The sequence below is a fragment of the Crocodylus siamensis genome, chromosome 1, assembly GCF_052110815.1.
Source record: "Crocodylus siamensis isolate JL-2025a chromosome 1, ASM5211081v1, whole genome shotgun sequence".
In the NCBI taxonomy this organism is placed as follows: domain Eukaryota; kingdom Metazoa; phylum Chordata; order Crocodylia; family Crocodylidae; genus Crocodylus; species Crocodylus siamensis.
In genome coordinates, this window is record NC_143395.1 from 365617942 (window position 1) to 365762120 (window position 144179).

At 46.3% G+C, this 144179-nt stretch overlaps 1 protein-coding gene and 1 pseudogene across 1 annotated transcript; one reads left to right on the forward strand and one right to left on the reverse strand.

Moving 5' to 3' along the window:
- Positions 1–22236: 22236 nt before the first annotated feature.
- Positions 22237–94507, forward strand: LOC149874996 (uncharacterized). The gene is given in 3 exon segments (XM_090050462.1): positions 22237–23298; positions 90978–91138; positions 94447–94507. Coding segments are annotated over 3 exon segments (1284 nt in total).
- Positions 94508–103307: 8800 nt separating this feature from the next.
- LOC149874997 (succinate--CoA ligase [ADP-forming] subunit beta, mitochondrial-like) lies at positions 103308–122258 on the reverse strand (annotated as a pseudogene).
- Between the last annotated feature and the right edge of the window lie 21921 nt (positions 122259–144179).

Below are 144179 nucleotides of genomic sequence, written 5' to 3' on the forward strand. Positions count from 1 at the left end.
CTACCCTGTAGGTATGGTGCTGGTTGTTTCTCCCGAGGTGCATCACCTTGCACTTGTCTGTGTTGAATCCCATCCTATTCTCGTCCGCCCACCCTTGTAACCTGTCTAGGTCTGATTGCCTGTTGCATCCTTCCAGTGTGCCCACATCCCCCCACATCTTAGTGTCATCAGCAAATTTGAACAGGGTGCTTTTTACCCCCCTCATCCAAATCGCTGATGAAGATGTTGAACAGTGCGGGCCCGAGGACCGAGCCCTGCAGAACCCCACTGCCCACGTCCTTCCAGGTCGAGAAGGACCCATCCACTACCACCCTCTGGGTGCGGCCCTCCAGCCAGTTGGCGACCCATTTGACTGTGTGGGTGTCTACACCACAGCCCCCCAGTTTCTTAATGAGAACGGGGTGAGAGACAGTGTCGAAAGCCTTCCGGAAGTCCAGGAAGACTATATCCACTGCTACCCCTGCATCTAATGATCTGGTGATCATGTTTTGCTGAATCGAGATAGCCAAGCACATGCTTAACTGCTTTGCCAGATCAAAGGATACAGTCTAATTTGGTCTCAAATGTGCCTACATTAGGCATTGGGATGCCTCAGATCTGGGTGTCATTATCTAGGGTCCAATGGGGAGGCTTAAGCACTTCCTAAGAGTGATCCAAAAAGGCAGAAGGTAGTTAGAGGCAGCCAATAAAAACACTAAGTTCAAGAGTACACAACCTCGCAGATTAAGCACTTCTGATCCAGACCACCTTGTCCCACTTCCAAGTATAGCACCTAAAGGTGATGATTATCTACTCACCCAAAAAGTGGGATACCCAAGTTCTAGGCCCTCTTTACCGTGTGGGGATTTGAATCTACTGCTCTTGCTTCCAAAAGAATGCTATAACCACTAAGCTACATGACAGGACTCTCCACACCTCCTGTTGAATGAAGTTCAGCCACTAAACAGCCAATAAGGAAAGTGATGGGACCAGAAGGAGAACAGGATGGAGCCTGACTCTTTAGCTGGTTATAGCTCTCTGCCAGTTACAGGGAGGGGAAGACACGGGTTCTGATCCTGGTTCCCAGAACTTGTACTATAAGAAATAGAAATAACTAAGGCAGGAAAGACTGGGCAAAAAGTACCACCTGGTGTCTCTTTGAGGACTTATGTGCTACCCCTGCATACAACTGGATTGCAGGTGAGCTTAGGGCAGGGGTGGGCAATTATTTCAGCTGGAGGGCTGAGTTTTGGTGAGCTGACAAGGGCCACAAGGGTAGACAGGTGCCCTGACACCTGGCCACCACCTCGGGACTGGAAGTCCTTCCACTAACCCCTGACCTTTGCCATTAGAAGTCCCTCCCTTTGTCCTCCAGAAGAACTCCTTTTCGGAGAGGAGGCTTGCCATCTTGGAACCAAAAAAAAAAAACCAAACCGAAAAACAAATCATACTAAAAGTCAAACACCTACTATAACATATTTTAATTTTATTACAAAAATATTTTTGTCATGATTTGTGTTTGCATACTGTATATAGAGGTGATCACATAAGAACTCAAAAAAAAAGACGTACTCTTGTATATTGTGGGTGGGTGGGGGAGTGGAGGAGGGCTGCATGTGCAGGGGGCAATAAGGTATGTTGGGAGGGTGTATATGGGGGCTGTGGGGGGAAGGGCATGGGTGTGTGGAATTTGTGGGATATGAGGGAGTGGGGGGGAGTGTACGGACCCCTCACTTGCTCCCCCCATGGCGCCCAGCCCCCACCACCAGTGACAACAACAGCAACAAGAGGCAGGTGCTTGGGGTGCTCCTGGCCCGTGCAGGCATTGCTGTCTGCTAGGGTGTAGCTCTGGCCAGGCCAATGCTCTATGTGGTGTCAAGGTGTGCAGCCAGGCTGGCCCACCTCTATTGTGTGGGGTACTGCAAGGTGCACATGTAGCTCCCGGCACTCACATTCCACCAGGGAAGCACCGCATGATGAAGCCGGCTGCCTTTGTCACTCCTTGCCCTGCAGGTCCCAGGACTCTACCAGAAGTGGAGGGGAGCCTTGCCCCCTGCTTCTCAGAGAAGTCCCAGGACCTGCATGGCAGGAAGCAGCAAAGGCTGCCAGCTTCATTGTGCAGGGCTTCCCCTGGTTATGCTTGAGTGCTGGAAGCTGCATGTGTGCCAAAGAATGCCCTGTGCGATAGAGGTGAGCCGGCCTAGTTGCACTTGTTGCCACTATGTGCAGCACTGGCCAAAACCACACACCACTGGGCGGCAGTACCTGCATGGGCCACAAGCACCCCAGGTGCCCACTGCCTGCTGTTGCTGCCACCAGCAGAGGCTGTGCACTATGCAAGAGAGTGTGTGTGGGGGGGGGGTCTCCACACCCTCCCTCACATGCACAGCCTGCCCACCTGAGCTCCACTCTCCTGCCACCCACTCTGGGCATGAGCTCTGCACTGCCACCAGCCCCAGCCTGCTGCTCCCACCTAGCTGCAGCTCCCCTCTGCCCCTGACACCTCTACTTTCTGCCTGGAGTGAACAGGGTACTGGAGAAGCAGAGCAGGACCCCCTGTGGTGGCAGCAGTCCTGCCCAGAAGCTGCGTGCTAGCTAAACTGGGCCCTTCCACCCACAAGGGTGGGAGTGAAGCACATGGGCTGGGTGAGCTACAGTTAGTTGGTGGATGCCCACCAGCTGGATGAAATTGCCTGGTGAGCCAGATCCAACACACTAGCTGTATTTTGCCTGTCCCTGGCTTAGGGGGAGGTTAAGTCTCTAGGTGATCAAATCAGATTGTTTCTGAGCATGTCCAAGAGCCCAAGAGTAGGCATCTAATGAATATTAACTACCAAAATAGAGACACTACCTGACTTTGGCCACTTTTGAAAGCTAGACTGAATCGCTCTCTGGAACTTGATGGTGGAGGAAGGCAAAGTCCCATATTAGCACTTCTGAGACCAAACTGGAGTCACCTAGTCTCTACCACCTGGCTGAATACAACATTTAAAAAAAACTAATTTGTGATGCTGCCAGAAGGCTTAATAGGACATTGTAAAATATGCCACAGAATTTTTTTAAGAGTCTGAAAAGGCTTTGGAGGCATATTCATAGTAATTATTGTATATTCGTAGCAATATATTCATAGAGGTTACAGATTTCTTCAGCATCAAGTTAAATCAAGACTCTTGTCTGACATTCTAAACCATTTACTTTTTTGTTTTTTTTAGGAGAAAATGATTATTTTTATAGAAGCAATTAGAATAGTTAAATGGTAGAGTAAGTAATTACCACAAGTTTACACCTTCAGAAGAATGAGTGTGATGCCTTGGCATGTTCCAAGAATATAATTAAAGCAGTAAATTTCATTTTTCCTTCTTGTTCTAATTACCACTATAAAGTCTGATTACTTAAATGGAAAAGTATACAGCCATAGGCAACAGTGGATGGTAAACTTGCATTTCAAATTGTTGATGAGGTACAGAACTAAGTGACAAAGTCCAGTCATTTTCTGATCAATTTTCAGTGGCTTCCAGCTGTTGATCTGTCTTGTGTAATTGAGCAGTTTTATGTGTAGCTATTTGGTTGAATGGTTTTGTGTTCTATTGCAACTACATCTCTCAGTCCACTGAGCCAAAGAAATATAAATCACACACTCTGTAAGTATCTATTATGTTTTGCTTTATAGCAAGTGAAAATTATAGTAGATATTTAAAGTGATATTGCTAAGAGGTAGGTCAATATCCTGACCTACCTAGGCCTATGTACAGATGTTTGGGGAGGTCAGGGAGAGGTTAGATCATGTTAAAAATGGCCACATGATCTAACTTAATTCATCCAGGTGCAAAGCTTTCATGTAGATCCCTAGTTAGGTCAATCGAAGTTCAAAATTTACAGCAGTCAGGAAGGTTAGATACATCTAAAAATGGCTGACCCAATCTTTTAACTGTACTTCCAAGGTAGTCTAACTTAGATCAGGTCAGGTGAGACCAATCTAACTGAACTTCAGTACAGTTCCCAGCACAGGCCCAGGGCTGGGAAATCCCAGCCACTGGCCTCGGCCCTCGGGATGCACTCCCTCACCCCCCATCCCCAGCACTGGGCTATTTTTAGCCTTCCAGCCGCTCACCCCACCCCCAACTGGACAAACCCCCACCATGTGAACCAGCCAGTGCCCCCCCCCCCCCAAAGCCCACCAACCCCCACCATCCTGCAAGTTGCTCCCAGTGCTGGTTTTACTGGTGTTCATAAGTGCCAGTAGCTGAAGTAAGTAAGATGGGGTGGGGGAAGAGGCATTCCTCTGGGGGCAGGGAAGATCATGGGGCTAAAAATAGCCCCTGGTCCCAGTGGGGGCGGAAAGAGTCCCCCACATCCTGACAACCCATATCCCACATAGTGAACAGCCCCCTCCGTCTGTCTGCTCCTCCCCTCACTCTAACTTATTTCAATCAGGCTCCTGGGGCCAGTGAACCACACCACAAGCAGTTTGCAGGAGTGGGAGCAGTTCAGCCACTGTTGGTGGGGGGAGGGGGGAAGAGGGCAGACTGAAGAGCCTCTCTGATCCTGCCAAATTCCCCATATCCCCCCAACCTCTCCCCCCTATACTCCACCAGCCTCCCTGATTCCACAAAACTTCCCAGACCCCAGTAACCCCCCACAGACCTTGCTAGCCCCCGTGATTCACCCAACCTCCCAGAAGACCCTGTTTTCTCCTCCAATCCTGCCAAGCCTTTCTGGACCCCACCAAAGTCCTTACAGACCCTCTTGCCCCCAATCCTCCAAACCTTCCCTGTGGACACCATTAGGCCCCCACACCCAATCCTACTAAACCCTCTCAGACCCCACCAGCCCCCCTGATTCCTTCCACCCCCCTGCAGGCCCCACTTGCCCCCCACAAGCACCTCACCAGTCCCCCATGTTCTGACTTACCTTAGATTTGGTGGCCATTATTCACTCAATCTAACCTCCCCGTAACCTTCCCAAATGTCTGCACATACCCTAGATGTTCTCTACAGTTAGTATCCAGAAGATGCTATAAACATGATCAAGCAAATGGAAAGTTTATAATAGTGCTTACTGTCTCTGTTAATGTGCTCTTCACCACAAAGATTTTTCAGGTAAAACCGTTTTCAAAGTAGGTCAGTTTTCTAGAGCTAGTTACTTTGACAGTACTGACTCAACTATAATACATCAGAGTTGCATCCCAACACTAATATTACACCTCAGAACTCTGGCTTGAGCTATTCAGGAAGCCTGGCTTACAGATCAAATGGTTGGTTAAAGTCCATTTTTTTCCACCATATTCATAGAATCATAGAAAATTAGGGTTGGAAGGTACCCCAGGAGGTCATCTAGTCCAACCCCTTGCTCAGATCAGGACCACCCCCAACTATATCGGTTTGCTTAAGTGATGTTTAGGTGTAAAAGGTTTTCCAAGGTCAAATTCATTGTGCAAACAAAACTCCCAAGAGCATTACTGAACAGCTCTGCAGTAAGAACTTGAGTAGTCTACAGTACATTTCCCCATTTCCCCAGTTCAAAGTCTAGGGAAAATATAATTATAGTGAGAGTGGATCTGGCTTCCTTAACTAAAAATTAAAACCAAAAAAAAAAAAGAGAAAGCAAACGTTGTCTTGCTGTATGTTGGTTACGTACGTAGAGAATATTCACTAAAATGTGTGTGCGTGTTATGACTATCAAGCAAATTTTACTGTGCAGAGCAAAAGAAATAAATGTCAATTTTTTTTCAGAATCTGCATACCTCAAGATTTTTTGTAGTCTCTTTCCCTTTTTTAAACATACAGTCTTTTTTTCTAAACAACCTTCCTATGTGAAATGGTCAAGGGGTTCTAATGCCACAAAATGTTGTTACAGCAGTAACATTTCCCAACTATTTCTATTGCAATGTATATTAAATTGTTTCAAGGGTTTCAAATAAACCCAATAACTTCTAAAGGCTGGGAAGCCTATCAGAATGTTTTTGTCATCACTAAAAACCTCCTTTTTCCCCCTAAAGAGCCATTGTTACAAAAAAACCGCCTTTACTGCAGGTTCCTGTTATTGATTAAATGTAATTACAATATTATTGTTAAAGTGTATATTTTATAGACTTCTTTGTAAATCAGCTAAGCTGTAGTTATTTTCCTTCTTAATTATAAATGATTTGATCATTTTCAGGGGCTTCTTGTTTGAAGAGTTCAATACTGATAACTCAGCATGATGGTAAAAGTATTATGTTCTAAATGATGTCAGGCTTTTTTTCATAACTCTTTCTTTTTTGTTAAAAAGAGGACGCTTCATGAGTCTGTGCCTATAATGGCTCACCTACTCTGTTGCTAGACTACCTGCTACACTGTCTGCTGAATGAAGGCAAAGCATAATTGAGTTGTACATACACAAATTATTCAGTCCATTTCCTCCATGCAAGTGACTGGTCATTGCTCTGACTTCTTAATAAGAATGTAGGTAGGGTGCAACAAAAACAGATGGCATACAATAGTCTTTCTCCTCAGAGACAATGAAAAAAAGTCAAGATAAAGTAACATAAACAATTAAACAAATCAAACTTTAGTTCAGCCAGCTCTGTATAATCCCAGAGTGAGGCCCTCCTAAACATTCTTTCACACAGCCACTTAATAATCCTTTCCCATAGCACTTGTACAAGAAGAGTTGGAAGCTTAGCTGATGCATTGGGAAATTATACTGCTGTAACAAGATTTTGTGGCCTCAGTGAGTCTCTTCACCCTGTCACAAAGAACTGCTAGCTAAGAGTTCATTAGAGGATCAAGACCCCTAAAATGTAAAGTGACCAACTTTTGGGGACAAAATCTAGAGCACAGTTCTAGTTACTCACAAACCCCTGGAACTGGAAGTAATCTATACCAGTTGTGATGCCACTTAGGATAGTAGCCTTAGTGTGGTGCTGCAGCACAGCTAATTAGCTCTGTTGAGCCTGAGCTAATTATTCCACACATGTACTACATGAATGTCCCTCTAGCTACCTCCTTAACTGGAATCAATATTCCTGCACCACCAAGCAGCGTTCTACTGCACTACTGATGCACTAGGACACCTCCTAGCACTACAGAAATGTTTGCCGGCAAGGGGGAGAAAAAGGGATTACAGGACAGTGCCATTTTCCAAATATGGGACAGAAGTTGTATTCAATGGATTCTTTTAAGACACCAGGTCACAGCCTGACATTCAGGCCAGCCTGGAAAATTTTAGATGGTTTGTCATGTTATTGAAGTAGGAAATTAGGTAGGATTTAGACACCTAAAACCAAGGTTGTGATCCTAAAAATCCTAGCTCAGCTGTTGTCTGCACTCCAAAAGTATCTTCCTTTTTGATCTGAAAGTTCCCTTGGTGCCTAGAGTTGTACTTGTGAGCATAATCAGAACTACCTTAGACTCAGCAGGGCTGATTAGCTCAGTGCTTAGCTTATGCCCAAGCCTGATCCTGGTGCAAAAGTGAGGCTTTGTTCCAAGTCCCCTAACAGGCTTGATCAAGGTATTCTCAGAGCTCACTTACTACAATGTGACAGAACCTGGCTCCTCACAAAGTGTAGTGGCAGCAACCCCCACTTTCTTTAAAGTCTTGGTCATGACATCCGCCTTTTCCATAATAGCCTGGTGGTTAGAGCATTTACACCAGGTGCATGCATCTACGTGAGATGTGTTAATGAGCATTTGCCTAAATTAATGTGCATTATAGGTGCCTGTCTACACGTGCATGCCCTTACTGCACATTAACTAATCATGCCTAAATTTGCAGGAATCAAGTTTAGGCATGATTAACCTAAGTTAATGCACATTAATGCACGTGTAGACATAACTGAGAGCTGACTTCAGTGCTGGGTCTGCCCTGCCACTAGGAGGCCAGCCTGAGCCCAGTCCCAGGGAACAACCAGGAGTTGGGGTTCTGGGACCCTGCCCCTTAGACCCTTTTCCCCCCCACCAGGCTTGAAAACCCAAAATATTGTAAATAGTTTCCCCTTGTACATAGTTTCCCATTTGTAAACAGGTTTTTTATTGTTGGTGGGTAGGGAGGGGGTGGAGGGGCTCTGTTGGTTGAGGGAGTACTGTTTGTTAAGGGGGTTGGGATGAGGGTCAGTGTTGCAAGGGTAATAATGTTTTTTTTAATTGCACCTATGTGGGTGTCCTGAGAGTGGTGCTGGGGGTGGGTTAGGGGATGTGTGGGCATTGGGGCATGTGGAATGGAACAGGGAGTAGTGGAAGGGGGAGGAGGGGGTTGAGCAGGACCTCCTGCAGCCAGTGCCCTGCTGTCCTAGGGCCTAGGTGGTGGAAGAAGGGGGCCTGCTGGGGTCAGCAGGGCCAGCACCATGGCCAGCAGGAACATGGGGTGCTGGTCATCACTGGCAGGGGCCAGGCTAGAGCAGCCCTGGCATGGGAAAACAAGGTGAGCAAGGAGGGAGCTGCTACATGCTGCCCCTGCACTGAGCACATAGATCCTGGGCAGGGAAGAGCCTGGCCAGGGTTCAGAGTTTCCCAGATGGCTGCCAGGTGCTGCAAGCCATGTGGCCAGGGGCTGGAGCTCCTCCCCCCCGCCCCGTGGCCAGAGAGTCACATGGGAGGGCTGCAGGGACTTGGGACTAACTTTAACTGGGCCTAACTTTAGTCCCACATCACATGTAGACACCTGTCAAAAAAAACTCTTAATGTGCATTAAATTCAGTTGCACGTAAATGCATGTGTAGAAGCACCTGAAATGGATGAAATTCCTGCTTCACCCTGAGGGATTATAACCCACATCTGCCATCTTGCTACCCTAATCACCAGACTATAAATTATTCTGGGTGGAAGATACTCCACCCCTTAAGTTGAAACAATGTCATTCTGCAGAAAAGGATACAACATTAATTGAGCTAGAGAGAAAGTATGCATGTAAGGGAACCCACCCCTTTATCTTGGCAGTTAGGGCAAGGATTACTGTGGGTGATATCTTGTATTAGACCAATTGCATGGTAGGGACAAAGTTAAACAAGTTTTAGAATGCAACACAACGGTCTTTGGGTGGATACAATATCTTTTATTAGACCAACTTAAATAAAGCAAAAGCCATGTTATCCAGCACTTTACCAAGTGGAAAGCTCCACCAACCAGCATTTGTCAATACAAATATTCCTTCTGAGGGATGCAGCAAAAGCAAAACTGGAAGGCCCACTTCCAGTTTTGCCACTGCAAGCTGAGTCCCACTTCTTCCTTGTGGACCACGGCCCAGGGCAGAGCAGCCTGCATGGGGTCCCACTCCTTGTTCCCGGGTACACTGACACAGCATATTTGGTGCATACCTGGTGCACCGGATGCGGCATATTTGATTAACCAGCATCCCCCATTCCCAGGGGATGCCAGATAAACAGAGCTTTTACTGTAGTTGAAAAAAAATTTTGGCAAGCTTTTGGGTTCATCAGGCTGAGAAAGTCTCTGTAGTTGGTGTGTGCTCTTCCTAGATGGAATGAATCCATCCAGAGAAGACCAAACAACAACTGCGCACCAGAATGAATGAACACCCAAAATCTATCAAAGATAAGAATACCCGGTTACCTGTGGGGGCATATTTCTCCCAAGAAAACCACTCTCCAATCTCTCAGTTCTAATCCTCAAAGGAAACTTACAAAACACTTCCTAAAGACAAGCCTGAGAATGCCACTTCAACCTCCTGGACACTAAAAATCATGGACTAAATATAGACATTGGATTTATGACACATTATAACCTACCTGACATCCGAGGAACCTCTCCACTATTTACCTGCTACATTCATCCCCTTCTCCTCGCCACCCAGCCTGTCTCTCACCTGATGACTCCTCAGTTTACATCTTCACTGGCTGCCTATCTTGTATGCATACAGGCCAGCCTCTGACTTTATTATTCATTCCATCCAGGAAGAGCACACACCAACTGCAGAGACTTCCTCAGCCTGCCAAAGGGTTTTTAAACCCAAAAGCTTGCCAAAAAATTTTTTTCCAACCATTTGTACTTTCCTAGTTGGTAGGGTCAGAAGGGACCTGAGCAGGTCATAAAATCCGACCTCCTGCTACGGCACGAAAGAGTACTGTGGTTAAACAACCCCAGCAAGGTGTACATCTAGCCTCTTCTTAAAGACCCCCAGGGTAGGAGCCAGCACCACTTCTCTTGGAAGTTGGTTCCAGATCCTAGCTGCCCTGACAGTGAAGTAGCGCCTCCTGATGTCTAGCCTGAATCTACCCTCTGCCAACTTGTGACCGTTATTCCTGGTCACTCCTGGTAGTGCTCAGGGGAACAGGGACTCTCCCAATGCCTGCTGGTCCCCTCTGACTAGTTTGTAACAGGCCACTAGATCCCCCCTCAGCCTTCTCTTGTGGAGGCTGAATAGGTTCAGGTCCCTTAGCCTCTCCTTATAGGGCCTGCCCTGCTGCCCCCTGATCATGCGAGTGGCTCTCCTCTGGACCCTCTCAATGCTGGCCACATCCCTCCTGAAGTGTGGTGCCCAGAACTGGATGCAGTACTCCAGCTGTGACCTGACCAGTGTTACATAGAGAGGGAGTATCACCTCCTTGGACCTGCTTGAGATGCATCTGTGGATGCATGACAAAGTACAGTTGGCCTTCCTGACTGTGTCCCCACACTGTTGGCCAATGTTCATTTTGGCATCGATAACGACTCCAAGACCTTTTTCTGCCTCTGCACTGATGGTATGCTGCTGGTTCTTCCCCCCAGGTGCATCACCTTGCACTTGTCAGTGTTGAAATCCTTCCTGTTCTCATCTGCCCACCCCTGTAACCTGTCCAATTGCAGCCTATTCCTCCCTTCTAGCATGTCCACTTCCCCCCACATCTTAGTGTCATCTGTGAATTTGAACAGGGTGCTTTTTACCCCCTTATCAGTGACTTCATCTTCCAAGTCACTGATGAAGATGTTGAACAGTGCCGGCCCGTGGACTGAGCCCTGAGGAACCCCACTGCCCACATCCCTCCAGGTTGAATAAGACCTGTCCACCACCACTCTCTGGATGCAGCCCTCCAACCAATTAGTGACCCATTTGGCTGTAGAGGTGTCGATGCCACAGTCCCCTAGTTCAATGAGAATGGGATGAGAGACAGTGTTGAAGGCCTTCCTGAAGTCCAGAAAGACTACATCTACTGTTGCCTTTAAGTTGGTCTATTAAGATATCATATTCACCCAAAGAACCTTGTCTGCTTATGTCCCGAGACCAACACGGCTAAAACCTACACCCCTGTAGAATGCAAGGCATTCTTCATCAAGGTACTCACATAGGAACAGCGAATCCTGGGTTTCAGGCACCGCTTCCAAGATAGTTTTTGTATTTTATCCAATGACAATTTAATATAGAATGCTTGGACAGCCTCTCTATCCTCCCAAAATTCATAACCCTTGAATTTTGTGTTCCTTTCTGTACAATGCAGGCTCCCCTTCATTACCCATCCCCCTGCCCTATACCCTGATGATTAGGGAGGTAGGGGATTTTAAGCTGTTTGGGCTGAGGAAGGAATTACACATACATCTCCTACTTCATTGGTGAGTGCTCTAAACCCTGGCCTCAGCAATAATGTAAGAAGGGATGTTATGGCTACCACTATTTAATAGGAAAGAGTGAGCCCTGGGGAGAAAAAGTTATAGGCTATTGATCTAAAGTGAATGGAGGCATCTTCCTTAAGTATTAAGAGGCCCGCAAAAAGGGCAGGATTTCAGACATTCCCCATCCTCATTCCTTCCTCTTGACTAGCCCTAGGTAGCTCCAAACTATGTGTGCTGAGTTTAGGCAGTTTCCTGCTCCATCTGCTGTTTTGGATATTATTCTGAGATGATTAACTTTCTCCCAGAGGGTGCTCAAACACTTCAATCCAAGCTCTGGATTCCACTGTGGGAGCCAAGCAGCTAGAAGTCAGTTCTTTATTGAACTCGAAGTGCTTGCTGAAATTTTATTCCAACCCTCAGGTTGGCTGGTGATCTAAACTTAGATGTGATTAACACCACAGATCTAAAAAAGGGAGGTTAGAGTGGCACTGTTGACCATTTTGCAATTTGTACTAATTGAATGCATTGCAAATAGCAAAGATTTTGCTTCTTGTTTGATGTTCAATAACTTAAATTGAAGTGACAGCACCTGGGTCTGGCACAAGCTCTAATTAGCTCAATACTGGAGCATTCCCCTGACAACTTAATATGCATGCAACAATTTTTAATTTTAGAGGTTTCATTAGCAAATTTAAATGTTTGAGAGAACAACAACTTAACTGCATTCATGTGTTTTAATGGCTAAGGACAGCAGTAATAGCAATTTTGCTGGCGATTCTAAAATGTTTCCTGTTTAATGTGTCTATACAGAGAGGTGGTACTTTTAAAAAGGTACTTACAAAGGTAACCCTCACATTTAGGCACTCCCAGCATTCTCAAAGCCACCACTCACCTGCTGCTTAACCCCCCCACATCAGTCAGCATATGTAAAGCTATCCAAGCCCCAATGACACCCTACAGCTAGTGAGCTGCTTTAAGCCGATATTCAAGCAAAAGCTCAGTAGACCCCACAGAAGGATTCCCAATCAAGGTGTTCTTTTGTTTAGGTCACCAGCAGGGCCTGATTTGCTAGGAATATTCAGAATGCACCTCAGGCAAACACAGCCAACATGACAGAGTATGGGAATGGCAGGCAATACTCCTGTGGGATGAGGGAAACAGTTAAAAATTCCTGCTCTGCCTTATTTGGAGAAGGAATTGAGTAAAGGTCTCAGCTACTTCAGGCAATGCTCTAACCACCAAACTATTGACTATTCTGAGATGGAACACTTTTCACCACTCCTGATGGAGCTATTTTGCTTTCTATTAAATATTAAAATAAAGAATATTGGATGAGAAGCTTGAACCTATCTATCTCACATCCCAGGTGTCCCTCCAACCCAATGCCTAGTTATTTCTACGAGGCATAACAGCTTCAGCAAGAACAACCCAGACCAAAATAATGAATAACCCTGTGGTTATCTCACACACTGGAATCAGGCAGAGCAGGGATATGAACCTTTGATCCTTTGGGAGGGTCTTTGTTTCTTGGCAGATGGGAGCTCACAGCTGTGGAGTCTACCTGGAATTATGACCTAAATTCAGATCTGAGTGTCCAGCTTAGAAAGAAAGGCAGGATTTAGGTGTTACCTTTTATTCATGGCTAAGGTAGATGACCATCACCCTCATTTGAGCCCTGAGGATCCCTCCCTTACGTGCCTGAACACCTAGCTGAAAGCAAAAGGATTCTACTAAACAGCAACATACCTTAAGGCTCTACAGTGCAGGAGAAATACTCTAAGAAGCAGAGCCAGTACAGCTACAGCCTATTTGTGCCAAAAGACCAGCTAAAGTGGGCCAGATGCAGCTCATTTCTTTTTGAGTGACCAGCATGCCAAGCAGTTCATTGAGTATATATTACAAAGTGATGTTACACAGATACATCCAACGTGGCTGAATCTAACAGTTCTCGTTAACAATGTAAACCAAATGAACATTTGAGTCTGACTCTACCCTAAAGGGCTTCTCTTCTCTTAAAAGAAAGGCAGATCTGCAAGACTGACTTCTTATGGCATAATCTTAAGGATTCAACTCGCTTTTACATGGAAGTGTAAGCACAATAATGTACACATGACTGAGGCTGAATACTCAGGGAGATGAAAGTAACGGAAGATACCATGGGCTGAATTTGCCATATTTACTTGAATTCAAGAAGAGGTTTGTTTCCTCAAACAGTGTGGGGAGAAAAGTTCCTTGTTTGATATTTGCATACAGAGAAGCCTCATTAAATATATGGTCTATCATTAAACTCAGTAATAGAAACCAACTATGAAATTGATTAAATGCAGCCAACACTAAGCACAACTATAAAAACATATGGCCCACATTGGGCAAACATACTGATAGGAAATTTTTTTCAGCCCTTAAAAAAAAAAAAAAAAGCAGGTAGAGGTTCTCTCTCCAGAGAACTGGCACTGAGGTTGGTGGTACTGCAATACTAGGCTAACACAAGGAACACAAAAATGCAGGATCTTAGCCAAAATGTAAAGATGGCAATGGGAAACCTCCCATCAAGACAAGTTAATACAGCATGTCTGAATAAAATTATGGTAGTGTATTTCTCTCAGTCCCCCTCAGCATCAACACTTTTTCCAGTCATGGTGAGCCACTGCACTGAATACATTTTTACTTCCTTTTCACTCCCACAAAGGAGCTATGCCTTTCCTTTTGAAAAAATTTCCAATGATGTCAGGCTGGTGAAGAAACAGGAATATCTGGCAAATACCATCAGATGATGCCCCGAACAGTTCATTCAGAATCCCTCTATTGGCCACTCCCCCAGCCTGTTGTATAATTAGTGTGGGCCCACCCCATGAAGGGAAGCTGGACCAGGTTGCTCTGTGCCCCACTTGCATATACATTTTTGGAGGATCCCAGGACTCATGGTTAGAACACCAAGTTCCAGTCATGAGTGGGGGGATATTAATTAGCATATGGCTCCATTGTGGGGGATATCTGAACTATACATGCACACTGAGCACTGCTGAGCTATGCAGTCATCATGGTTTGAAATGCTATTGACTCCTGGGGCCCAGCACAATGAACTATATGGTAAATGACAGCTCTGGACTAATATCATGCATAGTTTGTGCTATATACAAATAGATACAAAAGGTGCTTCTTAAGAGTGTGTTTATGGAGTACCCATGCTATAATTTGAAGCAGTTTCAAGACTGATAAAAATGCATCAATGCTGGATGAACTAAATCTATATTCCTACAGCCATATTTATTTCAAAAAGTCAGTGTTTTCAAATTAGACCCTGCTGTCCCTGAACACATGGAAATGAGGGGCAGACAATAAGGAGGTAGGGAGGAAGGGGCTGCACAAGGAAGAAGTTAGGAGTGTAGAGGGCAAGGTGGGCACCTGACCCCTACCAGATTTATTTTCTCTGATGTAGCAATGGGAGGGGGACATATACAAGGCAAAACTTCCAATAACTAGATTTTATAAAATTGTTATAATTTTCAAAGTATATATGTTTCATATATAGAATCTAATAATTGGGGGGGGATCTTATATTTGAATAAATATGGTTATAAAGGACTTAGGTACCTAAAAGTTCATTTCTTGGCCACCAGAAAGGCACATAGAACACTATTAGGCCTCTGGGCTTTCTACATTTTACTCAGCCAAATGCCTCAGGATCATAGGATAAGTAAGAAAGTAGAGCTATAAGGGACCTCATAAGATCATCTAGTCCCGCCCTCTGCTCAAGGTAGCATCATTCCTAACTAAACCATCCCAGCCAAGTATCTATCCAACCTGCTCTTGAAAGTTTCTAAACATGGAGAACTACAGACTAGGCAGCCTCACTTCAGTCACTGGAAAAATCATGGAGATCTTCAAGAAATCCATTTCCAAGTACTTGGAGGAGAAGGTAGCAATTAGGAAGAGTCATCATGGATTCACCAATGGCAAGTCATGCCTGACCAACCTGATTGCCTTCTTTAACGAGAGGACAGGCTCTGTGGATGCAAGGAGAGCAGTGAACATAATATACCTTGACTTACAGGCTTTTGATACAGTCTCCCACAACATTTTCAGAAGAAAATTAAGGAAGTAGGGCTTGTATGAATGTACAGTAAGGTGAACAGAAAACTAGATAGATCTAGGGGTAGAGAGGGGGCACTCTGAGGTGCTCTGGGTTAGAGTAAAAGGCAGTCCAGGGGATAGAGACTTAATGGTGGGAGTCTACTATAGACCTCCCAACCAGGGAGAAGAGCTCAACCAGGAATTCTTAGGTCAGCTCACAGAGGCAGTGAGGGCTAAGGATGTGGTCATCATGGGGGACCTGAACTTCCCAGACATCTGCTGGGAAGAGCAGTCAGCCAAGTCTGACCGCTCACGTCGGTTCTTAGCCAGAGTGCAGGACCTCCATCTAACCCAAGAGGTGCACAGCCCCACCAGGGGAGACGCCTTGTTGGACCTGGTGCTGGCCACGGGTGACGACCTGGTGAGGGGGCTGCGGGTGATGGGCCACCTGGGAGACAGTGATCATCGCTTGCTGGAATTCACCATCCAGCGTAAGGTGGCAAAGGGCTGCAGCAAGGCAACAGCCCTAGACTTTAGGAGGGCTGACTTCAACAAGCTAAGGAGGATCGTTGGGGAAGCGCTGAGGACCCAGAGGGGAAGGGAGCCAGATGTCCAAGGTGAGTGGTTGCTCCTTAAGGAGACGATCCTCCATGCCCAAAGGGAGGTAATCCCAACAAGGGTCAAAGGGAGCAGGAGGGCACATAAACCCCCATGGCTCACTAGGAGCATCCGGGAATGTCTCCTTGCTAAAAGGGAGGCATACACCCAATGGAGGGATGGGGTCATCACCAAGAAGGACTATGTTACAGTCGCCCGAGGATGTAGGGGGGCAGTCAGGAAGGCCAAGGCAGAGATGGAGATAGGACTAGCTTCCCGGATTAAGGACAATAAGAAGTCCTTCTTCAAATACATAGGGGGTAAAAAGAGGGTCCCGGGTAATGTGGGGCCCCTGCAGGACACGATGGGCAACTTAGTCATCATGCCAGATGACAAAGCTAACATATTTAACGATTTCTTTGCCTCTGTCTTCCTAAGTAGGGACCAGTTCAGCCACCTCCCTGCTGGGCCCCCCTCGGGCCCCGGGAGAGACACGCCTGGGCCAGGGGTTAGCGAGGAGTTAGTTAGGGTACTTCTGGAGAGGCTGGACGTGTTCAAGTCTGCTGGTCCGGACGATCTTCACCCTAGGGTTCTACAGGAACTGGCCGAGGTCATTGCGGGACCCCTGGCGCGGCTCTATGAGCACTCGTGGTGCTCTGGTGAGGTGCCGGAGGACTGGAAGAGGGCCAATGTGGTCCCTATCTTCAAAAAGGGAAAAAAAGAGGACCCGGGAAATTACAGGCCAGTTAGTCTTACCTCAATCCCAGGTAAGCTCTTTGAAAAAATTCTCCTGGCACACATCCAGGAGGGCCTTGCGGGGGAATGCATGCTCAGGGGCAACCAACATGGGCTCATCAGTGGCAGGTCTTGTCAGACCAACCTGGTGGCCTTTTACGATCAGGTCACCAAATCATTAGACGCAGGGGTTGCTGTGGATGTAGTCTTTCTGGACTTCCGGAAGGCTTTCGACACTGTCTCTCACCCTGTCCTCATCAAAAAGCTGGGAGACTGTGGTGTCGATGCCCACACAGTCAAATGGGTCGCCAACTGGTTGGAGGGCCGCACCCAGAGGGTGGTAGTGGATGGGTTCTTCTCGACCTGGAAGGACGTGGGCAGTGGGGTTCCGCAGGGCTCGGTCCTCGGGCCCGCACTGTTCAACATCTTCATCAGTGACTTGGATGACGGGGTAGAAAGCACCCTGTTCAAGTTTGCTGATGACACTAAGATGTGGGGGGATGTGGGTGCACTAGAAGGGTGCAGTAGGCTACAAGCTGACCTTGACAGGTTGCAACGGTGGGCAGATGAGAATAGGATGGGGTTTAACACTGATAAGTGCAAGGTGTTGCACATGGGGAGGAAGAACCGGCACCACACTTACAGGTTGGGGAACTCCCCTCTTGCCAGCACGGAGACGGAAAAGGATCTTGGAGTCGTCATTGACTCCACGATGAACATGGGCCGGCAGTGTGGGGAGGCAGTCAAGAAGGCCAACCGTACCCTGTCATGCATCCACAGATGCATCTCGAGCAGGTCCAGGGAGGTGATCCTCCCCCTCTATGCGGCACTGGTCAGGCTGCAGCTGGGGTACTGCGTCCAGTTCTGGGCGCCACACTTCAAGAGGGACGTGGACGATATGGAAAGAGTCCAGAGGAGGGCCACTCGTATGATCAGGGGTCAGCAGGGCAGGCCTTATGAGGAGAGGCTACGGGACCTGAACCTGTTTAGCCTCCACAAGAGAAGGTTAAGGGGGGACCTTGTGGCCTGCTACAAACTGGTCAGGGGGGATCAGCAGGTATTGGGGGAGTCCCTGTTCCCCCGTGCGCTGCCAGGAGTGACCAGGAATAACGGTCACAAGCTGGCGGAGGGTAGGTTTAGATTAGATATTAGGAGGCGCTACTTCACAGTCAGGGCGGCTAGGGCCTGGAACCGGCTTCCAGGGGAAGTGGTGCAGGCTCCTAGCCTGGGGATTTTTAAAAGGAAGTTAGATGAGCACCTTGCTGGGGTCATCTGACCCCGGTGCTCTTTCCTGCCAAGGCAGGGGGTCGGACTAGATGATCTACCTAGGTCCCTTCCGACTCTAGCTACTATGAAACTATGAAACTATTGTTAGGGACCCACCAAATTTGCAATTACACAGATTTTGCAAAGTCCACAAAATCTGGTATTGCCCATGAAATCTGGGCAATGTATGCAAAATCTGTGAACTCCTCAGGAAAAAAAAAATTACAGAAAAGAAAATGCTGGCATCTCAGAGGGATTCCGCAGTTCTCAGTGCACTGCAGCAGCCCAGCAGGCAGCCGCCTGCTTCCCTAAAAGGGCTGTGGGAAAGATGGATGCTGCTCCCATCCCTTGCCACTGATTGGCTTTCAGGGCTACCTGTCATGTGCCCCTGCTCCTCTCCACCATTTGTAATGCTATGGGCACATCTACACAATCGCCCTACAGTGACATAGGGCTTCACTACGGCAACGTATGAAGCACTACAGTGACACAGCGATCATGTGAGTTTACATATGATCAGCAGCTACTTTGCCATAGCAGCACACCCCCTTGTTTTAGCATGCTGCTATGGCAAAGTAGCAGTAAAAACTGTACTGCATGCACAGCAGTTACTGCACCATGCTTTAGTACTTCCAAAAGGAAATACTAAAGCATGTTGCAGGAACAATATCACCACAGGGCAACATGTAGATACTCCCTTCATTTCCTTTATTTCAACAGATGCCTACCCCAAAGGATCACACAGGCACAAAATATGCCAATTCATATCAGCATTCAGTACTGACAGTGCTATGGAATTAGTTAATAGCTTTGGTAGGTTTCATTAAAAACTTATAATATTTGCTTTCTGAAATCCTCTAGTATCCCCCTCCCCTTTTCTCTTCAGATATCATTCCTAAAAAAGCTGTGGTTATTTCCCTCACCCCACCCCCTCCCCGAGAGTACACTATCTAGCCTTGATGATTTATTTGCCCATATTCCCAGCTTTAAAATATTCAGCAGCAGCATTTACTTTATGTTCATTAATTCCCGATTGTTTGAAACCGGTTCAGTAATTGCTTGGTCATATCAGGATCATTAGTTTCATTTCCATCTCTTAATGCATATATTTATTTTCCAGTAGATGAGATTCAGTTAATTTAAAAAAGTGACAAGGGCTTTTGGAATAAAAGCAGGAGGAATCCAGATGTGAAGAACAGCAATGTCTATTTCAAGGAACTATTAGTCATCATCACTGTGCAAGTTGTCCAATTAGTAAATGTGCTCCAAATCCTACCTGTGAGTGGAGATGCACATGGAGGAAGGAAAGTTTTTCTAAAGCTGCAGTTCCCCTTGCACTCTCTCATGATGAAGGGGCTTTTGGGCATAAAGTAACCATGTCATCTTCCAAATTCCACATAGTTTGTCTACTGTACCTCAACAAGGTATCCTGGCCAGCACACCCTGCTCAACCAATTGCACAGATACATTAGAAACCTGGAAGCACATTGATACCTATCCAGTATGCTCCTGGGTCATCCCCAGTGGCTGCTGTCTCAAGAGCGCCCTAAACTGAGCTTAAGGATAAAGTCAGGCCTGTTTGGGATCTAGAGGATTGATGGTTGCCTACATATGAAAAGCAATGAAGTCTCCTTATGGCACATGGAGCCTTTTTGGTTTTGTTTGGGTTTGCTTTGTTGGAAGAAGGCACTGTCTTCCTTTCAATAAAAAAATTGCTTCTCTACCAAATACTGTGTCAGTCCTTCCAAGTTCAAAACTATTGCACTTGCAGCTAAACAATTCTAGGAGAGGCTTGTCTGCACCAGGTCATTGCTTTGAGTCCCATGGTTACACTGAAGTTTACTCAAAGAGACTGCTTGCTAAGTGTACATGGTATACCAGTTGTTCAGGATTTTTTATGCTGTAGACTGCTTTTGTAGCAGCTACAAAGGTGATCCTTTTGTTATAAAACAATGTTAAACCTGGAGATCATTACACTATAAACCCAGAGGGCTCCAACTTTGCCAGTCCTACATCCTCAATCATGTCATGCTTGTGCTTCAAGTTCAAAGATTAAGAAACTACTACAAAACAGGTTTGCAATCTTCCCAGGGCTTATGCAATCAGTCAAGGTTTAACTCCTCCAGATATCTGATAACCAAGTTCTAACAGGAACAGCCATTTCAAGACCTGTGGTAGAACCAGTGTCACCGGACCCTATGCAAACACATCAGCCCAGCACAAGGTAAGTGTCGTAGGGGCACTCTGGTGCCCTGCGCCTATGAAGGGATACAGGTGCCGGTTGCTGGGGCAACCACAGTTGGTCAGCTGACCAGGAGGGGGCAGGGCCTGGAGTATATAAACAGCCCAGGCTGAAGCCTAGCAGGCAGTTCCCCTCTGGCAGCTTGAGGAGCAGGAGCTCTGGTGCGGTGCGGTGCGGTGCGGTGCGGTGCGGTGCGGTGCGGTGCGGTGCGGTGCGGTGCGGTGCGGTGCGGTGCGGTGCGGTGCGGTCTGATTGCCTGAGCATCTGCATGATGGCACGGGGTGGAGAAAGCCCTGCCAGGGATGAAGAATAGCCAGGGTGGCGTGAAATGTACATTATAGCCATGAGGCTTCTTTTGTGTTGCAGCCGGTTGACTCATGGCTTTGTGTTTTCTGTTTGCTATTGTAACGCCGGAGGACCGGGTGAGGCTGTAGGGGTTGAAGGAGGCCTCATGGGAGCTCCCCAGTAGTGGGAGGGGTTCCTGGTGCTGGAGAGTGGGGCTGTGTTTTGGGGGTGTCCTGACCCCAGCCCAGTGTGGGTGACATCGAGAGGAGCTAGTGGGGTGTCCTGACCCCAGCCCAGTGGGGCAGTATCGGGAGGAACCCCAGCAGGGCATAGGACCCTGAGAAAGGGGGTTGAGGGGCCAGGAGAGGCCAAGGCCGCCTAAGCCCTGATTGCGTGGGTGAGACAGACCCCAGTGTGAGTGGGAGCCCTAGTGTGGGCAGAGCCCTAGGAAGGGACATGCAAGCAAGAAGCCCAGTGAGGGCACAACATTCAGGGGGCACTGACTCCAGCCCCAAGAAAGGGGCTAGAGGGCCAGGTGAGGCTGAGGCCGCCTAAGCCCAATTGTGAGGAGCCCGAGCAGGACGCAAGACCCAAGAAGAGGGTCAGGGGGCCAGGCTCGGCTATGGTCAGCTGAGCCCCGACCACAGGGATTACACAGAGATAGGCCCCAGTGCGGGCAGGCGTGAGCGCAGGAGAGCATGGGAAGCACAGAGAGACAGGCCCCAGTGCAGGCGAGAGTGCGTGAGCATGGGGAGACAGGCCCCAAAAGAGGGCAAGCCTATTGAGAGGCCCCAGAAAGGCGGCGAACCTTATCGAGAATCCCAGATGAGGGTGAGCTTAGTGAAAGGCCCCAGGAGGGGGTGCATACACAGAGAGGCCCCAGTGAGGGCAAGCGTACGAATAGATGCCCGGTGGGGGCAAGTACAGGAATTAGGAGCCCGGTGAGAGCAAGTACAAGATTAGAGAGCCCAGTGAGGGCAAGTGTACGACTAGAGCCTGGTGAAGGCAAGTACAAGATTAGAGAGCAAGAGCATAGATGAGATAACAACATCCGGAACAACTGAGAGGTTTGGGGCGTGGTATTAGGGGTGGAAAGAGCCACGCGACACCCATAGGGTTGGGGCACCAGAATCTATTTTGTATAGAGCAGGGACCGGAAGGGTGCGAGCACCAGGTCCAAGAGGTCAAGTAAAGGCAGCCTCCCATTAGTATTATAGAACCATCAAAGTCATGGCGGGCGAGAACGAGGGTGCTGAACTGGCAACTTGGCACGGTAAGGGCGCCAGGAGAGATCACGGCTGCTCCTAGGGGCCCTCACCGTGACAGTGGTGCATTGGCCGGGAACGCTGGCCATGCACGAGGAAGGAACCCGTGTCCCTTAAAAGGGAAGAACAAACCCAGGGCTAGGATAAAGATGGATGTTTGTAGAAAGAGAGTTTTACCACAGCTCGGTGGTGGTGCGAAGAGAGGATACCCATTGCTGGCAATTCAGCAACAAAGACTGAGGCTCTAAGCTAGGAAGACGAGGTCAGGGCAATAATGGCGCAGAAAGGAATGACGGATGGCCAGGGGCCGGAAAATTTTGTTGGGCAGTTAAGAATCGAGGAAATGAAAGAAAAGGTAGCCCAACTGGAGTGTGACCTAGCCCTAGCGGAGGCCCAGAAAAAGAGGGCTGAGGCTAAGGCCGCAATGCTAGAGCGACAAACATCGCTAAGTAAGAAAGAAGGGGGAACAAAAGAAATCAGACGCCTGATGGCAGCGGAGGCAGAAAAAATGCGGGAAATAGAATGGCTGCTTGCTCATGAGGCTCAGAAGGGTCAAGAGAGGGAGGAAAGCCTGCAGCAGATGCAGGCGGAAATGACGGCCTGGATGGCACAGTCTCCTGAGGGTGGTACAATACAGGCAGGGGAACAGCAGGAGATGCAGCAGAAGCTGGAAGTGGCTGGAGGCGTAATAGCTGTCCTGCAAAAGGAAGTCCACATCCAAGTGGACCAAATAGCCGGTCTACAGGAGGACCTGGAGAGATGGCAAGAGAGATGCTTGGAGGCCGAACATCTGCTTAATCAGCTGCAAGAAGAATTAAGTGAAAGCCGTACCCAAACTGAGGAAAATAGCAAGGTGATAGCGTGAGAAATGGAAAAGGTAAAAGCTTTTATGGTAAACTATGAGGCGCTGTGTGAACAATATCTATCCCTTGAATGGGAGCTAGCAGACTGCAAGAAAGAGAAGGAGGGGTTAAGGGTTCAGGTACAGGACCTGGAGGCGGAAAAAGATCACTTCAGTAAACAAATTCAATCATTTAAGACTCTCCTCAAGGATGGCCAGGCTAGAGAGGCAGGCTTAGCCACAGAAAAAGAACAGCTACAGTTGGAGAGGCAGACTCTAGGGGAAAAGATACAGGGGCTGCGAGAGACAAATACCCAGCTGGCCCTGGAAGTTCGAGAGTTCGGGGAAGCTGAGGGGCTAAAAGAGACAGCCCTAGTGGGGTGGGAAGTGCAGGCCTTAAAGATCATGGACTCACTAAGGCAGAAGCTGGAAGATCTTGAACGGCAACTAGCCAGGGATGTGAAAGACGTCGAGGCTGAGTTTAATGAGAGAGAGGTACTCATAAAGGCATTAAAGCAAGTAGAGGCTCACGTTGAGGAGACCTGGCCTAAACTGATGCAAGGCCTAAAGAGAGAGGGACGTCCCACTGCTGGGAATCTAGAAGGTCCTAGAGAGGGGACTGGGCCAGAACAGCCAGGGAGGAGTCCTAAGGAAGAGAGCTCCATAAAAGAGAAATGGGAAGCCCTAAAGAGGGAGGCTCTGTCTGCGGCTCAGAAATATTGGGATTTAAGATGGGACCAGTGGCGGGATTGCCACGTTCAAGAAATGAACCAGTTAAGATGTCAATTGAGGGAGCTATCCTTACTGCAGAGTAAGGGAGAAGGAGCCGTACGTGGGTCAGAGCAACCCGAAATAACCAACCTAGTAGAGGGAGAAATAACAGGGACAGAGAAACGCATTCCCCCTCAGAGGGAACCCTCATGCTCGATATATAAAGGAAAGACAGCGAAAATTCCTAGTCCAAGGCGGCAGAAGTTAGAAATAGGCTCCGTGAACAGGGGAACAGTTCAGCTCAAGACAGAAGATAGAACTGAGGGTCTGGAGAGAAAGAGGAAGGAGCAATCAGTCAAGGGAAGACCTGACACTGAGAAAAGACCTCAGCTATACGTGAATGGCCTGCCCAGAAAAATCAGGTGGAGGACACTGAGAGAGATCCTTGAGGCCAGAATAGGAAGGGTGGCCTATGTAGAAATTTATGAGGGGCCTGGAGGGAGATCCACTGGCCAGGGGAGAGTGGAATTTTGAAGCGAAGAAGATGCCCAGAAGGCACTGAAGTGCCAATGGGAGATATGGGGCAAGCTCCAAGACATCCAGGAAGACAGGGAGCGATCAGGAACCCGACAACTTACTGGGAAGAAAGGACCCAGGTGGGTGGGAAAGGAAAGGAGACTTTGGAAGGAAGACAGAAGTTTAGCCAGCGAAGGGCGCGATCTACCAAGGTTGGCTAATGTGGGGGGACTACCTGTGGTGGGTACATCCCGAAAAATCCCACGTGGTGCGCCTTGGGGAAAAGGTGAGTTGGAGGCACCTAAAAACCTCCGCCTCCAGTACATGAGCTGGTGAAGGTCTAAGGAAAGGCCAAGAAAAGAACCCTTGAGGGATACCACATCTTGCGAAATGGAAGAGTGGCCCCGGTGAGTTATAAACTTAAGAGGGGAGGTGTGTCGCAGGGGCACTCTGTTGCTCTGCGCCTATGAAGGGATACAGGTGCCTGTTGCTGGGGCAACCGCAGTTGGTCAGCTGACCAGGAGGGGGCAGGGCCTGGAGTATATAAACAGCCCAGGCTGAAGCCTAGCAGGCAGTTCCCCTCTGGCAGCCTGAAGAGCGGGAGCTCTGCTGCGGTGCGGTGCGGTGCGGTGCGGTCTGATTGCCTGAGCATCTGCATGATGGCACGGGGTGGAGAAAACCCTGCCAGGGATGAAGAATAGCCAGGGTGGCACAGAATGTACATTATAGCCAGGAGGCTTCTTTTGTGTTGCAGCCGGTTGACTCATGGCTTTGTGTTTTCTGTTTGCTATTTTAACACCAGAGGACCGGGTGAGGCTGTAGGGGTTGAAGGAGGCCTCATGGGAGCTCCCCAGTAGTGGGAGGGGTTCCTGGTGCTGGAGAGTGGCACTGCATTTTGGGGGTGTCCTGACCCCAGCCCAGTGTGGGCGACATCGGGAGGAGCTAGTGGAGTGTCCTGACCCCAGCCCAGTGGGGCAGTATCGGGAGGAACCCCAGCAGGGCATAGGACCCTGAGAAAGGGGGTTGAGGGGCCAGGTGAGGCCGAGGCTGCCTAAGCCCCGATTGCATGGGCGAGACAGACCCCAGTGTGAGTGGGTGCCCTAGTGTGGGCAGAGCCCTAGGAAGGGACGTGCAAGCAAGAAGCCCAGTGAGGGCACAACGTTCAGGGGGCACTGACTCCAGCCCCAAGAAAGGGGCTAGAGGGCCAGGTGAGGCTGAGGCCACCTGAGCCCAATTGTGAGGAGCCCAAGCAGGGCGCAAGACCCATGAGGAGGGTCAGGGGGCCAGGCTCGGCTATGGCCACCTGAGCCCCGACTGCAGGGATTATGCAGAGATAGGCCCCAGTGCGGGTGGGCTTGAGCGCAGGAGAGCGCGGGAGGCACAGAGAGACAGGCCCCAGTGCGGGCAAAAGCGTGGGGAGACAGGCCCCATTGGGGTCACTGTCTGTGCGGGAGAACAGACGCATACACAAATAGAAAGGCCCCGGGAGGCGGCGCATACACAAATAGACGCCCGGTGAGGGCAAGCATACAAATAGACGCCCGGTGGAGGCAAGTACAGGAATTAGGAGCCCGGTGAGGGCAAGTACAAGATTAGGGAGCCCAGTGAGGGCGAATGTACAACTAGAGCCTGGTGAGGGCAAGTACAGGATTAGAGAGCAAGAGCATAGATGAGATAACATCCAGAACAACTGAGAGGTTTGGGGCGTGGTATTAGGGGTGGAAAGAGCCACGCGACACCCATAGGGTTGGGGCACCAGAATCTATTTTGTATAGAGCAGGGACCGGAAGGGTGCGAGTACCGGGTCCAAGGGGTCAAGTAAAGGCAGCCTCCCATTACTATTATAGAACCATCAAAGTCGTGGCGGGCGAGAACGAGGGTGCTAAACTGGCAACTTGGCATGGTAAGGGTGCCAGGAGAGATCACGGCCACTCCTAGGGTCCCGCGCCGTGACAGTAAGAAGGAAAGGCAACACAGGAAGACCTCAGCATGTGAGGTTCCTTTTCTCAGATGGAAGGAAAGGAAGTGCAAGTCTCACCAACTGCAGTCTTAATCTTTAGGCAATGAAACGGGGCCTACCAGGTCTGATCTCCGTACGGCCCAGCCACCCGTTCTTGGGCTAACCGTCCACTTTCTCACCCACCACACCTTGATCTTAATTATTAATTAATAGATGTAACTTAAACAGGAGGCTGCCCATTTTCTGCACTGCTGCCAGGGGACACCATCTGCAGCTCCATTCCTCCCCTACACAGTAGCCCAAGCCTTGCAGATGACCTCTTGATGTTCTCACATGCGCTAGTCCCCCATGATGGGCCCCAGAATCCTGCTGTAGGACCCCACCTGGGTTCCTCCCTTCAGGTGGACACTGCCGCTGTCATACCAGGCCATATATCTCCCTGCCACTGGTTCCCCTTTGGGTGTGGTCCCCTCACTGGGACCTTCAGCTCACACTAGCCCCGGCCCACCTCCAGGCCAGCCAGGACTCCAGGCCCCTGGCTCTTGGGCGTCCTTCTCAGTAGGCCTCCTCGCCCTTCCGACCCTCCTGGTCCTGGCCCCCACCTGGGCCAGTCAGGGGAAACTCTGGCAGACCTTGCTATATGACCCATACTCTTTTCCTGGGGTCCTCCTCTCTGGGTCCTCCACAGAGATGGGGACCTGGGGTGTCTCACACCACAACCAGTGCCTTGGGGTCTCACAGGGGACTCTCACTCCCCCCCAGGCAGCAGGTTGTGGTGCTCCTATGGGTGTTATTTTTGACCCACACTCTGCCTCCCAACGGTGGAGGACTTATCAGGGTCAGGACTCGGCTCTCATTCTCTGGTTGAGCCCCGTTCTCCCTCCATTGGGCTACACATCACATTCACACTGGCGCTCCACAGCGCTGCCCCCCTTCACACTGGCGCTCCACAGCGCTGCCCCCCTTCACACTGGCGCTCCACAGCACTGCCCCCCTTCACACTGGCACTTGGGTGTTATATTCAACCCAAACTCTGCCTCCCAGCATTGGAGGACTTACTAGAGTCAGGACTCAGCTCTTGCTCTCTCTGGCTGAGCCCTATTCTTCCCTCACTGGGGGCTTCTCACACTGCCCCCTTCACACTGGGGGCTTCTCACCACTCATAACTCCCCCTTTACTCAGGGGTCTCAGGGCTTCCCTCCTCAGGAGAGCTCAGGTGGCCATAGCCATGCCTGGCCCCAACTCTCCTTCTCAGCATCTCAAGCCCTCCTAGGGCTTAGGCAGCCTCAGCCACACATGGCCTCCAACTCTCTACTCTCCTCATTGGGGCTTGCGCCCCCACAACTACCTCTGATGGAATGCAACCCACCCTAAGGTGAGGGATAGGGGTTAAGGCACTGCCTTGTTTATATAGGCAGCCCTGAACCTAAAATGGCTGCCCTCAATAGGCACCTGGAGGCTGCCAGCTCCAGGGCCTTCAAGTGGCAAGCACACACAGTGCCCTGCCACAGACACCACTAGAAGATTCACTTCCTGCTATTAATATGTATATAAGGGCTTTCTGCTCCAAAGAGTCCTACCATAGAAGACAGTTCCAACTGCTAGACTAAATTGGACTAGTGCAATAAGCCACTGAAGAAAACAAGCATTTTAGTCATAATCTTTATCATAACCATTTTGAATAACTAATATGGAGCCAATGAAGGAACAATTACAAACACATCTCTTTTCTGTGACCAAAGATTGGACTGATTTCTAGCCTCCAGTTCTGGTGAGGAATATTTTGGGGAGCTCAGTGTGAACATGCTTTCCTATAAATAGCTTCTGTAAATAGTTTCATGAGCAAGATAACTTATATGCCCTTTTCATCCCAGGTGCAGATGGCAGTCTGGGCCTGGCGGCATGCCACAGAGACTGTTCCCCAATTTGTTCCCCATAACATTATACTCCATTTGATTGGATGGCTGCTGGTTCCTGGGTTAATATTATTACTTGTGTACAGTTTTCTTGCAAGTGCGACTGACTGTGCCAAATGAAGAGTGGGGCTGTGGGAGAGCTGGAGAAAAAGGAGCAGTCCCAGGGAGGGCAGAGTAGAGAAAAAAGGGGTAGTTTCAAGGAGGACAGAGAGCTGGGGAGAAAGGAACAGCCTTAATAAGGACAGAGTGAAGACAAAGAGAAGAAGGCCAGAAAGAGATTGAAAGACCCAAAGAAATCACTGGAGGATGTCTTCAACTACTGCCAGCTCTTCCACTGTTTGCACATATGAGAGATCTATCTAGTCGGAACCGCTCGCTGTTGAGGCTTCCACCCAGGTCCTGGTTTGGCTCTATGGAGACTGCAGCTTGCAGGTTCCCCCCAGTGCCAGCCAGGTCAGAAAATGACAGCAAAATGAGTGGTGCCTCCTAGTGGTGTCCCTCAGGGAGCAGGCAAGAAACTATAGGAGGTGGCAACAAGGCCCCCTAAGCATCCTCTGTCATGAGGACTTCATTGATTCCATGCTGGAGGAGACCTCTAGTACTATAGAGGCAGAGCTAGAGATGGAAAAAGACATGGACTCTCAAGAAGGTGGAAGCTGGAAGCTTGTTACCTCTGGCAGTACCTGGAATGGTTCCCTGGAGAATAAATATGGAGCTCTAGCAACAGAGGAGGAGAAGCACATTCTATTGGTGGAAGACCTGAAATATGAATTAGCATTTTGAAAGAAAGGTTAGGTCTTGCATGTCATCAGCCCATGTTGGGGAGCCCTGCAGGACAAGACAATTCCAAGTAAATAACATCAACCTCATCTCCCTTATCCAGGTGATGAGTAACCTGGTTATAGAAGGAGATGAGGTTAGTCAGACATGACCTACCTGTGACAAAACCACAGAATCATAGAAGTAGGGTTGGAAGAGACCTTGTAGATCTTCAAGTCCAACCCCCCCACCTGGGCAGGAGAAAAACTGGGCTCAAATGACTCCAGCCAGGTAGGCATCAAGCCTCTTCTTAAAGACCCCCAGGGTAGGAGCCAGCACCACTTCTCTTGGAAGTTGGTTCCAGATCCTAGCTGCCCTAACTGTGAAGTAGTTCTTACGGATGTCTAATCTAAACCTACTCTCCAACAACCTGTGGCTGTTATTCCTTGTTATGTCAGGGGGCACTAGGGGAAACAAGGTCTCTCCCAAACCCTTCTGGTCCCTCCTAGTGAGTTTATAGATGGTCACCAGGTCCCCCCTCAGCCTTCTCTTGTGAAGGCAGAACAGGTTCAGGTCCCGCAGTCTCGCATTGGAGGGTCTGCCCTGTTGTCCCCGGATTATGCGGGTGGCCCTCCTCTGAACCCTCTTAATGTTGTCCACGTTCCTCCTGAAGTGGGGCACACAGAACTGGGCACAGTACTCCAGCTGTGGCCTGACCAGTGTTGCATAGAGGGGGAGGATCACCTACTTGCCCCTACTTGAGATGCACCTGTGGATGCATGACAAGGTCCGGTTAGCCCTGCCAACCATGACCTCATTGTCGGCCCATGTTCATCTTGGAGTCAATAATGACTCCAAGATCCCTTTCTGCCTCCGTGCTCTCAAGAAGGGAGTTTCCCATCTTATAAGTGTACTGCTGGTTACTACTTTAATTTAAACAGATTGCTTTTCACCCCATCATCCAAATCACTGACAAAGAGATTGAACAGCACAGGCCCAAGGACCAAGCCCTGGGGGACTCCGCTTCCCACTTCTCCCCAGGTCGAATATGACCCATCCACCACCACCCTCTGAGTGTGACCCTTCAGCCAATCTGCAATCAATCTGACTGTGTAGGTATCAATGCCACAGTCGCCTAGTTTTTTAATGAGGCCGGGGTGGGAGACGATGTCAAAGGCCTTGCTGAAGTCCAGAAAGACTACGTCCATGGCGACACCTGCATCCAGTGCTTTTGTGACCTGAGGTCTGGAGGCCATGCTGGCCGTCATTCAGAATTTTGCCTTCTACTAGCTTGTAATCTCCCACAGCCTGCTTTCAAGCGAGCTATGGAAGTATGTGTTAGATAAATGGACTAATGTAAGGTGGAGAGGCAACTGGCTGAATCATCAGACTGAAAGGGTAGTCAATGGCTTAATGTATAGTTAGTAGCCAGTATCAAGTTGAGTGCCCAGGAGTTGTTCCTGGGGCCAGTTTTGTTCAGTATATTCACTAGTGATCTGGAAGATGGGATGGGGTGCACCCTCAGCAAGTTTGCAGATGACACTAAGCTTGGGGCAGTAGTAGATACTCTGGAGGGTAAAGCTAGGATTCAGAGAGACCTAGACAAATTGGAGGATTAGACCAAAAGAAATCTCATGAGGTTCAATAAGTACAAGTGCAAAGTCCTGCACTTAGGATGGAAAATATCTCATGCACCAATACAGTCTAGTGCCCAGCTGACTAAGGAGCATTTCTGCAGAAAATGACCTGGGGGTTACAGTGGACAATAAGCTAAATATTAGCCAACAATATCTCCCTGTTTCAAAGAAAACTAACAGCATACTGGGCTGAATTATTAAGAGTGTTGCCAGATGACTGAGGGAAGTAATTATTCCCCTCTCTTCAGAACTCATTAGGCCACATCTGAAGTATATGAAGTACTGTATCCAGAGCTGCCCCTAGGGGGGTGTGGGGCCCAGGGCATATCAGCCCACATGGGGCCAGGGGGTGGCAACCGGCCAGATCACGGCACCGGTGGGGGAGGGTGGCAGCAAGTGGCCGGAGCCGGTAGCACGTAGAGACTATGGTGGGGCCTGTATGACACTGTCCATTGGGCCCCCCAAAGCACAGGGCCTGAGGCAGTTACCCTGATTTGCCCCCCACCTCCCCCAGGGACGGTCCTAACTGTGCCCAGTATCTGGAGTGCTGTGTCCAGTGTGGGGCCCTTGGCCCCCCCACTACAGAAAGGATATATACAAATTAGAGAGAGTTTAGCAGAGGGTAACAAAGATGGTTAAGGGGCAGAAGCACATGATTGAGGAGAGGCTGAGGGAACTGAGCTTATTTAGTCTGGAAAAGAGAAGACTGAGGGTAGGGGAGGAAATTTAATAGCAGCCTTTGGGTAGTTCCAAAACAGATGGAGCTAGATAGAATAAGAAGCAATGATCTCAAGCTGCAGCAAGGGAAGTTTAGGTTAGATATTAGGAAAAACTCTCTCACAAGGAGGGTAGTAAAGCACTGGAATGGGTTACCCAGAGGCTATGCAATCTCTATCTATTGCAGGTGGTCCATTTGCACAACACAGTCTTTAATTCCCTGAGGTGAACTTGCCCCACAGGACAACATAAACCATAAATACTCAAATAAACTGAGACAACAATAGTAAAGCATTAACTCATATCCTGTGGTCCTTCCCCAGACCCTGAGAGAGTGCTCTGGCTCTGTGTTGCAGCCTCTGCCTGACAAGCCTTCTCTCTGCCACAGCTGTCTTCCCTGGGAGCTTTTAACTTCCCCAGGGCCAGCCAGTTACCCTCTTCCTAGGCAGGCCTGCAATCACTTTCATACTGCTGGCAGCTGGGTCGTAGCCCACAAGATATGCAATCTGCTATACCATCCTTGGAGGTTTTTTTAAACCCAGCTTGACGAAGCCTTGCCTGAGATATAGTTGGGGATGGTCCTGCTTCGAGCAGGGGGTCAGACTAAGTGATCTCCTTATGACCCTTCTAATCTAATTTTCTATAATTTTATGATTCTCAGCAGGGGTCTGATTTAGGACCCCTGGGGAACTGTGGTGCACAATAAAGATAATATTTTTAGAGTTCAGCAGCTGCTATGCTGTTTAGGATGGCAGCATTCTGGTTCCCCCTCCCCACTTTGAAAAGGAAGATACCCCCTTCCCAGGAGCTGACCAAGGAAGGAAGCTGTCTGAGGACAGGTTTTATGGATTGCCAGGAAGGCCAGGGACAAAGAATTAGCATCTCAAGCCAGAGACTGCCTTTTGAAAAACTGTGCCAAGGATAATTTCAAGAGGTCCTGAAGGAGGGAAACTGAATAATTTTTTTTGTGGGGGAGACCCAAAGCAGAGCTTCCCCTGAACCAGTGCAGGAGCACAGGCATTGGCTTATCAAAGTACTTACATGCACACCTAATGTTACAGTCCTTCCATTTATTTGGTCATCTCTCGGGGACACAGATCTTGTCCCATATGAAAGAAGAAAGGTAAAGGATCCAAGACACTCACAGAGAGGCTTGTGATTCATACATATGTCAGTGGACTTCTCTGGAAAGCCAGACCTGATCATCAATAGAACCCAACAGCCCCTTTGCTCAGCTTACCTGCAAACTGCTCCTAAAGAACGTGACTGCCAGGCTCTACTGTTGATTTTGTCCAAGGGCATTCTGAAATAAAATGACTCAGGCCACAACTGTGGGCAAAAATTTTGCCAGGCTGGCAAAGTATTGTGAACATAAGGTAAAGCTATGTGTTTATTGGCATCAGCAGATTCAACAAAGGCTGGATTCTCATGTGCGCATTCAATGCAGTTCATATATCTCACATCTAACAATTCACTGTTTCTACCTCTCTACATGCTAAAGAACAGTCACACAGTAACAGGCAAACATAAAGAAAAATAAAAAGACCATTACCAGGACATAGTGAGAAGACAAGGAGAAGACAAGTTCCTACCCACAAGATAAAAGATGCCAACTTATACAGCCACAGACAAGAGATGGACTCTCCTCCTCCCTGCATCAGCAGGGGAATCATAAGCGCTGACATGCCACATAAGGCGAGCCTGTGCATTTCCACCTCCAGGAATCTGGAAATCCTTGTGTATTAGTGCACACATATTCTGCCCTCCCAACAGCACGCACCCCTGTTATCTTCTCGCCCCAGATGCACAAGTGTTCACACATATACCTACACACAAATTCACAATTTTGGTACATGGTGATTCTTGCTAGTGCTGTTTTCATTCTCCAATTTCTGTATCCAGGAGTTGGCCACATTACTGTCCCACCCATGCTGCCATTACACAGCCTGGTGACAGAACACCTTTTATTAGCTAGGCTACATCTCAATTCTGAAATCAAGGAATCCCTTCCCGCATTGCACTGCCTCCCTCAATCCTGCTAATTGCCTCCACCTACCATGTTTTAAAACACCCTCTCAACATCAAAGCTCACTGCTACTTTACTATCCCTCAGGCTGGAGTTCTGGTGACTCTCTCAGTGCTCAGAGGGGCTTCATTTCTCTAAGAGCTGGGGGGACTGGAATCATTGCAGTGACTTGGCAAAAAATATGAATGGCAAAAAGTTAGGGATGTGGGACAAGAGGAAATATCCAGAGGCAATAGAAGAAGCCAGAGACAAAATGGTACCCCACAGGGACACCAGGCTACCCTTAGGAAGGGAATGTAAAAATAGCTACACCCATTATTACTACTTCTGTTTACCACATGTTAGACAGTGGACATAGTGCTAAAAGGTGTGTTATCATGCTAATCACTAAAGATAATCCTGAGGCAAATTACATGATCTCAGTAAAGAAATTATTCAAATTTGCATAGCTAATAGTGAATTAAGATGCCTGGAAAACCCCATCTGATGCTCACAGAGCAGGGCCAAAATTCTTTGAGGATACAGGCAGTCCATGACATAATTGATTCCTGAAAATCATGTCATAAGTCGAAATGTTATAGCTCGGAACCAATTTTCTCATAAGAAACTATGTTAAAAATGGGGGATTGTTCCTGAACCAAGGCCCAATTCCCTATTTTCTAAAAATACCCCAGAATTTTGTACTTGATTAATTATAGATAAGTAATATAGCTACATTAATGTATTTATATTGTAAATAGAAAACACATTGATTTGCAAGGACTTCTTTAAGATGACTTTGGTGGACTTTTTGAAAGCAATTGGTTGGACTTTTTGAAGGGTTATTGGCTGCAGTCTTCTCAGAAGTCTTGGCTGCAGGTTTTTCTGGAGTCTTGTCTGCTTTCTTAAAGAAAGTGTCCAAGGAAGTTTGGACAGATGTTCTCCAAGGAGATGAGTGACGCAGCGAACTTTTTCGCTGGCGTGGTGTCACATTGGATTAAGCGTTGTAAAATTGAAACTGATATCATAAAGTTAAAACAGGGTGTCAATTTATAAATGTTGTAAGTGCAAAATGTTGTAACTCAAAACTCTGTAAATTGAGGACTTCCTGTACAGCATTTCCTTACAAAACATCCCAGGCTCATCCCTGGGCCTTCTGGTCTGTTCAAGCAATACTGTATCTACATAAAATTTACCATTGGCAAAGGTGGGTTTTTTCCCTAAATGAATGCTATCACTAAGGACCTGAAATGTGAATTAGCATTTTGAAAGAAAGGTTAGGTATTACATGTCATCAGCCCATGTTGGGGAGCCCTGCAGGATAAGATACACCTCTAAATCTATTTTCATTATAGGGGGAGGAAAAAACAGGTTTTAAAACACACACACACCCCTGTGTCAAATATAAAACAATTCTCTGGCAAACTTTGTTAGCCTTCTGACCCAGTACATGGTCATAGAAGGTTGTTTTCTGTGCAAGATATCAACAGGATTTATATGAAGCAATAAAATAACCCTTGGTACACTGGTATATTAACTTGTGGTTTCTCCAATATCCTTGATTTTTCTTTCCAATTCTACCAGGTTTTGCCATGACCTTGCAGAACTCCTACCTTTCTGGCTCCATTAGAACCTTCTTCCCTCAGATGATGGATTTCCCCAGACACCAACCACTCCCTTGCCCTATACCAGGGGTGGGCAAAATATGTCCTGCCAGCTGGATCTGGCCCGTGGGGCCCCTAAAAAATTTAGAAAATTAATATTTCTCTGTCCTTGGTTGGTTCCTGTAAAAAATGACAGGAACCAAGGGCAGTAGGACCCAGGGGAAGTCCTAGCAGGCTCCCACAACAGCAGGGCCCACCTGGCCTTGCCCCCCAGCTGGAAGCCCCAGCAGGGGCTTCTGGCCTGGGACCATGCAGCTGCCCTGCGCCGGAACCTCAGGTAAGGGGGGAAGGGCAGGGAAGGACCCCAGGCAGGGAAGGAGCCTGGGGAAAAGTGGCCTGGGAAAAAGCTGAGCATGGCAGGAGGAGGAGGGAGTGGCCCCTCCCCTGCCCCATGCTCAGCATCCCATGCTGCAGCCACTTACATCCCACTTGGGACTGCCTGTGCCTGCCCCGAACAGCCCCACACAGGCTGCAAGTGGCTGCAGCAGGGAGTACGAAGCACAGAGCAGGGGAGGGGCCGCTTCTCCCCCCCCAAGTGCTCAGCTTTTCCCCAAGCTCCTTCCCTGCTCAGAGGAAAGCAGCCCTTCCCCACCCCATGGCCAGCGCTCCCTGCTGCAGCCACTCACAGCCCATGCGGGGCTGTCTGGAGCAGGCACAGGCAGCCCCATGCAGGGTGCAAATGGCTGCAGCATGGGGCACCAGGCACAGGACAGGAGAGAGGCTGCTTTCCCCCCCACACTCAGCACCACCTTGTAACCCAGCCTAACTACCAGCCTGGGCCCTGCACGGCTCCAGGCTCACCCATCGGGGCTGTGCATGGCAACAGTGGCTGCGGCGCTCCCTGCTTGCCACACCAGGCAGTGTTTGCCAACACCATCTGTGGGCTGCCCAGTGCACGAGCTCTGGACGGACACCAGCAGTGCAACACTGCCCAGTGCAACATGCAGGGGGGCCGCAGCTGCTGCCACTGCACACAGCCCCGACGGGTGAGCCCAGAGCTGGCACAGAGCCCAGACTGGCAGCAGGGCCAGGTTACAAGCTGGTGTTGAATGCTGAGAAAAGCAGCCCCTCACTCACCCCATGGCCAGTGCCCCATGCTGCAGCCACTTGCAACCCATGTGGGGCTGCCTGTGCCTGCTCAGGACAGCCCTATGTGGGCAGTGAGAGCCTGCAGCAGGGAGCACCAGCCACGGGGTGGGCAAGGGGCCGCTTTTCCCTGTGCTCAGCACCAGTTTCTTCCCTGCTGGCAAGCAGGGGGTCAGGCCTGTGCACTGCCCCCCGCCTGTACTGTGGGGCTGGGGGGCACTGGGAGTGAGTGGGTGGGGGGCCAGCGGGAGCACAGGGCCCACACCAGTGTCCCAGGGCCTGTGCCAGTGGGGCCCAGAGCAGGGCGGCAGAACCACAGGGTCCCAGCCAGCAGGGGCTCTATGGAGCCAGGCCAGCTCCCCCCCTCCCTGCTGGTGCAGCCCAGTCCAGCTCCACAGACCCCTGCCAGCCTGTGCTCTGCTTTGGGCTCCACCAGTGCTGGCCCTGGGATGTGGGGCCAATGTCCCAATGTCTTAGGACCAAAAACATTGGGACATTGGTCCCAAGATGGTGGCCAGGGGGCAGAGCATCTGTCAAGGGGAAAGGCACCTGTCAAGGGGTGGGGGCTACCCATGCAGCCATCAACAGCCTGCCAAAACTGGGTAAGCGGCCCTCCACCCGAAATCATTACCCGCCCCTGCCATATACTGTATCATTAGCCTCTCTCTTCCTCTTCCCTCCTTTTGTTCAGAAAGCACAAGCCCAGAGCAAAACAGCTTCATTTCCCTCTGAAAATTCTCTGGCTGACTGCCTCACTGACGTGGGTAGTGAATGCAGAATGCAATGGATTATTTGCCATACGACTTTGAGCAGCTCTGTTTCTGCCTTCAGAAATACAGACCTCATACCTGATTGCAAACACAGCAGAAGCGGACTGAAGTATTATCAGAGGCAATAAAACAACTGAAAGTGGGTGCTGCAACAATTTCTTCCTCCTTTTTAAATCTTTACAAACCAAAAGAAGCCTAGAAACAGAGAGCTGCTTGCTCATGTGCAAGGCCAATATAATTCCTGGTCATTGTAATTATTACAGTCATTGAGCAGATGCTTAAAATGAGATGAAGCTTAAGGGTCAAAGCTAGTTCACATTGCTCTGGCTCCATCACAGCTGTTTTGACACTAACAAAGAACATGCCTTTTGTAGTGTCATTTATCCCTCTAGATTCCCTTCATCCCCTAGTCTAAGGTGTTTATCTGCTGTGAACTGGTCAGAAGTAGCCTGCAACTTCCTATGGATCAATCTTTACTGATTCAGACTATTAGAGGTCCCTCCCTAGATTTTTTCTTTATTTTTTGTCATTTGTATTGAGCCTCCACAGACTTGGCGGAACCTCTGGAAAACTTTGGTCAACCTGAAATAGGAACCTAATGCAAACTGGTTTCCCAAATTGTTACAGATGTATGGAATACAGGCAGTTCTCGGACTTACGACACAATTAGTTCCTGAAAACCATGCCTTAGGTTGAAACATTGTAACTCGAAAACAATTTTCCCATAGGAACCAATGTTATAAATGGGGATTGGTTCCTGAACCTAGGCCTGATACCCTATTTTCAACAAAACTAACCCAGAATTTTGTACAGTACTCAATTATAGATGAGTAATACAGCTACATTTACTTATTTTGTACTGAACTGGGACTTACCTTTTTTCAGTAGAGATAGTGCTGTAGTGATAGTAGTGGCAACAAGCAAGCAACAAATGGCTCCCAGATGAGTGGCATGCTGCTGGTACAGCCGCGTGTCCAGAAGGGCATGGTGGGGTGGGGGCATGTGCCCCTGAATCTGCCCTGCATGCAGACTGCCCAGCCCCAACCAGATCTGGGGGCACACGTTCCCCCACCCAATCCCCTCCTGGACAAGTGGCAGGAGGTGCCGGATAAGCTGTGGCTTCTCCTGCGCCCACCCATAGCCCCCGCTCCCAGTGCTGCTGTGGGCAACTGAGCAGGGAGGCATAGAGGGGCTGCCCCACCACTGGGGGCTTAAGCCTCCAAAAACACCTCTCCCCCCTACCTGGGCTTAAGTCTCCCTGGCTTCCATCACCCCCCCTTTCCCCATTGCCTCCCCACCCCACCAGCAGCCTGCCACCTCCCTGCACTTCCCACAGGGCAAGCTGGCCTCTTCCCTGCCAGCCAAAGCAATTTAACCCTGGTTGTTCTTGGGTTATTTTTTCTTGAGGTCCTCCTTCCAACAGAAACAGTGGCAGGCCAGATCCTTGCTGCTGCCAAGCCTCGCTGCCTGCCCTGGGGCGGGGGAGGGGGGGCGACCTGCCATGTGGAGAGACATAGGCCTTCTCACTGAGGCAGCGTCACCCCCTGGTGCCACCCTTTGGGGCAGGGGGAGGCAAGCTGAGCCACTCCTGCCCAAAACCTCAGGTGCCCAATCCAACCAGGGCAGACCAGGGTCCCATCCCCTGTGCTGGTCCCCGCCAGCTCGTGCCACCCCCAGCGGCCTCAGCTGCACTCCCATGCTACCCCCTGGGCTGGGCCAGCCCTTCCCAGAGTGTGCCCAGGCTCCTGGTGGGCACAGAAGCCTCCAGAATGCAGAAGTAGCTGCAGGCCCGATCCCTTTTTCCTCCAGGCCCAATCCAAGTCTCCAGTCTGACACAGCCCCAGCACTGACCACCTTGCCCCAGCAGAAGCAGCGGTGGGAGAAGCCACAGCTTCTCCTACAGCTGCCCATAGCCCCCACTCGCAGCACCGCCGGAGTGGGGGCTATAGGTGGCTGCAGGAGCAGCCCAGCACTGCCCACCTCACCGTGGGGAGGAGCAGCCAAATGAGCCATGGCTGCACTCTGAGGACTATGGGCGGCCACACTTGGCCATGGGGGGAGCAGCAGGGGAGCAGCCAAATGTGCCCCGGCTTCTCCCATGGCTGCCCATAGCTCCTGGAGCGCAGCTGTCTCATCCAGCTGCTCCCCCGCAGCAAAGTGGGCAGTGCCGGGCTGCGCTCTGGGGGCTATGGGCAGCTGCAGGAGCAGCCCAGTACTGGCTGCCTCACTGCAGAGGGAGCAGCAGAGGAACAGCCTACTTGTGAAGAAGTTTTTCCTAATGCTCTGCTTTACTTCGGTTTCTGCCTTCAATCATTCTATGGTTCTATTATTTGATGCTATGGGGAGATGTCCAATAGGTAGGCTGCAGCAGTCCTAGGAAAGCCTGTGCAATTCACTGGGAGAAAGAGCATGAAAAAGAAATTCTAAAATGGGTAATGTGGGGGCGGGAGGCAGAGCAGTGTGGGACCCTGGTCTGCCTACAGTGTTCCAGAGCTCCATTCAGCAGACAACTGGATCAGATGTTTTGTTCCTGTCCTTCTCTGTATTTCTGTTTCTTAGATTTAAAAAAAGCTTCACTTCCCATAGTTTCCTATTGTTCATGTCAAATTCTCATCGTACGGGACAAGGCTTATATTTGCCAACCTGAGAGAGTTTGCAGCATGAGAAATGGTCCATTTTATTAACGTTTTTAAATGCTGCCACATGAGTGGCCATCACAGTGATTTAGAGTTTGTCCTTGTGGTAGATCAAAGTAAATCTCACAATCAGATATTCTCTTATCACGCATTCTGATTATCTTTATTTTCAGTTGCCTCTGGATTTTCTTAGAAAATGCATTAACTTCAGCTAAGTGAGGACTACAAAAAAATCAACTTGCAAGAAAGCCATCCAACCAGTCCCACCACAGGGCTTCAATCAATTCACCTTCAGGCAAAATTTTTCTTCAGAATTCTTCCAAGGTCTGTGACCCAGCAGCAACTCCACAGAAACCAACGGCTCCACATCAGTAAGCAAGAGCGTGATTTGGCATCCTTTCCTGTCATTTAGTGCTCACCAGCACTCAGGCTCTCTCCATATTGGAAGCTGATACTCATTAACAGGGCTGTACAACTGGTGTACCATGGGCCACATGTGGCCTACAAGGGGTTAGCATGCATTCCCCAAGCTCCCACCCAACTGCTACTGAGCTTCTCAGGGCTGTGCCTCCTCCCAGCTTCTAAGAAAGTAAGAATAAAGAGCTGCCATGCTGGGTCAGACCAACAGTCCTTTTAATTCAGTATCTTGCTTCCAACAAGAGGAAGGGAATGCCCACCCATGGGCAGATCTAGGATTTTGAAAAGGGGAGTAATGATAGGGTTGTACAATCTCACATATAACACAATATACATGTTTCTCCAATTAAAAAGAAACTGAAAGTTTGGCTAATATGCTAGAGGCCTAGGGCTATATTATTCAGTTTAAGATCAAAGCAAAAACAAGTATATATTTATTGTAATATGCATTTGCTGTATAGTACATATAGAAACACAACAAACTAGGGGGGGAAAAAGAAAATATGTTGTTTCGTTAGTCCTGTGGTCATTAGAATTTTTCCAATTCATAAAACAAAGGCTAGCCTTCATGAGTATCTTGACGGCTCATCCAATGCTCCACTGAAAGTTATTTCCTGAGTTAATGTTTTTAAGCTACAATTAAAAACAGTCTGCAGGGCTGTGAAAAGGGAGCAACATTATTAGAAGCCACTAACAGATGTAGAATTATGGAAGAAAGGCTAGCTTGATTCGTGGAACATCAAAACCATTAAAATGGAGAGAGGGTTTTTAACACCTGTGGAATGATTAGAAAGAATCATTTAGATTACAGAGAGCCATGAATTTAATTGACTCCCTCACTGGTGCCCGAATACAAATTCTGCTGCCATTGTCAGGCAGTTTCTTTTTTAACTTTGAATGGACCAGAAATCATACGGGAGGTGCAACTGCACTACTAAACTCCCCTAGATCCATGCCTGTGCCCACCTGCTCTCATGCACATGAGCTTGTGCAGCCAGGGGGGTGCCATGGCCTCTGCTAGTGCTGTCCCTGCCATGTGCAACCTCTGGGGCATGCAGGTCTCCCAAGACCAGGAAGTCTTGGTAAGACCACAGAAGTCCTTGCCCACTCCAAACTCTTCCCATTGATTTTCAGATGGGCTGCATAATAGGGTGCAATAAGAAAATGCACAGAGCAAGTAGGTGTTCCAATTGCCTAGTGAGGCTGCTTTGTAGGAGCATTGGCATGGAAGCCTGTGGGACAGGCTGCACTGGAGGATAATGAGCAGGGCTTTTGGCTTTTTCTGATTTTAAAAAACTCCCAATTTTCAATTAAAAAAAAGTAACCTCAACTCCACATTTTTCTGTGATTTAAATGAAACACCACTATATATAAATTTAGTGGTGGTTCATTTAAATCACAAAAAATGTGGAGCTGGGATTACTTTTTTTTTAAACCAAAAACTGGAGATTTTTTTTTAACTCAGAGAAAACCAGGATCCCTGCTAATGAGGTAGTTTTAGAGATACAGAAATTAAATCATGATGGGGTGCTACTGCTGCTACCTCTGCCTGTGTCTTGCAGAATAGAGGACTAAGGGCACTGGGCTCTTGACAGCTACCTCCATCATCCCAGGATTTTCCTTTTTGTTAAGGTGGCACAAAAGGCTTCCAAAATGGACGAAGGCAGCAGAGTGCACCTTGGCCTCCGTCTGTGAATGGCAGAAGACAGAACTCCCTCTAGTTAATGAGGTCAGTGAAGAAACTAAGGGGTGAATTCAAAGACCTGATATGCAAGAATTCAGACTACACAACTATAACCCCTCACTCTTGCCTTACAAACTCTGCCTCTGAAGAAGCTTGCAGGGAAGGACATCTTCACTTCACTCCGTCACAAGAAGTAGCTACTTACAGCCAAGCACCTTAATAAGGGATCCAGGGAGTTCACTATTTTGCTCATGTACTTGTACCCTCCTCTCCCACCACCTCCCCCAAGTATTTGACAAATTGACAATCTTTTGTACATTTAGCCTATCTCCACCTGCCTAATAAGACAGTGTTGTTATGCCAATTCACAGAGGAGCTGATCCACAGTGAACTTCAGTGCATGGTACTAGATGGGTTTGCAAGCACTTTGCAAGACAGAAATAAAATTGAAGACAGCCTTGATAAATTTGAGAACTGTGCAACAGGAAACAGAATGAAATTCAACAAAGACAAATGTACGTAGTACATTTAAGGGAGAAAAACTGAACGCACATATACAGAATAGGGAACCGCTGCCAAGGGGACTGCTGAAGGTGGCCCAGAAACACAATGTGAATTAGCACTGTGATGCTCTCTTAAAAAGCTGCAGTAATTGAAGTTTTGTATGTAACATATGGGAAGTGATAATATCACTCTATTTAGACCTAAGTAAGCCTCAGCGGAAGCATTACATCCAGTTCTGGAAGTAAAGAACTGAAGGAGATTTGAAGGGGAGTGGATCATGAGGACAAAGGGTTATAATGCTAGCTGGCTGATGAAGAGTTGATAAAACTGGTTAAGTTTATTCTGGAGAAAATGAGATTAGGGAAGGAACATAACAGCAACTCATGAATATTTGAAAGGCTGTCCTAAATAAGACAACATTTTAGACCTCCCTTACCACAGAAGCAATGAACTTAAAGTGTAGCCAAGGAGATTTAGATTAAATCATGGGAAAAACTTCATGAGCTGTAGGGCAATGGAACAGATATCCTAGGAAAGTTATGGAATCCGTCTTCTGGAGGCTTTCAAGAAGGGCCTGGATATGGTAACTACAATAGGTAGGATGTACACCAAGGAGGATCACTAATATATAATATCTGTCTAAATTTAAATAAATCTATCTAAATCTAAATTTACACTATGGAGAATCACTATCCAGGATTGACACTGTATAAGATTTATATATGATATCATTTGTAAATGTTTAAGATATAAATTGCCTTGGCTGCTGTAAAAGTATAAACATGCCAACCACTAAACCAAGTTTACTCTAGTGAAGCAAGAGACTAACTGGACTGGAGTCAAAATCAATTACAGCAGAGTGCCAGATCCATGGGTAGAAGGACTTGGGTCATCCAGGTAACCAAATGAAGTGCTCATGGGAATCTTGTGCTATAAATAATGCCATATCAGGCTCTACCTTGTAGTGATCCCTTGCGTTTTAAGAAGCAAATGTGCCTGTAGACATGTGGGGAGGCTGCTCTGATGTGCTGTAATTACAGCACGTTAGAGCAGACTCAATTAATCTCCTCTGTGATTAATCAAGTCTACTGGAGCGTTGTAATTAGTGTGCTTCAGCAGTCTCTACATCTTGTGTATCAGCATCCCTGTGCTTCAAAATGGCAGTGGGAGGGCACTTTAATTAAAGCGTCCCCCTCAGCACCCCATCTTCCCCGCACACACTCTTGGAGCACATGTGAAAATGCCCCAAATGTCTTCTACCTGACCTGTTAAGTGGTCACAAGACTACAGGAGGCATGGTTCCATTTCTCAGGCATTTCCCGGAACCTCCATACAAACCTGTGGGAAATTGCTAATAAAAGTTTTGATTCTCAATAATTTCTTATAATACTGTAGACAAACCTGGGGTAAATCTTTTTTTTTTTTTTTTTGCTCTAGGCACTTTTTCTTCCACTTATATTTTTCCCCATGAAATATATTGTAGGTGTTATTGTAAGTAAGATAGCAGGGGAACAGAATTAGTAGTGGCAGGTACCCAAGAGGCCTGAAGGAAAAAGGGAAGTAGCTGGGTACAGAAGTGAAAGAGACTGCTGCAAGTAAATAGACCAGTCAGGAAGAGGCACGGGGACAGAAGTATTTCCCTTTACAAAGATACGTGAATAATTATCAAGTCATAAATTCACCAGTGTGGGGAGGGGGTGGAAGGTCCCATAGTACATTGATTACATTGTCATTTCCATGAATGTCAGTGCCACCAATTCTAATACTGAAATCACCTGCTATTATTATTTCCAACTCTGGAGCTTTATTTGGATTATCTTGAGAGCATTACATAATGATTCCCCTTTCAAGATTACATCAGTTCTAGATTTAAATGATGGAAAACATACATTCATCAGAATCAGGAGATAAGTGCCTTGAAATTTAGTTAAGTGTTGTTAATAGATGTTAGAACCTATTTCAACTTCTAACCCCCACAAGCAGGCTCTTTACCCAGATGAGAAGGGGTGGATCCAGAGGGGGTACAGTAGTGCAGCTGACCCCCCCCCCCATCCAGCTTTTGGATTGGATCCAGTCCAGGAATCTCTGGGGACTTTTCTCAAGTCCCAAAAGTACATAAGAATTCCTCTTCTTCCCCTCCATGCTCAGAGATGCATCCTCTTCTCTCTCCTCCCCTGCCTACTGCTGCTGCTTTCCCTGCAGTCTGGGGTGTGCGGGAGGAGCTTCAAAGCTAATCCTGCCTGCTCCAGCCAGACTGTACAGGTGATGGGCATGGGGGATCCCTTTTTCTAAGCCTGCTCTCAGGGGACTGGATAGGATGAAGGAACCCACCTCTCACCCATCTTAGCTGTTACTGTGGTCGCTGTTCCTCCCCCCATTTCAGGCAGCCAACCTGGAGTGGACAGGAGGAGACTTGAAGCTTTCCTGCCCCCAAGACAGCAGAGAAAGTAGTAGCTGCAGGTGGGAAGGGATGCGCCTCTGAGCATGGAGAGGAAGGGTAGGGGATTCTTGCATGCTTTGTGCACTTGAAAGATGTCCCCAGAGGCTGCCACAATGGGGTGTATCCCCAAGGGGAGATGGAGGAAGCTAAGAGCAGGTGCTGGATCCACCCCTGCAGATGAGTGACCAAGCTTCCCTACAGCCACCCTTTAGCTTTATCCTTCCAGCCATTTTTATAAAATGAAAGAAATCCAGGAATGGACACCATCTGCCCAGATAATGTCTCCTGTAAAAAAACAATATTGAAATCATTGAGAAAAGTCCTCCACTATGAATTGGGCAATTTATTTGACAGTCCAGCAATGCTCCAGACCAACAGTCCAATCTCACTTGAAGATGCAGCAAATTGCTTCTCCTAGGGGTACATCTACATGTTCATTAATGCACCATAGTTACTGTGCATTAAGTTTAGTATTTGTATAACTAAGTACTAAATCAGTGCACAGAAACTAGCACTACTGTGCGGTAGTGCTGGCACATGGCTTTTTAGTGACACTAATACTACTGTAGCCAGAAGCAGATAAATATTAATTTTCTAAATTTTTTAGGGGCCTCACAGGCCAGGTAGAATGCCCTGGCAGGCCGCATCCAGCCCGCAGGCTGCATTTTGCCCACCCCTGTCTTACATCCACAGATGCATGGATTATGCAGTCATTGGTCAGAGCTGGAGGACGCACATGGACTTGGGTCCTCAAATCGCTATCACATTCCCAACTTCGGAGGGGTTCCTTAATTTCTGGTAATAAAGAGGACTAGTGGCTACCCTAGTAACCACAAGGTACCCAACATACAAACTCCTACAGGAAATTCTCAGGGGGAGGCAGTTTGTTGTTGATCCACTTAAAGGCTATAGCCAGGATACATAAAAAATGTTGCTTTCCAATTACCAAAAGGGAGTATTCCACCTTTATCTACAAATCTTGCAATTGCCTTTTACATACCTCTCTCTCTTGTGAGGACAAATATTAAATAGGAAGATATTTCCTCTATTGAGCTTTTAATTCCTTCTCTAACAGAACTATGATGATTAAAAACAGAAGAAGTTTGGTCCGTTAATAAATCCATCAGTTCATCAATTATAATAAAATGCTCATTATTCAAGGTTTCATTTATGACAGACTTATTCCTTCAAGCTACATGTTCATCAATTGCACTTAATAAAATATCATGTGCTTCTAGATGCAATTTTAAATCACAGAATAAATACATATTTGCTGTTAATTTGTTTAAAAGTAAAGTATTTCTTTCTTCATTTCCTTTAATCAAAGCAACAATTGAAGAAATGACCCATACTTCATGGGTTTCATACTCTGGGACAACCATATTGCCTCCATTTGCCCAGTGGAGGGCTGCCTCATGTTTCTAGGTCTTATCTCTTGGCAGGATAGCACCAAGGATTAAATAAAAACTTTTATTCAAATTAGAATAAAGAGAATGGGATAGTTGTGCATGTGATAAAACCATATAAAATGTTCTTTTTCCACAATGCCCATTACTGGTGATATAGCAGGAAAAAAAAAAGATTTCTTCTGTCTTGTTCTTTTCTTCAGGTATGTCTGTTTGCCTACCTTGTATCATTGGAAGGTTCCTGTGTGTGTTAATGGGCTGGAGGAAAGAGGTGGTTTTTAAACCTTTCTTGACAATAAATTTTGTAACTTTCAGCAGTGCAGATAGTAGGGCTGTGTGAAACTTCAGTCCCTGACTTGATTTGGTGGAGATTCAGTCCAATTCGGTGGTCAAATCTCTGAATCCAAATCGAATCAGAGATCTCTCCAAGATCTTAAATCTCTCCAAGTCGAATCGGAACCCTCCAAATCAATTCAGAGAGATCTGGCGATTTGGACATAGACACAGCTTTAAATGTTATTTCTACATACCTCTAGGTAGCATGTGGCTTGTGAATGCTGCAATGCTGGGGTGCATGGAGCATCCCACAGAAGTGCGGGGGGTCCCCAGCACACTTGGCAGCAGACCCGGAAGTGAACCAGAAGCAATTCTGGTCCACTTCTGGGTCCACCACAGACAGTGCAGGGGAACCCCCCGCCACGCCCCTCCGGTTCAGCAGCTGGTGCCTCCTGGGCCCATTGCCAAGCTGGGGGGGGCACAAGGGCCCCCCCTGTGCACACCCCAGCAGACCTGGAAGTGGACCAGAAGTACTTCAGTCCACTTGTAGGTTCTCTGCCAAGCATGTGGGGGGCCCCCCCCACGCTCCTGTGGAATACTCCATCCACCCCAACATCACTGTGGTCATGAGCTGCACCGGTACCTTGAGGTATGTAGAAAAAACATTTAAAGTTGTGTCTATGGCTGAATTGCTGATTCTCCAAATCAGTATCAAATCTTCAAATTTGGCCAAATTTAATTGGGGACAGTAATCCAAATCAATTAATTGAATCACTGTCCCTAATTCCAGTCAAATCCAAATCCAAATCAAATAGGGCCTGCTTCATACACCCCTAGCAGATAGATATCTGTATGTCAAGAGCAAGGGTGTAGAGGCATGGGGTGCTTCCACTATGGGTGAACTAATGACCATCATTACAACAGCCAAAGCTTTCAGTAACAAACCTATTTCCCAAACCCAGGAACTCCTTCTCTCAGACATGATGGACCTTTTCAACCAGCTGATGGACAGGCATTGTCTGGAGGACCAACTACCACACAGTAACATCGACAGAGAGGAGATTAAGGAATGAATCACAAATGGAGAAAATTAGAATAATATAAACCAACAAAATCTTGCTAAAACAAAACACACCACTGCACACACTCCCTGGAGCTGGGGAGCATAGAAAGAATCCATTATAAGGGTCAGATCTGAGCCACATTACTTAAGAAAATACTGGAATGTGTCCACAAGTTATGAGCAATGCATGAAAGTCTATATAGACTAGAAAAGGTGGTCTAGTTTAAAGAGATGTAAAAATAACATGGGGAAAGACAGGGGTTTATCTTTTTGTCTCACAACATCCAATTGGAACAACCTTTTCTACGCTGCTTTTGTTCCATCTTCCCCTTATGCAAATCGCTGTAATCTAATCTCTAAAGCCACTACCTTCTCCTGGATTGAATCCCTCTCGATGATCTTCAAGGTCCCTTCCAGCTCTAATATCTACTATCTATGCAATTCACTTCTCCTCTGATGTCTATAAGGCATCTGCCAATTAACAATAGCTAGAGGAGAAGTACTCACATGTATATTACTTTAAGAAACCTTGTGTTTGTATACAAAATGTTCTAATTACCTTCCTCTTCCATGACCTTTGCAGGTTGCTTGTCTTCTTAACTTGTACATACAAGAAAGGGATTATGTTTTCCATGGTTTTGTTGTGGGCTCGTCGGCCATTGCCCAGCACACTGGGCTCAGAGAAGCTTGGTTGCGACTGATTTTTACTCAATCGGGTAACACTTGGGGAGGGGCTGGCCCACTCCTACCGAGGGCAAGGTGAAGAGACCTGTTGTTGACCGGCTCCACCTCACCCTGATTGGTACCTTTACAATCCGGGGGTGGAGCCTCCAGAGGAGATAAAAAAACAGCATGCCAGACATGCAGGCAGATGCATTGAGGGATGGAGAAGAGAGTGGGGCTAAGAAGAGCTGGGGAAGAGCAGCCCAGTGGGTGGATACTGTTGCCCTGAACAGCTCCTGAAGATGCCTCTTGCCAGACAGGAGCAACGAATGGCTTCAGCCCCAGCCAATGCTGTGCGGCACTTGGGGCGAGACCCTAGGAGCTATGTGAGGCAGCTTGGTTCTCCAGTCACTCTATGCATGCAGCAGTGCAAGGAACCTCAGACCCTGGGAGCTGCATTATGTGGCTCAGGTCTGCAACCCCTGGCATGAGGCTGGGAACCCAGAGCTGGCAGCACAGTGCAGCATGGTCCAGCAGGACTCCAACCCTAGGAGCCGCTCGAGGCTGCTCGGGTCCACCATTTCCTGGCACATGGCCAGGGCTCACATGCACACTCCAGGCGCAGCTGGTCCCAGGTGGGGACCTGGGCCTCAGAGCCACAGAAGGCAGGATAAGCCCCCAACCATGAGCAGCAGACAGAGCCCTCAGTGCCCAAAGTGGGGCACTGGGCTGCTAGGGGATCAGAGGCCCTGCAGGAGCCAGAGGCCTGCATCTACATCAGCTGAAAGAAACCCTGGCTAGGATGACAAGGACTCCACATCGCCCATTGGAGCTGAGTTATCGGGAAAAGGGTTCTCACAGGGGAGGAAGCCCCTGGAAGGGGGTCTAGCAGAGGACCCTATGGAGAAAGGATCCCTGGCAAGCCTGCGAGGGGCTGGTAATGGGGCCCCTTCCTTCTTCCTTTTTTTGGAGCAGTGTCAAAGCTCCTAGCATCAAAGGGGAGTCTCCTGTACTCACAGTGATGCTGATACACTGAAAGGTGTTTAGATGCCTCATATTTTGTTATTTCTAATGCAGGTTGTTGTTTAACTGTTGTATATTGTATATATATTTACCTGTCTTGTTGAATTCCTTGTTGATAGTCCCTCCCCCTTTTTAGTTTGCCAGCATTTATTTGCTGCTTGCCTATATTTACTTGTTAGTTATATGAACCTACTTGTGCTTACCTGTTTCAGATCAATTACTTACCTGTGCTTGGTTCGAGGCCATTGGTGATGGTGTAATTTCCTAGTCACCAATTACAGCATATAGCCTTATATGTAAAGTGTCTATATTGTATATATTTATTAATATCACTTTTTGGGTTTTTGTAGATATTAATAAACTTATATCTAGTTAAACTATTTCTGTCCTGGCCTGACTCTATAGAGAAATGTTTCTTAACCCATGGTATGTGTACCCCTGCGGGTATGCGAAACACAGGCAGGGGTACATGGGTGCTGCATTTTGGTCTTTGCCTACTCGGGCTGGAAGTTTCTGCCACTGCCCCTCCCACCAAGTCCAGTGCACCGGGCTTTCACTCCCCAGCATCAGTGTGCCAGGGGATAGGAAGGAAGGCCCTGCATGGGCTGCTTTGCCCTGGGCCATGGTGAAAAAAGTGGGACTCAGCTGACGACGGTGAAGCCAGAAGTGCCACAGAGAGACTTCCAGTTTTGGTTTTGCCGTGTTGATAGGCAGAGGGTACGTAAGGTACCAAAGGTTGAGAACCAGTGCTATAGAGAACAGAGGGAATGGGCCAGTATTGTATATCCCTCTCACAACACTCCTGCCTGGCCACCCATCCCTTCTATTTGGAGAGGGGAGCACATACTTGGGTACAACTGGGTTACAGTTTTATATAGCACAATGGGGCCAGTATTCTCATATAATTCTGTTAGCTGTCATCAGGGATCCTGGTTTTCCCTGATAAAAAAATCACAAATTCTCTGACAAAAACCTCAAAATATGTTATTAAAATTAAAAGCCCCCTGCAGCACCCCCCCAACCCCGCTGGTGCCCCTCACACACCCCCAATGCCTCCCCCAGCCCTGCTGGTGCCCCTCACTGCCCCCACAACAGCCCCCCTGTACTACTCGTGCCTCTTCCCCCCCACAGCCCCTGAACCCCAGGCCTGCTGGAAGGGCCCCCCAGCTGCCAGGGCTATGGGGCCAGGGACCCAAGCCTGCAGCTCCCTGCCCCCAACAGCAAGCAGCTACAGCAGAAGCAGCATGGAGCTGGCTCCCCCACTGCTGCTGCCTGCTTGGGCAGAGCCAGGGCTTCTGGCTCCCCCCCAGCCCTGCCGGTGCCCCCAGCCATGACCCACAACCCCCCAGCCCTCTGCAAGCCCCACTTACCTTACAGGCACCAGGGGAAGAGTGAGGCTGAGCTGAGCCAAGTGGAGCCATGGCTGAGTGAGAGCCTCAGGCTCCACCTTTCCCCCTTCAAGCAGCCTGCGGAGCTGTTTGCAAAACCAGTGAATCCATGGGTTTCTCTGCTAAAAGGAGAAATCCCCGTTTTCTCTGACAAAAAGGGGAAATCCATGGTTTTCTCCATTTGTCTGTCAGAAACAGAAAACCCAGATTCCTGCTCATCATCATGTCTTCACATTCTGTAAATGATTTGGGATTTTAGGATTTTTTTACAACACCTGTTTATTATTGATCATTTGTATTTACTGGTGAGTCCAAAACTTCATCTGGGTTTCCAAAGTAGTCAAGTGTATTGTTTTGGCTTTTAGATCCTCTAATGATGCCCATTCTTTCAAACTATATATGAAAATACTGTCAGGTAAAGGTGCAAGAGGAAAACAGACTTACACTTCCCTGTGCTAATCACTACTAAAATTTCAGTCTTATTTTCTTGGTCTTATTGTAACGAAAGTTGCAAGGAAGTTTGATTTCCTTCCTACGTCACTCTACAGGGACCATCTAGACATTAGACCAGCTAATGGAGAAAAGACATTTGTTAGAAAGGCAGTTGGTATCTGAAATGACACAACGAAGAGGGAGAGGAGGATGCTATTGAGAGAAAACAAGTTGTGATTGACGGCAGTCAATCATCATGGTGCCCTGTAACCAGTGGGGTCCCTCAAGGCTCTGTCCTGGGACCCATCCTGTTCAACATCTTCATTAATGATGTGGACATTGGAGTTAGGAGTGGACTGGCCAAGTTGGCCGATGACACCAAACTTTGGGGCAAAGCATCCACGCCAGAAGATAGGCGGGTGATCCAGGCTGACCTGGACAAGCTCAGCAAATGGGCAGACGAGAACCTGATGGTGTTTAACACCGAAAAATGCAAGGTTCTCCACCTTGGGAGGAAAAACCTGCAGCACCCTTATAGGCTCGGCAGTGCTACGTTGGTTAGCACTACAGAAGAAAAAGACTTGGGGGTCATCATTGACCACAAGATGAACATGAGCCTCCAATGCTATGCTGCGGCTAGTAAAGCAACCAAAACGCTGGCGTGCATCCATAGATGCTTCTCGAGCAAATCCCGGGACGTCATTCTCCCCTTGTACTCGGCCTTGGTGAGGCCGCAGCTGGAGTACTGAGTCCAGTTTTGGGCTCCACAATTCAAAAAGGATGTGGAGAAGCTTGAGAGAGTCCAGAGGAGAGCCACGCGCATGATCAGAGGTCAGGAAAACAGATCTTACGATGACAGGCTGAGAGCCACAGGACTCTTTAGCCTGGAAAAGCGCAGGCTCAGGGGTGATCTGATGGCCACCTATAAGTTTATCAGGGGTGACCACCAGGATCTGGGGGAACATCTGTTCACCAGAGCGCCCCAAGGGATGACGAGGTCGAACGGTCACAAACTCCTGCAAGACCGTTTCAGGCTGGACATAAGGAAGAATTTCTTTACTGTCCGAGCCCCCGAGGTCTGGAACAGTCTGCCATTGGAGATGGTTCAAGCACCTACATTGAACACCTTCAAGAGTAAATTGGATGCTTATCTTGCTGGGATCCTATGACCCCAGCTGACTTCCTGGCCTTTGGGCAGGGGGCTGGACTCGATGATCTCCCGAGGTCCCTTCCAGCCCTAATGTCTATGAAATCTATGTATTTCATTATAAGTTAAAAACATAATGTTTGGTTTTGTTCAGGATACTGTACACAACAGAAAGACTTGAAGCCTTTGGTCTGTTTAGCTTACAATACACAAATTATAAAATATGCGTGTAATAATATCACAGGACCACTAGCACCTTGTGGTAAAATGGGTCCAACTCCTATGTGAAAGGGTAGATGCTGGAGCCTAACCCTGACTGCACATGAGGCTAAGAAAGAAGATTAAACAGTCTTGTTTGTCTGCAATTGGAAATGCAGAAAGCAAGAGTCAGAACACTAGAAAAATGAACTGTGTAATAAAGAAGCAGGAAAACTCAGTCAACTACAATGTCATGTTATTTGAGCTAAGAGCAAAACCATCAGATAAATCCTATATCTTTATAATAGTAGGCTAACTGAAATAAACCATTGGGCTTCAGTCACCACAGATTATCATATATCCTAGCTTCAGTTCCTTCTTGTATGCTACTATTTTGTCTTCCAAGGCAAACATTTTTTTAAATATCTATTTATTCTTTAATATATGACTGGTTTTATTTTGTAAATTTCAAATATGCTAAAAGCTTATTGTGTATTTGCTGTCTGCTGCAGTGGGGACAAGACTATGAATTTTTATTTTGCTTATCTTGTTCTTTTCACAAATGAGCCTTTCAGTGTCTGTATTCCAGTCCTTGTTTAAAGCTACATAAGAAAAAGGGCAATTACTATGGCTGTGTGAAGCTTCGGGTGCTGGTTCAATTCAGAGGTGATTCAGCAGCTGAATCTCCAAATCAAACTGGGACACCAATAAAAAAGTCCGAATCAATTTGAAGCTCTGCAAATCGATTCAGAGATGATTCTGAGAACTTTGGAGATTCAGACAGTCCCCATTCACCGCTGCAGGGAGCTGGACCCAGACTCCGTGCTAGTAAGTAGGAAGTGGGGGGAGGGTGCTGAAGGAGAGGGAAGGGAACCGTGGGAGGACCCCCACCAGGCCCCATCCCCTGTCTGCTCTCCCAGCCCTGTCAATGGTTGCCACGCCTGGCCTCAGCATCAAAGCTCTTTAAAAAAAAAAAGTCCTGCACTCAGCAGCTGTTGGGCTTTCTGGGGGCTCATGGCAGAGCTCCCCCATGCAGCGCAGGGTAGTGGGGCAGTGGGGATTGCCTGCCCCTCCCTTCCCCCTGGGACCTGGCAGCACCTGATGAGTGCAGGGCTGGTTTTTTTTGTTTTTTTTTAAAGAGCCGGGATGCTGGGGCTGGGCGGGGCAGCCATTGACTGGCGGGGGAGCTTATTTGATTCAGAGATTCAATTTGGTGGCAGCCAAATCTATTGGGGACAGTGATTCAAATCACTGAATCGAATCACTATCCCCCAAATCGGCCAAATCCAAATCCAAAGCAACTACTAGCTGCTTTGTAGAGCCCTAGTAATTACAGCATTTTTTTTTGTGTCTAGGGTCAACATGTCTCTTCTCCATTAAATATTTATGCTGGTTTTCCAAATAAGTGCCAACAGAGTTGGAGAAAATAAAATAGTGAGAGACAGAGCGCAGAGAAAAAGAGCTATCTTACTGCTAGCTGAGATATGGGGAGAACAAGAGTTTCCTGAAGAAGACTAAAAGTTTCAGAGTAGGGAGGATAGTAGAGGGGCCTGTTGGACTAAGTACAGACAGTCAAAAAGCCCAAGGCTGAATTGATTCAGTCTTTGCAGATTAGTCTAAACTAGCAGAGATTAAACTAAGAAACAACTGGACACACATTAAATTTTGATTCAGGAAATGCAGCTACATACCTGCAGTGACTCAGGCCAGAAGCAGACCCTAGAGCATACCTATCTGACACATAGCCAGCATGGGCTGTGTATTTACTATCTCTTCCTGCTGCCCTGTGGTCTCTGGGATTTGCAATCCAGAATCACAGCAACAGGACTCTCCAGGGTTGCTCATGACTTCCTCTTCCTGCTTTGAGGTAACCTCTGGGATTTGTTGTCCACAGTCACAAGCAGCAGTAAGCTTCAGTAAGTTTAGCAGCAGGGCAGCTCTGTACTTGGGGGAAGGAGTGTTTAACCCCCCCTCCCAGGCCCCAGGCCCCAGATGGGGTTTGCCGGGGGGGGGGGAGGGGTAGTCCTTGCCTCCCCCACTCCAACCCTTCTCTGCTACAGCAGACAGCACAGCACAGGCCGGGGCTGGATAGCATGCTGGGATGCTGGGAGGTTGTGACTGAACTTGAACCAGAAAGGGGTCTGAGACACAAGTTTCATAAACTGGTTTAAACCAAATCAGTTAAATCTGATACTAGAGTCAGCCAGGTTTATCTTAATCCATTCAGCCATTTTGAAACTGATTTGTGTAGACTGAGTTTCTGTTCTGTTACAGGTTTAAACCAGTTTCTGATCATTTAAACCAGTTGATGTGTAACTTCTGTCCCTAGCCTTGATGATCCTGAGCAACAGAGGCAAAGCTGGAGAAGGCTTGCTAGACAGACAACTGGTCTAGGTATATACAAACATCTTCTTTGGAGCTTGATCAGCTGTGCCAGAAGATATTTTGACAAAGCTGATCCACTTCAGTGGCATCTACAGAGATTGCTGGAATGGTTGTCCAATAGCGCTGGGGCCCTGTTGCTTCTGGAGCTTCAGGGGCCTGATCCTGCAGACAACAGCCCTGCATGCCTGGGGAGTCCCCTGCAAGAGGACTCCCAGGGTACATGTCTGAAAACAGGGAAAGCTAGGGTTCTCTCACTTGCTAGGGTCCTCCCACTTCCAGAGGCACACCCAAATCCCGGTCTGGTGGCATAACATGTACCCCAGGAGTACACCTGCAGGGGAATTCCCAGGGTGCTCATCTGCAAGCACACAGGATCTGGCCCCTGAAGCCCTTGACCACCTGCCTAGAGCAGCAGGAGTGCATGGGCAACCCCCTGCCCCCCTCAAAAGCAAACAGATGTCAGCCACAAAAAAGCAGCACAAGGTATTACTAGGTGTGGTCACACACAAATATGGGCACTTGTGGTGCAATAAAGGACTATGAGGTATGTTTGCTCAGCTTTTGTATTGCCATAACAATATTAATGATGGCACAAAGGCAACATTTGTTTGCAGCTTTTCTGGCTACCCTATGTGGGAGAAGACTAGGGAGCAGGAAAGGAGAGTAAGCGAAGGACTTACGTACCACCTTTTCCTAGATCAGAGAAAAGGGCTGCAGAGGGCACAGCACTAAGGATTGGCTTAAAGGGCTTACCTCTGAAATATCTAATTTGGCAACTGAGAATAGAGAAGAGCCAAGGACAGCCCAGGCACAGAGGTAACTGTGGGAAAGTATAGGGAGTTCCAGCAGCGAAGGACTTTACATAAACAGGCTGAAATTGGTGTCTGAGGAAAGCTTTTGAGGAGGAGCTTTAGGAATGTCACAAGAAGCCAGAACTGGGGGTATACGCTGAGGTGATGTGTTTGGGACATACAAGGTCTATATACTGAGTGGTTGTCAGGTTTGTGTGCCATATATATGTGGACACATAGAATCATAGAAGGGTGGGACAGGACCTCTGGAGGTAATCTAGTCCAATCCCCTGCCAAAGGCAGGATCATCCCTATCCAAACCATTCTGTACAAAACCAAGGTCCAACCTATTAGTGAAACTATACAGTCAACCTTGACACAACCTTAAGACAAAGCACCCTAACCTGCTACAGTTAAAGCTGAGAGACAAGGGCAGCCAATGTCCTGCTGCTGCAAGTTTTTTTAGGATTTAAAGGAAGTAGGACTGGAAGGCACCTCATGAGGTCATTTAGTCCAACCCCCAGTTCAAGGCAGGATCATCCCCGATTAAACTGTTAACACACACTCAAGAGATCCAAGAAAAAGGACCACACCCCCTGCTGCACATATACATAAATAAACCATAACAGCATGTACTTTATTTAATTAGTATATACAGAGATTCACTTACTTTCCACTGGGTGCATCTACATGAGCAATCAGTGATCAGAAAGCTTACTGCGAAGTAAAATACTGCACAATAAACTTTCCCTGAGTCTACACATGCACCCATCAGGAGCACATTTTCTCCTGGTGGGAGCAGTTCAGGACAGGGATACTCCTGCCTCGTTCTGATATTATAGAGCAGCCAGGGGGAGCTTTAGGCTCCCCCCCAGTGCCAGCCCTGGGCTAGCAGGGAGCACCAGGGTCAGGCCCATGCTCCAGGGGGTGGGAGAAGCTGTCCTCCCACTGAGGCAGCTGCCTCCACACCTACCCCTGTCCCAGGCAGCTGCCTGCTGCACAAACCCCACTCTGATCACAGAGCTGGAATGGGGACAATGTTCCCTGCCCCTGCAGCAGGCAGCTCCTGAGACATTGCCCCTGCCCCCAAGAGCTGGGACATTATGTCCCCCCCACCAGAAGCTCTGATCACAGGGACTGGAGCTGCCCGCTGCAGAGGCAAGAGGACATTGTCCCCACCTCAGTTCCATGATTAGAGCTGGCCCTGGCAGCAGGCAGTTGCCTGGGGGAGAGGAGTGTTCACCCACCCCCTGCTGCCCACGCTGACTGGGAGCAATTTGCTCCCAGTCAGCTATGTAACCATAGACTACTGTATAGTAGCTACTGGGCACATATACACAAGATACTAACTGCACAGTAGCCTAAAAACACTGTGCTGCAGTGTGCTGGGTAAAACCCATGCTAATATGCTACTGCACAGTAGTATTAAGCTACTGTAGTTAGCATCTGTAAAAACTCATGTGCCAGTAATACTACATAGTACCACCAGTTACTACACATTGATTTAGTACTTCATTATCCAAATACTAAACTTAATGCACAGTAACTTCAGCACATTAATGAACATGTAGACACACCCAATGTGCAGCAGTAGAAAACCACATAGATTAATCTACTGCACGGTAGCTCCTGCACACGGTTACATAGTAGGGCTGTATGAAGCTTCAGCCCCCAATTCAATTTTGTGGAGATTCGGCCAGATTCAGTAGCCAAATCTCCAAATCTGAAATCAAGAGCTCATTTAATCTCTCTGAATCAAATCAAAACCCTCCAAATCAATTCAGAGAGATTTAGAAAGATTTGGCAATTCAGATATAGACCCAGTTTTAAATGTTTTTTCTACATACCTCAAGGAACCAGGCAGCTTGTGAATTCTGCGATGGTGGGATGGATGGAGTGTCCCACAGGAGCGCGGGAGAGTCCCCAGCACGCTCAGCAGCAGACCCATAAGTGGACCAGAAGCACTACCAGTCCATTTCCAGGTCCACCGGGGAGCATGCGAGGGACGCCCCCCGCCATGTCCATCTCATCTGAAACATAGTGCTCTCCAGCTACACAATGCAACAGAAAGCATAATGAGTCATCAGAAAAGTACAGATTTAGAGGGAGGTATGTCACCAACTGAATAGGCACTTGAGCACCTACTCTAATAAATGCATAAGATCAAATTAATCCACAATGTAACAAGCAGAAGACTTCATTGGATTTGCACCCCACATACAAAAGGGCTTACTTTTGTTCCTAGAATCATTTGCAAGTAAATGTCAATGGGACACTGGTAGAGAAGGGAGTGGGGTGCAGGAATGAATGGATGCTTAAGAGGAGTAGTTATCCAAGAAAGCCATCTTAATTTTAGCTATTTCAGGCATCAAACACTTTTCCTGGTAGATATAATGAGAAAAATGTGACTTGCTGCTTGACAGATGTTTTTTCTTCTTTCCTCCAAAAGGCAAGGTGTCAAAAGTATCTAGGTTGTCTTGAAGGGAGTCTCTTGTATGTATTTTATTCCCCATGCAAAGGTAATTTTGGAAGTCCCTCTCTTGCTGATAACTCATGCACTGAATTTTAAAGCTGCAAATGAAACTGTGTTCTCTGGGAACAGAGAGTAAGGAAAGATAATGCTTTTCTTTAGCCTAGAAGTAAAATATCAGTTTTTTAGAGTGACCTATTATCTATAACGAACCATCACTAACAGAAATATACAAAGCGGACCACAAACTAGAACGGCTGGAACTCAGTCTATATCTACCAGGAATGCCAATGTCTCACAGGACTGCAAAACTATTGTGATGGGCTAGCTGGCAGTGACCTAGCCCAAAGGTTTTGAAAGGGCAAAAAATGATTGGAGGACTTAGGATTCCCTTTCCTCACCAATCTAGTAATGATTTGGCCCAGATGTTTTGAAGGGGTAAAAGATGATTGGAGGACTTGGTATTCCCTTTCCGCACCAATCAGACCCCAGAGACTCACCCCCCCCACCCCGTGTACCCTGATTGGCCCCTTGGATCACCTGGAGGGGGATAAAAGGGGCAGCATGGGCTAACTCAGGAGAGACCGGTGAGGGACAACAAGGAAGGAGCTTCACAGAGCTGGCAAGAGTTGAGCTAGTGAGGCAGGAGCAGTGCCCCAGAAGAACCTGAAAGAGCAGGACCTGCAGGCAGCAGTGGGACCCTCAGCAGCGCAGCGTGCAGCCAGCAGGAGAGGCTCCCCACTGGGCTCCAGGATCCCCTACAAGAGGCTGCAGCCAGCAGGAGAAGCTCCCCCGCTCCAGCAACAATCTGAGCAGCAACCTGAGAGGTTCCCAGTTCTGCTTCCAGCTCCTCCAATCAGAGGCCATGCAGCTCAACATGAGGCCGGGGCTCCAGGAAGGTCAAGACCCCTAGCAGGTTGGAGCAGTGCCACCACTGGTGGCTGTGTGATGATGTTTCTGCCTACCATGTGGGAGATCTGAATTCAAGTTGCAGCTGGGGTGACTTGGGGTGAGTGAGCTAACAAGAAGCAAGTCTTCTTGCAGTGGAAAGGAGCCATTGTGTTTTCCCCCTCCAGGTACCTAGGCCCTATATTTCTTTGTCATTTGACATTTTGTATTTTATGACTTTTTATATTACACCAACCCGTATTCTTTGTTCTGCTGTTTGTGTTTTATATTTTGTTAACCCTGTCTTTTGTCAGTGATTGTAAGTGTCTAACTTTTGTCAAATCCTGCCCCCTTGGGGCAGTGTAGTGTCCACTAAACCCTCTGATTTATGCCTGTTATATACCCAGTATTAAAAGGTATATGGTTAAGTCCCCATTGGTGGTCTGGCTCTGCTCTATAGGGGGAGAAGGGTCCCTACACTTCCCACAGTGCTTGTGCACCTGCTTTGATCCCTTCAGTTGAAGAGGGGGTACCTCTTGGAGTACCGCCCGGGTTACACTATGTATTTGTAGCAGGCTAGACAAGCGGTGCGAGTGTGGTCCAGGGGCTGGGTCCCACACAAGGTCAGTCCATGTGCCTGATCCACCACAGGGTTGGCATGCTAGATCCAGCCACAGCATGACTCCACGAACTGGCCCAATCCCTCCCCCTGCTTCCATTCAAAGAGCAACCATATACCAGTGTGATCTGGCACATGGTTTCATGTCATCCAGACTACAGGCTTTCCCATGGGCCTGGAAATTTGGCAGTGGAAGAATGGTGGCATTATTTATTGCCATGACTTTGAAAGCAATTAATATGGTACTGTTTGCCCACCCCCAGATTGCTAGACCCATGGGAAACCCCATAGGCTAGATGACACAGCTCCATTGGCTAAATCTGGCTTGCAGGCTGGAGTCAAGCACCATTTGTACACAGATACACAACACGGATGTCTTGGGGCTATAAGAACTATTCAAAGCACTGCCACCTGGGAACCATCTATTGCTCCAAGGCTGCTTTTTACATGTTGTTGTTCATGGCCACATATCTGCAAACTGTCTAATCTTAATAAGATTTTATTAGGGTGGGAATAGTAGGGGAGAGCATAGCTTAAGATACTTTGAGTCAGAAAGTATTCCAGATCCATAGTCAAACATGTCATATCACTGTTACAATATATGGCCAGGTACAAACATTACACTTTTACCGGTATAAGTGATCAGTAACCAAACAGAAGTAACAGAACAGAAGTTCGGCACAGAAAGACTGGTTTAAAAATGGTGAAACCCAGTCTAAGATTTGCTCCCCCACCGAAAGGTGAATGTGTGTTCTGTTAACTACTGATCAAAACTACGCCACTTACAGGAAACCATGTAATTTAGATTGATTCCACCTTAAGCTTTTTGAATGTCTATGCCTAGCCTATAGGATCAATCATAAACAAACCTCCATTAATTACCAACAGAAGCCTCTATCTGCTAATGTGACTATCACCTATGGTTAAAAGAAACAAGAGACTCAACAGCAGTTTGTCACACGTACACCATAATGGTGGCATCGATGCACGAGGCACCAAGATGGCAAGCCCCACCCTTCTTCCCTGCAACCATCACAAAAGGGTAAAACAAACGCTGCCATACCATTACTTTCATTATCAGAGCGTCACCAACATAGGTGAGGTCAGCTAGTCTGCAACGCCAAATAAGGCCAGGACACAGAACCCTGAGAGGTGAGAGGTGAAAACAGCCAGCTTACCATTGAGCGCGTCACCTAAGTGATATAAGGGAACACACAGCCACACCCAAGCAAGGTCATTCATCACCTGCTTCAATTATCACAAGGGACGCTAGCCTGATCACCTAGCTTCCGCCTCCCGTTCACGATTAGCAACCGCCGAATCCCACTTCATTGCCGGCCCCGACATGATTAGCAGCCTACTTCTCTGCATTTCGTTTCTCTCCTCAATGCTCACCGTGAGTAAATAAACCTCTACCTTCAACTACTCTCCGTCTCCGTGACCATCACCTCACCTCCAGTCTCTTCGGGCAACGTGAGCTGGACTCGCGTTAACCGTCCCATAGAGAGCTAATCGGCCCTTCTAACCCCTCCGTTCTGGTCCCTTGCGCTAAGATCGGACAGCAGTGTGACACAGCTCTGCCTCCATATCTCTTAGAACTGGGGTGAAAACTACAGGGTTTAGATATTCAGCAACAGATGGTGATTTTAGGTACATATGATTTTGGACACCCAACTTGAAACACCTCACAGGCACCAAGTTTTCTGTGGGATGGCACCCTGCATTTCTTTGTTGTCTCAGGATGGGCACCTGAAAGGCAAGTCACGTTGAAAACCCTGGTGATAGAACTACAGCTTGCATCATCACTCCTGTTCTCAACTCTTCTTGGTGCTCAGACAAGTGGAGAAGGGGCATTACAACAAGACCAGAGCATCTCTTATACTGAAACATGTAAAGAATAAATCAGAGTGCATACATATTACTCGGCTATCACTAGTGCACACTGCATGCTTTGTGAGGAACAGCACTGAAGAAAAAAATACTCCAGACAAACCCAGAACAGCTACAACTGTTTATTAATGTACCCTGTGCTATTAGAGTTTATGGAAGAAGCTGAAAAAGAGGTAAGAGTTACCTATGTCTTATTTCGAAAAGGCTAGCAGTGATGCCCTGCGTCTCATAGGCACATCACAAACTTGAAAGGGTGGCGGGATGGGGGGGAGTAACTTTAACCTACAGATGAGCCCACCCAAGTCCTGGCCTGTTTCAAGGATAGAAAGTCCCCTAGCAGACACTTAGCTTGAGGACATGTCTAAAGTGTGGCAGGGTCCACAGGCTGTCTTATGGACTGCAGGACCACATGCTGTATGACTGCCCCTGTCTCTCACTCTAGTCCTGCCTCCCCCACAGCAGAGTTTGTGAAGGAGTTCCTCTGGAAGCAACCATCTCTCACAATGGTGGCATCAGGGAAATACTTACCTAGAAACAAGCAGGGCTTTGAGGTCCCCATCACAGCTTTCCCACAACTTTATCTGGTCCACAAGGGCTTCAGAGAGGGTACTGATCTCATCTCAGATGCCTCAGAAGAAGGGAGAGTTCATAATACGATAGATGACATTGAAAGATTAAAGGGCCATCTATATTAGGAAAATGACTCACCCTGGCTATCATTGTTAGCAATAAATACTCCTTGCTCCTCTGTCATTCAAGGCTGTTGAAAATGGTTTAACTGCTTGTGTACCTGGGACAACCATTTTCAGAAAGCATGCTAGAGACCATGTCTCACGCTTTTCTGTAAAGGTGCTGAAATAGCTTTGTCCTGTCCATGACAACCTCTAAGTTTCTCATCACTGCTTGAAGACAGACATCATTAGTAATGGAGCATTAGCCTGACAAGATGGGCACTGGGAATTGAATACAAGTGTCCTCTTAGCTTTTTGCAAGGTTGTTGTCCTTCAGAACAGAAGGCTCTAAAATGGGGAGTCCTGATGAAACCTAAATAATAGCAAAGTGGTTGCCAATTCATAGACGTCTTCTTTTGTTTTATGAAGTCCCCTGTGATAGTCTTCTGAAATTCCAGGCTCATTCAGGACATGACCAGGGATTAATTTACAAAATGAGCTGCCTCTCGTGACTGCAAGATGGAAACATTTACATGCAAACACATACAATTTACATGCAAACATGGGACTGGAATGTACCTCCCAAGCTACCAAGTCCAGTCTACAAATTCTCAGACAACCGTTAGTCCAAAATGTTGTATACCAGAACCTCAAAGGATCCTATTTAAAAAATGTTAAAATACTCTATAACATGCTATGGGTAAAAGAGCAGAGGAGCACTAATATTAGCTACTGAAATAGCAAAGAATGTGTTAGGTTACAACTGGATGGTCCAACTCCTAAGCTTCTAGGAAACACACCAGCAAGGGCTGTATCAGCAGGGGCCACATCAGGCAAACCACAGGCTAGCATGCCACACAGACTGTTCCCCCTGCTGCCCCTCATGTGGCCCCCAGTGCTGCACTGCACAGCCCCTGCAAGGTTGCACCATGTGGACATGATCACCCCCCCACCACTGCATCAGCTGCCCCATACAGCCACAATCTCCTTCCTTGTGTGCTCATGATCCCCTCAGCTCCTCCTCTCCCCATCTCCCCCCCGTCTCCCCCCCCGGTACACAGGCATGATTCAGTCTCAGCTCCCCATGCTGCACCACACTGACCCACCCGCTGGAGCAGGGGCAAGAAACAGCAGCCAGAGGAGGAAGGGGGAGCATAGAGGCTTTTGCTGTCTAGGGAGAGCAGTAGTTGGGTGAGGGCCCAGGAACCACAACTTAACCCCTCACAAGCCACATACAGACACCCTTGTGTTAAAATATACTCAGATTTCAGGAAAAGGACTGTGCCCTCCACTGACAGAGACAGGGAAAACATTCCAATAGTTCTTGCCTGTTTAACTTGGGAGAAGAATTCTTTCATGACCCAAAATATGATGATCAGTTTGACCCCCAGCGTATGAGGAAGACCCATGAGCCAAGCACCTGAGAGGTTTCATTGATCCTTGATTGAACCAGAATACCACAGCCAAAAACTCACACCTCTAGCTGGTGCCAATGTCCCATGCTTCAGAGGAAGGTGGAAAAAAAATATCCAGGAGCCAAATAATGATTTTACGATGAAAAAAAATTCTTCCTGGGCACATTTATACATGCACCCAACTGCACCATTGTTACTATGCAGTCATTTAGTACTTACAGATTTCATAGACATTAGGGCTAGAAGGGACCTCACAAGATCATTGAAGTCAGATGGGGTCAGATCACCCCCCTCAAGATAAGCATCCAAGTGTTTCTTAAAGGTATCCAGAGTAGGTGCTTGTACCACTTCTTGGGGGAGTCTATTCCAGACTTGGGAGACTTGGACGGTAAAGAAGTTTTTCCTTATGTCCAGTCTAAAATGGCTTTGCAGCAGTTTGTGACCATTAGACCTTGTCTTCCCTTGGGGTGCCCTGCTGAACAGACGTTCTCCCAGTTCCTGATACACACCCCTTAGATACTTGTAGGCTACCACCAAGTCCCCCCTGAGCCTTCTCTTCTCCAGGGAGAAGAGTCCCATGCCTCTCAGCCTCTGCTCATAAGACCTGCTCTCTTGACCTCTAATCATGCATGTTGTTCTCTTCTGGACTCTCTCAAGCTTCTCCACATCTTTTCTAAAAAAGTGTGGAGCCCAGAATTGGATGCAGTACTCAACCTTGGTGAGGCCATAGCTGAAGTAAAGTGGGAGGATGACTCCTTGGGTCCTGCTTGAGATGTATCAGTAGATGCAAATCAGAGTTTTATTTGCTTTGCCAACTGCAATATTGCGTTGATGGCTCATGTTCGTCTTGTGGTCAGTCATGACTCCCTAGTCTCTTTCAGTCATGGTGCCAGTAAGTGTAGCATGGCTGAGCCTATGAATATGATGTGGATTCTTTCTCCCTTCCACGTGAACCCCTGCGCTAACTCACACGCCGGGGTCCAGACTGCACCCGTTTGCATAGGTTTGGTTGTGCAGCTCCCTGGGGGTACTGGGCTATGCAGAAGCCGGGGGAGGGGCATGATCGTCCTCTGCTCCACTCAGCTGCCTCCCACTGTTGATCCTGCCTACCAACCACGGTTCCCACTTACCTCCTGGCTCCATGCTGGGGGGTTGGGGTTGAGGGTCCGCCAGGGGGTCTTTTGCTCTCAAGAGCATGACAGGCTTCCACTCACACATTTCCAAGAGCTGGTCCCAACTTTAGCAAGTACTAAACGACTGCACAGTAACTGCTGGCACTGTGCAGTCCCAGCGTCACACAGGTCATTTCTGAAGCTACTGCACAGTAGCTCATTGCTACTGCGCAGTAGTGGTGGCATCACAGTTCATGTCCACCAACACTATGAAGGCAACCAGCGGAAAGCCTGAAACATAAGATTATTAGATACTTCCCACACAATGGTAGTTTCTTTTCAGCCTTATTAATGGAGATACCAGGTACTCAAATCCACATATCTGATGCTCTGATTACTAATTCAAGAACATGCATAGCCTAACATACTGTACTTTTCATCAGCAGGGATTCTGGTTTTCTCTGATAAAAAAAAATCCCCAATTTTGGAGTTAAAAAAGGTAAACCGAAATCCACATTCAAACTTTAAAACCAACATCCTCAGAGGGTCAGTTCCATTTCCATTCAGGCAGTGATGAAAAAGTCAGTTGACTTCATGGCTCATTGTCATTTCCCTGATTCTTGTTACTCTTCCTCCACTCCAAAAGTGTTAACGACCCTCTCTCCTTTTCAATGGTTTTGATGCTCCACTATCCTTCCTTTTGCAATTTTGCTTTCTGTTTACCATTCCTGCTAATGTCTCTCTTCTATTTCACAGCCCTGTAGACTACTTTCAGTTCTAGCTAAAAGGCTTAACTCAGGTGTGGTAATATTAACTCCAGTGTAGAAATGACTGAGAGTGAAGTACTGGAGACACTGTCAAGATGCTCAAGAAAGCTAGATTTTGTTTTATGAATCTTAAAAAGACACGTATATTTAACTAGAATGACTAGAAAACTAATGAAACAATATCTTTTGACTACTTTGACTATATTTGCCTAGTTTGTTGTGTTTTTTAAACTATATATATATATATATATATACATACACACACATCTCATAATCTAGTAAATCAGTGCACTTCTAATAGTTATATTTGCATAACAGCAAAGCATCTAGTTTCTCTTTAAGTGGAGACAAATAGGTGTTGTGTCATGTGTGATGATGTGCAATACCCACTGTATCCCCCTTTTCAAAATCACCCCTTAATACTAAATGGCAAACTCAAGCCCAGGAGAAAGAAAGGATAAGGAGACTGGCAAAACATCACAAAACTAGGGGTACTGAAGGGGATCTGAGAGGGACTAAATAAGAGTATAAGAGAAATTAAAAGAAAACATGGGAAGGGCAATATCAGAAGGGGGAAAAGGTAAAAAACAGCAATGTTGGAAGCAGAAATAATTAGGAAAAGGGGGAAGTAAAGACATATTCTGAGATTAAAAGTGAAGGGTAAGGGAGCAGTAGAGGAATATCAATATAGTGTAACATGGGAAGAGACTGAGGGAGGCCTGAAATACAGCTCTACACAACTGCCCCCAGAAAACAGAATCTGATGGACTGTGATATAGTGCCATGACCCGCCCAGCGTGGGAGTCAGGAGCCTCCCAGTAAGGAGTCCACTGCTCAAGTGTGGAGGACTTAAATATTCCCTTGTATCTGTGAGTTAGGGTGAATCTTCACATTTTAGGAAAGAGATAAAGGGTACAAGCGTACAGATCATTTGGAGAACCAAAAGAAAGGGAAATTGGACTGGGTAAATAATGAAGGTGGGGAGAGAGGAGAGCACACTAAAGGGTAAAAGGTGTAAAATAAGAATCGTTTGGGAACACACATAGGAGGGAAATTGGATGGGGTAAATTATAGAGGGGGGAAAAGGGGGAATGAGGGGGCTTTAATAAATAAAGTTAATTTAGGGCAAAAATGTATACAAGAATACACTGAGACCAAAACAGTATTGAGGTATAGTAAGCAGACCAGACATAATCTAGATATGCTATATTTCTTATTTTCTTACAAAGAGGTGAAGGCAGTTCTAGCTAATATATATTACACCAGCCAGTCAGCCAGTCTCTGTTTTGCAGAAACCATTTACAGCAAAAGGGGGAATGTGGGGGAGGGGGTGGATAACCAAATATGACAGTTATCTGAGAAGCATCTTTGCCTGTTTGGGCCACCACCCCTCCCACCACATGGGATGCACCAGGGCTTTCACTCCGTGGCATCAGTGTGCCAGGGGACAGGGAGGGGGGCCCTGGACAGGCTGCTTTGCCCTGGGCCAAGATAAACAAGGAAGAGATGAGGCTTGGTGAAACCAGAAGTGCTACGGTGGGACTTCCCATTTCGCTTTTGCTGCATCAATTGGCCGGTGGTTCCGCACCAATCAGCATATAATAGGTTAATAGAGTGTTCTGGATAACACACTGCTAAATAACACAGCTTTTACTGTAGATGGTTTTAATATTAATAAATATTTACATATATAAACATTATATTGGTAGTATAGATGAGCTATAAAAATTGTTGTACATTATTTCTTTTTTAAGTATTGAATAACTAACTTCATGTAATTCCCGTGGATTTCTCCAGTGTTAGAGTTTTGTTTCTATATTTGCCTAGATTTAAAAAAAAAGTTAGAAAAAGAAAAGAAATCTTCTAATTACCACTCTAGATCTGTTCCTGATCAGTTTGTACCCACTGTATCCTGTTACAGTACTGGTCTTTAACTTGAGGAGCTTTTCTCCCTCTCTGAAATTCACCCCAGGAATGTATCTATAAAGAGTAATGAGACCCCTTTCAACCTTCATTATGCCAAGCTAAACAAGCCAAGATCTTTTCATTTCCTCTCATAATAGGTTCTCCATTCCTCTAACAGTCTTAGGTAACCTTCCTTTGTATCTGTTTTAGTTTAGATTCATTGATTTAAACATACACAGCCAGAACTATGAATAGGTTCTTACCAAAGCCTTGTGCAGTGGTACTAGTTCTTCACTGTCTCTCTTGAATATACCCTACCCAACACTCCAGATTTGCATTTATTTTTTTTCACTGCCATATTACACTTGCAGTTCTTGGTCATCCCATGATCACCTTACATATGCATGTCCCTGTCTTCCACCATTGCCTCTAGTCTATGAGTCCACGTCTTACAGAAACATTCTTGTCATTGATCCTTAGAATGCATTTCTTTGCATTTTGTAGTAAAACTTCATGCCAGTTCTACTGTTCCACTCCAGAAGGTTACCTTCTTTTCCTTGTATAATAATACAGTGCTCCTCCCTATTGACAATACCTCCTAACATTGCATCTTCTACAAATTTGCAGGCACATATGTAGTTCTAGTACCATGGTCACTAATGAAAGTATTCAACAGGATAGAGTTCAAGAATGACTCCAGAGGAACACCACTAGTAGCCCCTCTCCAGCTTCTAACAAGCATAATACTCCTCAATGATGACTTTGTTTGTTATGAGTTAGTCAATAATGACCACATCCTTCACTGTCTCAAAAATATTATTCATGACCCTACTAACTAAGATTGTCATCATCACCCCAACACAAGTCCCCCAGACACTCTACCCTGGACTTACTGTCCCTTACTGCCCTTTATATATTGCCCTTTTAACCTCATATGCCCCCTGGCTCCACTCTTTTCCCCATTATCCCACACAACCCATGATCAGCCCCACTCTGTCATGCCACAAACCCATCAGAACACCATCCCCTCACTCCTCACTGAGTCTTACCCTGTCCCCTCATTGCCCTCAAGATGCCACTACACCCTGCAAAGACTCATCCCCATCACACCTCAGCACCTCTGACCTTTCTCCATCCCCTTTACACATCACTGATCCCCTCATGGAAACCTCACTGCAGCCCCCCTCACCCATCATCCTTCTTGCTCCCAACCCTCCTCGCATTCCATTTCACCCCAACAGACTTCACCACCCCCTCAGCCCCAAATCCCATCTATATCTATATCCCTGCTGTTTAAAATATGTTTGTTAATGACAAAGCAGTTAATTACTTAGCAATATACATGGTCACATGGACACCACATTATTTTCCTATGGTTTCCAAACCTGGTCAAGTTCTCCAGAATAAAGACATACAGAAAATATTTTAAAGATGTGTTCAGTTTGTTCTGTGGCTCATTGTTGCCCTCAGGCAAAACAACAAGGAAATATGCAGCAACAACATGGGTACCTTGGATATATGCTATTTTTACAGGGGTTTTTGCTGTTCTTCTCACTACAACATCTGTGCTCCTTCCCCAAGTACATTAAACAACAGAACTAGCATACGTTACTTAGGTTCACTGAGGTATCCTTTGTTTGAAGGAGAGTTAAATATATGCATATGACTATGCATTTGATAGAGAAGGAACACTGAAGGAGTGTGCCTTTCACTCAGCCGAAAATAAGTGTGTTTGCAATGGCCCTTAGTTGCTAAGGGAGTCTGTTGTAGTCTATGATGGTCCCCACCCACAATCTAATCTTCTTTAGATTATCAGTCCTGTCCCATTTGCAATTATTTTCAGATGAGAAGGAGCCAAGGATGAGTGGGATTATATAAAGTTATTTTTAATTCAGAAAGGTTGGGGAAAATAATGAAGGGGAAAGAACAAAAGAGAAAAGCAGACAAGAAGCTGAAGTACAAGAGAGAAAAAACAGGTCATGAATTTATTACAAGAAATGCTTTCAGTCTAGCTCTCTTTAATGTTTATGTACTTTCCTAAACACTGCTCCAATAATCTTGATTACATTCATAGAGAGTTAAAATTTACTGTATTCAGAAAATATTTCCATGCTAGAACATGGCTAATCTTAATCTAAACAAAAAATGCTGCCACAGGAATTTAAACTTAAAGGCTAGGGACAGATATTACACATAACCCGGTTGAAGTGACCAGAACCTGATTTAAACCTGTAACAGAACAGATGCACATAACCAGTGCACATAAACCAGTTTGAAAATGGCTGAAACTAGTTTGAAATAAACCTAGTTGAATGAAGTATCAGACTTCACTGATTTGGCTCAAACCAGTTTATGCAACATCTGTCCCAGAGCCCTTGCTGGTTTAAGACAAACAAGAGTCCTCCAGCATCTGGGCTGCTCTTTGGGCTGAGCAGGGCTCTCTGCTCCACAGCAGAGCTGGCCCCTTCCCTCTGCTCCCTGGCTGGAGCTCCAGCAGAGACTGCAGGTACAGCAAGATCTGCCTGGCTTCCTCCTGCCCTAATCCCTTCTCCCCTTCCCTCCCCTTTGCTACTTGCTGGACAAACAGGGACCCTGCATTCCTCCCTCCTATCTCCCATAGCATGGACCCAAGCCCCACAGACTCTAGGCATGTGGTATGCTAGCTAATAATGAGAGGTGTCTCATAGGGAAGTGTCTCCAATTTCACTGGGACAAGCAGGCAGAACAGTAACTGGTTAGGGCTTTTTGGAGATGTTTTGCTGATGGGGGTGATAAACACTTATCAGCCCCCTGCTGGCTTGCTCACCTGTTAGTTTGCTGCAGAAGCAGGGAGGGAGATTGAAAAGCTCTGCATCATCAGCAGATGCATGCACTACACACCCTCCTTGCCTCAGAGTGCTAGCAAGGGGGCTGGGAGTGGGCAACATTCCTGTCCCTTGAGCAGCCAGCAGGGAAAAGCCTGGGATGATGCAGACAGCCCTCCCTAGTCAGAGGTCCTGCCAGGGTCTGACCACATCCCTCCCATCAGCTCAGTTCTGTGAAAGAAATGGGAGGGCTGCTCTAGCACCCCACTCCCAGGCTTTTAGCCACTGCAGGCATATGCCTGAATTTCCTCAGTCCAGAAAGTATGTCTGCCCAGTTACAAACCAGTTCAGCCTAGGCAAGTTAGACTAACCTGCAAAGACTGAATCAATTCAGGCTCAGGCTTTTTGAATGTCTGTCCTTAGCCAAACAGCCTGTGAGTACCTAAAGAAGTGTTTGTGAAAGCCAGAGATACTCCCAAATCACTTCACCCTCAAGTTTTAAAGTGAAGGTAAGGACTATGCAGAAAGGGTTTAAAATAAGGCTGGCATCATTTTTCTTTTAACTCAAACTTTACCATGACTTCTGACAAGTTAGAGAATACCATTTATGTTCATATCCTTAGCTAATTTACATATCTATACATTACACTTTTCAATAAAAAAATTTGAGTTGAACAGTCAGGCACTCAAATATTACGAAATTCCAGAATTAATGTTGTCTATGCAATCTTAATTCCGCCCCACGAGGCACATGCATTATGCTAGTCTTTACTTACAATACCAGATGCCTACTTTTCCTCAGGAACCCTGCCTCATTCAGTATACAAACTAGATGCTTGTGACAGGAGACAACCTAGAGGCCAGGACATAAGTTGGCCCACCCACCTGCCCAGGGCAGTCTGCCTAACTTGCCTGCCACAACTTGAATATTAGATTCATAGATTCATAGATGTAGGGTCTGAAGGGACCTAAGTAGATCTTCAAGTCCGACCCCCTGCCCTGGGCAGGAAAGAATACTGGGCTCATATGACCCCAGCTAGGTAATTATCAAGCCTCCTCTTAAACTTCCCTTGGAAGTTGGTTCCAGATCCTAGCCACCCTGACTGTGAAGTACTGCCTTCTAATGTCCAGCCTGAACCTACTCTCAAACAACTTATGGCCGTTATTCCTGGTTACTCCAGGAGGTGCTTAGGGGAACAGGGTCTCTCCCATTCCCCATTGGTCCCCCTGATAAGTTTATAGATGGCCACCAGGTCCCCTCTCAGCTTTCTCTTGTGAAGGCTGAACAGGTTCAGGTCACGTAGCCTCTCCTCATAGGGTCTGCCCTGCTGCCCCCGACCATGCGAGTGGCCCTCCTCTGGACCCTCTCGATGCTGGCCACATCTCTCCTAAAGTGTGGCACCCAGAACTGGATGCAGTACTCCAACTGTGGCCTGACTGGTGTTGCATATAGGGGGAGGATCACCTCCTTGGCCCTGCTTGTGATCCATCTGTGGATGCATGACAAGGTGCAGTTGGCCCTACTGACCGCGTCCTCAGCCTATAGGCATGCTTTTGGTTCTTACTGCCCAAGTGCAGTACCCTGCACTTATCAGTATTGAATCCCATCCTATTCTCATTCACCACCCCACCCACCACCAGTGTAACCTGACCAGGTCCAGCAGTATCCTGTCCCTCCCTTCTAGTGTGCCCACCTCTCCCCAAATATTGGTGTCATCAACGAATTTGAACACAGTGTTTTTCACCCCCTCGCCCAAGTCGCTAATAAAGAAATAGAACAGTGCAGGCCTGAGGACCAAGCCCTCAGGGACTCCACTGCCCATATCCGAACTAACGAGAAGGGAGTTCCCCAGCCTGTAGGTATGCTGCTGATTCTTCCTCCCCAGGTCCATCACCTTGCACTTGTCAGTGTTGAAACCCATCCTGTTCTCATCTGCCCACCCCTGTAACCTGTCTAGGTCCGACTGTAGCCTATTCCTCCCTTCTAGCGTGCCCAAATTCCCCCACATCTTAGTGTCATCTGCAAATTTGAACAGGGTGCTTTTTACCCCCTTGTCCAAGTCATTGATGAAGATGTTGAACAGTGCAGGCCCGAGGACTGAGCCCTGGGGGACCCCACAGCCCACATCCCTCCAGGTCAAATAAGACCCATCCACCACCACTCTCTAGGTGCAGCCCCGCAGCCAATATGTGACCCATCTGACTCTGTAGGCATCAATGCCACAGTTGCCTAGCTTTTTAATAAGAATGGGGTGGATAGACAGTGTCAAAGGCCTTCCTGAAGTTCAGAAAGACGTCCGCCGCAACACCTGCACCCAATGACTGTGTGACCTGATCATAGAAGGCAATCAGGTTGGTCTGACAGGACCTGCCTCTAATGAACCCATGCTGATTGCCCCTGAACATCATCCCCCCTGCTTATCCTTCCCAGATGTGCTCCTGGATAATCTTCTCAAAGAGCTTGCCCAGAATCGAAGTAAGACCTATAGTTGCCCAGGTCCTCCCTCCTCCCTTTTTTGAAAAGGGGGACCACATTGGCATTCTTCCAGTTGTCTGGCACTTGGCCAGATCACCATGAGTGCTCGTGCAACCGTGCCAGGGGCCCCACAATAACCCCTGCCAATTCCCTCAACACCCTGGGGTGGAGAGCGTCTGGACCTGCTGATCTGAACACGTTCAGCCCCTCCAGAAGTTCCGTAACTCAGTCCTCCCTGACCCTAGGCCTCACAGAGTCTCTCCTGAGTCCATCCTGAATCTCAGTGGGGGAGCCCTGGTCCCTGCACAAAAAAAATGGAGGCAAAGGAATTGTTAAAAAGGTCTGCCTTTTCCTCTGCTACAACCACCAGATTGCCAAACATATCCTGCAGGGGCCCCACATTACCTAGTGCCTTCTTCATACTCCCTATGCATTTAAAAAAGGACTTTTTGTTGTCCTTGATCCTTGATGCTAGCCCTAGTCCTGTACCTGCCTTAGCTTTCCTAACAGCCCCCCTATAAACCCAAACAATGGAAGTATACTCCTCTTTGGTGATAGCCCCTTCCTTCCACTGGGTGTGTGCCTCCTTTTTGGCTTTCAGGCCCCGGAATGGCAGGCCCTGGGAAGGTCACACTACTGCAACAGTAGCTGCAGCAGTCCTTCTATAAGGAGACAAGTACTTAGCGCCCACTCTGCTGTCTGTCTTCCCCTCCTGTCCTGTCCCCTTCTGATTCAGTGCCTGACCTAGGACTTCAGTGAACCCTAGATACATAGAAGAGCAAAGGTTATCAAGTCTCAGTTAACATTGGGGATGCTAACTGCACCTAAATTCTTGGCAGGGTCCAATACAATCAGCATGTCTGAGTTCACATCAACAACACTTGCTTTAATACAAAGCAGACTAGCTGCAGTCACTTACACTAAAAGCACAGCTGAAGGGAGAGAAGGCAGTGCTCACCTTTTCTGTAATAGGCTAGTGATCAAAGTACTTACCACAAAGTGAGAGACCTGGATTCTAGGTCTTTGTCAGCTTGGGATAATTGAAATCCACATCTCCTGTCTCCCAGGAAGGTGTCCTACCCAATGAGAAATAGGTGGGGTTGGCTGCAGAGGTACCCCATACCCTTCCTTTTGAAGCTGGGTCACTGAGTAGCCAAGTTTGGGAGTGTCATGGGGCCTGGAGCAAAGCCAGCAAAAGTTAGCCTAATGTTTACAGCATTCAGCTGAGAGTGGGGGAGGTGTGGGTTCCATTCCCAGATCTGTTTCTAAATTTCGCATTAGAGAATCATTGAATAAAACACAACCCAGAAATAGCCCTGGCAGCAGGGACCAGAACCCAGCGGAGTTTCCTTGTTTTAATTATTACAGATCTCCCCTCACTTGTGTTCTGTGTAGATCACTTATTTTTTCATCCTTCTGTGTGAATAATACATGAAAGAAATGCACTGGAGGCTCCTTGTACCATAAGGAAAATACGGCCATTATAGTCTGATTGATTTTTGAATATTGGCCTAGCAAACCAAATATGCATGGCAAATCTAACAAAAATGAAACACTGCTTACAAACTGGAACTTCTCTGCTGCTTGCCTCACACAGACAGCACCAACATTTATTGTTCTTGCTTTGCATCTCTGAAGGACCTGGTCCAGAGCCAGCCCACAGAGATGCATGAATGCTTTCAGCAATGTCTACTATTCACAAAATAATTCAGGTGCAGCCTGAAATGCCACTTTATGAACTTTGCATCTAAAAGTATCTCTTTATCCAGCCCAAGAACCCACTCAAGTAGGCAGCCTCTCTTTCTGTCTACACAATGAAAAAGACACAGGAGAGTTTCTGTGAGTGATCAGCCCTGGATTATTGTCATGGCTTCATAAAAAGTGGCAGTAGGGCTACTGCTATGGAAAAGGATATTATTCAGGACCATGAGCTGTTCCATTCAGAATTCTCCCTGGGGCACAAAAGTCATACAATTAATTCTGCCCATTGTAGTAATGAAAAAGAAAACGATAACAAAGACAAAGAAGAAGACGACAAAAATGAAGAAATTATAAGTAATAATAACAATGATAACAATAAGCATTACTAGTACTACTACTACAGCCAGGTGCTAGGGACAGGTGTAGGAAAGTGCTGAGCTCTTTGGCCTCCCACTAAACTCATGTCCAGTAAGCAGCTGATTGAATATTGCTTCTTGAAGGAAACATTCAGCACCCTGCACCAGCAGGAACATCATTCAAATAGGTTCATACCCTGGAAGCTATATATTCATCCTTGATCCACGCAGTTTCCCAGTGATTTTCTGCTGCTCCGCAGTGCAATACCTAGTTATATACTTACCTGCCAGAGTGATACCAGGAGCCATATGTTGATGTGCTGTCTTAATACTGACAGTGGAAAATGGTGGGGTCATTAGTGTCTCCTGATTGAAAGGGCAGAGACCCCTGCAAGACCCACCCAAGGTGTTCTTCCCTTTTGGCATTTTGGGTATTTGTACACGCCACAAGATTTCCCATTTGCAGCACTGCAACTGCATTTGTGTTTGCACAATCAGGATTTCCTGCCACTTTAAAAGTCTTTTTGGCACATTAAACTAAAGCTGCTCGGACATGTTTTAGTTTGCATCGCTGCCACTCACATAGCCCTATCTACGGACTCTGTTGTGCAGATACAAATGCACTCCAAGATGTGTACTGAGCCGCTTTCTCCACCAGATGGCATTGCGGGTTTTTTTGTAGTTCACCCCTTTGTTCACCAGATGTCACTTTAAACTGGCGTGACATGGCAGCCCCATCCCAGAGTGGGGAGTGCTACAAACCTCCCCCTCTTTTGCCTCCAGCCTGCACTGGGGCCAGACACACGCTGCCACCTGCATGGGACAGAGCCACTGCTCCAGCCCAACAGGGACGGGGACAGCTGGGGCCCCTCCAGCAGGGCTTGGGGGCAGGGGCTGTGGGTCAGGCAGAGCTGGGGGGCAGGGGGCTACGGGTCAGGATTGCGTGCATGTTCCTAGAAATCTCTCCAGCCTCTGGGTGGGAAGGGTGGTGGGAGAGAGGGAGGGAGGGGAAGAAAAGCTCAGCTTCTCTTGAGATGGAGTTCGGCTTGAGAAAGTTGACGATTGCCCTCTCTGAAATGTCTGAGGCAACTGCGACCACCTGAAACCTGAATCTGCTCCTGCCTTTTTTCAAGCTAATATTGCAGCATCTCACAAGAGAGCTGAGAAACTTTTTATCAGCTAAGAACTGCCTGCCCAGAGGAGTCTTCCATCCACTGACTCCGCTGAGAAATCCTATGAAATATGAACTTTCATTTCTATCCAAGAAAACTCTTACAATCTTTTCCATGATGCTTGATGAAGGGTGTTTGTGCCCAAAAGCTTGCAATTAACTTTTTTTTTTTGCAAAAATCTTGTTGGTCTAATAAAAGATATCACCTGTACCATGAGCCCCGATAGCTTTTAGTATGGCTTTTGTTCTGGATTACTATCTTCTGCTACATTGTTCACATGGAGAAGTTACCTTGCCTCCCTGCCAGAATTAAAAAATAAAAGCAACATTAGCACTAGGAGCATCCACACAGTGGTTACTACTCAAATAGCTTAATTTTCTTCTGAAACAGTCTGACAGGCTGCTTTGCTTTTGAAAGAGCTCCATCTCTTTTGTTCTCTCCCCTGCATCACAAGGCAAGTGAGTTTGCTGGGGCTCAGCCCAGGTTGGGGCACCTGAGGCCCACAAACCCTTCCTCCCCGGTGAAGACCAAGGCAAGACGCTCCTCTCCTCCCTGCTGCCCTGAGACCTGAGCCAAGAGCATCGGGGGAAGCCTCATATTTGCCTCAGATGCTGTCCAGACCCCAGGTGGGTGACGGCGGGGGGCAGTGGGGTACAGCTCTGGGGCCGGACCCTACCCAGGGCTTCCAGGTTGGAGAAGATGGATGACCCCCCTCTCCCTTGCCCCCTACACACATGGAAATGGGCTGTCATTAATCTCAGGGGGCGAGAGGGTCTCCGAATGGTGGAGGCCTGCGTGGACAAAGAGACCTGTTGGGGTCCTACAGAGTGATGACTCCCTGCCCCAGGCTGGACAGGCACACAAAAGCCCATTCAGGAGGTGCAGCCATTGTGGGCTGACAATTAGTTCCCACATGATGGATGGAGGGGAATTATCACCAGGGCTGAGAAAGGCTGTGCAGGGGGAAGGGTGCAGAGCCTGGGAGGGACCAGAAATTTCCACCCCATCCTGTGCCTGCAGTCTACACAGTTCCAGTGAGTTGCCATCCCTGAGGCTCCCCCAAGTTATGTCAAGGGGGTGGCTGCCCATGTCCGGGTTCACCCATTGCAGTGATGCCCTGAGGACAGCTTTGCCCCCACCACTGACCTCAGCACCTCGGTGGCTACTAGGTGCACGCAGGAGGCTTGCTGGGAGCCCCTAGGAACCAGGCACCCCATTCCTCATCATTCCTCTCTGCTCCACTCCAGAGGTGACTGAACTGCTGCAGATTCAGAGCCTCCCACCTGGCCAGCCATGCCATGGACATCCCCCGCTGGCATGTGCTACCTCCCATGTCACAGGAGGTGGCACAGGAGCTATAGGCTCCATGGGAGGCTTTGCAGGGGCTGGGGGAGGCAGTGGGTGCCTGGCATGTGGCCCCATTTCTCAGCAAAGCTCATCTCGGTGCCCCGCTGATGGATGGAAGGGGTATAAATCTGTTGCAGCCTCTGGGGGGGTCTGAAGCCCACTCCTCGGGTATGCGGGGGGGGTATCTGTAAAGCACAGCCCCTGTGGCTTGGCTTAGCCCAGCCACTCACTGCCCCCCATCAGCCCTGAGCCCCCCTTTGTCAGCTCCCCATCCAGCCATGCTGTGCCCCATGTGTACATGTATGTAACCTGGGTCTGCATGGGCTCCGGCTGTGTGTGCCTGTTCTAGTGCATGTGTGCATGCTCATAACAGGAGAGCACACTGTGTGTGTACATTCATGTGCGTGTGTATATCTGTGTGTGCACTGTGCTTGTTCATCCGTGTGTGTGTACATCTGTGGGTGCGCACACGGGAATCCCTTCCCGTGGGGAAATGCAGTAGGCTGCAGAGCCAGGCATGCAAGCCAGTCCAGCCACCTGCATCCCTGCCTCCCTCCCCCTGTCAGCGCCCAGCAACTGGTGATGGATGTGCTCCCCCCACCTACCCCTCCCAGAACACGGGAGCCACATGCAATCAGCTGGGACAGGGCTGGGGGCCCCTCACCCATGTGTGTGGTTCATCGCTCCCAACCCACTGACCTGAGATATTTCCAGGTCCAAAAAAGAGGACACCTGGGGGAACAGGGGAAATATGATGGTGGGGGGGCAAGTGACATGCTCGTGTCCTGCCCCTGCCCATTCTTTTGCCCCACACTGACAAGCCACAGCCCTCCCAGCTCTGCTGCTGCCCCTCACTCCCACCCCACTGACCCCAGCTCTGCCAATGGCCCTCACTCCCAACCCACAGCCCCCTCCAGCTCTGCCAGTGCCCCTCACTCCTGACCAGCCTCTGTCCCCACCCCCTCTGCTTTGACCAAATGTCGGAGATTTTGCTTTACTGGGCTGGTGGGAACATGGGCAAGGCAATCCAAGCTAGATTGGTATTTGGCTCCCCCTGCTGGAATTTGTGGGGAATTACACACATTATTTCATTCATTCGAAAGCCTGTGGTGTGCAAACACAAACACAATGCACCAAAATAACCTGGGTTAAAATTTTGTAGGTGAGTTAAATTAGTGAGGCTCAAACCCAGTGGATCACAAACGCCCTTTGAGATTAGCCTGTGACCATAATTGTTACTGTTGTGTGAATCTTCCTCCAGTTTGGCCTATAGTTAACACTGTGTTAACTCTAGCAGCTGTTTCTTTTCTCAGAACCAAATACAACTCTAGATCCAGACAGGGTACAGTGGAGCAGTTACACTCACCTTTTCAAACTATACTGTGGGATCAGCAACCAACGATTTTAAGTCAATGAATGCAGTCAGGAAAGCCAACCATACCTTGTCATGCATCCACGGATGCATCTCAAGCAGGTCCAAGGAGGTGATACTCCCCCTCTATGTGACACTGGTCAGGCTGCAGCTGGAGTACTGTGTCCAGTTCTGGGCACCGCACTTCAAGAGGGATGTGGACAACATGGAGAGGGTCCAGAGGAGGGCCACTCGCATGATCAGGAGGCAGCAGAGCAGGCCCTACAAGGAGAGGCTAAGGAACCTGAACCTGTTCAGCCTCCACAAGAGAAGGCTAAGGGGCGATCTACTGGCCTGTTATAAACCAGTCAGGGGGGACCAGCAGGCATTGGGGAAGTCCTTGTTCCCCCGAGCACTACCAGGTATGACTAGAAATAACGGTCACAAGCTGGCAGAGGGTAGATTCAGACTAGAAATCAGGAGGTGCTACTTCACGGTCAGGGCGGCTAGGATCTGGAACCAACTTCCAAGCAAAGTGGTGCTGGCTCCTACCCTGGGGCTCTTTAAGAGGAGATGAACACCTTGCTGGGGCCGTTTGACCCCAGTACTTTTTCCCGCCAAGGCAGGGGGTCGGACTTGATAATTTGCTCAGGTCCCTTCCAACCCTACAAACTATGAAACTATGAAGTTTGGAAACTAAATTATCTGAATATTACATCTAACCTGGCTGTGCTTCAGCCTGGGATGATGGGAGGCAAGCATGATTTGTCCTGCAACTGTTCCTTTGAGCTGCCAAGAAGCAAAGGGAAGGAGAATCAGCATCCCACTGAATAATATAAGCTATCCACTGAATAATATAAGCTATTCATGTATTCTCAATGGATCAGGGACTGCTCCCTAGGTCTTCCACACACTCCCTCCCTCACTGATGTGCCCCCCCCCTGCCCTTCCCTCACAACAGACTTACCAGCTGGACCTGGCTGCTATCCATGCTGCCAGGCCGCCTGATGCACACATGCACAGGGCATTTATCAGTGACATTATCAGCCACATTAACCAAAATTCTGGGATGGTTGCAGCCCCACACCCCACCACCAACACTCCAGCCCCAGTCCACAGCAGCAGCCCACCCTTGCCCTGTGCAGATCTGGGGGCACACCCCCACATGCCCTCCCAGGGTGTGTGCAGCAATAGGAGCTGCCCCCTCCCCAGGTTCTCCCAGAGAAGCCGCTTATGGCTCCCTCCTATGCTCCACCCCAGCTGTGCAGCACCTCCCGCTGCACCAGCCCCATTCCCTCCCTCACCTTGGGGGCTTCAATCTGCCCCCATCCATGCCCTCTCCCTCACCCCTTCCCATACAGTAGACTTACCAGATAGATGCTGCTGTCCAAGCTGCCTAGCTGCATATTGGCAATCAGATTGGTATCAGTTGATATGGCTCATTAAAAACTGGCCATCAGTATAGGCCTAAAAAATCTCTATCGGTGCACCTCTATTAATGACATTATGTCATGCTGGGGAAAAAAACCTCTCGGAATAGCTTCAGTCAAAGTTGGCAACCCTGCATTCAGGCAAGTTGGAAAAGTTTACACAGGTGAGCCTGAGGGAGTGCTCCAGCATACTTTATAGCCCAATGGTTAGTGGTTAGGGCAGTCTCCTGGGAAGAGGGAGATGTGAGTGCATGTGTCCTCAGACAGAGGAGAGGTTTAAATCCCAGCCTTCCACATTTCAGGTAGGTAACCTAAGCACTTGGCATTAGGGAGAGGGGGCTGAGCAGGTCTCTCCACATTTAGTAAGAAAGGCCTGGCTGCCTGAGGTGCTGGATTCTAGGAAAGCATTAGTAGCTATTAAATCAATGTAGGCCTCAGCCCCCCTCTCCACAGCCCAGAATTAAGTCTCTAAGATGATGGGGACCTCCTCACACATCCCCCTTTTTTCTAAGGCATCTCTTTGCTCAGTGGGCTGGCTCCCTTGAATCCCATTCTTACATGCCTAAATCATGCATCACCATGCATTTTATAGGAAACCTAGATACCTAATGCTGGGCAGTAGAGTTCATTGGGCAGCAAAGCACCTAGAAGGTAGGAGCTACAGCCATTATATCTTTGTGGATCTAGCCATTTGTGACTCAGTTCTTCAGGGTCAAAATAATAGCCTCTCACACCTTTGCAGTTGTGGGAAGATTTCATAGACATCAGGGCTGGAAGAGACCTCGGGAGATCGAGTCCAGCCCCCTGCCCAAAGGTCAGGAAGTCAGCTGGGGTCATAGGATCCCAGCAAGATAAGCATCCAATTTACTCTTGAAGGTGTTCAATTTACTCTTGTAGGTGCTTGAACCACCTCCGCTGGCAGACTGTTCCAGACCTTGGGGGCTCGGACAGTAAAGAAATTCTTCCTTATGTCCAGCCTGAAACGGTCTTGCAGGAGTTTGTGACCGTTCGACCTAGTCATCCCTTGGGGCACTCTGGTGAACAGATGTTCCCCCAGATCCTGGTGGTCACCCCTGATAAACTTATAGGTGGCCATCAGATCACCCCTGAGCCTACGCTTTTCCAGGCTAAAGAGTCCTAAAGATAGCTCAGGTTTGGGCATCATTCACATAGTATAATGATAAGTACCATGAAGAAAGCCATGAGGAAAGTACCATGAGGAAATTAATAATTCTGTGTTCAGAGCAGTAAAGAAGACCCAGGGCTACATGGTAAACAATGAGAAGAAAATAAAATACCAGCTAGCTACTCACTGACTGAACACAGTCTATCCCATAATGAGACAGAGTTCTCTATTAAAATAGCAGATGACCATGTCATTTGGCTGTAACATGATGATTGCACATAAAGGACACAAATTAAAATTGCGTACACTCATTCAAACTGTAAATGTTGAACTTTGCAACCTTTACAGTGTTTGGCATGAACTAGTAGTGCAGTTTCAAAACAACTGACAAATGACCTCCATGGGTGTTTATACACATACTCTGGGAGTGAGGGGAGGGCATCATTTTAATTAGAGTGGCTGTGAAAGCCACTCTAATTAAAGCACCCAAAGCGGCTCATGTATCAGCATCCCCATGCTTCAAAAAGGCAGCTTTAACTAAATTTGTTCAATTAGCTTTAGTTAAAGCACCCCTGCCATCATTTTGAAGCACAGGGACATAGGTACATGAGATCCTGGAGTCTACTGGAGTGCAGTAATTACCACGCTTCAGCAGATTTGATTAACTGAATCTGTTCCAACAGCAAGTCGGAGCAACCTTGCTGCTCATGTATAGGGGCCCCATAGTTTCCTGCATCATAACTAACTCATTGTCTGAAATCTTTATTTGCCCTGAGTCCTGCACCATTGAAGTCTCTAGGGGCATTGCCATTGCTTTTGATACAAAGAGAACTGTTGCTATAGTCCCACTGAAGTGTGTAGTGATTTTCATACAAGTAAAGAATATTCACAGGAATAAGCATTATAGAACAAGGTCCTTATAATTCAAATATCTGAAAGATCCATTAGAACATAAAATGCAATTTTTACCCTTTGTGTATTTTTTCTTGTACATAGTAAGGCCTGGTAGAAGAGGCTGCACAGATTTCAATATTTTATTCATATTCTTTTAAACTGAATTAAATCAATTAAACTAATGGTTGGTTTCACTCTAGTTCCCAGGACACAGGTATTTACATTGCAAAAACCAGTGCCACAACTGGCAGCCTTCCTAGAAGTCTCAGTAAAGCTGAAGATTGAATTGACACACAAAATTAATTAGCATGCCCCAATGATGCTTCATGTAATTTCGGTTTGAGGCATCTTGGCAGGGTGTCAAGGGCACAATTCTTAGTGCTGTCAATCAAAGCCTTGTACAGTATCATAGAATCATAGGACCTTGAAAGATCATTAAGTCCAACCCCCCTGCTGTGGGCAGGAATACTGCTGGGATCAAATGATCCCAGCAAGGTGACTGTCTAGTCTCCTCTTAAAGAGGAGGTTGGGGTCTGCACCACATCCTTGGGAAGTCTATTCTAGGTCACCCTTACCATAAAAAAGTTCTTCGTTACATCCAACCTGAAACCATCCACTAACAGTTTATGGCTATTGCTCCTCATCTTCCCCTGGGACACCCTAGTGAACGGTTTCTCTCCCTGTTCCCGATATTCACCCCTTACATACTTATAGATGACCACCAAGTCCCTCCTCAGTCTTCTCTTCCCCAGGCTGAACAGTTCCAGATCCTTTAGCCTTTTGTTATAAGGTTTGTCCTCCAGGCCCTTAATCATTCTTGCGGCCCTTCTCTGGACACTTTCAAGATTCTCCACATCTTTTTTTGAAGTGCAGCACCCAGAACTGGACACAGTACTTCAGCTGGGGTCTCACCAATGCCAAAGAGGGGAAGTATCACTTCCTTAGCCCTGCTGGTGATGCATCAGCTAATGCATCCCAGTATGCTATTAGCTCTGTTGACTACAGTATCACACTGGCAGCTCATGTTCATCCTGTGATCAGCCATAACCCTGAGATCCCTTTCAGCCATCATGCTGGCCAGGACATCTCCTCCTAACCTATATTCATATTGCAGGTTACTTCTGCCCTGATGAAGCACTCTGCATTTATCCTTATCAAACTGCATCTGGTTCTGCACTGCCCATCTTTGCAGTTTGTCCAGGTCTGCTTGAATCTGTATCCTATCCCTTAGCATGACCGCTTTTCCCTATAACTTAGTATCATCTGCAAACTTGGCCAGTGTGCTTTCCACATCCTCATCTGAATTACTGATAAAGATGTTGAACAGCATGGGACCAAGACCCTAAGGGACACAACTGGCCACCTCCCACCAATGTAGTGGACAATAAAGACCTGTCCACTAACACTCTCTAGGCTCAACTCCTTAGCCAGTTCCCAACCCACCTCACTGTGGACTCTGCCAGTCCACAATCCCCCAGTTTTCTTACAAGAACATCATGGGAGACCATACCTTTTTAAAATCTAAGCATCATCAACTGCATCTCCTACATACAAGCAGTTTGTTACTTGATCATAGAAAGAGACAAGGTTCATTGGACAGAACACTAAATTGTAAGAAATGGTAATGTTCCCCAAAATTAAAGAGGGAAGGCAGAAAAGTCAGACACTGCTGGGTGATTTTTTTTTAAAAAATTACTAAATAAAAAGCAGACACTTGTTTCTAACAATTAGAAAAATAAAATCTTGCAAATGCAACAACCTTGCTTTTAAGTCACTTGCTTTTAAGTCACTGGCTTCGAGGGCATAAGAAAGGTATTGATGATCTCCAGATTTCTGGCAGGGGGAAGGGAAGCTCCAGTAAAATAAAGTCCCTGGAGTGTGCCCTGTGCAATGTCCTTGTAAAGCATCAAGAGACAAATGTAGGGGCAGGGCTACCCTGCTACAGATACTCAGGTTCCATAAAACTCCTCAGATAATGATGCGGTCTTTGCAGTTCTAAACTACATTAAGGGCTGACCTGATTCAGAGGAAACCCAGGGTTAAAGACTGCAAAGGGTGACCTACTCCTCCTTTCTACCAGTTGCATCTCCCTGGATCTAGCCCAGAGCTAGTGCCTTCATTTCTGTCTGCCTATGGAGGTAATCAAGAAATTAATATTAAAAAGTTCAATCCACACTGCCATTTAAAATTCCTTCTATTTTTAATTTCAATTCATTTCAATTCTGCTAACCACCGTTACCTTCAATAACTTTACCCTGGTAAAATCTTCCTAATGATATTAACAGTCTGGAGAGGCCTCATACAAAATGCATGATCTCTCCAAAATAAAAAATTCTTGAGTCACTTTGGAAAAACATAGTAATTCTGAGTACCTTTGATCATTCCCCTCCCTCTGCTTCAAACTGTCCTAAGTCTCTTACATCATAGATTTCTCTTCTTCACAGCAAAGGGATTCAGAGAGAATATTTTGTTAGTCTGATTGCAGTACTGCAGAGCACAAGGGAAAGGAGCTAGGGTGAATAATAATGTGAAACCCAACATTATAATCTAGTGCCAGGTTTTCTTTGAAGCTCTTGCCATCCATGTACCAACAACAAACCTTAATAAAAATAGTAATTACAAAATGAAGCCTTCAGTACTTAATATGCTCATTTGATCTCTCTCCTGTATTGCGTAGTCTTTCCTACTGTTGCTGCAGGCTTCCCTACCAGTGAAGTAATGATCTTACTTCTGTGTCATGTCTCCAAGTTTTCTTCCCTTCTCCAGGGGAGATCTGATCTTTGATCCCCACTGTCCATTTCTCAGTGGCCAGTTTCCCAGAAACACTCAGTTGCTGCACCTGCAAGGTCAGACCATGTTAGAATTTTAGAACACAAGTCACAGGCTCAGTGGAATATTAAAAGTTTAGCTTCTTAAATGAACATACTATTCAGCTGTTGTTTGGCTACTTTTAAAGAGAAAGTTAATCTATTTAGACTTTAAAGTTAACAGAATCTAAAAGGAAAGCAACTGCTATTCAGTGCCTTTGGGAGCTGGATAATAATATAAAAATTACTTTAGACATCATTGACCCAAATAATGTTCTAAGCACTGAAGCCACTACACATGAACTTGTAAGTGCAGAATCACCCTTCATACTAGTGGCACCATAGTGGCTATAATATTATTTATTAGTCATATTCTGCAGTGTGGGTTGAAGTCCTGTGGTCAGCCTGAATGTCTAAAGTCAGAGGGGATTCCACCAGGTTCATACTGCTTTCTATACAATGGAGGGCCATCATAACCAGGATCCTGTGGAAAATTAGCTGGAGGAAATGGTCTGATGCTAGGAGAGGAAGGGTGTGGTTATTCGGGCTGTGCGACATTTCGATGGCTGTTTCACTCTGACACTGTTTCAACCAATTTCAAGGTCGAAACAGCAAAATCGGAACAAAACAAAGGCCATTGAAATAACCTTGAAACAAAACGAGGCTGACTGAAACATTTTTAAAGTTGAAATGTTTTGACCATAAGCTGGGGATGGGAAGTCAGTCCATCCGGCCGGACTTCTGATCCCCAGCGCAAGATCTGGCAGGGGATGGGAGGGAGCCTAGCTGGGCTGCTTCTCTGACCCCCACACTTAATCACACTGGGGTCGTGGAAACAGCCCGGCTGGGCTGCCTCTCGCCTCCGGTGTGATGACACACAGGGGTAAGGGGAGCAGCCCCACTCAGCTGCCTCCTGCCCCCAGCATGATCACACAGGGGGTTGGAGAAGCAGCCCAGCTAGGTGATCTAACACTGTGGATGGGAAGTCAGCCCAGCTAGTCTGATTCCCCAACCCCAGTGAAACTCAAAACAGTGGCGAAATAGCCTTTCTGTTTTGACGGAATGAAATGGAACAGCTGTTTTGACGCTAAATGAAATTCAAGACGAAACTCTGTTCCCTCGAACCGTCAAAACTCAAGACGAAACAGAACGGTGCTGTTTTGCACAGCCCTAGTGGTTATGAATACTGAAAGCTTGATAGGGATTATGGGATCAGAGGTGAAGTAGTTTAAATCAGTGGAATTATACTCAGTGAATATGGATCAGGATCTTTGCCCCCTTGCTCATTTTGTTATTGAGGTTCTCTTGTTGTTTGAATCATATTTGTGACATCATCTCATGTACAAGGCCCTGTGAACTCTATGGCAAAGGGTCTGGATCCCATGAAACTCCAATAGAGCATTTGAAATACTCCTTATGTATCAGATGCATAAAAATCAGAGCTTTTTATTGAATCAAATATGAAAATGAATAATGCAATCACTATGGTAATCCTTGTGTTATTAATTTGATAGTACACTTAATTAATTTTATGCTGCCCTAAAATTTTAATTTTCCCTGTGCTTCAGTATTTTGTATTGAAAATGCAAGTGTCCGCTTAGAGAAATTCTTAAGGTAAAAGTTGGATGTCTTGCAGATGAGCTGAAAAGAAATGGTGCTTGTATGCTTTAGAACACATGGAAAACAGTTTGGGATCCTGAAGGCAACACCTTCACTCACTATAGGTCAGCTAACAAGATCAGCAATGAACAATTAATAGGAACAGCAATGAAATCTGGAGATCACCCTTTCTGCAAATTGTTAACCTCTTTTTCAAGAATGTTTGTTGAAGAGAGACTGAGATGGGTAGTATAATGAATGCTGTAGCAAAGGACCCTGCCCCTGCTACTTATAAAAGGGTGAACATAAGCTACAGGCGTACCAGCTACAAACTGAAGGCCTACAAACAGCAAAGCAACAACCTTAATTACATGAGGTAAATCCCTTGCCACAAGGGCCAAGAGGACTGTGGCCAGATAGGGCATAGCCAAGGGAGATAAGCTGGGCACCAAAACAGAGGAAGGAAGTCTGGCTTGGTTCATGAGAAAGCAAGCAGCTTGGGTGGAGGAAGTACTGGAAGAAATGGTAAGTAAGCCCAAGAGGGTTGAAGCTACAGTAGCCAGTAGGCTAAAAGAGAAAGTCTTGAGGAAAAGGTGCCCTGGCATGAACTGAGTTGTTTGCTTGGCAGTAGTTTGTGTTTGTTTCTGATTCTTGGGCAGAGATGTCATGACAGCAATTAGGGGAGAAGGGCACTCAAAGAAGAGTGTAAATCAGTGGATGATGTGAACCCAGGGTTGGAAAGCCACAAACAAGGCTCTGGACCTAATCAAGTAAGCACTAAAGGGAACACGCGCCATCAAGGCAAAGGGATACCAAGAGCACCCACTGGGAGGCTAAAATCTCTTTACACAAATGCCAGGAGTATGGAGAACAAGCAGGAGGAACTCACACTCCTGCTTACTAGCATGCAGACCTAGTCAGCTTAACTGAAATATGGTGCGATTCTACGCGTGACTGGGCGGTAGACATTGAGGGGTACAGGTTATATAGACAAGACAGAGTGGGGAGAAAAAGTGGAGGTGTAGCTCTCTATGTTAAGGAACAGTACACATCTTCTGTCATCAAGGCAGGAGTGGAAGAGGGGAATACTGAGATGTTGTGGGTCAGGATCCGGGGAGGGGGCAGGGGAGAAGGACTTTGTAGTGGGGATCTACTACAGACCTCCTCACCAGGATGACGAGTTAGATAAGGTATTCTCCAAGCAGCTTGCAGATGCCATACAGGCAAGGGAGGCAGTGGTCATGGGGGCCTAAATTACCCGGATATCAGCTGGGAGGAACAGGCGGCCAAAACAAGCCACTCAAGGAGGTTCTTACACTGTGTGCAGGATCTCCACCTAACCCAGATGGTGTCCAGTCCCACCAGGGGTAGCACCCTGCTAGACCTGGTCCTAGCAACAGGGGATGATCTCGTGGGAGACCTGCGGATACACAGTAACCTGGGTGATAGTGACCACCACTTGGTAGAGTTCACTATGCAGAGAAGGGTGACAAAAATATCCAGTGATCCTAGAGTTTTCAGAAGGGCCAACTTTACTAAACTTAGGAACCTAGTTAGTGAGGTGACCGAACTCAAGAGCATTGGGCTAACGAGGGTCCAAGAGGGTTGGAAGTTTCTCAAGGGATTGATCCTTGTAGCACAAAAGGGAGTCTATCCCCTTACACAAGAAAGGTGCTAAGGGGATAAAAAAAGTCCCCTTGGCTGAACAGGGAGCTTCAGTAAAGACTGGGGACAAAGAAAGAGATATATAGGCAGTGGAAGCAGGGGGCAGCCACCAAGGAGGCATACACCACCCTGGCACGCTATCGCAGGGAGTCAGGCAGGCCAAGGCAGGACTGGAGCTTAGGCTGGCTACTACAGTCAAGGACAATAAAAAATCCTTCTACAGATACATAGCGAGCAAAAAGAAGGCACAGAGTAGCATAGGGCCCCTGCAGGACAAATCAGGTCAGTCGGTGGTTGATTCAGACAAAAAGGCAGAGCTCTTCAATGAGTTCTGCACTTCAGTATTCCTTAATACTAACCAAGACAATCCCCCCACCTTGAACATAGACAGATGCCCAAAAGGCACCAGACTGCCAAAGCTTAGTGCTGACTTAAAGAACACATGGAAGGGCTGGATGGGTACAAGTCAGCCAGCCCGGATGACCTCCATCCACAGGTGCTGAAGGAACTGGCCAGTGTCATTGCTGAGACGTTGGTATAGCTGTTTGAGCTGTCATGGTGCTCCGGGCAGGTCCCTGAGGACTGGAAAAAGGCCAACATTGTGCCCATTTTTAAGAAGGGGAGAAGGGAAGAGCTGGGTAACTTTAGGCCAGTCAGTCTTACCTCTATCCCTGGGAAAATACTAGAAAAAAATCAAAGAACATATTTGTGAAAGCCCAGCAGGGGAAATGATACTGAATGGAAACCAGCATGGGTTCATCGCAGGTAGATTCTGCCTGACAAGCCTTATAGCCTTTTATGACCAGGTCACACACTGCCTTGACACAGGAGCAGAGGCCGATGTCATCTACCTGGATTTTAGAAAGGCCTTCTACACAGTTTCACATCCTATTCTCATAGGGAAGCTAACAGGCTGTGAAGTGAATGCCTACACAGTCAGGTGGGTGGCTAACTGGCTTAGGAACTGCACCCAGAGAGTGGTGGTTGGACTTCATCTACCTGATTCCTTCAAAGCTCTTCATTTCACAAGTGTTAATGACCCTCCCTCCTTTTTTTTAAACAGTCTTAATGTTCCACTACTCTAGCTATCTTTCTTCAGCAATTCTGCTGTCTGTTTGCTGCTCTTGATAATGAAGCTCCTGTTTAACAACCCTTCAGACTGTTCTGAACTCTAGCTAAAAACATTAACTCAGGTGTGCAAAAAACTTTCAGTGGAGCATGGGAGCACTGTCAAGATACTCAAGAATGCTTACTTTGGTGACTATGAATGAGAATACATTTATTTCTAATGATGACTAAAGAAACAGCACCTTTTGAACATTTGTGCCTAGTTTATTTTGTTTTTAATATACAATATATAACAAATTAATGTATGTGCCAATAAAGTTATAGTTGTTTATGCTTCAATCTTAAACTGAATAATACAGCCCTAGTCCCTACCATGTTAGAAAAACTTAGTGTTTATTGTTACCTGGAGACAAATGTGTTGTTTTGTATGTGGTGATGCACCTCACCACCTGCACTCCCCTTTTCAAAATCTTAGCTCCACCCATGATCATAGGCATTATAGAAAAAGGCAATTTTTAGAAGGGAGGCAGATAAGACAGAGGCACACTGAAGTGCAGAGGCTATTTCATGGATAAGAGCAACATGGCTGAAATCCATAAAGCTAGACTAGAAGAAGAACATGATTAGGGTGGCACAAATCATACAGCAAGTCTGGGAAGGAAGAAGGCACCAGCAGGAGCAAGACACAAGTTGCTGACCAGAGCAGGATAATTCAGGCAGTTTTAAGATGAAGATAACTCATTACCAAAGGGGAACCAGCAGAAGGATTCAGAGAGGATAGTAAGATGACCTGAACTAGCAGTGCTCTGTCATTTTGCAGGCTAGATCTAGCCATCGAAATGACTGGATCCAGCCCACAGCATAGGGAATCAGCAGCAAGAAGCTCAGCCCAACACATCCCCCATCCTGCCCTGCTGATCCCCTCCCCAGCCCTTCCTGCTCTCTCTGTCCTTTCCCCCACCCCAGGCCTGAGACAGACAGTATTAATTCAGAGCAGCTGTATTTTGGTTAGACTGATTGCATCTGAAAACGTTTGTCTAGAACCATCTCTATAGATTTCATAGACATCAGGGCTGGAAGGGACCTCGGGAGATCATCGAGTCCAGCCCCCTGCCCAAAGGGCAGGAAGTCAGCTGGGGTCATAGGATAGCAAGCTCAGGATCACCAAGAAACAAGACCCAACTAGCTCACTCCCACCATCACTTTCTGGAGCATGCCAGGGATGATTTCAAGATCTCAGATTTGGTCATTCTTCTGCGAATGGCACTAGGCACACCTATTGCTGCTCTAACATCCACCACATGACACATTTAAGCAGATGACACATGTAGAGTGAGTGGAAGCAAGTGACTGGGGCTTGTTTCTCAGCATCAGTCTCAAGATCACCATGGGAATCATGTAAGAGAATCAAGAAGTCCAGAAAGGGTGAGGCTTACAGTAGTTCATAGACTTCATAGACATTAGGGCTGGAAGAGACCACGGAAGATCATCGAGTCCAGCACCCCCACCCAAAGGGCAGGAAGTCAGCTGGGGTCATAGGATCCCAGCAAGATAAGCATCCAATTTGCTCTTGAAGGTGTTCAATGTAGGTGCTTGAACCACCCCCGTTGGCAGGCTGTTCGAGACCTTGGGGCCTCGGACAGTAAAGAAATTCTTCCTTATGTCCAGCCTGAAAAGGTAGTAGTTTATGACTGTTCAGCCTCGTCATCCCTTGGGCACTCTGGTGAACAAACGTTCCCCCAGATACAGAAACAGAAATTAAAACAGAAGTTAAGGATTTTTCCTGTTATGTATGTGCCCGCCAGGCTTTGTTCACTCCCGAGGGTATGGCCTTCCTTTCAATGTCCAGCCCTAGGGCCCTTGAGGGCAATGCAGTTGTTCTTTCACTGCGTTGGTGCCCCCGCTCTTGCCTGCCATGTCTTGGTGTACCGCCAATGGGGGGGGGTGTCGCCTAGCAGGTCCCTCGCTGCCCGGGTCTGACCCAGTGGATGTACACGGGGCTCCACCACCCCTGCACCCCGGCTTCATGCCACCTTCTTTAGCTGACCCCATGGAGTCACGTGGCCCGTCTTGCCCGTCCACCTTCTTCCCTTGTCCCTATCCCTTATATCTAATGGGTTGAGCCCCTCTGAGTACAGAGTCGGATCCTGACCCCTATCCCTGGGACTCTAAGCCACATAGATCCTGATGCCTGTGTTCCCAGCGGCGACCCCACCCCGGTCACGATCCTCCTTTGGGATCCTTGTTACCCTTCCGAGCCAAGCATTCACCTGGTTCCAGCGTGCCTTCCGCGATGGCTCCTCTTCTCCGCCGCCCCGTTCAGGCGCCTCTCATCCGCCGCCGGCTCCCAGCAGTTGCCACTGGCTCCCTCTCTCTGGCTCCCCTCGTTCCTGCTCCCACTTCCCTGGACGTCACTGGGCCCCACGTTCCTCCTCCGCTGCTGACAGATTCCCCACTCCGGGGCCATCCGCCCCTTCCGCTGCAGCCACGGCCGTTTTTATCTTCACTGGCCGGCGTCTGGTGCTGACATCACTGGCTGGCCGCAGCTGTATGAAAAGCTGGCTCACGAGCCGCGCAGGTTTCCCAGGAGCATCGTCCCCTGCCGCAGGTGAGTTGCCAGCGTCATCCCCGTCTCCGGGACAATGTAAAAAGTAAATATTATCTGATAGTACCATTAAATGTAATGGCTTAAAAAAAAAAAACCCACCAACCTGTGCTTAGTAATGACACTATCCAAAACCCTCTGAAAAATGCATGAAAATATCTGCATTACATTCAGGGACCCTTAAATTGCACAAGTAAAGGATTGATAGGATCTGATACATGGATCCATTCAATCAGGTTTCCTGCCATGCCACATATGTATGGCAGGGGGTGTGACTGTGGTATTCAACATCAGATTGAATCAGGATTTATTGAGGGTGCAGGAAGAGCCTGAAATCAGCATCCTGGGCTCCCCCTGCACCAGCAAGTAGCAAGATCTTGTGACTAGGAGCTCCCTCAGCTGACAGGAGAATGGTCCATCTCAGCCTCATCAGCCAATGGGGCTCCCAGCCATGGGGGAGTGCCTGGCCACACATTCACTTAATAGCGTTATAAAGTTATTGCACATTTTTTATGGAATAAAATTGTGGTTTATTCCTTGTTTTATCATGCCACTAATTGAGTGAACATGTAGTTGGGTCACAACTTAAAATGTGATTAACAGATTAATCAGGTGTAAGTATAATGTGTAGATGGGACCTCACTCACATTAACAGCTGCACCCAATACAGTAGTGACAGAAGTTGTAATTTAGAGACACTTCCTTACTTAAAAAGCTAAGGGAGTTCAGCATTGGGAGATGATCCCTGAGGGGAGTTGAGAGAGATCAAGGATCTGCAGAGGTTGCCTACTGCTCCATAATAAAGTTCATTTTTTAGGTCTTCTCATTCATATATATCTGATTATTGAACCTGGTGATCACTACAAATACAACATCTCAGCAAAGATGAACAAATAGAGCAATACAGAGCTCAAGTCTACTTGCCAACTTGAGTCAACTCAGATATGTTATTATGACCTGGTTCAGACAGTTTTACATATTTGATAAATCAGCATCTCCCAGCTCTGTGTATAACCAAGACAAAAGGAAGTTTGGGGAGACAGAAAAAAAAAGCATCTTAGGGCAAGCTGTGCTCTCAACAGTAGTACCAATAGACACAATCATAATCATCAGGTAGACAGATGCATGGGACTTGCTCATTCAAGGCAATCATAAATGCCAACTGGAAAATTCTCCTATCAACAGATTCTGGACTATCTAAATTTTGCCTCTTTCAAAAAACTGGATTAGCATGTATAATGAGCAAATAGCTACCAGCATCCAGGTAGCATCAGACAAGGTGACACTAACTCAGTTGTGTGTAAATAAAAATTGATGACAGTCATGAATAAAACAAGTCATAGGGGGACTCTGCCATTGCCCCACAACCCCCACTGCAGTGACTATGGCTGAATGTTGAAGGTAACAGTGCACAAAGTCTTCACTTCGAATTTTCCAAAAGGTATCATAAACTGTCTGTGTTTTGTTTCTAGCATATTTTACCAAATATTGTTGTCACTTCTCATTAGGGCTGAGCCTAAACCACTAGAAGACCAGAGTCTCTGCTCAGTGATGCATCATCACAAATCTGAGCGCCAATGGTTATTCTATTAGCTGCCTCTTGTAACATCCCAGCCCCACAAGTTCAGTTCCCAAACTTGGAGGCTGCCCAAACAGATGTCAGGTGATAAATGCTTTTGCGTTGTAAATCTATTTTTAAAATGGGAAGAAAAAATTAATCAAGAAACAGAGTTAGGACAATTAGGAGATCAGATCAGTTAGAAAAATGGACTGGGAATGACTGTTAAAAGCAGTCAACCATTGATCCTCTGGATCATGGTGTACATGTAAGAAGTCTAGACATGTGCCTGATGAATCGGCTTGTGCCTGACATGCCCAATTTGAGAGTGACACAGCTTGTTACAGGTTTCACAGATCCATGTGTTGTCTAAATTACAGTCCAAGTTTACAGCACACTGCTTTCTTCTTTCTCGTTTTGCTTCCATTCTCTGGATCAGAGTTGCTTCATGTTGAGCTGCACGCAGTGCCAGATAGATGTTCCCTCCAGACTAGATGGGATTCTGTTCACTCCTCCCCGCTTTCTACATTGATGCTGAACAACTTCATAACATTTTTTGCACACACTGTGGTACTGCCATAGAGGGCAACCCCACTTTCTAGTGCCATCTAAATTCTTGCTACATGAAATATTCTTGGGGATACTGTCTCTTCTCATTCTCCCGACACAGCCAAGCCATCACAACCTCCTGTTCTAGATGGTGGTTTCGAAGTGTCTGTCCTGCATGCCCCAAAACCTTTGTTTTTGGCATTTTGTCTTCCTACCTTATTTTCAGGATCTTGCATAGGCATTTCATATGGAAGCTGTTCAGTCTCCTGATGTGCCTAGCATATGTAGCCCATGTTTCTGAACCATAAAGCAGATATCACTGTAAACTACATCCAATTGGAGGGCCTGGTGGCAATGTGGTGGGGACACTCATGGCAGGCTAGTGCTTATAAAATACCACAATGTTGCAACCTCCAGAGTAAGCTTAATATAGTGCACCTCAAAATGCTAGACTAAGGGACATCATCCTGACAGAAACACACCTTGTCTGAAGTGTTAGGCAATCAGCAGCAGCTCTAATCATAGAAAATTAGGGTTAGAAGGGACATTAGGAGGTAATCTAGTCCAACCCCCTGCTCAAAGCAGGACCATCCCCAACTAGATCATCCCAGCCAAAGCTTTGTCTAGCTGGGTCTTGAAAAACTCCAAAGGAAGGAGATTCCACGACCTCTCTGGGTAACCTGTCGGTGTTTTACTACCCTCCTAGTGAGAAAATTCTTCCTAATATCTAACCTAAACTTCCCTTGCTGCAGCTTGAGACTATTACTCCTTGTTCTGTCATCTGCCACCACTAAGAACAGTCTAGCTCCATCCTCTTTTGAACCCCTCTTCAGGTAGTTGAAGGCTGCTATTAAATCTCCCCCTCAGTCTTCTCTTCTCCAAACTAAATAAGCCTGGTCCCCTCAGCCTCTCCCCATAAATCATGTGCCCCCTCACCATTTTCATTGCCCTATGCTGGACTCTTTCCAATTTGTCCACATCCTTTCTGTAGTGGGGGGCCCAAAACTGAACACGGTACTCTAGATGTGGCCTTACCAATGCTGGATAGAAGGGAATAATCACTTCCCGTAACCTGCTGGCAACTCTCCTACCAATGCATCCCAGTATGCCGTTAGCCTTCTTTGCAACAAAGGCATACTGTTGGCTTATATTCAGCTTATTGTCCACTGTATCCCCCAGGTCCTAATCTATTGCTCTCTGGCAGGAGCTACCCGCTGAACATCCGGACTCAAATCTGGCCTTTAGACTCTGTCTCAGTGGTGTAAAAGGGAGATGATAGGTATAGGGGAGACTCCACTCCAGCATATTCTTGCCTAGGCATATGCATCAAAGGTCTTGGTGTGAGAGTTGCAGGACTCCATAACAGGCATAAGGAACTATTAAAAGTAAACCAACAATATATGAAAAAAGGATTAACTCACCCTAAAGAAAGGCATGGTTATATAGTCCTCTCCATTTCACCCCCCTTTTGAACTGAAATTAAGATATGATCTCCCTAGCATTGCTCAGATCATTGTTGTTAAGTTCTAGCCATTTCACCAACCTCTTTTTCCTTTTAATGCCATGTAAAACTCCTCAAGAAAGAAAAAACATCTCCTTAAAAGGTGTGTCCAAACACAACTCTCCCACTGGGGGCAACATCATTATTGAAACATTCAAGAACTGCCACACTAAATAGCTCAAGGTCAGCAGTCAACAGCAAAGTGAGACATATGAAAAGAGCTGCCTGAAAGGGCATTTGTCAGATATGCACTATGGTATATGGGTTACATTCAAATTGAGGACATTTTCTATGGAAGCAGGCAGCCAGCATCTCTTTGCTGCTCCTTTTTCATTTTAAACCCTCTGGTCAGAGAAAGAAAGATATTTCTTTCTACTTGAAGCCTTCCACCCACGTTTTCAAAACTAATAGGTAATGCTTTCATTCCCGGCAGCCAGGCATGTGAAATTAGCCAAAAAATTGGCTCTGAGTCAGCAAATTAGTCATTTCTGAGCAACACCAAAGGAATACACTTAAGAAGCAGAGGCATGGTGGTGAGCTAGTCACTGCAAATAGGTGAGATTTTGCCTCCTCCATTATAAAACAAGTGGGATTTCAAAGTCTAGCCTAGTGAAAGCCTGGGGTAGATCAATATTAATCCATAAGTGATAAACTAATCTTTATTAATCAATTGCTATTTTAAGAAAATCTGCATAAACTAGGCAGGAAAGGCGCTTTTTAAAAGGTAGGTCTACCCTGTCAACTGATTGTGCTAGGGAACACCACACAACTATTCCACACATGGTATAGCCCCAAAGGACGTAATGCAGCACAGGGCATTTGCTAATAAAGCACATCTGTACTGAGAGCCATGGGTACATGTGCAGCACCACATGAAGGGCAGATATGTTACATCTATTTCAGAGAATCTCAAATGCAGTGCAGGTGTGGCATGACATGCTTGGTTGTAGCATCCCTATGTAGCCCTTTGAAGGTGTAAGTATGTCCTTATTGTCTGCCTGACTGTCACTGTAGTGCTGTCTAACATAATCACAGAACTGAACTACAAGAACAACAATGGGAGTACCCTTTTCCTATGAACTGGACTAAAAATATTTCAACACATTTAATTGCATACAACTAAAATTCATGCCATTAGGCAAATAACCGGCTATGCCAAATTCTAATTATGAAACAGAAGTGGGGGAGCAGATAACCAAGATCTTGTCCAGCTAAACAAGACACTGCAGGGGCTAGACATAGGACTATGCTCTCTCCTCAGTACTTTTGGTGCTGGTGTGAATAACTCCTGCTAATGGGAACAGGCATTATGCACATCAATTCAAGTCTCTTTCCTTTTATTCTGGTGTGAACCAGGAGTTGCACTGAATCCACTGCAGCAGTCACATTAGTATTCAGCCAGCTGTAGGCAAAAGAAGAATGAGGCCAAACATTTCCCCAGCACCCTGAGGGAGAACAAATATCTTGGGATTCTTCCCGTTCATTTAAATATCCTATTACATAGACAAAATAGAAAAAAATACAAGTGCTTTGCACTTATACACCCGCCACTAGTGAATCTCAACATGAAATACAAGTGTTGTATTATTAGAAGCAAATAAACTGTGAACTTCACATCCATACAAGTGTTCTCATTACTTCAATTTTAGAAATGTGGGCTGGAAGGGACTTCAAGGAAGGGTTGTTCATTTGATCTCTGTGCTCTAAGGGAGGACCAATAAAGCTAGACCATCACTGATAAGGAGAGGTTACACAAGCATCTAACAACTTACAACATTGTGGTGCCTACAACCTGCAAATGGAGTCAGTCCTAGCACTTCACTACCTTTATAGTTAGAAACATTTTCCTAATATTTAACCTAACTTTGCTTTTGCTGCAAACTAAATGATTTTTTTCTTGCCCTGTCCCCAGCAAACACAGAGAACAATTCATCAGAACTTTTTTTTTGCCCTGTCCTTTTAAAAAAAAAAATCTTTTATATTTCGGAAGATTATTCTTTGCCTCTGCCCCCCATCTTCTCCTTTCTAGAGTGAAGAAATGCACCTTTTTCATTGATAAGACATTTAACAAGCCTAATTCCTACTACTCTCCCCTGGACTTTCTCTACCCTACCTCTAATGTACCCATGAGTGTGGTGCCATCTGTCAGTTTTATACCTGCACTCTATTTGATCATCCATACCCAGGGTGGACTTTTGAAACCCCACTTGAAATACTAATTGTGCAAGATTAATAGCTGGGATCAGAACCTAAGGTCTTCTCTTTTACAATTCTTTTCATTCTGTAGGTCACACTATCTCTATGGTAAGCATAAACTCTCTCTCCCAAAGGAATATGTACTTCAGAGATGGAAGTAGACCCCAGAAGAACTCCATGTGTGTTATTAGAAACATGTAAAAATATTACATGGGGAAAAAGGAGTTTCTTTCCTGAAAAATGCAATGCAATCAGTTGTGCCCTAATACCAAAGCAAAAGATTTTGGGCGAGTCATAGAGGCAGACAGCAGATAGGTGTGGCAGATTAAGACAACCAGCTCTGGTAAATTGCTTCCAAATAGAACTCATATTCAGTGGTTGCAAGTAGACTGCCCTCATCCTGAAAATGAGGGTTTGTCCGCTACGAACATTAATGGATCACTCAGTCACTTAAAAGCAGACAAAAACTAGTAGTCCTTTAATGTGCTCAAAGCAAAATCCTCAGTATCACATGAATTAAAAAGAACTGATGTTCGGTCATAGGCAAGTTTCCAGGAAAACAGCAGAATGGAGATCCTGAGAGATATTAAATTATCTTCACACTTCCCAAGGGGTTGTGGAGCACACATATGCAAGCAGCACTGAGGAACACACATACATGAAAATAAGGAAAATATACGAGGGAAAAGGCAGACAAAAAGATGTGGGTCATTATCGTTCAGCCCATTCTAGCTGCCTCCAGTACTGTATAATTATACAATATCATGTGCATGCATATCACTGTACTTTGACTAGTGAACTAATCAACCAAATAAGCAGCAGAGTTTCTTAGTTCCTTTCCCAGTTTATAGTCCAAGAGACATGTCCACTGAAAAAAAAAAGAGAGAGAGACTCACCAGCCTCCAAGGAGGCTAGATCTACCCCTACTCTAAAGCACCAGTACATTCAAGGAATATATATTATGATGCAATACAGACAGTAAAGTAACTGTATTTTCCACAGCATCAGGCATTACCTACCTGATCTTAGGATGACCCTTGTATCAACCACCTCCGAAGCAGGAGGAAAATGGCTTCTGAACATCTGCTTGTAATTAAGTTTACAAATTTCCAGTTCCCACATTTTCAGCCTATTTTCTTGGGCTAGAAAAATATTGTTGCTTTCTTACAGTATTACATATTTCAGCTGACTCCATGATGATGATCTTCCTCCCATTACTTTGAAGACTCAGAGGGCAGCAGTTATCTTGATCCCTTGTCTCAGTACTGTATGGTTCCAAGTGATCTTTGAAATTTGTTCTTGTCCAAATGAAGTTTCATTACAATTGCACAAAGTCATCCTGACATTTCAGGTATTCTGTGCATACAAACATTCCAGACTATAGTGACCCTTCTGACTTTAGGCCCAAACCTTTAACTCATTACATTTTCCTGTTGTTTTTCATTTCACGTGTTCTTTCATCCATTGCTCTGACTCCAAGATTAGAGTAAGTTTATGCATGATCTTTATTGTGCACATTAATGTTTTCATAGCCACTGATCTATCATCCATGAAGTCAGTGGTTCTCAGTGAGGGTACTACAGCACCCTGGAGTGCCTTAGAAACTTTTCAAGTGTTCTGTGGGGTTCCACACAATGTTAACACTGTTAGCTGTGCAAACATCATTCTCCAAATAAACCGGGTGATTTCAAATAGAAAATCTACAATGTTAAAAATGTTTTCTGCAACAGAAAAAAGTGCTCTATTAATTTTACTGTAGTCAAAAACCAAGTGAAAACTAGAGCTTGCATTTTCTGAGAGGTGCTTTGAGTCTGAAAAGTTGAAACCCACTGCACTAAGTAGTCAGGAAGATTAACCAAGTGTTTGCACTATTCTTCATGCAACAAGCTAATACCAGTGCAAGATTCCCTTGTTATGGAAACAATCTTCACCGGCTGTAAACATAAGGAAGTACAGGATAAAAGATAACAAAGCCAAGCAATTCATAAATATGCATGTGCACAACCTGACTTAAAACCACCCACATACCTTTGGAGAAAATCATCCACTACATAAAAAAAGTTATGCCACTTATCAGTTTATAAGAACAAGTAAAAGTGCACTAGTTTGATAACCCAAAACAACCTAAATATTGTTTCATACAAAATAATTTTTCATTCCAATTCAGAATAAAAAAATACCGGTTTCCTGCACAACAGAAATTCCAAGTTGCAGCCATCTCACATTTACAAACATAGCACAGCACAGCCCCAAACATCTGCTTTTTCGAAGAACAGAATTGCACCACACTGATCCTAGTGTTCAAATAAGGAAGTTTTAACAAGAACTAGCGGACACCCAAGTTATACACAGCTATCCAAACCACATGGGCCGCATCCAAATGAGTGTGGATGTGCAGTTGTGGCACCACTGTCCTGTCTTCAGCACAACACACTGATGATGGAGGGGCCTCTTTATAACCTGAATTGGTCAGTGAGTAGATTTGTTTTTAGGCTCTCCCACTCCTACATGCCCCTCTCTTTACTTTCAACTGTTTGTACTTTTGAGCTCAGAATAATTGCAAATAAGAGTGGCAAGATTTAAAATGCCCTCTACACATAAAAATGATCTTTCTTCTTTGTCACAATGTAGCAAAGAGCTATTACATTTCAGAAAGAAGTGTTTTCTTCAAATTATACCTAGGTATAAGGTATACAGCACCAGACACTCCAGTCAGCATAATTCAGTACTAGAAGAAGATCTAGTTCCTCACAGTTAAGAAATGCACCTATCATACTAATGAGGAACTCTGTCTTTCTTCAGAGCTTTCTCAGCATCTCCTTCCTCCTGGCACCACCTCAGCACCTTCCTTTAACCACTCTTCAGGAGCAGTGGTAGGGGAAATCCCTAAAACAAATACAAGAGCTGCTTTTACTTACAATACAGCTTTGAAAAATATAGGAATTTAAATCTGTTTTGCCACATTTAGTTTCATGTTCTCCTGTACTACATACACGTATGTTTGTTAACATAGGATAATGTAAACTCAGTCTAATCTTTAAGCATTTATTCCAATATTTTTGTTTAGTTAATTATTTAACAAAACAATTCTTCCTTACCTTTCTCATTTTTGCCATATTCCTTGGGACCTCAGAAAATTATGTTAGTTAGCACATGACATAAACCACAAAATCCATCTCTAATGTAATGTGTGTGTGCAAGGCCCAGTACAAGGCAGCTATTGTCGCAATCTGGACAAACATGTTGGTGGTACTGCAATAAATAGTTATTTAAACAATGCAAACATCCAGAAGGAGAAAACTAAGGATTACATTAAATTGCCTTTATTGCTGATCTTTAGTGAAAGTCAAGCAAAGTGACAAAAAATTATAGTTAGTATCAAGTTTCGGAAACAGAAGTAGGACAAATGTAGAAGGTTTCTAAGTTTTATTGCATTACTCCATACTGGTGACATGTGGCAAGGTAAGCAACTGAGGCCCAAACAGGATATTCTATTGTCGGCAGCATTTCCCTAAACCAGGGATGGGCAATTATTTTTGGTGGAGAGTCCCTTACTGAGTTTTGGCAAGCCACTGAGGACTGCATGGGTAGCCACGCCCCTTGAAGGGTGCCCCACCTCCTGGTCACCATCTTGGGACCGGAAATCCTGCCCCCTAACCCCTGACCTTTGCCACCAGAAGTCCCCCCACTTTTCCCCCAGAATTACTCTTTTCAGCAAGCGGTTTTGCCATCTGTGAACCAGAAAAATATCAAATTATATTCTAAAAATCAAACATGTAGTACAACATTCATTAATTTAATTTCAAAAAATATTTTTGTCCTGGTTTACATGTGTTTGTGTAGCGTACAGAGAGGTAATAGTATAATAGCTTAAAATGAAGTTACTTTTGTATATTGTGGGAGGATGGGTATAGGTTTGTGGGTATGTAGTGTGTGGGGGAGGGTGCATGTGTGTGGGATTTGGGGGGATGGATAGATATGAGGGGTGTGGGGTATGGGTTTTGTGGGTGGGCTGTGAGTCTATGGGGAAGGGGGGCTGGGGAGAGTTGTGGTTTACATGAAGAGGGAGGGTTTGCCCCCCCATGGCAGGCAGAGCCCCCCACAGTGCTCCTGCAAGCCTGCGATCTGTGCTCCTGCCATTCCTGGTCCCAAGGCACTGGCATGGGTCCCGTGCTCCCGCTCACTCCCACTTGCCCCCCCCATCTGCCACTGCTACCCTCCTCCTGCCACTTCCCCATCCCCCCATCCCCCTGCTGCTCCAGCACCATGTCCCAGCTGCTCCTGCAGTCCTGGCGCTGCAGCTGGGAACCATGTAGCAACAGCTGGTTGGCTGGCAGGCAGGTGAGGGGAGTGGGGAAATGGCTGCAGCAGGTGGGGGGGAAGGGGCAGCAAGCAGGTGCATAGAGCACAGCAACAGCCAGGTGGAAGCGGTGGGCACATGCCAGTGCACTGGGGCCAGCACCAGCAAGGCCCAGAGTGGGGTGGCAGAAGCATGGGACTGGGCTGCCAGGGGCTCTATAGAGCCGGGCTGCACTGCTCAGGCAGGGAAGGAGGGAGCCAGCCCGGCTCCATAGAGCCCTTGGCAGCCTGGCCCTGCACTTCTGCTGCCTGCTCTGGGCCCTGCTGGCACTGGCCCCAGTGTACCAGTGCAGGGCCCACGTGCCCACTCACTGCCCCTTTCCCCTGCCTGCTGCAGCCATTTCCTCACTTCCCTCCCACCCCCCTGCCCACCTGCCAGCACCACATGGTTCCCAGCTGCAGTACTTGGACCACAGGAGCCAGCCCGGCCAGCCCTGAGGACTGGGGCAATCGCCCATGGTCCTCCCTTGCTTTCCCCCCCACCTCCCGCCATATCTTTTTCCCTCAGCATGAAGATTCAGGAGCAGTCCCACGCCAGAAGCCACCAGCGGCTCCTGATGGACAGAGGTCTCCATCTGGGGCTGGGGGGGGGGAGGGGCAGGGGAGGCTGGAGGGTCCCAAGGCCGGACTTGCTACTCTGGCTGTTCAGTTCTGCCAATAGCTCCCCCTGGGTCCTACTGCCCCTGGCTCCTGTCATCTCTGACAAGCAGCCAGGGACAGATAAGTATTTATTTACTAAATTTTTTAGGGGACCCACAGGCCAGCTAGACTTTGCCCCTGGAGAGCTCAAATTGCCCACATTTATCCTTGCTACAGATACCAGACCCCTCTGTACATGAAAGTAAGTGCAGGCAGGGGCAGCGCAGTAGGGGCGGCTGTGAAGAAGGGTGCTACAGAAGGGACAAGCACAACTTCATGTTACCCAGTTTCCCATGCTGCCCCAGGCTGGGTCAGACCTTCCCAAGGTGGATCTAACCTCTCACCAGCCAAATGTGGCCTGGGAGCTGTCAGTTGTTAAACCCAACTTGCAAAGTTTGTTTCCACTAGGTTTAGATGTTGTAGTTGAAGGAACAAAGGACAGACATACCTTTTATATATTTACTTATAAAAGCTCTTAACCTGCTGGCTTATATATTATAATTATAGAATAATTTTATGTATATATAAAGTAATTAAATATAATAACTTTAGGAACGCTCTTAACTGAGAAATCATTCAAGCCAGTGACAGACACAAGACAACTATACTCATCTCTTGGGAGACATTTTATTAACATACAATAGCCATTCTAGTTCTTTGCTGTATGTTATGTCTGCCAAGTATCAAATAAATATACTTTATTTGTTCACATACAAAACTATCTGATGCTTAAGTACTACAATATATTTTGTAGTGATTATACCATCTCATCCAGATAATTAACCTGCCATTTCAATGAATTACTTCTAGAATGTTACTGGGAGTGTTCAAATGCCCTGCTTATAAATACTGATTGGTATGCTGGCATCCATTTGTTATACTTCTGAGTACAAGTGTTTCCAATATAAAGACAGTTTCAAAACATTCCTCCATATTTTGAGAGCTAAAGAATCGAATCATTACATCTCTTTCCTGAAGCTAGTAGTATGAATGCGCAATTAAACATAACTTCAGACATTATTCAGAAGAATCAATTTTCAACTCAGTGATTGAGTATATTGCAAGTTATATTTTGCAGCAGAAACTGGAGAGGTTGGAGCTGCAACTAAAGAAGACTAAAAATCAGCAATACAAACACCTTTACATGAGCTCTGACTATTTAATTTTAACATGAATATAGGAGGACTTGAAAGTTTGTACACCTGTCAAGCAATTAAAACCGCCACACAAAAAGGAAAACACCACAAAACAATAGTATTTCAAAAGAACAGCACAATACATACTTTCATGACACCTTTGTGTTCAGATTGGCAACTGTTACTGGACATCCACCTGAACTTGCTTTGCTAAGGTTACTATTTCTGAGAGTTTCACAACCTGGAAAAGGGAAACAGAGACAATTAAAACGTGAACAAATTACAGTAAGTATTTAAAAAGAGAGTGCTTAGTTGACTTCAAAAAGTGATGCCCTGAGCCACCTTTAAGAAGACAGAATCCTATGTATGCATAACCTGCTACAGAAACAGAAGCAGTCTAGCAGAAGAACTTCACCATCTTAACAGGACTTATAAAATGTCCTAAAACAAACAAACAAACAAAATTAAAAGCCACGGGGATTAAAGTAACCAGATTCTTCCATTCAGTGACTGCTGCAATATTTCTGGAGAGTTCAACCCCTGGACATAGTGCCACGTACAGTTTATAATACAGACAGACCAGCCAGGGACTATTAACTTTGGTTTGGAATTAAAAGTAGTTTTGACAAAGTACTACACTTTCTTTGAAGTATTGCACTTAGCATGGGCCTTTCAGATGATACCTTTATTAGATAGCCCATCCACTCATCTTCAAAGTTAAGGTCTCTTTCCTATTACCTCTCCCCACCCTCCATGCACAAAAAAAGGCACAACAATCTGCTCAAGTTTCTCTTCTACCAATAAAGCAAGTTCCTTAAGTGCTCAAGTTCCAGGTATACTACCTTCTGTCTACAAGGTCATTGGCTGCCTTATCCGTTGCTCATACACTGCTTTGTGTGCTTTTGATAGATAGCATTATGCAGGCTCAAGGATTAAAAATGTTTTATCCCCATCTACTCTCTTTCATTAACTGAGGAATTTGATATTAAAGTATAGCATCTATTACAAATGTTATATATGAAACTCTTTTCCTCACCATTTTAGCAGCTTCATCCGAGTCATCACAGGCAAAGATTTTAAGATCACTAGTTGTTATCAAAGCTTTGGCATCAGCTCATGTACATTAAAAAACAGTTGTTTTAGCATAACCTATTTCAGTATTACTACACAATGTATTAACACTCCCTAGTAAATTCAGCTACAGTATGAAGTGATAATGTTCAAGTTTTCCAAGACAGTTCTCCCAAAACACCTGTTTTGACTTAATTACACTCCATAACAGCAGGCCTCCATAGCAGCAGCACCAATTTTAACAGTTCTAAAAAAAAAAATCTTAACTAAAAATAGGTACAAAAATAGAAAATTCCTAATTGGCAAGTCATTAATATTTATGTGATCTTAAGAAGTTTTTTCTCTGTTTAAAAAAAACAACAACACACCTCTTCTGTTTAGAAGAGCAACAAAACAGCTTAACTGCTTTACATTTTTGCTGCTATAAGACAACCTAAATATATTTATGCAGTACATAAAAGAGTACTTACCTTAACAATCGTATTACAATAGGAATTTTAGGTCCAAGTTCTTTACTGCCATAATGATACCTTGATGCAATAATATCACATCATATAATGCCTCCAAAAATACTGACCAGAATAGCCATTACCTAGGTAAGGAAGTAACAAGTAGTTTGTTTTGTTACACAATCAGTGACAGAATTACCATTCAAAGTTAAATATTCAAAAACAGTCACTAGAATATTGTATCAAACAAAAATATAACAAGTCTGAGGTGGCCCAATTGCTAACAATCAGTTCTGAAAATTCAATCTCCACATGTGCAATGCTAAGCATGTGATTATGAATGTAGGGTTTCTTTATTCGAGAGCAGTAAAACGCAACCAGGATGCCACAGCACCCTGGCATGCCTTGAGATCCTTTCAAGAGTGCCAATATTAGCAATGTTTGCAAACATGATTCACAATATAAACTTAGAATTTCTAATAACAATTCAGAGTCTCAAAAGCATCCTGACCTGAGGTGGTCTTTGAATTCTTTGCAACAGATGAATTACTCTATCATTTTTCTGTAGACAAAAAAAAAAGTGAAAACTAAGAGTTGGCTTTTCCGAGGAGTATTTTGAGTCTAAAAGGGTTGAGAACCAAAGCACTCTGGGCACATCTACACATGCATTTGCTCCTTGGTGGGTGTTCTTACTCTGGAGTAAACCCACCCCAGGCAGGTAGCTACACATGCAGGGAAATGGGAACAGATTGGCTGCTTGTGGCAGCAGTTTGCTCCTGCCCCCACTGGCCCTGTACCACCCCCCTGCCACTCCCAGGGCGGGTGGTAGCAATGTTTAAAAGGCAGCCCTGCACACTGCTCCCTGGCCACTTGCTTCACTGGACCAGAGCAGTGTGCAGAGCACAGTGGCAGCACACCATAACTCTGTCACCACAGCCTCTGCCTACTGCACCATGGCTGTTCCAGCCCCAGGATCCAGCAGCAACATCCACTTCCCCAGGCTCCTGCCGGCCACTGTGCTGGCCCTGCTAGCCTGCTGCAGGGACCACCTGTCCCAGGGCCGTCTTGGCTTGTGTGACTGCCTGTGGTGGCTCCCTGTGGTGTTCCAGGCTCCCTACCACCATAGTGCTGCCACCTAGACCCCACGCTGCCTCCTGGAACCCAGAAAGGATGCCAACTATGCATACATAGATGCTACCACTGGGGCCATCCACACCCTCCTGGGCCTCCAGCCCTACCTCTGGGCTTGCCCAGCTAGCCAGGACTAGTGGCTGCATGTTGTCCATACCACCTGGGATGACAAGCAGTGCCTCAAGTCCTTTCGCATGACCTGAGCCACTTTCCAGGAGCTCCTGGAGCAGATCTGCCTGCACCTGGAGAAGCAGGCCAGCACTATGCAATGGCCCCTCCCTGCAGACACCAGGCTGGCCATCATCCTGCTCAAGCTGACCACACCTGCTGGCAGTCACTACATTGCCCACACTGAAGAGGCGGCCAATGCAACTGCTGCAGAGGCCATCCTGGAGGTCTGCGGCATCCTCCAGGATGTGCTAGGGTACACTGTTCTCCACATACATGACCTCCTGGCAGTGGTGGTGGGGTTCTGCGCCCTGTTCTTCCCCCAGTGCATTGGGGCCCCACCCAGGACTCACATCCTCATCCCCTGCCCACCACACAGCAACCACCCCTAGTACAGCTGGTGGGACTCCCACTCTGCCTTCACCAACATGTGTGTTGGCTGAGCAAGCAGTGCCCCACAATGCCCATGTATTTCACAACTCTGCCCTGCCACCCTTGGTGGAGAGCAGGCGCTTTGCACCAGTGGTACCAGACCTCCAGCTGGGCGCAGTGGTGGTCCTACCCTCCTCATCAGGGCCCTTCCTACCCACTCCTCACCTGGCTCATGTGGCCTACACTGGCCAGCTGGACCCCAACCAGGCAAATTTCAACCAGTGCCAGCCCACACCCTGGCGGGGTGCATCTTTGGCCACCTCAAGGGATGCTGGTGCACCCTCATTGCCCGCCTCAAGATCACTCAGGACAACACCCCCCCGTCACTGTCTCAGCCTGCATGCTGTGTAACATCTGTGAGGCTCAGGGTCAACTGTTCCACAAAGCCTGGGCAGAGGAGGCACAGTGGATGGAGGATACCTGGCACCAGGAGCACCAGCTGTGGCAGCAGCAGTGGGCCCCAACTTCAGCTAGGCCCCAGGCAAGTGGCACACCCGCCACTAGGAGCCAGGTGCGGAAGACACTGACTGACCACTTCCTCCTGCGCTCCCTGCTGTAGCCCACCTGGCAGCCACCCACAGACCCCTAGCCCACTGTACACCTCCAGCACCATGCTCACTGCAGACAGTTCTCCAAAAAGCAGTTTATTCCCCTTCACAGATACAGACTCCCCTTCCTGCTCCCTTCTCCACAACAGAACACATCTGTCCTCCCTCCCCAACAACAGAGCCTGTCCCTACTTCCCCCACTCCCCAGAGAAGCTCCCAGGCCGCAGCCCTGGGCTGAAAGTGGCCCCCTGGTGGTGGGGCTAACCTAGAGCTAATTTGCTCCCAATCAGAGTCTACACATGCATTACTGTGCAGTAACAAATTGCAAGCAACTTTGCTACTTATACTTGCAGATTGTAAGTTTACTTATAATTAGAGCAAATTACTGCTCAGTAAGAGTCTACATGTGTAGACACAAATGCTTACTGTGCAGTAAAGTCTCTCATGTAGATGTGCCCTCTGAGTTTCAAAGATGTTTATTTAGTCATTCATCCGAAGTTTGGCTTGTTTATGTTTATCCCTTTAAATCAGCAGGGTTTGCAAGGAACAACCATTCCCTTTAAACAGTTTTTGTATCCTATCTCATTTATAAGAAATTAACTGAAAAGAGATGCAAACCAAAGAGAGACATCTTTGGTTCTAATAATAAAGTCACTGTGCCATGACTGTTAATAAGGCTTTAAAAACTCTTGCTCAGCTGATTTTCCAAAGAAAGTCATTTTTATTCACATATAGTAAAAAAGACAGCACCTCAGCTATTAAAAATTACTGTCAAAGTGCTGCTTCATTTACCAGTTGTTTGGCCTTCTGTGGTTTTTAAAAAGACAAGCCACCACATTAGCTTATGACCACTCCAGTAACACTGGAGAATAAGAATATAAATCATTTCTAAGTTTTTTAAACTAAAGGTCAACTTGCCAGTGTTTCCTGTACAGGCTACATTTAAAGTTAGACATTAGGTGTAAAAGGATATAGAAAAGAAGTTTCATTTTACAGTTAATACATCTACTTGAGCCTTCCTATTCACTCTGTTACAAATGGGCAGTTCAACAGGACAGAACATCCACTCAGAAGAATACAAAGGTAAAGTTTGTAGTAACAAAGTTTTTCTACTTTGTTTAGGAAATGTGCCATTTTGCACACTTGAGCAGGATTATAGCATAAGACATAAAATTGCCCTGTGTGCCTCATGGGCAGGCAGAAGGGGAAGGGCTGTGGAATATGTGCAGGAGAGCCAGACTGTGCTGCAGCCCCTCCTGGTCTGACCCTGCAGTGCACAGTCAGTCCAAGAAACAGAGGCATGCAGGCCAGGTGGAACTGTCCCACATGCCTGTGTCCTGAATGGCATGAGGGGGCTGGACGAGGAACAAGCACAAGCCAGCTCTCCTGTCTGCTTTAAGCCTATCGCAGAACCCTAAACAGCAAGAGCATGTGCACGGCATAGCCCTTCCCAGTCTGGCTGTGCATCCAGTGCATGGAGCATTTTCACTTGGTTGTAGTCAAGGCACCCATGCCACAATACCCCGGCTGAAAACCATTGGGTTAAAGAGAGGAAGAATTATGCTCTTCTTCCTTCTACGGCTTGGTAAAAAGTTCAACTCTGGACTCTTTTACATAGCAGCATGGTCAGAAGTATTTCAGAGTTCTCTTGTCAGCTTCATGAACAGGCTGTTCATTTTGGTAGCTGTGGTAGGTAATGCTTCTGGTGATGCTCTTCTCTGCATTTCACCAAAAGCTTCAACCAGATGTCCAGTTAGCTGTTTTCTGCCTGGTAATGTGTAGACTGGATGCAGCTTAGCAAAAAAAATCTTTCATGTAGGGATTTTCTACCATGTGAAAAGTCAAATTGCTTATATTTGCTAAAGCTGTATATACATGATCAAGCTCACATTATTTTGTGTATTAATCTTGTCCAAAGATCCTAAAATATTTGATTATGTTTTTGATCTGCTTGGTCACTTTCCCATAAAACTTCAGATTTCACAGAAGTTGATTCCCAAGAACTGGCCAAAGAAGGCTTAAAAAAAGAAGGCCTGCTGAAATGAAGCTTTGAAGTCAAAATTGCTTACAGAACTTGAGTGAAACAAGTGGAAGGTCACCAGCCTGAGTTTCAGTATTTTCTTCCATTCCTGTCACCATACCATCTTCATCAGAGGAATCTTCTATGCTAAAGCACAATCAGAGGACGCATCTAATGTACAAGTAGAAGAAAGCGGTTTCTTCTTGGAATCGTTTTTATTAAGAAATCTTTCTTTTGCTACAGCCAAGTACATTTCATAAGACTTTAAGAGGTGTTTTATCATTCTATGCGAGTTACATGTTCACAATTGCAGAATTTACATCTGCCTTTCACTGCTTCTCTCCTGCACTCTTCAATAAAATTTCCATACAAAAGCTTTGTTTCTCTTTGCCACTCATCTCTTTTTTAAAGTCAAATAAATAAAATAGTTTAATTTAAAAAAAATAGTTCATATTTCAATTGGAAACTTTCAAACCATTTTTAATTAAAAAATGCACAAAAATCAAACACACTGAAACAGTCACTGAATGTGGCTAGGGATAGACATTCAAAAAGCCTGAGCCTGAATTGATTCAATCTTTGCAGGTTAGTCTAACCTGGCTAGACTTAATTGGTTTGCAATCATACAGACATCCCCCCTGGACTAAAAAAAATGCAGGCAAATGCCTGCAGTGGCTCAGGCTAGAAGCTGGAGAGGGGGCACTAGAGCAGCCCTCCCTCCCATTCCACTAGGCTGAGCTGAGGGGGGCATGGCCAGGACCTTGCAGGACCTCCCCCACACCATGACTCTGCCACTGGGGGACTCTCCCAGATATCTCTGACTAGAGTCTTGCCTGACTCAAAGTGCTGTTTGTTCATGCCAGGCTGCCAATTCACAGCCCCCATGCACACTATCCTAAGTATATGGGCTTGAATAAGGAACTGTTTGTTGGGCTGGGGTGACAGCTGGAAATCCTTCCTGGGCCAGCACACATGGTCAGGGGTGTCCAGGAGAGTCCCCAGTGCCAAAGGCATAGTGTGGGGTGGCCCCAGCTCTGAGGTGTAATGGCCACATATAAGAGTGTATGGGGAGTGCTGAGATGCACACAGGTCTGGGGTGTAACAGCCACATATAACATTTTATCACAGCCCTCACCATACACTGTTATTCATGGCCGTTACACTCCAGAACTGGGTGCACTTGGGTCAATCTTGGGTTGACACAGTTGTGTCCAGAGAGATGAGGAGACAGTACCATGGTCTGCTACTGTGTTCGGTGTCAGGGGGAGCTGTCCTGGCAATGAGGAAACTTCCTGGGTGACCAGTGGGGTCACCCTAAAACCAGCACCGCAGCAAGGCTGACAGATGAGGTGTAAAACCCCTGGTGTGCACCCCCACTGGAAAGCCTGATAGGCTGTGGGGTGCCAAGGGGTGGCAAAGGGGGTGGGGACAGTGCTGGCATGGGCAGCTTCCCTGTCTCCTAGCAATGTTGGTGACTCCATTAATCTCCAAAGTCTGCGACTGCCTAGGCAAATGCCAAAAGGCAAGTGTGCCTAGCTCAAATAAAACCCCATTTTAGGCCTTTCAAATAGGCTCTGTCTAAAAGCGGAGGTTGGGGGTGGAGGCAAGAAAGACCAGAGAAAGACCAGGCTTGGCAATGGTTTGGTGACCAGCCAGGTCAGGGTGCACCCCCAACTTCCTGTCCATGCCACTGAGGGACTGTCCCAAAGAAGCCTCACCACAGTCTGCCCAGCCTGAAGTGCAGTTTGTGCTTGTCCGGCTGTCAACTGACAGCCCCCCATGCCCACTGTACTAAGTATATGGGCTCCAATAAGGAACCGGTTTTGGGCTGGGATAGTGGTTGGAAATCCTTCTTGGACAACCCCACACCATGCCTCTGTGGCACTGGAGGACTCTCCTGGACATCTCTGACCAGAGACTTGCCCGGCCCAAAGCCCGATTGACAGCCTCCCCATGCCCACTGTACTAAGTATACGGACTCAAATAAGGAACTGACTTAGGATTTCAATCTGTAATCTCAGCCCCATTCTGGACCATATGACACCATAACTGTGTGCCACCAGGGGACTCTCCTGGACATCTCTGGCCAGAGTCTTGCCCATGCGCGGTTCGTGCGTGCCTGGCTGCCAACTGGCAGTCCTCCCATGCCCACTGTACAAAGTATACAGGCTCAAATAAGGAATTTCTTTTGGGCTAGGATTAGAGGTGAAAACAGTTCTTGAGCTACCCCATACCATGTCTCTCTGGTTTCTCCAGTTTTCTGGATTTTTTCTGGAGCTGGACTGTTTTTTGGGCTGGGATTACAGCAGGAAATTCTTCCTGCATCTTGTATTTTGTGAACCCTGCGCCTCAAGTAAGCCTGTTGTTGATTTGTCTTTGTTATATGTGTATGTTCACCTAAAATCCATTTGACTCCCCTCTGCTCCCCTGGTTTCTTCCCCCACCCTCCCAGGTGCCCAGAGGGGAGGTACCATTATCTCCCAGGGTCCCCGTCACTTGCATATGTGTTACATTCCACCCTATTCTTTCCCTATTAAACCCATATATGGTTAAATTCCAGCTGGTCTCATCTCTACTCTATAAAGGGAAGAGAGCTGCTCCCGCATAAACGGCTACCCCTACCATACTGTACCAACACCTGCTAAATCCCTTCCATTGGAGACAGGGTACCTCATCTGAGTACCACCCAGGTTATATTTACCACCTGGGTTACCCCTACCCTCCCAGTCCCCCTCACTCCTGCCCTGACCTCCCCTCCCCCCAGCCCTGCCAAACCAAAAACCCACTCCAACAAAAAGTAATTTTAATTAGCTTGCGTCTTGAACTGCCTGACGCATAACAATTTGATCTTTGCCATGAACTACATGCTAACACAAGGAACAATTTTTTTTGGAATCCAAAACAGTTGTATTTTTCATTCATCTGAACCTTGAACTAAATCACCAGTAAAAATTTGCAAGGATTAGCCCCTGAAGTCTTGTTGAAGTATTATAATAAAGATTCAATGGATTTCCATGGATTACCGAGTGAACCCAAGCAGCACCTGGTGATGTAATAGTTGCAAAGCGGGGGGGGGGGGCGGAAAAAATCACTTTTTGGGCATAAATCAGATCTACATTGAAAATTTAAAACGATAAAAAACCCTCATGGAAGAAATTCAAGAGCCAAGCATAAAACATGTCAGAGGTGTTTTAAATTACCATGATAAAAAAAAAAAATCTAAAATGATAAAAATCAGCTGACAATGGGGATACACAGACAGTATTTAGCTAGCTTAATGGCGATTTTTGTCATGTGGACACAGCAAAAGTGTGATGCGGTAACAAGAGAGGTGTAACGTGGACAAGTGTCCATAGTGTCCATCTACTAGCCAAGTTATGAATCTATTAATCTCTCATTGCTGCAGCTGAAGCTTCTTATAGCAGCACAGTAAATTCAGCAGTATATGTAATGTACATCAGAATTGACCTATGTTTGAACAACTGATAAGATGCCTATAAAGGCTCTCTGGAAAAGATTCAACTATATTTTGCCCCTTCTGCAAAGGGCAAAGAAACATCCTTTGTCCTATAGTCTGGACTCAAAAGGTAAGAAACAAAAACCTAAACGTTTTTTGTGGCCGCTTAGTCCACATCATAAAGTACAAAGAGATGAGAACAATTCCCCATCTCCTTGTAGTCTCTCTTAAAACAATGACATATTTACTGAAGATAAAATAAGTACTATGTATCATTTCAAAATGCAATCTGTTATTCAGTACTGCAGACTCTTGAAATGCTAGTCCCTCTCTTACCTTTTTATCTGAAGTAATAAGTTTAAAGGCCTTAGTTACCTGATGCACAGTAGCACCCCCACCAACATCAAGGAAATTTGCTGAAGTCCCTCCATGAAGTTTAATTACATCCATTGTGGCCATAGCCAAACCAGCACCAGTTACTTTAAAGAAAAAAAGAAAGTGCATTTAGGAATTCTATTAACAAACACAACAGCATTTAAACTTTTGTTACATAAATTACATGCTTAGGCAGCCTATGTTTCCATCTAACCCTATGTAGCTGCAGTTGACTTTAACTGTATCTCTGTCTCCTTCATTCTCCTGAGTCTAGTCCTGCAGATCAAAGTTTTTCTGATGGTGATACACTGAACTGCTATCAGTTTATCTTTGCATCCGCATACATCACTTGTAAGTTTGAAAAGCAAAACAGAAGCAAAAGATGTCATTAATGCACTTCACTTAAAAAAGCTACAACTATTTCTCCAATGTACATACGATAGAATACATGTCAAGTAGTCATCCAACTGTTTTCTTAGGGCACAGACTACTTTATGAAATCTTCACTCCAAGTTTTGCCAAATCAATATCTGATGTAAACTAGTATCACACAACTAAACAATACCATATCATCATCTCCCAGATGCATTGTAAGTTACAGAATCAGAAATGGATTATGGCTGTCCAGACAGTGCAAGTAACATGTAAAAACGAGTTTCTTGAAATGCAATTCTTTCACAGTTTAGGTTCTTTAGGACATGTTTTATTATGTGCATCTGCATCAGTTGCACACCAGTCACAAATTATGAAGTGTCAGATCAATACTTCCACAATGCCACCTATTTTATATTTTTAACTATATTTTGGTTCCTGCTTTTCAATTAAAAGCATGGGTTTCATGTAAAAAAGGTAGGGCAAAGGAGACCAATGCAGTCCTCTCAGCATACAAAAAGGGTTCTTCCACATGTTTCTTCTCTAAGGAAGCAATAGCCTAGTATATAACAACTTATTTCTGTGCTTGGGCACAGAAAAAATAAATTGTTGGAAAAAGAGCCTAGCAATTAGCACTAAAAATTGATGAAAAATCTGTTGAATACTTTGAGTATGTGTTACCCCCTCGACGCAGAATGGACATTTTCATTAAAAAAAAAAAAAAAAAAAAAAGCAGCCATGAACATTATTCAGTTTTTGGTTAACTTACCTGGAACACCTTAAATGGCGCCCAATTTTCAGTTAGTATGATTTTTAGATAAGAGTTGTTTTCAGGGCCTTGATGCCTAGTCACTTCTGAAAGGTCTCGACTTAAGGCTGCTAGCCAGGATTTCTAAACATTTGATCCAGTGCCCAGTAGTCTACAGATTTGAGTGCATGCTGAACCTAAAAGCCTCTCAGATTGTGTTGATCTGTAGCTATTTTAGGTGCTACATGGCATGTCTACATGTTCATTAATGTGCCCTAGTTACTGCGCATTAAGTTTAATACTTGGTTAACCAAGTACTAGCCAAATGCACAGTAACTTGCACTACTGTGTAGTAGCACCGGTGCACAGGTTTTGTGATGCTTTTGTGCAGTAACCTAATAATACTGCACAGTAGCATATTAGCATGGTATGTGACCAGAATGCTACTGCGCAGTGTTATTAGGCTACTTCACAGTAAACATCTCATGCAGAGATACCCAGTTTCCAAAATTAATTTTTCAAAGGATCATATTAATGTTAAATTCTCTGGCTGTAAGCAGAGGAATATTTTAGCAGAGTTTCTGTACCAGACAATATGCTTTATGTACTGCCAAATTCAAATTCTCCTTCTGACCATTAATAAAGGACAAAATTTTACCAATTCCTGAAATATCTTCTACTATAGGGTTTATTTCTGTTTTGGGGGTGTCATATTTCAGAAAGAGATTATATATCTTGATCATGTTTTCTGCTTCTTCCTCCACCAGGTTAGGGGGAAATCCCATTTTCTGCACCAGCTAAAAGTAAAAAAAATAAAATAAAAAAAAGTAATGAGACCATTAATCCTTACATTTCCAGCTACTGGACTTGTTAGCCTAGCTGGTAATTTTGTTTTGATATAAAATTTAAACTCTTGCTGTAGACCTTCACTTTCCTTGCACGAAAGTTCTTGAATTTGAGGGACTTATCTGGTTTAAAACACACAAAAAAATCCTACATTGCCCTACAAAAACTAGTGAATTATGGTTCCAATGTACATATGAGCCTTGAATTAAATTTTAATATATGGTGATAGAATTATTGTTATAAACTGAAAGCTACATTGAAATATCTAGTATGAAATTGTTTTGAAGTGTCAAGTCTTTTCTTTTATCTGCTCAGCAGGCTATATATAAATATACTTAGTAAATTTTAAAAGAAGTGACACTCCCCTCTAATTGTTAATGTGAAAAAGTACTTCAGTACCCTAACAGTTTGCTCCTTTTTGATGCCTTCCACAATATCAACTGGTTCCTTAATTATCGCATCAGGATTCTCTGCTGCAACATCTTCAATATTAACACCACCCTGAGAAGTGCCTATTAGCATGGGACCCTAAAGACAAAAAAAATATATACACACACAAGGGTAAGCTTTAATACCATTCAATATTTCCATTCTTTCCACAATATTTCAAAAGCCTCTTGTTCACAGTAGGAGATTTTTGGTTTTGACAATCCATTAATTAAAGTCTGTTTTTACAAAATATCACCTTTGCATTCAGTATACTAATATAGGCTCTGTTTAATTATCTATTTCAAGCTAGGACAGATCTTGGGCCTATACCCTTACTTCAAGAGAAGCATGTCCTTTGTTAATGTCACTATTACCAAGTGGAAGAACATGCTTTACACTTGGATCAGAAAATACAGTTATGGAATAGTACAGAAGTTAGTGACTTCTTGGACCATTGTCACTGAACAAGAACCACCTGTTTCCCTCCAAGCTTAGATTTGCTTTCAGGTGCTCAGACACAGCAGGTTTGCACAGTCATTTATGATAATCATTGTGCTTTATTCCTGTTTAAAGGGATCACAAGCCTTGCTATCTACAACCAGTTCTGAAAACTTGTCACAGTTCTGGTAAAAGAGAGTTTGACTGTTTGGTGATTAATGAGGCTAGTTCAATGGGGTCAGTACAATCCCCTCTGGAGAAGTACGGCAAAAAAACCCTGTAATAATTAAATCTCTGAAGAAGCGCCAAGACTTAATAACCATAGAGACTGAACAGCTCTCTCTACCTTGGAAGTGGTTCCTCATCTCAAACTTGACATTCATTTCTATTGACAATCAGCTTTCACTGTCAGTCACTATGCATGCTGACCCATTGTATGGATGAGAGTTTGCTGCTTGCCGGGCTATGAAGGCAGCACTTACTAGAGGTGCACAAAGACCAAAAAATAACATTTTACAACTACTGACAACTGGCTGTCAGGAGAAATGCACTGTTCCACTGGGCAGGCTTAGAAGAATGAAAGAAAAAGGAAGCCTGGTATGTTGGAGAATTTTCCTGCCAGGGGAAAAAAAATCAGAGCTCTTTACCAGCTTATTGACAACTATGTACCAAGAGCAGTCACAAGCAACAAATCTCTTTGAGATCTATTACAGATATTCATTGAATTGAAGTTATTAGTTCTGTTAAGACATGGGAAAATGGGCCTTGCTACAGTAGGACACTCAGAAAACTTAGTTTGTTTTAAACAAAGGAGATGCAGGGAGACCCATGTATGTAGTATACCTTGATTTTAGCAAAGCTTTTGATCTGGTCTCCCACACAATTCTCACAGGCAAGCTAAGGAAATACAGATTGGATGAATGGACTGTAAGGTGGATAGAAAACTGGCTGGAGCATTGGGTTCAGAGGGTAATAATCAATGGCTTGATGTCTAGTCAGCAGCCGGTATCAAGTGGAGTGCCCCAGGGATCAGTCTTAGAGCTGGTTTTGTTCAATGTCTTCATCAACAACCTGGAAGATGGCATAGAGTGAACCCTCAGCAAGTTTGCAGACTATACCATGCTGGGGGAAGTAGTACATATGCTGGAGGGTAGGGCTAGGATTCAGAGTGACCTAGACAAATTGGAGGATTGGGCCAAAAGAAATCTCATGAGGTTGAACAAGGACATGTGCAAGTCCTGCACTTAGGACAGAACAATCCCATGCAACAGTACAGGCCAGTGGCTGACTGGCTGGGCAGCAGCTCTGCAAAAAGGGGCCTGGGGGTTACAGTGGACAATAAGCTGAATATGAGCCAACATTTTGGCCTAGTTGCAAAGAAGGCTAATGGCATACTGGGCTGCATTGGTAGGTGTGTTGCCAGCAGGTCAAGGAAAGTGATAGTACCTCTCTATTCAGCACTGGTGAGGCCACATCTGGAGTACTGTGTTCAGTTTTGGGCCCCCCACTACAGAAAGGATGTGGACACATTGGAGAGAGTTCAGCAGAGGGCAACAAAAATGGTGAGGGGGCTGGAGGACATGATGTATGAGGACAGTGTGAGAGAACTGGGCTTATTTAGTCTGGAATAGAGAAAACTGAGGGGATGATTTAATAGCAGCCTTCAACTACTTGGACGGGGGTTCAAAAGAGGATGAAGCTAGACTGTTCTCAGTGGTGGCAGATGACAGAACAAAGAGCAACAGTCTCAAGTTGCAGCAAGGGAAGTTTAGGTTAAATATTAGGAAGAATTTTCTCACCAGGAGGGTAGTAAAACACTGGAACACATTACCCAGAGATGTTGTGGAAGCTCATTCTCTGGAGGTTAAGGCCCAGCTAGACAAAGCCTTGGCTGCGATGAGCTAGTTGGGGATGGTCCTGCTTTGAGCAGGGGGTTAGACTAAATGACCTCCTGAAGTCTCTTCCAACCCTAATTTTTTATGATTTCTATGAAAGATTAGAAAATGTCCATATAGGAATTTGGAACAGTTCAATTAATTCAAACCTTGTAGTTAATCCAGATAAGTTTCCCTGAAATCCCAGATTTCACTTCTGCTTTTATGCTTAGATGCTTTTATTTAGCTATCTTTTGGAAGCCCAGTTTGACACCATTATCAGAATACAATCCTCAAACATTCCAAAAAAAGCACATTTTTCCAAGCTGAGAAAACCACTGGTGATAATTTTCAGCACTGAATTAAATGCCAGTTACGGGAAACATTAGCTATTGTAGCTGTGGGAGGATTCCTGCCCAAAGAGTCCACAAAAGTTTCCACCCTGCTCCACATAACAAAAAAATATTAAATGAGTTTTGTTCTATAAGAAATCACATCAGAACAGTTTGAACAAGAACTGGAAAGCCATCTAGTTTAAGTCTATCATGGCAAGGAGTTCTCAGAGATAAGCATCTTGTTTTTCAAGAGTGGAAAAATTTTAAGGGGACAAAGTGTAATAACCATTTGTAGTGTCCTAATGCCACCTTGTGGTACACAGGAGGGAACCATTCTCAATTCTTATATAACAATAAATTAAAAGGTTTAAGATGAGGAAAATGGCAAATTTTAACCAAAAAGGACCATAAAAGGAAAGAACTTTTCCCAACTTTGGAAATGGAATAAGGAAAAGAACTAAGACACAAATTTAACCACTTAGTGATTTATCCATTGGAACAGTTTGCACAGAAACTACAGAGACCGGTCTTGCCTGCACAAAAAAAAAAAAAATCTAGTCTGTTCATGTCCTTGTAAACTACAGGGAACTATCTAGAAAGGTCACTGAACCATGCTCCCTGAAGGCAACAACTGGACAGGATAAAAATATTGCGCTTATCAAAATAGTTGCAGGAGCCAGGTCTTCGATCAGACTCTGATCTTTAGTAATGTGTTTTGTGCTCCAAACTGCTTTGGCCTAGGGACGGGATTTTCTCTGTAGCTATAGGAGACAGGACTAGGAGCAATGGCCTCAAGCTGCACAAGATGAAATTTAGACTGGCGATTAGAAGGAACCTTCTGACTAAGAGGGTGGTCAAGCATTGGACCAGGCTCCCTAAGATAAACTGTGTAATCTCCATCCCTGGAAGTTTTTAAGAGCTGCTTAGACAGACACTTGGCTTGGATAGTTTAGTCAGTGATTATGATACTACATTGAGCAAGGGACTGGACTAGATGACCTCATGAGGTCCCTTCCAGTCCTACTTTCCTATGATCCTATGGCCTAGAAGAATAAACAACTTGAAAAATAAAATCTGTTTGGTACACGCATCTGTCAGAGCCAGATGCAGAAGTTGTATAAACATGAGCCTCATTCCCCATCTCTGTACACACACTGGGCACATCTACACAAAATCACCAGCTATGTCACCGCAGCGACATGTTCCCCAGATATGATACGGTGAGCCACTACGGTAGCATAGCTGGGAAATCTAAGCGTGTGCTGCCCATGCAGAGCAGTAACAGCCCATACTGCACCATGCTTTAGCACTAAAACACAACAATGTGTAAAGATGTTCCTGACATCTACATGAGGCATGACAGATATTAGGGCTACTGATAAATATTTTTCCAAATGTTACAGCAGTCACAAAACTCACTCACTCAGTGGATCAGTACCTCTGAAGTACTGGGTATACTGGGGTGCTATCATTTTTGTTTTGTTTGTTTGTGTAATGCCACTAAACTGGTTTCAGTCCATTAAAAGCATGGAAATCATCCTTTTTCCCTGGACATTTCCTATAGTTAAGCAATATTGATTTATTTTTCACATAGAAAAATAGAATTATCAAGAATTATCAAAAAATTAACGAGTTATTCATGTTTCATGAAAGTTAGCCAGACAGCCCAATTAGAAAAATAAAAAAAATGGTTGCACATTTCTCTCTCAAGAGAAGACCTGGGCAACTGTGGACCCAGAATACAGATCACTTGTAAACACTTTTTGGAAATGTTTTGCTTTGAATTAAACAGAAAATCCTGAAAAGCTGTTGCATGGTAATAGGAGAAAGGGAGTCTTGCATGCCTCCAATATCTCAACTTAGGAAGACCTGATTTGGAGATCCTCCAAATTAACTCATCCCTTCTTTGGGGGCTGACAATCCATCAGAAAGCTAAGGGTATGACTGAGTTAATTCCATACAGAGCACAATGAAGTCCAAGTCAAGCCTTTTCTTCTTAATACAGTTTGAGAAGTTCTACAAGACTTCTCTTCACTACTGACTAGAAATCACTGAAGACTTTCCCATCTCCCAGTTTTAAAGACTGGAGGAGAGGAGGGAGAAAAATTACAGAACCCACTTCACTATTTTCTGAATATTTTGTTCAAAATTTATTCCATCAGCACCTATAAGCATGGGTCTATAAACCAGATCCCACAGATCAATAGTTGGGAATCAGGTTATTTTACACATAGTTTTTGTTTCAAATTAGAGGATTTAACCAAGGAAGTCTATGGATGTCACATTCCAGCATGCACTGGAGATAAACCTTTGGGCCCAATTCCACTTGCAATGTACAAAAAAAATAATGCTATAAAGGAGGAGACTACCAAACCAGGTAAGGCACATGAAGCCATCCTGTACCAGAAGTCTAGTTATGTGCAAGCTGTTGTTGCATATTTTTAAAAGCAGAAAAACCTTGGGTTTAAGAGACTAAAAAAGCCAAGACCTCAGTATGGAAAGGAAGCCAGGGAGCACTGGGGGCAGAATATGAGAGAGGTCTACAAAATCATGAAAGGTATGCACCAAGTGAACAGGGAACTGTTGTCCCCCAAGTCCCAGAAAACTAGAACTGGAGAGTACTCGCTGAAATTACAAGACAAGTTTAGATCTAACAAGAGAAAGTACCGTTCTTTTTCATAACACAGCACGTAATTAATTTATGAGCTCCTTACCACAAGAGGTTATGGAGGCAGCTAACATAGCCACGTTCAAGTGAGTCTAGACAAATTTGTAAATGATATATCCATTTCTAACTACTAAACAGAACAGTCAGGAATGCATCCTCTGACATCTCTAAGCCAATGGTGGTGGGTGCCAGGGAGGCATAATACAAGATAGATCACTCTAGATATACCCTATTTATATGCCTTCCCTTTAAGACATCTGCTCCCATTACTGTCCCAGAAAGGATACTGAGCTAGACAGACAACTGGTTTCATCTGGTACAGCACTTCTTATGTTCTCCCAGTGACCTATGTTCCATGAACAATACTTCTTCATCCAGGTGTACTTAGCATTAAAGCTTGCAAAGGTGATCTGGAGCGACCTAATATGTACTTCAAATCTTATCTCCGAGAAGGAATCAAATTCCAATGATTGGCTTATTTAGAAAACACAGTTTCTTTCTTTCCTTCAAATAGATTGCATATCAGAGAAGGCACAGCAACATGTAGAACACTTACCTTTCGAGGCCCACCAGTGCTACTGTGTAAGATTCTGCAAAGTTTGTCCAAAATGTATGGGAACGTGACAGCCCATTAAATCAGTGTTACTTATTGAAATCTGGTGTAAAGGGAGAAAAAGAGCAGTAAAAATAAATTTTATGTAGGAATACTGCATATGCAGATATCCTGGGGTAGTTATGGGCTACAATGCAACCTAGAGGTAAATACCATAGCAGCACCCAATGCTGCAACTCCCCTGGGATATACCCTGACTACAGACCCAAGTTAATTTCCATCAATGTAAATAACACTGGTGTTAGCATATTGCAGGTCTAGGACCATAAACAAGAAGTGAGATTTTCAACAGGGTTTGTTAAGTACTCAGCCCTTCAGAGTCAGGCCACCTTGATTCTTGAATATGAATGCAGGAGCCTGACTTTGGACACCCACTTAAAAGTCTTACTTCAAGTCTTTAGATAAGGATGGCTGTAGTTGAGTTATTTTAAAACCTAACAGTTGATGATTAAGGGCAGTCAAGAAGTAAGACTATCTCCCCTCCTCCCATGACAATCATACAATCCACACTACCTAAATGTCATGCTGTATGAATACAAAGCAATCCTTTGCTTACACTGTGGTAGGATGAGCTGCTTTTGCATTTAAAAAACAAACAAACATGCAGGTCACACTAGCAAACAAAAGGTTGAGTTCATAAGTCTGTTTTTCAAATTACTAGACCCATGTGAATAACAGCATTAATATTCTGTTGATCCCAAACATACTAAATTTGTTGTCAGAGCACTATTTTCTATGATTACTCACTTGAAATGACCTTTCCATTCTTATTGCAAAATAGTACTCTCTCCTGGGATATCTGCGCTCACAGATAAATACTTGATTGCATATCCTGCCCTTTTCTCCTGTCTGCTTGGTAAACAGCTTCTTCCCAATCATTTTGGAGATATCTTTTGCTTCTTCAGGACTAGAATAAGAGAAGCTCAGGTGTGACAAGGGAAATGCCGGAACAGCAAGAGTAGCTAACAAGTATTTAACTAGCTTTTATAGCACTACTTATAATGAAAGCCATTTGTTATTGTGGATTACTAATTACAATTTCAGTCTATAAGTGGAACAAGATACTTTTTTCCACACAACTGATAACTTAGAAAAGCAACTTATGAAGAGAATATTTTCATTCCTCCTTTGAGGTTACCTTCAAATGTTCCTTTTCTTCTACCACCAGCTAAAACCTGTGTTTTTACCATGAGATCCTTTGAACCGAGCATGAAATAAAACCCAGAATGACAGACAAAGCTCTTGAAAATATTTAGTGCTAGATAAAGTAACCACGGTTATTTTCAGGTTTCTCTCCCTGCCCTAACTACAGTAGACAAACATTCAAGAATCAGCGTAAGAAACACCAGAGATAGGTTACTTGGAGAACTTTTCCCAAAAAACAAAACTGATTTCAGGCTGACATGAAGACAGCCCTAGAGAGCTAGAATTCAAAGGTGATTTAAAAAACAAACAAAACAAAACAAAACACCCCATACAAGGGCTAGGGACAGACATTACACATAAACAGGTTTAAGTGATCAGAAACTCGTTTAAACCTGTAACAGAACAGAAGTTCAGTGCACATAAACCAGTTTCAAAATGGCTGAAACTGTTTTAAGATAAACTTGGTTAAATGTAGTATTAGACTTAACTGATTTGGGTCAAAATGGTTTATGCAATGTCTGTCCCAGACCAAGATGCGTCTGGATTCACTGTTGCCAAGGCCTTCTTGCTGCATACACCCAGAGCCTGTGCCCAGGCTGTCCTGTGGTTTCATAGTTTCATAGTTTCATAGTAGCTAGAGTCGGAAGGGACCTAGGTAGATCATCTAGTCCGACCCCCTGCCTTAGCAGGAAAGAGCACCGGGGTCAGATGACCCCGGCAAGGTGCTCATCTAACTTCCTTTTAAAAATCCCCAGGCTCGGAGCCTGCACCACTTCCCCTGGAAGCTGGTTCCAGGCCCTAGCCACCCTGACTGTGAAGTAGCGCCTCCTAATATCTAATCTAAACTTACCCTCCGCCAGTTTGTGACCGTTATTCCTGGTCACTCCTGGCAGCGCACGGGGGAACAGGGACTCCCCCAATACCTGCTGATCCCCCCTGACCAGTTTGTAGCAGGCCACAAGGTCCCCCCTTAGCCTTCTCTTGTGGAGGCTAAACAGGTTCAGGTCCCGTAGCCTATCCTCATAAGGCCTGCCCTGCTGACCCCTGATCATACGAGTGGCCCTCCTCTGAACTCTTTCCATATTGTCCACGTCCCTCTTGAAGTGTGGCGCCCAGAACTGGACGCAGTACTCCAGCTGCGGCCTGACCAGTGCCGCATAGAGGGGGAGGATCACCTCCCTGGACCTGCTCGAGATGCATCTGTGGATGCATGATAGGGTACGATTGGCCTTCTTGACTGCCTCCCCACACTGCCGGCCCATGTTCATCGTGGAGTCAATGACGACTCCAAGATCCTTTTCCGTCTCCGTGCTGGCAAGAGGAGAGTTCCCCAACCTGTAAGTGTGGTGCCGGTTCTTCCTCCCCATGTGCAACACCTTGCACTTATCAGTGTTAAACCCCATCCTATTCTCATCCGCCCACCGTTGCAACCTGTCAAGGTCAGCTTGTAGCCTATTGCACCCTTCTAGTGCACCCACATCCCCCCACATCTTAGTGTCATCAGCAAACTTGAACAGGGTGCTTTCTACCCCCTCATCCAAGTCACTGATGAAGATGTTGAACAGTGCAGGCCCGAGGACCGAGCCCTGCGGAACCCCACTGCCCACATCCTTCCAGGTCGAGAAGAACCCATCCACTACCACCCTCTGGGTGCGGCCCTCCAACCAGTTGGCGACCCATTTGACCATGTGGGCATCGACACCACAGTCTCTCAGCTTTTTGATGAGGACAGGGTGAGAGACAGTGTCGAAAGCCTTCCGGAAGTCCAAAAAGACTACATCCACAGCAACCCCTGCGTCTAATGATTTGGTGACCTGATCGTAAAAGGCCACCAGGTTGGTCTGACAAGACCTGCCACTGATAAACCCATGTTGGTTGCCCCTGAGCATGCATTCCCCCGCAAGGCCCTCCTGGATGTGTGCCAGGATAATTTTTTCAAAGAGCTTACCCGGGATTGAGGTCAGACTAACTGGCCTGTAATTTCCCGGGTCCTCTTTTTTTCCCTTTTTGAAGATAGGGACCACATTGGCCCTCTTCCAGTCCTCCGGCACCTCGCCAGAGCACCACGAGTGCTCATAGAGCCGTGCCAGGGGTCCCGCAATGACCTCAGCCAGTTCCTGTAGAACCCTAGGGTGAAGATCGTCCGGACCAGCGGACTTGAACACGTCCAGCTTCTCCAGAAGTACCCTAACTAACTCCTCGCTAACCCTTGGCCCAGGCGTGTCTCTCTCGGGGCCCGAGGGGGGCCCAGCAGGGAGGTGGCTGAACTGGTCCCTACTTAGGAAGACAGAGGCAAAGAAATCGTTAAATATGTTAGCTTTGTCATCTGGCGTGATGACTAAGTTGCCCATCGTGTCCTGCAGGGGCCCCACATTACCCGGGACCCTCTTTTTACCCCCTATGTATTTGAAGAAGGACTTCTTATTGTCCTTAATCCGGGAAGCTAGTCCTATCTCCAACTCTGCCTTGGCCCTCCTGACTGCCCCCCTACATCCTCGGGCGACTATAACATAGTCCTTCTTGGCGATGACCCCATCTCTCCATTGGGTATATGCCTCCCTTTTAGCAAGGAGACATTCCCGGATGCTCTTAGTGAGCCATGGGGGTTTATGTGCCCTCCTGCTCCCTTTGACCCTTGTTGGGATTACCTCCCTTTGGGCATGGAGGATCGTCTCCTTAAGGAGCAACCACTCACCTTCGACATCTGATTCCCTTCCCCTCTGGGTCCTCAGCGCTTCCCCAACTATCCTCCTTAGCTTGTTGAAGTCAGCCCTCCTAAAGTCTAGGGCTGTTGCCTTGCTGCAGCCCTTTGCCACCTTACGCTGGATGGTGAATTCCAGCAAGCGATGATCACTGTCTCCCAGGTGGCCCATCACCCGCAGCCCCCTCACCAGGTCATCACCCGTGGCCAGCACTAGGTCCAACAAGGCGTCTCCCCTGGTGGGGCTGTGCACCTCCTGGGTTAGATGGAGGTCCTGCAGTCTGGCTAAGAACCGACGTGAGCGATCAGACTTGGCTGACTGCTCCTCCCAGCAGATGTCTGGGAAGTTTAGGTCCCCCATGATGACCACATCCTTAGCCCTCACTGCCTCTGTAAGCTGACCTAAGAATTCCAGGTCGAGCTCTTCTCCCTGGTTGGGAGGTCTATAGTAGACTCCCACCGTTAAGTCTCTCTCCCCTGGACTGCCTTTTACTCTAACCCAGAGCACCTCAGAGTGCCCCCCCTCTACCCCCATGCTAATTAACGAGGAAGTATATTCCTCCTTGATGTAGAGTGCTACTCCTCCACCTTTCCTTCCTATCCTGTCCTTCCTGTATAGCCTATAGCCCTTGACACTCACCGCCCAGTCATGCGATGAGTCCCACCACGTTTCTGTGATCCCTACTATGTCAGGGCTGGTGACAGCTAGGAGGAGGGCGAGTTCCTCCTGCTTCTTCCCCATACTTCGAGCATTCGTGTAGAGGCATTTGAGGCATTTGAGGCCTTCAGCGGTTGTGCCCACTGACCCCCTAGTCTCAGCAATGCCCCGTCCCCTATCGCTTACCTGTTTCTCCGTTTCTGTTCCTCTGCATTGACACCACTGCCCCGCTGAGTGTGTGTGAAAGAGCACAATAAAGGACTGAGTTTGCCCTGGGCCCAGACCAGGAAGCAATACCAATCTAGATGCCATCTGCGAGGCATGGGCCATGGTGTAGGGAAGGTCCAGAGCTGTGGATAGCACCCCCTGGCACTGGGGTAGTGAATGGGCAGCCTCCCACTTAATATAGCATGATAACATAAGTCGTGGCAGGTGAGTCAGGGTAGGATGCCCTAGGCAGGTGGGCGGGCTAACTCTAGACCTGGCCCTGGGAAGGTCCCCTGTCACAATCACTAATCAGCTAGTGACTCAAATGTTAGCTTGTACATTCCAATGGGCAGCTTGGTCTTAGTGTTCTCACTCATGCTCTCACAGACCCTGCATGTGGGGACCAGACGTGAGCAAGGAACAATACCCAAGTTCAGACGTGAGCAAGGAACAATACCCAAGTTAACTCTGCAGTGAAGATATCAGTGCTGCAAATAACCCAGCCAGCTACATTTGATCTTTTCTAAAAGGAACAAAACATTTTTAAAATCTTAAATATTTCTCCCTCTTCCCCTAATATCTTAAAATAAACTTTAAAAAAAAGTTGTATGCACTCAGATGACCTTTAATTTTTTTTATAGATAATTACCTTGGATGTAGTCTATCTTTATACCTATTAAATATTAGATGTCAGATACTAATATTAGTATGGAAATCATACAAAAAAAGGCATCCTGGCCTTCATGCATATTAATAGTCCATAGACTATTTTGTTTTGCAAACCCTCTTTATCTTGTATTTGAAAGTAAGTAACCACATAGTTAGAAGGAGATTATGAAAGCAGCTTTCAGATAGATTAAATAATTATATGGGCTGATCTGCAATCTTAAAGATACTCCTACTCAATACCAATCCCTCCCCTCCCTCATATTACGGAAAATACTTTATATGGGTAAAATAAAATAAAAATTGATGAAGCTTCTACCAAAAGAGGAAGTAGCCCTCCCAAGTGAACCCTCTTGGGCCTGTTTATGACCATGAGAAGTCTAAGAGATTCAGAACTTTTATAATGGGGAATGTCCATTGACATATGCAATAATAAATAGAGGTCTAATTTGTCTGTAGTGAGCAACAAGGATAGGAAGAAAACAAGATTTGTATTTTCAGTTCTATAAAAATGTCTCCAAGGCAACAGCCACTCCTATAAAGAAAGATTTTCAGGCAATGTTTACTAGCCTAATACCTAAAATAGTCTTCACCACTAAGTTTATTCACAAGGTTAATTTTTTTTATTTGATTTTCTTTTTGGACAGATTGGTTTACTGTCATCCCCCTGGAATATCTCAGATTTTATAACTGCTCCTTTGGTAACCAGCATGAGGAAAGGCTGAAAGAAGTAAACCTACTTAGTCTGGAGGAGAGAAGACTAAGGGGGATTTGATACCAGCTTTCAAATACAGGAAGGGCAAATACCGAGAGAATGGAGATGGCTTTTTCTCTGTGGCCACAGGGGACAGTCCTGAGAACAATGACCTCAAGTTGCAGGCAAGGAAATTTAGGTTGGAGGTTAGGAGGAACTTTCTGACTCTGGTGGTCAAGCATTGGAATAGGTTCCCTAAAGAAGTAGAAATTCTATTTCTGGGAATCTTCAAGAGCAAATTCAATGACTGGTTGGGAGGGTTTAGTTATTGATGATCTTGTCTTAAGCAGGGGCAGGACTAGATGACCTAGTGAGGCCCTCTTCTTGTCTATTTTCCTATTATTATGATCCTACGGAAGGCCAGGATCTGACTAAAGCCAAGTCTGATGGCAACCAGAGAAATCAGAAAAGGATCAGCTCCAGTTCTCAAAAGAACATTCCCTCTCTCCCAAGCCAGGGGCAGGAAAGTGAGAGTTGAGAAGATAAAATAGACCCAGGAGTTTGTTCCTCTTTCCTCTCCCATTTTTCTTATACTGGTAAACTGGTCAGTTGAGACATTTAAGCAATATCTTTCTGGAGAGCACATTAGTAATACTCTGCCCTTCTGAAACACTTACTAAAGAGAGAAATGATTCATTAGAAGAAATCTTGGCTACGCATATGAAGAGTAGGTCCACACCATTTTCATCCTTTGCTGTGGAGCACTGTTATGAAATATGTTCCCATGCCAATTATATCAAGTGTAAAAAACAGTGTAACTGCCTTAAAGCATCACTGACTGAACATAAAGCCCTTCCAGGTGTGAGTCTCAGGAGCGCTTTATTGCCACATACTCAGCTCTGCTGTAAAACAGCTACATTGTGTAGCAAATCCCAGAAATAAGGCAATGAAGAGGAACAATTGGACAGGCCATGCTTCATGACAGCATGCTACCTCTGCACGGAACCAGGGCATTGACACACCATGAGATACTTTCTGCAGTCTCCCTTGAACAAGATCAGAGTCTACAAAGTCATCATCAGCCTTTAAAAGGAATATAACAAATGAGCAGAGAATACATAACACAGAGTCTGAGCTTATTACTCATTTACACAAACCTGTAGATATGTGAACATTGCAGTACTTGTGCTTTACGTACCAAAAACAGATTTGTCAGATTTGTCATAATTTCCCTCTACCCACTGATTTAGCTAAAATAACAGTTCAAAGATGAAACAGTAGGATACCCAAAGCTTTTACTTGAAAATAAATTATATTTGGTCTCAATTCCTATTTCTTCTGTGGGGAGTCAAACCTCCCCATTACCTCAGCCTAGCCTCTCCAGATGGCGCTCACCAAATTCTTCTGCAGTCAGGTCACAGTGCCGCCTGTTGTAGTCTTATTTGGCCCTCTACCCCAGGGTGACCTTTGGTCTCAGTTAAGTATACCCTTCCAGGGCTGGTCTTGGCCTGTGCTCAAACATCAAAAGGAAAGGCAAAAAAACCTAAAGAAAACCCGAGCTGCTCTCAGCCTCCTTGTTGGGCTCTGTCCATGCCCCGTTTTACCCAGGATCATGTTCTCAAGATCCCAACCGCAACGGTCAAGACAAAATCCCTTAGTACCTTAGTCCAGTTTTTGTTATGCACTGGCCTGCCCTGCACCCCTGTGAGCCTTCACAGTCTCCTGGAGGTCTCCCCCATGTGCAAGACGGCTCTACCTGTGACTGTAGTTTACCCTCAGGCCCTCCTCCGGATCCTCCGCTGAAAGCTCTGCTCCGGAGATTATCACAGGCCTTGTGGACCCCCTTGCTCCGGATCCTGAGCTGCAGCTCCACTCTGGAGATTACCACCAGCCCGGTGTGTGCAGGCCTCTGCCTGCCTCCTGCTCCCCTCCCCAGACACTCAGCCCCTCCTCTCTCCCTGCTGGCTGCAGGGAACTGACTTCTCTCTGGGGCTGGAAATACATTTGGGCAGCCTCCCTCCTCCAATCCTGAACCAGATGCTGCTCCGGAAGTGGGGTGGGTATTTCCCTTCCCTTCCAGTCTCCAGCTGCAGCCCTGCCTGCCCTCCATGCTGTGAGTTTTGTCTCACTCCTTCACATGGGGCCTCACAGTACATAGCACCATTTCATAGTATTATGGGGCTCCAAACTATGCAAACTCCATTAAAACAAGCACACCACAACACTTTGGAGGAAACAGATGTCAGAGGAAAGCTTTGGCAATTCACTCCTTTAAGGGAGGCTTTCAAGGAAGCTTTCTAACTCGTTTATCAAATTTTTAAGCAGCCCCAAAACTGCTAATGGACTGCACATTACTGTCACATTAAAAAAATGTTCATTCTGTGCTAATATGCTGTAGTGCTGATTACAGTGCATTTAGTACCTGTAATTACAGGTACTATAATTAATGCGCTGTAATTACAGCACATTAATGAATGTGTAGACACGCCCCGTGTGTCCCACCTACATAACAATGTTTTTCTACTCATATTAATATAATTATACTGATATAACTCTCCAGATGGATACTTATTCCAGAATAAGAGTGGCTCCTTTCCCCTATTCTTCAATTTAGTTTGTACTGCTCTGGAAATGATTTAAGCTAAATTCAATGAAACATTCATGTACTAGAAGGGCCCATGTGAGGTCCGAATTTCTCCTCCATGTCATACTCATCTAACTTTATGTTGACAGGTTTTCAACTACAGATAAGCTTCAAATGCAACCCATAAATCTCAGTGCAGGCAGACAATTTCATTAGTAGCTATGAAACTTTTATCTATTAAGAAAGCTGTTAGCACTGAAGTAGACTTCATTAAAATGGCCTGAAGATCAAGAATTGTTTGGGAAAAGTTATTTTAGATAGTGGTGAAAAGGGTAGTTGCTTGAAAGTTAAATACACTTAGAGGCAGTGTCCATTTGGGAAACCAAAACTTATTAAAGACTAGAATTGTTACAGATAAAGAGTCACTGCTATCTATTGGAAAAATTCAGCTAGGGGACAACTGTGGAATTCTGATCCATATGCCTGGTCAGCGAGTCAAGTAGGTTGTGAAGGAAGCCAATATGAACTTTGTCAGGAGAGATACGCCCTTAGCTCACTCCCAGCATACCCAAAACAGTGGTTTTCAGGCAGATGTCTACTAGAAAGACCATTTTATTCTTCCATCAATCCTTAGTAGTTTTATGGTATGTGCTAGCCTATGGTCCAGTGTTTACAGCCATACCCTGGGAGTCAGGGACCTTCGTTCAGTTTTTTACTCCTCTATAGAAATCTGTAATACAACCCAAGTCATTCAGTCTGTGTGCAAAAGCCTCATGTCTAAAGCAGGAATTATACTGCTTCTGACCTTACAAGAGCATTACAGACAGACATCCACACACACACACTTTAGGGGTGCACCAACAGAGATTTTGGGGGCCGATAACCGATTTTTAAGGAAGCATATTGGCAGATACTGATCTGATTACTGACACAACTGTGTGCAGCTGGTAAATCCATTGTGGTGGAAGGGGAGGGGAGAGGGAAGGGGCATCATGGGGGCAGATCAACACCCCCTGTGGTGAGGCAGGGAGGGAGTGGGGCAGGAGTAGACACTGCCTAGTCGGGGCTCAAGGACAGAGCCACGGCTCGTCCGGGGACCCGGGGGGGTCCCACCACTGCTTGCACCCCAGGAGGGCACAGTGGGGAAGGAGGGCATATGTCCCCAGATCTGGGCGGAGTGGGCGGGCTGGACCTGGAGCTTCACACAGTTCTGTCAGTAATCAGATCAGTATCTGCCAATATGCTTCCTTAAGAAATGCTCTTCTCAGTGGGAGCTGGGCTTAGGGTGGGGGTTGCAGCCACCCCAAATTTCACCATAGCCCCTCCATAGCTCTCCCACCCAGCACCACCACCACCTGCCCCAAGCCCAGCTCCTACTGAAAAGAGCACAGTGCAGCCCTGGCTCCAGACTGCACCTGCCGGCACCAGATCTGAGGGCACATGTCGTCCCCCCCATGCCCTCCTGAGGTGCAAGCAGCAGTGGGAGCTGCTGCCCTGCACCTCCCAGATAAGCCGCAGCTCCGTCCCACACGCTGCCCCATCCCGACTGGGCAGTGTCTGCTCCTGCCCCACTCCCTCCCTCCCCACCCCATGCCCTGTCTTTCCCCCCCCCCGCCTTCTACCACAACGGACTTACCAGCTGCATGCAGCTCTCCATGCTGCCGGGCTGTGCTCCCTGCTGCCTGCATGCTGCATTGAGGCTGCACGCATGCATGGGCATTTATTGGCCAAATTATCGGCTGCATTGGGCCAATTTATGATACAGCCTATTTTCTTTATATCAGTGCCAATCTGATATCAGGCCAATGTATCAGTGTACTTCTACCTAAATTCAAGCAAACCTGAAAATTTTTCAGAAAACCTTTCAGAAGGGGCAAATCTGAGCTGACACCTCACATAAGGGAATCTCTCCTCACCAACATCCCTGGGGGGGCGTGTGGAAAAAGAGGAGATTTTGGATTTGAAACCTTCTGAAAGACAAGCTGTTTGAGTCCAAAGTTGTGGCATTACAGGGCACATGAAGCTAAATCCAGAACTGCAATTCAAATCTAGCCCAGGCTTTGTGTTTGAACAGGTGTTCATTTCTAGTGGTGGAAGTTTTTGAGAAATTTCTCAGCCTTCAGACCTTTACCAGACCAAAGATGAGCAAAGGGCTACTCCTCTGAATCAGAGTTTCTTCCACTCTGCTCCAGGGCACTCTCTGAGAGCAGAGTGGAGGGAACAGGCGAAGCCACAAGCCACTCCCTTCCCAGTCCAGATACCTGGAAGATCTTTCTTCCATAAGAAGCATGTTATCCCTGGGCAAAATTAAATGACTGATTGTATGCTTGTAGTTTCTATCAGGAGACATAACACATTCATAACCCTTGTTAAATGGAAACTATTTACAGGTTTAAAATATAAGTACTTGTCTTTATATATTGACATACCTTTTGCCCATGCTCACCACATTGTCTTCAACCTAAAATTCATCTTTGGTACAGAGATTTTTTTTTCTTTCTTTCTTTCAAGTATTCTTAAAAAGCACTAACCCTTTGGGTCCTTTTCTGGGTTATCTGATGCTGTTATTTCTGCAGAATCCCACAAGAGAAATGCAAGCTGTTTTCCCCTAAAATTTAAACCTAAAATGCTGAGTCAGCTTATCAGAACAACATGTTACACATTACAGAGAACACCATAAAAATGGGGAGAGATAACTAAGTCATTTCAGCTCATAGAAGAGTAGGGCTAGAAGGGACCTCCTGAGGTCATCTAGTCCAACTTCCTAATCCCTGCCATGTATCTGCCTAACTCGCTTTTTAAAATATCCTGGGATGGAGACTGCACAACCTCTTAAGGGAGCCTGTTCCAATACTTGACCACCCTCATCATCAAAAAGTTCTTCCTAATCTCCAACTTAAATTTCACCTGCTAAAGCTTAAGGTCTCTGCTTTTTGGCTGCCTATACACGTGCTCAGGGGTTAGGGTAAGGCATTTTAATTAGAGCAGTTCCCAGGGAGCTTTTCTAATTAAAACACTGCAGCGTCACATGTATTAAGCCTCCAAGCATTTAAAAATGGCCGTAGTATGCTTTAACTAAAGCTTATTCAACAAACTTTAGTTAAAGTGCCCCAGCAGCCATTTTTAAACCCATAGTAACTTATACACATGAAGCTCCAGTGATGCTGGAGCATTCTTATTACAATGAAGAGCAAACTCAATTAATCAACTCTGCTCCATCACATTCAAATTAGAATATGCCAGAGCACCTGTATAGGCACCCTTAGTCCGTCCCCTACAGCCACAGTGAAAGCCCATTTGTAATCACCCTTCAGGTGTCTGAAAACTTATCAAATCCCTCCCTTGGTCGTCTCTTTTTCAGACTAAATAACTCTAGCTCTTTCATTTGTTCCTCCTAAGTCATATTTCTCAGGCTTCTAATAATTTTTATCTTGCTCTACTGGCCTTTCTCCCACCTATCAACATTTTTCTTGAAGTGTAAGGCCCGAAACTAGGCACAGGGCTTTAGGAGAGGCTCCAGCAGTGCTGAATAGAGAGAAAGAATGATTTCCCTTGATTTGCAAGATACATTCCTCTTAATGCTACAACTGCATTAAAAATTGATTTATTTTCATTTTCCCATCAGAATTATCATATTTACTAAATTCTAAGATGAGGCTTCCCCCTGCTCCCTCCCCCCGCCATTTAACATAAGGACAAGGGCCCTCCTCTACGAACAGAGTACAAGGGCAGTGAGGGGTGGGAGGGTGAGGCGTAGCTGCTGTGGTTCAGGCTCTAGCCCCTAGTCAAAGTTGGAAATATAGCCACAGCTGTTGCCTGCTTTCCCCACTGTCCCTATTGCCCCCCTTTCCCCCATCACCTCTGCACTCCACCATCTCTGTCACACACACACACACACACACACACCCATAGCCTCTGCTTGCCAGTCTTCTTCCACCCCTTAACCTTGCTCTGCACCAGCAGGCTCTGTCCAAGCTGCAGCCTGGGGCACTGAGTACAGCCCCATCCCGGCCCTGTAGCAGTGGCACACAGCCCACAAGGCTGCTACATGGGCTGAGCTGGGCCACGCTTGATGCCCCAGGTTACAACAGAGATGGAGTCTGCCAGGGCAGAACAAGGGCATAGTTCGGGGAGATGTGGGGTAGAGCAGGGAGCAGAGGCCAGAGTAAGGGGAAGTGGGAAGCAGAGGCTAGAAGTAAGAAGCAGAAAAAGGAGCAGAAGGGAAAGGGGAGCCCAAGGTTGCAGGGGTGGGGACAGAAGTGGTAGGGGACAGATACAAGCAGAAGCTGCTTGACCTCTCCACACCATTTGCTCCTCTGCCACTGACTGCCCCACTGCAACGGTGTGGGGGATGAATTAAAGATAACCCTCCAATAGTTAGATTCTATACATGGAAAATATTTTTTAAATTACAAATTTTCCATGTATAGAATCTAACTGGTGGGGTCATCCACATTCAGGCTAGAGTCAAGTAAATGTAGTACAGTACTTTTCATATATTACTAACACTGTTTTATTACAAGGCCAGTGTCCAGAGAGGCAAAGAGGGGTCCCTTCATGTTTAAGATATCAACAGAAACTGAAAAGCTGAGATTCCAACCTGATTTTAAGTTACTCTTTAACCAAGACAGTTTATGGCTACTGAGAAGCCAGTCACTCTGAAGCAGTGAAAAAGCAAGACCAATCAAAATAACATATTTTTAAGATCAGCTAAGTTACCTTCAGAAATATTATTTATATTCCATTAGCCTGTACAGCTGTCTCCACTGAGCCCTCTGAAAGTCCCCATCCATCTTCACTATTCCACGACCCCTTCAGCTGAATTCTAACAAACTAGTCAAGCTCCTCGGTATGAATTGTATTACCTGCATAGCAAAACGTATAGCACATACCTGGATATCAAGTGACATTTTTAAACAAGTTTAACAAAGCAACACTTCATAGCTGAAAAAAAGTTTCAAACTTTTCTAGTAATTTCTCCACCAATGCACTAGCAAAACTCATAATTAAAACTAATAGCCAGAAGGCTTGCAAGGTTGACTTATTTTTCTAGACAGCAGGTTTAAAAAAAAATCTGATCCTTCTCCCAGGTGACTTAAATTATTTAGCAGCAGTCATCTTTTTAAGGAAAAATGCAGTGGTAGTCCTGTAAACTGGTCAGTTATGAAAACTTTCTTTGTAATGTACTTACATAAAGAAAAACAATTCTCCTCTTAGTATTAGCTTTTCCATACCTGTATCTAAATCAATGAGACATGGCATTAGCATTTGCCATCAGCAAAAATGATACAATTAGACAATGTTCAATACCCCCCACACAGTCACTTCTTTGATTAAGAAGTGAAATGGCGAGCTGATGAATATTAACAACCAGCATAGATGTATCTGAATCTTTAACAATAATTTAAAAATTGATAGCTGACAGAGATTTGAGAATTAACCACTTTCCATGCAATCAACTAATACAGCGGTTCCCACACCAGGGATTATTAGTACACAGTGAAAATTCAGTTGCAGAAGTAGGGCCACCAAAGAAGTTTGGGAACTGCTGGATAGAGTGTTTCTTGCTTCTCATTAAGCAAGTAGCAAGATTCTTAACTAGAAATTCTCTCTTTCCACTTGGTTCAACAGGCTGTCAATTGAATGATAGAAACACAAGCTAGTCAAGTAATATCAACTGACCACCTATTATCCCAACACACTCAAATAGTGTCTAAACATAACAGCTAGCCAAGAATACCCCAATATAGGCAGCCTACCTTTTAAAATTGTACTATGGTGTGTGCGGGAGCGGAGGAGCTGACAAGCCCCGAGACACGTGAGGCAGGACCACCCGCAGTAACAGGCCGCCCGCGGCCCTGGAGGGCGGGACACTCACTTACCTGTTACAGGTGGGGGAATGACATGGGCGGTATAAAAGGCACGCCGGAACCAAGGAGGAGGCACGTGGAACTGGAAGAGCCGGGACGGGAGCCGGACACTGGGGAGAGCCCAGAATGGTGGGTGCACGCCGGCACTTGCCGTGCACGTACATTCTGGGGCAGGAGTAAGGCCCCAAGAGACGGTGTGAGTCGGGGCTGCAACCCCAGACCCTAAAACCCAGACTGATAGGGCCAGGAGCGGCTAGCTCCGGCAGGGCAAAGGGGACACAGATGGACTGGTAGCGCGACCTTAGCGGTGAGGAGCCAGGCAATCCGGGAAGAGACAAGGCCCCAGGCAGGGCAGAAGGCCCCTTCTGAGAGAAGGAAAAGGGGAGCACCCAGCGGGAAAAGCGGACTCTGATGAGAGCAAACATCAGAGCCCAAAGTCCACAGCTCCTTATGGGAGCAGTATTTGGGGGTCCTACTTTCATTATTGTTTAGTTAAGCTTTGCGTTCCCCAAAGGGGGAGAGTTGGAGGATTGAAGCGGACTCACATGGAGGCCTGGGCAAGGGTCTAGGGGTGGAGGAGCCCTCAGAGCAACGGACACTGCACGGCTCAAAGTCTCATTTTTGGACGTGCACACGTCGGACAACACACTGAACTGGAGAATCATCAAAGTCGTGGCAGGTGAGTTGGACGTGTGCAGCCCCTGAGTGAGTACTCTACATTGCCAGGGAACCTAGCAGGACGGTGGCAGCCCAGGAGACGGACTGATGCATCCACATGGTGCAATTTGTTGGTGAAGTTTTTGTATCTCCAGTACTGCAGGAGTCAGGGCCCACTCTTCAGATCCTTCCCTGTCATCCCACTGTTCACAATGGGTCAAAGAGCTGCCATACCCCTACCCTATTCCTTTCTGTCAAGCTGCTGCAACCTCCTGTCCTTTCCCCCACCTAGAGGCCAGCAGGGGCAACACAAGCTTCTCTGCACTGCAAGTCTGTGCTCTGCACTGCAAGTCTACCTGCTGCACACTGGGCACACAGAGAGGAGCTTCTCCCTCTGAGGTGGCACAGTTCATACACACCCAGGAACCTACTACCCTTACTACAAGGAAGAGTGCCGCCTACCCCCTACCCCTCCAGGTTTTCTGGGGCTCTGAGATCCTGGGAGGGAAGTGTCAGCATGTCCAAGAACACTTTAATTGGTTGGATTCATCTGGAACAGCAGCAATTAGAACTGAATAGCTACTGGTTAATTGAAATAAGAGATGTTGTATGCAAATGACCTCAGCTTTCCTGGAGTCTCAGTAATTAATGTCTTGCGTGCGTCAATGTCAGCATCTAGATTAAAAAATAGTTATTATTAACATAAACCCCATGGAAAAAAATTGTTAAAGCTAAGTGTACGTACTATTTTCCAAGTATGCAATATAGAGAGAGAGTATGAAGACACTTGCTGGATTCCTGTGGTAATGTTCAGCAACTGTAAAAAAAACCCAAAATTGGGTGGGGGCTGAGTGTGTGTGCCCATGCCCCCCTGGTGAAAGTCTGCAGGGGAAGGGGAGAGGAAAGGGCCATGTGGGGGAGGGAGTGAGGTTGGGGCTGGCACCAGACAGGGATCGGGCTCAGGGATGGGGTCCACTGCACCTATGTGGCTGTCCCTTCCCCCATGCCAGGGGTCGGTGCCCAGGGCTGGCGTCCACCACCCCTCAGTCCTGCACTGGCCCTGGTTGCCTCCCTGCCCCAATCCATCCCCAGCCCCACACTGCCCGGGGGGGGGCCGGAACTGGAGTGGGGCCAGCCTCAGCTGCTCTGCTGGGCCAGAGGAGATGGAGCCCCCGAGACCCCCGTCCCTCCCCACCTCATCCGATCTAAGTCATCCCTGGGAAACCCGGAGGCTCCCGCAGAGTTGCAGCACCAGGCAGCCATGGCAAGGACAGGCTGCAGCTGCAAGGTGAGCTGGGCTTTGCCTGCTCCCCACCTCCGCACCTCGCTGCAGGCCTTTGAAACTGATGCAGCGCCATGTGTATCCCACCGCTGGGTGGGCCAGGCAGCGAGGCACATGGCACTGCGCCATGCCATTTTCAAAGGCTGCAGCAAGGTGCAGAGCAGGCAGAGCCCACCTCACCTTGCAGCTGCAGTCCACCCTTGCCCCATGCAAAGATTGGGGGGGCATGTGCCCTCCTTTGGCTCCCCAGTGCCATGACTCTACAGGAGCCACTGGGCTCCACTTGTCCCACGACTGGGCCCGGCCGGGGCTCTAGTCACTGTGAATGGGGCCCGAACCAGGCCAGCTCATGGGGCAATAGGAGCTCAGCGGCTCATCCAAGGGGTTGGAGGAACATGCCACCAGCTCCCCCGTAGCACGCACATTGGCAGGAGCTGCCAGGCTCCAATTGCCCCATGACCTGGCCCAAATGGGGCCGTCATAGGACAATCCCCACAGGGGAGCCGGGCAGGGGTGAATGATTTGACCCTGCCCCTACCCCACTCCCTCCTGCACTGTGGGGGTCTTGATTTCCCCTGCCCCCCAAGCCTAAGAACTAAAAGAAGAAACCTTACCTACCTGCCTGCTGTGCTGGGTCAGCTGTGAGCCCAGTGCGCCCTTCCCCCCTGCTACAGCAGCCTGCAGCCAGGTTGCCCCAGCATTTGGGGGGCTAAGCCCTTTCGGCCACCTATGATCACCAGGTCAACATTCCCCCTTCCCTGTCCCCATCTGTCTCACACCTATTGTCTCCCATTCCCTCTGATCCTCACTGCCACACCTTTACATTTTAACAGGCCTGTATCTTGCATATTGGCTTCTATTCTACCCAGGAGAGCACACAAAAACCAACAGACTCCCTTTATACCTGAAGAAGCGTGTTTGTGCCCAAAACCTTGGAAAGAACAATTTTTCCAAATATTTAGCAGGTCTAATAAAAGACATCACATCTACCCAAAGAACTGTTGCCGGCACAAGGTGCCCGAGGGAGGCAACAATTGGGTTCGTTGCCCGGTGTGCATCGCGCCGAATAAATACACTGGGCAGGGAGAAGCAGACAGAGTTTATTTGAGCTCAAGTAAAAGGCACAGGGAGACTGTATGGTCTCAAATCCTGCACACTTAACCCTGCAACAGTGGGATCTTTATACCTGGGTCAGTTTTCCTAGTGATTTTCCACCAGCTGGCCCCCCTCTTCCTCCCCTTTCTCTCCTCCCTTCTCTCTCCAAGCGGTGCCCTTGCATTCCACAGATAACAGTTTTAGCTCGCCTGTTTTCCAGAAGGACAGGAGATTGCAGGCGCCATAGAAAGGATTACAAAGGTTGGGGAAAGGGGGGGTCGTGGCTCGTCTGAGCCCAGAGCAGAAGAACTTCCTCGACGCTCGTGGTCTTCCATCCTTCTGAGTTACCTGGGGTTATGCCCAGTGACACCAACAGAACCTTGTCTGCCATGGTAATTCCTAGGCAGACAAGGTTCTTTGGGTAAATCTGATTTCATTGCCACATCAGGAATGATGGCACATGGCATTCTAACTTACAACACTTCTTTAGGCTAAGTCAAATCTGGATCATGGATGTAGTGTTAAAATATAGTACACACTTTTTTTTTAATTAATTTTTTTTTTTTTACGATTTTGAGCAGCTAACGATTCTGACTGAGGTTTTGCCCTGTCTTTCAGAGAGTGTGTTGAAGTGAGCCAGTTCTGGCTATACTCCAATGGTTCTCAGCTTGTTCACACCTATTGCATAGAACTTAACAGATGAATTATTTGAAAAATGCTGGGCCTGGGGCCTGTCCCTGTGGTCTGGGAAGGCAGTGGGGCCAAGCAGCAGCAGACCAGGCTGGCCCTTGCAGGCCAAGCAAGGCTTCATGAAATGTGTCTTTCTAGTATTGCCCAACTCTGAACCTGGTGGATGATCTGAGCTATTAGTCCCCTTTAACTGGTTTGCCAATACTCTCACCATTAATTTTTCCATATTTTTGTGAAGAACTCTGAGAACTTTTTCCCATCCTACACATACTCTGTTCATGTTTGGAGTAGCTTTATTTTTCCTTTTTCCTTAAACCAGTCCTCCATTTTTGCCCTTATCTCCTGAATCTCTTCTCCTACCCATCAGCCTCAGGCCTGCTTATCTCTATAACCTCTGCATCCTCTTTTATAGTATATCAAAGACCATATCTCTGTCTCACTTTCTGCTTCCCCAGTTTCATAAAAAAACTTTTTTCATGTCTTTACTTCTGCCCACCACTCTGACCCCTCTTTTAGCTTCTTCCAAATCACTTGCTAAAATCACTTGCTAAATCAGAGGCTTATAAACTAAGAAATGTTATATATAACTTATCTTTAAAAAGGACTGAATGGCGGTCATAGGAATAATAAACCCATAAGCCATAGTTCAGTACCATCTGCAACTGTTTGAAGAATGAATTAGATAATAAAGAGAATCAATAGGTACTCACAACACTCACCACTGATACAGCACTCACCACTGATACAGGCTAATGTAAGAGTTTCCAAAATCTGATCAAAGATTGGTTTTGATATATTGAATAATGATCCCATAGGAGAATGAAAGGTGAAAAGGCTAACTTTATTTTCTGCAATACCAGAATAGACCATGAGATGCTCCAGAGGGATCACTAAAACTAGGAAAATGGAAAAGGTGATGCTAAATGTAATTCAGTACTGACAAGTGCAACATAATGCACATACAGTAGTTCAAGTTATGACTTTCAATGAAAGATACCTCCTGGATCTAAATTAACTGTAGCCGCTCAGCAAAGAGATCTGAGAGGCATTTTGGATGGTTCAGTGAGAACCTCTCCTCAATGTACTGTGAATCTGGGAAACTCCCTATAGATCTCCCCCCTCCTCTCTTCTCTTTCTCTCAGTGCCCTCACATCCCACTTGAGGCAGTAGCAGAGACAGGATGAGGCACTGTTAGTTAACTGGTGGCGCCCTGTGATCTCCTAATGGCATTTGGGCAGTCTCTGACCACAGGGTGGGGCTGGAGCAGCAGCAGCACAGACACCTCTGGATCCCCTAGACATACCCCACAAGTCCCCCCAAAATCAGGGGGGCATAAGCCCTGACAACAACCAGACCTAGGATCCAAAAAGCAGGCAGAATAGAGCCAAAATTCTCTGAGAGGCCCAGGCCAGTAGGCATCCTCTGACACAGCAGCCAGCACCCTTAAACAGGCCACAGGCAAGAACAGCTCAACTCTAGTTTGATGTAGCCCAGATGGCTTCGGCAGTGCATCAGCAGTGGCCAGGCAGCTGGGAGCTGTACCTACACAGCAGCCAGGGAGCAGGGAGCTGGGGGAAATGGTGATGGTACAGCTACAGATGGAAGCTGGCTGGCTTTAGTGCAGCTCCTTATTGCCTGGCCCCAGCATGAGCACTGATAAAGACAAAAGGCCTCCAGCTCCATGGGCTACTACTACCAGAGAGTGGTAGTTGACAGAAGTCAATCATTGTGGTACGCTGTGACCAGTGGGGTCTCCCAAGGCTCTGTCCTTGGGCCGACACTATTCAACATCTTCATTAATGATATGGACATTGATGTCAGAAGCGAACTGGCCAAGTTCACTGATGACACCAAACTTTGGGGTAAAGTGTCCACACCCAAGGACAGGCTCGGAAAATGAGTGGATGAAAACCTGATGCCTTCAACTCCAAAAAATGCAAGGTGCTCCACCTTGGGAAGAAACACCCGCAGCATGCTTATAGGATCAGCAGTGCCACACTTGCTAGGACCACGGCCGAAAGGGACTTGGGGCTCATGACTGACCACAAGATGAATATGAACCACCAATGTGATGTTGCAGCCAGCAAAGGGAGCAAAAGTCTGGCTTGCATCCATAGATGCATCTCTAGCAAATCCTACTGTCATCCTCCCGCTGTATTCAGCCTTGGTCAGGCCGCAGCTGGAGTACTGTATCTAATTCTGGGCTCCACAATTTAAAAAGGATGTGGAGAAGCTTGAGAGAGTCCAAAGGAGAGCCATGCACATGATCAGAGGGCAGGAAAACAGGCCTTACGATGAGAGGCTGAGAGCTATGGGACTCTTCAGCCTGGAAAAGCGCAGGCTCAGGGGGGACCTGGTGGCTTCTTATAAGTATATAAGGGGTATACATCAGGATCTAGGGGAACACCTGTTCAGCAGAGCGCTCCATGGGATTACAATGTCAAACAGTCACAAACTTTTCTAAGACTATTTCAGGCTGGACGTAAGGAAGAACTTCTTTACCGCCCGAGCCCCCAAGACCTGGAACAGACTGCTGCCAGAGGTGGTGCAAGCACCTACTCTGGACTCCCTTAAGAGTCAATTGGACATTTATCTTGCTGGGATCCTGTGACCCCAGCTGACTTGGGGCAGGGGGCTGGACTCTATGATCTTCGGAGGTCCTTTCCAGCCCTAATGTCTATGAAATCTATGAAATCTATGAACTTTTACTTCTGAGATCTTTTCAGAGGTCTTTCTCCCCTTACCAAACCAAAGGTCTTAGACCAACATGGAGCTGTAGCCAACCAGGCTGTAATTTAGAACAATGTTCCTGTTGTTTTGTTCGGCATATAATTTTGGTGCCATCCAAATTTTGGCACCTTAGGAGACCAGCTAGTTCACCTAATGGTTGGACCAGCCCTGGGCCAGATCCTGTGGTTCTTGATCTAATGGACACAAAATACACCAGCAAGATTGAGCCTCTTACAAAATACACTAATCAATGCTTTCTTTTTAAAACAGCAGTGGTGGTGATGGTCAGTGACTACACTTGATCTGAGCCTTCAAGAGGCTGAGAAGCGTGAAGTAGAATACCAACAACATTATTTGTAAGAAAGATTATACAAAATTGTGTCCCATTTACATGGTCTACTCCAGATTCATTTCTAACTGATTTCAAAATAAACTTATGCCTGTAGCATAGCAGAGGATGATGCAATAAAGGTCCTGTTACATCATGCTTGAAATACTCAGTTTTTCATATAAAAACCCCACCCCCAGTTACTATATGTCTTTCAGTTAAGTTGGAGGAACTTACAAAAACTTGCTAGGTAGAACCAATTTGCAGCATATACATCCATCAGGCTACATGGAAAATGTACAGGAATAAAGAGCATTGATGCATGCGAAAATATATGCATAATTACAAAGAACTGACTCACTAACTCAATTAGCATTTCACAAAATACTGAATCTGCTCAGTGCTTCAGTGCTTGTGGCAAATCTGTATTTATTCTTAATCCCTGGCCTATTACAACTGCTTGTAATGACAATACAGCCCCAAAGGTAGAAATATGTCTAACTTCAATCATAAGTGATCCCTGTAGTTGATTTAGAAGTCACTTCCACAATGAAAAAGCAGAGGTGATGCTTGTGGTAACCCCATGTGCTCCTGCTGAAATTCACTGGAGTCTCAAGGTTGAAGCTGGGGAGTTGTACCAAGTGTCTTTGATTCAATTTGTATAGAGTGTTTTAGCTCATTGATACTTGCCTTTGACAATTAGATTGATATCCCATTCTGCCATTAACCTCATTCATGTTGACTGCTATGTAAACAATAAACTGTGTAAAGAGTTAAACTGTATGTACTCCAGTGTGGGGGAAACGACAAGAAAGCACTCCACGGAGAGGGTTCGGAGGTTGACAAAGGATATTTTACACCCCAGGACCCTGAATCCAGACACAGCTGCGGATACCACCATGGCTAGGGTTCCACTAGAAAACATGGTGGCTTGCTGTATGGACCTGGTACTTGGGTAAAATCCAGAGAGAGTTTGCAGCTTCCATGGGAACAGGGAGGATCTCTGCAATGTAAGAGAAAAACAAGTCAGATTTTATTTTCCTTATTGGGACAAGGTTGGAGAGAAAATAAAAGGTCTCTAATAATAGATACTATAACCAGAGCGTTACAGCCATTGTACCTTGCTGTGTTCTGTGTGTATTGGAGCTGTCTTAATATGCAAATCCTGCCATATAGCGTTAGATACCTGTTTTGCTGGCATACCATACAACTGCTAGCAGCAGCACTTGTCTGAGTAACTGGAAGATATTTCAGCAGCATAGAACTTCCTTGTATTCATCCCACCATTCCTCTAGCACAGAGGTTCCCAGAATTTTTCTTATTGTGTACCGCCTTCCAGATGTACCAGCTACCTGCATACGCCACCAGCAGGGAGAGGGGGGAGCTGGCCCACCTCTATAAAGCCCCTGCTGGCCAGGACCCTGTATCCCTGCCAACCCTGCACTTGTTCCTGCCTGGGGCGGGGGGTTGGACCTGATGATCTGTTTAGGTCCATTCCGACCCTAAGCACTATGAAACTATGAGTGTCACCTGGAGTAACCAGAGTCTCAACCATCAGAAACACCCAGTCTACTTAGGGTTAACACTGGGCTGTACACTTAGTGACAGAAAGTGCACATTAAATACCTAAGCCAAGGTCAACACACAAAACACCGCTTGCAAATTCCAAGTGGGAAGCAGAGCCGTCCACTCTACGTACTACTGCCTTAGCACTTTGGTTTTCTGTGGCTGAATATGCCTGCACCACCTGAGGATGGTCAAGTCACAGTAAACATATAAATACTTCCTCAAATGATACATGCAGAATTATAACAGGCTGCCTAA